At 33.8% G+C, this 117,174-nt stretch overlaps 1 protein-coding gene across 1 annotated transcript; it reads right to left on the reverse strand.

Moving 5' to 3' along the window:
* Positions 1-297: 297 nt before the first annotated feature.
* Positions 298-57,458, reverse strand: LOC143192804 (terminal nucleotidyltransferase 5C). Its single transcript, XM_076398495.1, has 4 exons — positions 56,882-57,458; positions 5,927-6,088; positions 4,496-5,244; positions 298-1,398 (listed from the first exon to the last, which is right to left on the reverse strand). The coding sequence occupies exons 1-4, from the start codon at positions 57,065-57,067 to the stop codon at positions 984-986; spliced, it is 1,512 nt and encodes a 503-aa protein (XP_076254610.1). The 5' UTR covers positions 57,068-57,458; the 3' UTR covers positions 298-983.
* Between the last annotated feature and the right edge of the window lie 59,716 nt (positions 57,459-117,174).

Consider the following 117,174-nt stretch of genomic DNA (forward strand, 5'->3'; position numbering starts at 1 on the left):
GAACCCTTATATTTTGGTCATTCACGAACGTAAATTTACGCCTCTGTAGGATTCGAACCCGTAACTATTGCAAAAGCATGAGGACCGTCCAGTCGTCTTGACCACTGCGTCAACCAAGCCGACTTTTTAATATATCATATTTTTATTACTTACATTATATTTTTGAAAAAATATGGATATATTTTTATTTCTCTTTTAGCATCTCTAGGGCACGGTCGAAAACCGACGAGTTGGCACATTTAGAGTTGCTTAGTAGGAGGACGGGTTGGGAGAGTGAAATAAAATAAATATCCTTAGTAGTTTTTCCCACATATTTTATTGATTTTTATGGAGAGTTTTACATCTTTTATCATAACTAGGATACTCTGGGGCGCGGCACTATCGCAACGATAAAAATATACAGGCCCGAAGTGCACGCGCCATATAAATGTTATTTATTTATATCTCAATCAAAATATAGAATTCGTATGATACAATGATAATAATAGCAATAAGAATGATAATAATAATAATTAATTAATCGATTAATTAATTAATAATAATAATAATAATAAGAATAAGAGATAGTCCTTTAACCTTAAATTCTAGCAGAGAACGGTGAACTTCTAAGGACCCGAAAGCAGGACGTCGATAGTTCGACGTTTCGTCACACATCGTCACCATCATCATTATCATCATCATCGGCATCATTAACAATAACGACAACAATCATCTCGCAAATTGAGCGAAAACTAAACGGGAACCTCCATTAATCTCAGCTTGGCGGGTGTGTTCAGTGGGTGGGGGACAAGAGGGGGGCGGGCACAACCAAAACGAACAGAATGATTCGTAATTTCACAGCCGCACCGTACGAACCTGGTGCTTCTTCCGCGGGGAATGCTTACGGGCGCTACCTGGGGGTAGGCGGGGGGTGAGATCGGCGCCTGGTACGCAACCCCCCGCCTCCCTCAGCCGGACGTCGGCCGGTCCTCCACTGAGATCGGTCACGTGCTGCAGCAGGTCATCCAGGTGGAGCTGCAGGCGCAGAACTGGCAGGCGGCGCCTGGAGTTGTCGCCACCACCGGGGCGTAGAGGACGCCGTTCGCGATGACCAGTGGCGGAGCTGAGGGGGCGGGGGCTGCCGCCGCCGTCGCCACCAGGCGTTGTTGCTGGTGCTGCTGGTCCTGGTAGAGAACCTGCCAGGCAAGGCTCTTTATCAGCTGGAGGGTCTGGCGCCTCTCGTGACCCATCAAGCAGACGGTACTCTGGGCCACCACGCTGTGGAGCAGCAGCAGGAATTGGTGTCTGAGGGTGGCCTCCTCGTGTCCGCTTCCGAAGTGGTTCCACAGGTACGTCTCCAGTTTGGCGCGTTGTTGGCCAACGTCCGGAAAATCAATGAAGAATCGCGAGCACATGTACCTTGAACAAGAAAACAATTGTTAGTTCGCTATATAACAGTTCAATTGAAAAGTCCTCGGCCTGACACATAGATGGCGCTACTAGAATTAAATCCATGTTTTTTAATTAGCCCTAATCCTCAAAAGATGCCTGTATAAATTTGACAGCCGTCGGATCATTACTTTGTGAATTATAGCAGTTTGAGTGATGCAACTTCTGTTATTGTGAAAGAAATGGATAACAAGGAATTTCGCGCGTTGATAACATATTGCTTTTTAAGAAAATCAACCATCAAGGATTGATATGCTAAGTTTAGACTCCCAAAATAGGTCGTTACCGATGAAAACATAAAAAAATCTACAAAATGATTTTGAATGACCGTAAATTGAAATTGAATGAAATAGCACACACTCTAAAAATATCAACTAAACGTGTACATCATATCATTCAGGAATATTTGGGTATGAGAAAGTTCTGTGCAAAGTGGGTGCCGCGCGAGCTCACTTTCGACCAAAAACAACGACGAGTTGATGATTCGGAGTAGTGTTTGAAGATGATCAAGCGTTATAAACCCGAGTTTTTGCGTCGATATGTGACAATGGATGAAACATCTCCACGATTTTACTCCGAAGTCCAATCGACAGTCATCCGAGTGGAGTGCACACGATGAACCCGCTACAAAGCGTGGGAAAACGCAACAGCAGTCGGTTGGCAGGGTTATGGCGTCTGTATTTTGGGATGCGCATGGAATAATTTTCACTGACTACTGAAAAAGGAAAGACCATCAACAGCAACAGGTGGTAACTGACTTGAACAGTGATTCTGATAGTGAAAATGACACTAACTGAATAACATTTTTTTGTTGTAGGCTTATGATCCAAAGCTAAAGATGAGTACATAATTAATATACGACAATTGTAGAAAATTATATTGTAGAGTGTGAAATATTTACGTGAATGGAGATATCTGTATAATTGTTTACAATATACATGAGCATTAGATTAGAATTTATGAGGAGATAATAACTACTGATATACAATTGTTAATTAATTATGTAGATTAGGCCACTAGGGGATACCACTACAAAAAAAAACGCACCCAGGGGTCATTACTATGATGTTAAAATAATTTATATTTTATGGCGTTAGTTTTGTTTCATTATTTCATTTACATTAATATTTTGTTGTCAGAAACAAAACAAACCTAAACTTTAGTTTGAGTCGGCAACATTGCAACTTTGTGACGTCATACATTTTGATGAAGTGCATTGGCTGTTTTATTGGAAGGACTATACTTTTGATTTGAAATTAATACGTTTTTAGTCTGACCGCGACCTAGACGCCAAACAAGACCTCAACAATTAAATATAAGTAGTTGATCTTGTCACATACTTTCCGACGAAGACCTCCAAGTGCACTTAAGCGGAATTACAAGCCATGACGCGCGAAAATATTTTTATACTCGTTTCTCACAAAAGGTACGAACACAACCATTTATTTAATATTTCCGGGTTTTTAACTTTTAACAAACAAAAGCGGAATAAATTAGAAATATTATTTTAATTAAACAATGCAACGATAATCCACAGTTAGAGTCACATTTCTAATTATTCTCTTAATAAATCAGGGATTAAGTTAAGGTGACACTATATGAATTTTATTTTTTGAAAATAGCATATATATATAAAAGTTATTTATAAACCTAAAACCTGCCAAAAATGCGACATATACAATTAATTTTTCACACGAAAAACAATATGGTTTACAAAGAATATAAAAATATTTTTTTATATAAATTAATATCCAATCAATAATAACATATCATTAAAAACAATATGGTATTTTTTTATAATAAACATTATTTACGACCCATTTAATGTTATTAGAATGTCGCTAGCGAAATATTCTCAACTCTAACATTTGATTGTATGTCCTTGCATTCGGAAAAAAATAGTCATATACGTTGAATATCTTTCGAGAAAATACGATTGAATGGTTACTGAAGTTAAAATTTATTTGTGAATGTGAAAGTGTGTGCGTTTTTTGTCTTGTGAAAAAATGTGTTTCATAATTGGTATTAAAATATATTAAAGTTAACGAGTTCGGATAGTTAGACTAAATTAAATTTATTAGAACGAACCACTTTATTTATCTGTTGACCAAAATTAATATTATACACATATAAAATAAAATAAATTTAAATCAGTTCAAATGTCTTTACCTCGAAATTCAACGAATTCATTTAGTTACAGTTTAGAACAGTTTAGTTACATTAATTTCTACATTAAAATTAAATAAAAATATTTAAATTGATAAAAAATAACGACCTCTATTTAAACAAAATTTAATTCAAATTACCAGATCAAAATCAAATCCATCTTGTTAGAAATTATTTTATTGGGCAATATATTTAATCTAAAACTTCTTCTAAAATTTCGACTTTGATAAGGACGTGCTTAGATATTAAGACTGGATTTAACTGATAATAAAGGATTCATGTTCCTACTTGTTGTCATGTATATCACAATACAGATTAATTGCATATTAATTAATATTTGCAAATACAGGATGTATTATTCAAGGTGAAAATATTTTGAAAATCATATGATGGAGATTTAGCCAATGAGATTTTGTTAACTCATGTTATTAGAAATAATTTTATTTGGAAATAAATTAAAAAGTTATTTAATTTAAATTTTCTCTAAATCAAATTGTTAAAAAAAACAGGACTATGTAATAGATAAAAAACCCAACGAGGTTTGTTATTTAGAGTATAAATAATGTCGACTTTGATAACGTCGTGCTCAAACATTAAAACTGTTTTTAACTGATAACGAGAATTCTTGTTTCTGCCTGTCTGTGTATTATTGCGCAATAAAATAAAGGTATATCGCGTTTTTTAATCCTATTAGTATGTCTAATGTAGTCCATTCGAATTTTTATCTCATTAACGATATTTATCATTGATACTCATAAATACGACATGTATTCTTTAAGGAGAAAAATAATGACGTGCATGTAATCTTTTGAAAGAGATTTTTGAAAATTTTATGGTGGAGGAGCGATCAACGAGTTCGGAAATTATACATTTTTCTAATGAATAATTAATTTGTACTTACTTCTCCAAGGATCTAATATAGTCTGGATGAGCTGGCCGGTAGTTCTTCACCAGCAGGTTGCAGTATTTGAGCAAGCCACCGCCGCGAATCTCTTCGGGCCTTCGCGTTGATATGAGACGCCTCTGCAAGTGGTGTAATGCTTCCTGGAAGTCGCCGAACACCGATTCCCCTACCACCGTGGGATAAAAGTTCTCGGTGATGGGTGGTGGGCCTTCGCCGTCCTCTGAGCATCTGTAGAATTGCAGCAGCGAATCTAAGACGATCTGGAAGGAGTCGACGCTGAATTCAAATTGCCTCCTCATTCTGTCGACGAATTTGAGCTCGACGCCTCGTCCCCTAGCACATCCCAGCGAGATCAGCGACCATCTGTCACCCATGTCAGATGCGCTGTTTACCTTCACCATTTTACTAACGTAGGCCTCTTTCAAGCTGCAGGTGGAGATGCGCTTACGGCTCACACCGTCCGGCAACATGTCGTATAGCGAGCTCAAGACGGCCGCTTTTACTTTATCGAAGTTTCTCGGGGAGCTCAGCTCCACTCCGAAGATGAGGTCCAGGTCATTGTATTGCTGGTCATGACCTGAGGCAAGCACGTGGGAGGCAGCGCCTCCGTTGAGCCTTATGTCTCTAACACGCATCCCGGCACCTCCGGCCGTCGGGTCTCCTTCGAGCTTATCTTTGACGATCTCCACTAGGTCACGCAGTCGCACTTCGAGCGTGGGAAAGTTTCCTCTGCCGTGGATGCTAACCTGCAAAAGAAATGCAAACATTTCATTAGTAATTTGTTTCTTAATTGTCCATACAAAAAATAAACAACGAGCTTATAATTTAGAGTGCGTCATTTTATATCGCACCTTATATTCATTAATGAGTCGAAACATGTTATTAAGGAGACTATATCGAATATTTATGAAAAACAATGTGAGCTTACTGTGTTCAGTTGTTATGTTCCATTATGATGGGAGCTTTAAATAAAAAGTTGATCTTCTTGCAATAAAGCGCTAATTTTGAAAGCAGGGAGGTTTTGATCTGTTAGCATGATAAACAATAGAACAGATAACATAAGCTGTAGACATTTTACTTCACTATAATAACAATAAATTTAATACAAAAGGTTCAGTGTATATATTAATTAAAAATCCAACGAGCGCTATTGTAGAAGTTACATTTAATGAATTTTCAAATCCAGTTAATTAATATTGTGCACATATACGATTCTAAAAATCTGAATAATAATTGTTTATTAAATGGGAAACCAACGAGTTTTTAAATTTGGAGGGTGCTTTAGGAAAAATATATTGAACTGAGTACCGGCGGTTAATCGGGATTGTTGCATAATATTGTTGGTTATTGTATGGAATCATGTTGTTCTGACGTATGACACAGTTACTATAATAACAGAGGAGAAAAAAAAAGTATGATTTTACTCACCGTCTCATCCATGACGTCATTGAGTCGGCAGATCTGTTCGTAGGAAAGTACAGCCAGTCGGGCTTGCGCGTCGTCTTCAGATATCCGGTCCCTAAGCTGTGCAGCCTCCCCGAAGCCGTCCAACTCCACGTCCTGGTCGTCGGAATCCTCTCCGATGTCACACTGTAACAGAACGTCCTTGTTTAGCGTCTTGGTGGCGCTCGGGTCGCCCGACAGGGCGTCGTTGGGTTCGCGGATGGGGTTCCCCATGTCGTCGTCGTCGTCGCCGGGGGGACACAGAGAGGGAGCGCCGCGGCAGCTAGTGCGGCGTTCAACAAGCGAACAGTGTCTGAGCGAATGCCGCCGATGACGCCAGACGACTATTCGGAGGCGGTTGCCTGGCGACGCCGATACTCTCGTGACGTCATCACGATAGCGGGGGTGGTATGAATGAAAATCCGCGTGGGAGTGCGCTGTTGTCTGTTTTACGGAGTCGTCGTAGTAATTTTTTTTTCGTAAATTAAATTGACAAAAGGCCATGCCCAGAATATCCCTCGCCTTCTATAAATATAACATGCGGAAGCCCGAAATAGATGGGAGAAATGAAACTGGAAAAAATCACGCATCGGCCGTTCTTTCGATTTTGAGGTTAGAACAAATCCAACGAGTTTGGCCGAATATGCCGTTTAGCCATCACCTACTGTTATTGGTTGCCAATAAATTTAACAGTCCTATGAAGCGTCAAAAACGAAAACTATAAATAATGCAATATAATGAATAATAAAATGTTTTAGATTTTGAGGTTTAGATTCTACAATTTCAATTATTATGAATATACAATTTAGTGAAAATTTGTTACTACTGATATATTAATATTTTAAAAAATTTTATAAAGCGGCATGAGTAACAAAAAGAGAGACTTTTAAGTTCCTTTAATTAGGGCGTGCCATTGCGCGAACAAATTCTGTTATTGGCTGTTAAAACAAACATCAAGTCTTCTATGAGTCGGAAAAGAAGATTACATATTTTTGGATTTTTAGAATAGAATAAATTCAACGAGTTCGATTATTTAGAATATGTATGTAAGGCTGCGATTTAGTGCGATTATATTAATGTTGTTGATCGCCAATAAATTTAAGTATCACGAATGTTTAATTTTTTTAGTTTAATCAATTTTCCAGAAGAAAAATGTTTTTCAATCTAGAAAAAATCCAACGAATTTGAATACCTAGAGTACAACATTTTGTAAACTATTCTTCTTTTGTTGTCTTATATACTATTCGAGTAGCTAGTTATCGTTAGAGTTAATAATTTATAAGAGGTCTCAATTGTCAATAAACTATTGCCGATGATTTGATTAGACTTTGTAAAAACCCTGGAAATAAAAGTATGTCCCAATTAAGGAAAATTGTTAACCAGACACTTTTATCGGAAGAATCGCGTGATCTAAAGGTCAAACGTTTTTTTGATGATTTCCCAATGACAATTCTCCAATGGCAAAAAACTTATCATCGAATTTTGGTCAAATATTGTTATAGGTAGACATACGTGGAGAAAAACACATTTAGTGTCGGGTTCAAAATAAATTTAATGAATTCATTTATATATATTATATATTTAGGTTATAACATATTGTTACAGATATTTTTCTGGAAAAAAATTCATATTTAACTGTTAATATTAAAACCAATTCAAACAAGTTCAAGGAGTGTGTAATATTATTGAGTATATAATTATTATTATTGTATCTATTGGCTTGTACGTACTTTTATCGAATATTCAAGGATAATAGATAACCATTGGAATTATTTTTAACATAAAGGAAAAGGTATTATTGAATTTAGGGCAACGTTCTTTTTAAACAAATTCAACGAGTTCAATTATATAGAGTGTATATTTTTCTTGAGTATAGATTTATGTTATAAGATATTGTTATACATATTTTTCTGAAAAACAAATCAAACTTAATTGTTGAGACTAAAACAAATTTTAAAAAGTTCAACGAGTTTAATATTAGATAACCATTGGAATAATATTTAACATAAAGGAAATGGTATTACTGAATTTACGGACAACGTTGTTTTTAAACAAATTCAACGAGTTCAAATATATAGAGTGTGTGTTTTTGTTGAGTATAGATTTAGGTTACAAAGTATTGTTATAGATATTTTTTCAAGAAATGTATAATTTTATTGACTATAGCGTTATTATTGCTGTATATATTGGTTTGCACGTAGTTTCTCTGGTATTATTGAATATAGGATCTTCTTTTTAAACAAATTCAACGAGTTCAATTATATAGAGTGCGTATTATAGTTGAGTGTAGATTTCGGTTATAAGATAATGTTATAGATTTTTTTCTGGGAAAAAATTCAAATTCAATTGTTTAAATCAAAACAAGTTCAAGGAATGTGTAATTTTATTGACTTGTACGTAGTTTTATCGAATATTCAAGGACAATAGATAACCGTTAGAATTATTTTTAACATAAGGAAAAAGGTATTATTAAATTTAGGGCAATGTTCTTTTTAAATAAATTCAACGTGTTCAATTATATAGAGTGGGTATTCTAGTTGAATATAGTTAAGTATAGATTTAGGTTATAAAACATTGTTATAGAGCTTTTTTTCTGAAAAAAAAATTAAATTTAATTATGTAAGAGCGGGCAAGAATTATTTTATTATTTTAATTTAGGGAAAGGTTCTTTTTAAATAAATTCAACGAGTTCAATTAATTAGAACCTATTAGATCTACGGAATTAATTATTGTTTCCAAGTCGTTTTCGATTGTCAATAAATGCGAAGCCTTACGAAGAGTAACGAAAGAGACGGAGCATGTGGCAATCAATGGGAATTGTCATCCGTGGCGAAAATCTGGCAACGCGGTATGCGGTTCCGCCCACGCCGGTCCTTATTCCAGAACTACCGAAATATACCCGGAATTATCGATCTCCATTCTCTTCCATCGGTACCGTGTTTACGTTGCAAGAAAACGCAGAACAAAAACGCGTCCGCGTCTGGCATGGAGCTCGGCGGCGGGCAACAAGTATGGCGGCATCAATGGAGAACGAGGAAGCTGGGATAAGAGGGGGTGGAGCGTCGGCGGCGGCGAGAGGCGGAGGGACGACGGCGTGACGTCAAACCGTCCCGGACCTAAAACGTCCCTGCCGATGGCTTGGAAGTTAACACGTAAAGGCTTTCGAATGTAAAACAGGGCCATTAGATCAGTCTCGCTACTTGTGCGCTCCCATTTTTTTCTCAACTCCAACCATGCGAACTTGTTGGAAATGTGAGATATGCTGAAATAGGCCGCTGTACCCTACAGGCGGCTAGCGCATAGTATTAGGTCAACGAACGTATAGGAGTCAGGATAAAAATACATTTTTGTTACCAGACAATTAACGAACCATTAAGAAACACTAGTCATGATTTTTTTTAAATTCAATTTCCAGTATATAGGATTTTTCGCTATAAAATTTGCAACTCTAAATACGAACTCGATGGATTAAATCGTTTATTATTCTTCTATATATTTAAAGTGAAATTATACATAAGCGAATCTTTCTTTAAACGACATAATGTGATATAAATAATTATTATTTTTTCATTATAAAAATACAACGATCTCTTATCATTTAGAGCATTAATTAAGTAATTTTCAATTAAACTGATTGCTTTAACATTACCATTAAATGATTTCTAAATCAATCGTTTTCTTCAGAGTTTAATAAACCAACGAGCTCTTTTAGATAGAGTGTGGTAATAATTTTGTAATATTTTCTCGTAATGAAAACTTGAAAGAGATAGTTTAACTAATAACGAGTTACTTTAATTTTCTTAATTAACTTTCAATTAAACTGTGACGTATAAACCATAGAAAACGTCGAAACATCATTAAATCTCATATCTATTAATACAAAAGAAAAAAGAACAATGTATCTTAATTTTGGGAGGTCTAACAAAAGTTTTGACAAGAAAGAGGTCTAAATTTAGATTGATCTCCTCTTGGCTGCTTTCTGTTTCATTACTTTTAGAGCATTAGAAAAAAGTTGTTATTTTCAATTGTGTTTACTTTGTCGAATAAAAGTTATTTTGATGGAGCTCATGCTAATTTACGTTTAAAGGTTAATTAATACGTATTTAAACGTTTAATATGTGGGTTATTTTTAGCAACTCTAAATATGAATTCGTTGGAATAAAACATTTTAAAAGTTTTGTGCTATAATACTGGTACCACCCGTATAATTACATTATATGTCCAATCACAATTCAGGATACTGGTTTAAAATTGAATTGGTTTTTTTTATAAATCAACCAGACATATAAACAACTTATTACAGTAATTACAATCCCATTTCGAATAATAAATATGGTAACGCTTCGGATCGACCGGCCAATAACGAACAATAATGATTTGGTTAAATTTAGATGTTTTTTTTGTTCGTTCGCCGTTCAGTATGTGATAGTGAAATATTAAAAATACCATAACCAAGGCCGTTAATTTTTTTCTATGTAATTTGAAAACTAATAAGTAGAGCAATACCGAATAACACGCTGTAATTAAGGTCTAGGTTTTCGTAATGTTGAAAAAAATATCATTTCCTTCAATCGGTTTGAATTCGTGTTGTATTTTTTTTTCGATTGGATTCTATACGGAACTATCCTATTCATAGAAAATTATGTTGGTTTCTATTTAGTTGCCTAAAAAAATCAAACGAGCTCGCACGATTAGAATTCATACTTACACTGCGTTGGAGGAAAGACAATGGGAACAATTGATATTTAAATTCACATTAGTTCAGTTCTACATTAACATGTCATTTCCTTTGCGTTTTTTTTTTGCTTAATTTTGTATGTACATTCAGGATATTTATGAAATTGTAACAATTTTTAATTGAGCATAATAATTCAACGAGTTCATGGAGTTAGACAGTTTTTATTCCTATTTGCTTACAATAACAGCGGAGGCAATTAATATTTCTAAATTCTTAATGAAATGACTTTACATAAACATATCATTTCGTTTCCATATTTTTAACTTAATTTTGCACGCAATTTTATACTGCACACGAAAATTCGACGAGTTTATATAGTTGGATTTTATTCCAGAATATTTTCGAACGTACACCTCTAGAGTCAGCACATAATAACTGCGTTAAAGTGGAAATAATCAATAATATTGATATTTAAATTTATATTAGATTAGGTGTACGTAAATATGTAATTAAGTAAACTTTTTGCACCCGAAAGTTAAACGAGTTCAAATAATTAGATTTTATAAATTTCTCTTAGAATTGGTGTTAATTTAACGTTACAAAAATTCAACAAGGTCACACGTCTAGAGTTCGAGCATAAAATAATTTTGCTGAAACATAGACAACGGAAACAATTGATATTTAAATCCACATTGGATTGGTTTTACATAAATATATTATTTCCTTTGTGTATTCACGCAACGCAACTATATTACACACATTGTAGTACCTCATGAAAGTGCGAGTCATCATGTCTGAGTTCTCATGAAAACTCAATAAATGATAATTTGTACATAATTTTTGTAATAAACTTGATATAAATTTGTGATTAATTTTAAAATTGAAATTTGTAATTTTAAAAAATCAACAAGTTCACTCAGCTAGTCGTTAGAATTGTAATAAAATTGTAGGGATGCAGGCAACGGAAACAAGTGATGTTATGTCATTTATATAATTTTTATTTATTTCTTATTATTTTATCCGTACAATAATTTAACAAGTTTATAGAATTTTAATTTTAATTACTTTTACTATATGACTGTTCTATAGATTAACGAATCCACTAAGCCTACACGCTTAGAGTTCCTATTTAAATAACTTTTTAGGAATGAAGACAATGATATCAATTAAATTAACAATAACATAGTTTATATAGACATGCAATTTCTTTGTGTATCTTTTTATTTGCCATTGTGTGAAACTCTCTAATTGATTCCGAATCGTGACAACTTATATGCATATAAAGAATCAGTGAGCTTACACAGTGGGATTTCTGATATATTTATATTCTATTTCCTGTTTTTTTTTTATAAACTTTGGTACCGAAATATTTCAGAATGCTAATTCAATGTTAAATAAGATTTAATTTGTTTTCAGTAGTAATAATGTAACCAATCTAATCTGATAGTGGTTTGTTCAGAAGATAGTTAAAACATGAAAAAGCCAACGAGCTCATACATTTAGAGTTTTCTAATATTTACTGTATTAAAAGTTATGATTGTAAGAAAATGACGTATTAATATAAAGTTGCAATCAAAATGGTAACTAGGCAGTGAAATTTTGGATGTATAATCAGACTAGAGTGTTATTTATAAATAAAACAATTTCTTTTCGATTATTACAGATAATTGAATCCCAATTGAAATCAATAAAATAATAAAGATGATAAGAAATCAGGTGATACTGGCGATTCTAAATTTAGACCCATTGTTATTGAACAAAATAGAGAAAAAAATCCAAAAAATCATTAGATAACACTTATCTGGACGAAATAAAAACGATGCATTAAATTTCTTGTACCCGATAGCTTCGAGTAGAATAAACTGACACCGAATACGTGTCAACAACAGTTGATAACCGCGATAAAAATGTATTTGTTGTAACATAGAAAACAACTGAACGCTATATTTACGCTCACGGCCGTCTTCGATGCGTCCGTATTTTTCCGTGGTAAATAAAACGATCGAAATCGGAAATAAACCATTTTTTCTCGTCGACGAATGATCGTGATTGACAACGGCTGAAGTCGGACGGACGAAATTGAGATGCGAACACCGAACGTCAAACCCTAAAGAATGACGGGCTCATTTTTATTAATTTAAACTTTCCACTGGACGAACAATCACCATCGGACTGTTTTAAATATGTAGATTATTGCGAACTCTAAATGTACGAGTTCGTTGATCTCGAGTTGATGTGATGTCAAACTAATTATGTGAGTTTTTATGATGACTTTTTGTAATGTTTACCGTCCCATTTTAATATAGGTTAACGATGCTTATGACATCAGTTGAATTTTAAATGTAGTCGATTTAGTTTCTTATATTTATTGTTAAATAAGTTGATTGATGTTGTCTATTTTAATTTAAATGTTTAATGGAAAAATTGCCCTTGATCGTATTATGTATAAGGTACTACCTCAATGCCTTCTGAATTGTAAAATATAACTGGTTCAGAGAATATTTTTATCATTAATTCATTTATTGCTAATTTTATCGTGGCAATTTAATTATTATAAAATTATAAAAATATTTTTTTCTTGTGTTTAGATAACAATGCTTGAAATATCGACAAAAATAGATATTTATGTAATGTAATTAATGTTTTGAAGCATAACATATTATTGTGTTCATATTAGATAGTGTTAATTTTAAGCAAATAGTTTGAAATTTATATTCTATAATTTCTCCAAAGTGTAAACAGTTTTTTATTAGTGATAAACATGTCGAATCTCTAACAGAACTTAACAAAAATTAAATTTGCTGGTTAAAAAACTTTAGCAATCATTCAAAAGAACATGTGTTGGGTATCATATGTGAGCAGCTGTTTCAATGATAGAAAAACGAAACATGTTTTGAACAATATCGTGAAAATTTGATGATTATATTAAATTGAAAAAATTAAAGAAATAGCATTTGCGCACAACAGTTTTCAGTATGTCAGTTTTTTTTTGGAATGAAAAGGAACTTTATTCATCAGAACTGATAAAACAATAAACTCAGATTGTTATATTATTGTTATTGCAACATTTTGAAGACATAAAAACATATAGCACCCCTTACAAATTAATGTCATATGGTTCAACCATCTTAATAACAAATAAATAAATAATAAAGAAAACAGTAAACTATCATCAGCTGATGTTTTAGCTGATGAGGACGAATCAAAACTAATGAAATATTTAGATATATTTTTAAGTCCCAAATTATTATATTTTAAACAGTAATTCAACGAATAACTTAATTTATATTAAAGAATATTACGATATGGTTAATTCATTTTGCTGGGTGTATTTCTTGGCTTTTGAAAATGGATTCCTATGTAGTGCTGGGATTTTTCATAGACTGTATTATCATTTAATGATGATGCCATTTAATGGATGATGAATGCCATCCTTATCATCTCACAATTTATTCCTTATTCTTTCCGGTAATTATTCTGGAACTTGGAACATATTTCGTGATTTTTTCCGAATGATTTCCGAATTTAAGGAGCTGATTGAAGCTCTTTCTGGGGTAGTTTTGACGGACAAAGACGGAAAGATATTTTCGTAAATGTCGTAAAATTGTCATTTTAGAAATCAATAAAAAAGTTTGATTTTAATATGAATTTATATGAGTTTTATTTCAATGTAAATGCAATCTTCATTTATTTAAAACAATAAAACACAATAGTGTGTACTTGGTTGGATTTATTATGAAATGCTGAATATAGACTACCATTGATGCACTTCAACTGTGTATTGGAAAAATAATAGTTTAGTTAATATCTAGGTAAAATGTACAAAAAAAATGCCAAAGTCTTCAAATTTCTTCTCTCCTTTGTATTTCCTTCATGGCAAAATCCTCTAAAATCATAAAGTCTTGGTAGCTGATGAACTGATATATTTGATAGAGGTTATTCATTCATTCAATCATGAAAGAAAAACTTTAAGAATAATTTTAGAGATGATAGAAACACCATCACGTCTAATCTAATGATTTCAAGTATTCTATAAAACCTGTTCTATAAAACAAGTCAAGTATTCTATAAAACCATTTCTTTCAATGTGTCAAGTTTCTAAAATAAATTATTACCTCTTTTAGATGATTTTAAAGAAAGGCCTTAACAAAATCGCGATTAGCGACCCAAAATATTTTAATACCTGGGTAAAAGTTGTAGGAATCATAAGTTGGTGTAATAAGAACCTGAAGAAGTTGAATTTTTGCATTAGATGAGAGCTATAGAATATTATTATGGTAATAGTAAATAATAAATATGAGGGATTATTATTTCTTGTAAAAATCCAGGGATTAACAATTACCAAAACAACCAAAACAGGGTGATGTTCTGTGACAGGTAATACCAACATAATACAAATATTACAGAACAAAGTTTTGAGAATTATTGTGTACTGTGCACCTAGATACCACAGGAACAACTTACACCAAGACCCTTGAATTCCAACTGTTATAAAGAGAATTAAAAGATTCGCAACAAGACATGAAGGAATTCTCGTACAATATTCAAATAGAATACAGACGCAGTCTCTGGTGAAATAATGATTATATATACTGCAGTATTTTTTATTATATGCACCTCACTACACTACACGACACAAGATCAGCTGGCTTGATTCTTTTGAGCCTGTGTCCTGTTCTGGTGGTATCCAGAAGTTGCAATACTTTAATATTCTCATGAGAATGGAGTCTTTCCTCGTGCCCCCTTGCAATTCTCTTGATTTCTTGACTGACTGTGGGTATCTGAAGGTCTCGATGTAGGTAGTCAGTCCTGTAGTATTTGGGTGTGCCAACAATATCTCTCAGGACCTTGTTCTGAAAACTTTGTATTTTATTGATGCTACTCTTTGCAGAACATCCCCATAATTGAACTGCGTGTGTCCATATAGGTTTCAGTATTTGCTTATATAATAGCAATTTATTATGTACTGATAATTGTGATTTTCTTCCAATTAGCTAATACTTTTTCCTATATTTCAATTCCAGTTAATTTCTTTTCTTCTTTATATGTTCCTTCCAGCGAAGTTTTGCATAAAGATTTATTCCGAGATATTTAGCGTTGTTGCTATATGAATGATAGTATTACTTAATGTTATTGGTGATTGTACGGTCTGATTGTAGGTGAACTGCACATGCACAAATTTACTTTCGTTAATTTTTATTTTCCAAGCTTATGTCCAATTATTTATATTGTCACTTGCCTGTTGTAATTTGCTTCTTCACTATTGTCTCCGACAGCTATAATCGCAGTATCATCAGCAAATGTAGCTATCGTAATATTCTCCTTTTGTGGTAAATCATAAGTGTAGAGTAGATAAAGCATTGGCCCCAGTATACTTCCTTGTGATACACCTGCTTTAACTTCTTTTATTGTAGAGTAAGCTTCTTCTTGTTTAACTCTAAACATTCTGGCTGTAATGTACGATTTTAGTACTTCAGTGTGTTGTTTTAGTAGCATTTTCTGTAGTTTATGAACAAGGCCTTCATGCCAAACCGTATCGAAGGCTTGTGCTACATCTAGGAATATAGCTGAGCTTCGTAGGCTTTTTCAATAACACCTGTTATTCTGTGGACCCGGTCAATTGTTGAATGCTTGTTAATCAACCCAAACTAGTGTAATGTTATTAGGTATTTTCTCTCTACGAAATGCTTAATATAAAAATTATACAGTTAATAACATACGAATCAATCCAATTGCTTACATCACGAGACGATAGAATAACAAACAATCGAAATCTTATTCGAGTCGGTCGTAAGTCGACGGTGAGAACGTTCCGACGATAGTGTAGGTTGTGTAGCCGAAAATGTGGGCCCTTGGGGCAAGTGCCGCCACTCGACGGCCTTGGTCGGCCGCGCGACCACCGCTTTCGCAAGCCTTTCTTGTTTTTCGGCCTCGTTCCAGTTCGATCGCCGGTCTATGAGGCCGATTTGTCTTCAGCCCGGGCCGCCCTTTCACGACAAACGCTCTCGTTACTCGTTTTTTACTTCGTTCGCCGTTCACGCCAATCCATATGGAGTGCCCCAATCGACCTGTTACATTCTCGCCACCGACGAATTCTTCTGGTAAGGAACTATAATATAATATCTTGCATAATGATGCATAAAATAGCCGAGACATTTTTATTTTGGGACTTCTTAAATCTTAAGTAATAAGTTAGTTATACTTCAAATATATATATTATTAGCGATTCATGATTGGTCCTGTTAGTTTTTTTTCTTATTCCAGATTGACCAGCTAGAACCAAAAGGTCTTTTGCTGATGTCGCTTCAGATTCGGCATAGAGTATACCCTGGTGACGACTGGGATTGTCGTAGTTGGTTATTTACCGGTGTTTGTGGATGAGTAGGGATTTTATCAAGTTGTTATCGTGATCTAAGGAGTCTAGGGAGAATCTTTCATTGAGCATGTTCGTGAAACTCTTCACGAACGGGATGCCTGATTTGGTGGGTGTTGTCATTCCTTATAAACCATGAAGCATTGAGTAACGTCTCTCAGAGACGTACCTGTACCACACCTGTGCTCCGAAGAGGCAGAATGGACGGACTAGAATTTTATTCAGAGTCGCTTTCTGGAGGATTGGGAGTTTACTTTTTCCGCAAGGGAATGGAAAGAGTAAACTATACACGCCATTGCCTTTGCAGATAGCGTGCTGAATTTGGGCTCACCATTGGAACCTGCGGTCGAACTGGAGACCGTGATATGATACCTTCTGAAGCCAGAGGATAGGGACTTTATCGATATGGAGGCGATGGGCGTGGAACTCCTTCTTGCGGTGAAACAGAATAGCCTGAGTTCGGGTTTATCTGCAGCCGCCAGAATTTGTACCATACAATCGCATGGTTCAGTTGGGCTTGAAGTCTGTCGCGGATGGCGTCGGGACTGTAACCGATGGTGAAAAAGGCTGTATCATCTGTATAAAATGCTTATAAAAGAGTAGTTAAGGCCTTCCGTAACAACAGTTTTCCGGTAAAAAAGCATGCACTGAATCTGTATTGCATGTTTGTGTAACGGAGCTTTTATAATATTTAAAATTCTGGACCTGAGTTTAGTATTTTAAAATAATACCCATACCTACGAAACTAGTTTGATCTGCGATAGTAAGAGAAAGAATGAAGTTATTTTCATGCAAATGTCAAGAGCTTGCCGACTGGTTTTGCCACATTTGTGGTTAATTAACTATAAAATCAATCTTCTAACAGCTTATCGGTTTTATTTTGGTTCTTCCATCGATTCCAAACTTAAACATTGGCTGCCAAAAAAAAATGTAGTTGTTAAAATGTTCTGTTAAAACATATTTAAAATGTTCAGAAGCAAGAGGAAAACATAGCATAGGTTAACCCAAAGATGATACAACTTATTTGAGAAACAAAAAGTTTTTTCTTCCAAATACTTGATACAATTTCAATTTGTTTTGTAGTTTTGCGTATTTTACTATAGGGGGTAATATTATTCATATTTATATATGAACAGCTTGGTTATCTGTGAATTCAGTATGCCTGGGTCCACTTATTTTAGATTATTACTTCCATATTGCTGTTTTTGGTTGTTTCTCTGGTATTTTTAACTGAAGATGAACTCAGTATTATATATCCATTCCGTAGAAGCCTATGAAAAACTATACGGTTGTAGCCAAAAACGCTGGAAAACACATTATGTTGTTCTTGATAGGAAAAGTACTTACTTGAGGCCACGCTGGAATTACAGACGGTATATAAAATGTCAAGCTTTTATTTTTTCAGACGAAACATGTTCTGCAATAAGTTTAAAGCTCTTTTAAATCGCTCAGTGTTCATAGAATCGACTTTTAATTTGAAATGTAAATGTAAAAAGGTTTGAAATGATATGCAAATATAATTATCTTTTGCAAAAACAATTTTAAGCCGATATTATTTTCCGAAAATCATAAAAAGCAAACTAAGGTGACTTTGCTGCGCATTTAAGCAAATTTAAAGAATTCCTTTTTTAAGTGCTTCAGATAAAAGTCCTGAGACGTATTGTGGGTGCATCCAAATACTCTAGGACTGATTACCTACATCGAGACCTTCAGATACCCACAGTCAGTGAAGAAATCAAGAGAATTGCAAGGGGGCATGAGGAAAGACTCCATTCTCATGAGAATATTGAAGTATCGCAGCTTGTGGATACCACTAGAACAGGACACAGACTCAAAAGAATCAAACCATCTGATCTTGTGTAGTGTTGTGTAGTGAGGTGCATATAATAAAAAATACAGCATAAATGATATGTATAAACATTATTTCACCAGAAACTGAGATAGGACCGATGGGTCCTCTTAGTTATATACCTAGATTTAAGTTATCATAAAGACAAATTGTATGTTAGACGGAAATAATGCGTGTTCTAATTACTTAGAGCTTGTATATCTGAAAACATGTACACTGGTTTCGAGAAAACATTTTTAATTCTTCAATTCGCGTAAATTACACGCGCGCCAAAAATCCGAGGATAAATCAACGACACCATCGAGTGTGTGTGTGAGAGACTAGACGGACTCTTCTGTTACATATCGGCCATTATCTTCTTAATGTCAAGGATGTTAACTTTCAGCTTATTTTTAGCGCGCCTCGTCGTATTTGTGCTCGTTGTCTCGCTCTTTTCTAGTTTCGAATTTTATTTACAACCGGACCGGAATAAATCGAACCTCTTCAAATATGGGTAAGTGGTACTGATGATCTAACGCTTTCGTCACACTGGTCTCTTCGACCACAATAAACACTTTCTTTCTTATCGCACAGAAGAAGTACTATGGTACAGGAAAAATACATCACTAATAACTTCTTCATTCCTACAAGTTCGACTATTCCCTAGTTTCCAGCTAGACTTCTGCAGACTGATCTTCCAGCTAAATCCTCTTTTTCCTTTGTGTTTTTTGAAAGCATGATCATGCAATATCGAGCAGTATTACTCCCCATATAATTGGTATTTGACTCTGAATAAATAGGATACCAATTTAGCTGTAATATACAATATTTTTGAACAATGATCTGGATATTTATTGACAATCAACAAAGTGAACAAAGTATAGTGAAGCTGTGACGACAAATTGCGTTTATAAATATATATATCAATCCCAGTAAATATCTACTAGTATATGTATGCATATACGTAACTAAAATTAAAATATGAATAAAAATTATATTTTTTATATGTGACAATATCAAGAAAATTACCAAGACAGGGTAATTTTCAAAACTCACATATTGCCAAAGAATGTAAAATGTCATTAGTCATCCAAAATTATTTAGTAGGGTATGTTAAATTTATATATATCAATGTTAGTGTCATTGTTCCTAGTGGGTATTAAAAATATGACATGTAAGAGTCAGGACTAATACTGATACTCCTGTCGTCATAGGTGCTTCTACATGAAAGATATGAGTTATAAGAAACGAATACATACATACAAGATAAATTTACAGCACATGGGTAATATGTAATATATGAATATATATAATATGTCGATGCTGTTACTTCGATATTGAAATATACCATATGACATCAGTTTTGTTTCTTTTATTTTCATTAATATTTTCAATATCTTAATTATAAACAATTATTTATGTTACTTCAAGTTATTAAGTGAAGAAGAAAGGTATATTAGTAAATTTGAGCAACATAATAAGTATTCAATGATATAAGTTAGGCTTTATTTTGAGTTTTCGAATGATTTTACTTAACATTTGTTGAAGTACAATAATAGTTTTTGTTTTGTTTGAGGTGGTAATAAGTACTATGGGAAGTAGAAATGCATCACTAATAAGTAAGAAACTGGGTGATGTAAAATAAGTGACATCACAAAAATTTAGTTATATCCTTAAGCAGATGATATGTGGGGGCAGGGCAAATCAGATTCAAAATTAAAGAACTGTACTGTTTTTTCGTCAATTATAAAGCATATTTGGACTTATAGTCTTCAAATAAGATAGTAATTCAGCGCTGCCAAAACAAAGTTTTCAATTAATTACCAAGGCTTATAGCTAAGTAATCAAAGAAAAACTGCACTTGATGTTGACTGCACTGATGACTTCAAAATTAAATACATTTACGGAATTATACAGAATTTTACCCTAAAACATGAAATAAGGATACTAAATCACAGCAACATGGAAGCAATATAGATATAATAATTATAGGAATGATTTTAATACACTATAACATATAATACGTAAAACTGTGAACTAAACTTCATAGAACTGAATCTAATCTAATCTAATCTAATCTAGAGTTGCATATGTTAACAGAACATTAACTTTAACAAAACCTAACCAACAGGTGGTCTACCATATACTTCTTGTTGTCTTCAGTGTTGATTTTTGGTTGCTCTAGTTAAGCCAGCAGTTAATTTTCAATAGAAACAGAACAAGCACTGGTGTCGCGAATACTTTTTGATATTGCAGACACAATCTCTATGCTTTAATGTTCTCTGTTCTCTAAGACTGAAGAATGTTCTGTTTACATTGAAATAACGGGCTGGATGCATGATCAAAGGGGACTGCTGAATATTATTTGTGCTTTGAAGTTGTTGTTTTCTTCTGTATAATATTTATAATTTTACGATGTTTACCACTCAATTTTATCATTAATTTCACCTTTCTCATTCTTTGGACTTTTAAGCATTATTAATATCCATAAATTATTAATTTTTACTTACCTCTAATTTAGCACATTAAAAACAAGAATTCAAAATGAAATATGGCAGATTGTTGGAAGAAAATCTCAATTATCCGTATATAATAAGTTGTTGATACCGAAGTAATACAACTCTTGGATAACACTCGATACAGACTTAAAAAAATCAAACCATTTTATTTCGTAGTGCAGTGAAGTGCATTTAACAGAAAAAAACAACAGTGTTAATACGTGAACAATAGAGACTAAGGACCGATGGGGTCTGCTACATATATGTTATATAATGCGGTCCTGCCTATCCGGCCATCTGTGTAAAAACTACCTGAATGGTGAACCAGTAAGACGGAGAGGTCTGTTTTCTAGTAGATAAAAACCCTCGGTGTTAAACAAAATAATAATTTTAAGTAAATTAATAGTTTTTTTTGTTTAAATATCTCTCAACCTAATTTTTAAATTATCATAAAAAACAAATTGTAGATTAGTTGGCAACCACTAGTAATAATGCATTGATAAAAAAATATTTAATAAACATTAGGTAGTATTAGTAATTCTGTGTAATCTTCTCATTCTCAAATGAAGAATTGATAAAGTCTTCAAAGTGATTTTTATTGATGAACATCATCGATATTACTTTCAACATGTTTTTAATTAAACTAATAATCTATTAATATAATATCAAAAATAATAACAACGTTTCTAATGCATCAGCAGTTTATTGCTCTTAAAGATGGTCTCTACTAGACTTCTGCTGTCTCTTTCTTGTATTATCAATAATCATCTCTAAAATCTTGATTATCCTTTAATGAAGTCATAGTAAAATAGACAATTCTGAACGATTCCAAGAATTTCTTCCATTCTTGATTAAGCCACTAACTCTTCAAGCCGCATAGCGAGAACAAACAAAAGGTCAGAGCCGGAGAATCAGAGAGAAAAAACTTCGTCGTGCAAGCATTTAAACAGTGGATCTAATAAAGTTATTGGGTCAATTTATCAAACAATCGCCGATTTGGCGAATGATACTAATTATACACGTTCGATTCGATCACAATTGGAAACGAATAATCCGAAGAATGCGACCTTCGTTCGACGAACAGACTCCATCAGGGTCATTAGGATGGTTGGCTATGTTCAAAATGGTAAAAACTAAAATAACACACACCATTGACTTGGGATATGCATCCAATATAACGATTCTATTAGTTTATAAATAAGACATTATTGAGAAAAGATTTAATTGCATATTTTACACCATATACCATAAAATACCTTATATCACAATAAATTATTTAATTGTTTATAAAAAAAAAAACGACGGGGACTTTCTATTGTTATGTTACAGTCTACCACATATCAAACTATAAAGCACTATTAGTTTTTGAGTTCAAACTTAGCCTAACTCATGAAACATAGAAATATATAGTCCATTCAAAGTTTTTTGTATATACGTCATCAAGATTTTTAATATATTGCCTGTCGCAATTTTCAAATTCGTTTTTGGAATAGGACAATATTTTCCTTCTCATTTTATTCTAGTTAATAAGGTCAATTGAAAAGTCCCCTGTCTGACACATAGATGACGCTACTAGAATTAAACCCATATGTTTTTTAGTTAGCCCTAACCTTCAAAAGATGCGTGTATAAATTTAATAACTGTCAGATCATTAGTTTGTGAATTATAGCATTTTGAGTGAAGCAATTTTTGTTATTATGAAAAAAAAAATGGGTAAAAAGGAATATCGTGTGTTGATAAAATATTGCTTTTTGAAGGAAAAAAATATAGTTGAAGCAAAAACTTGGCTTGATGCCGAGTTTCCGGACACCAAGAAAATCAACCATCAAGGATTGGTATGCTAAGTTTAGATGTGGTGAAATGAGCACCGAAGACGGTGAACGCAATGGAGGCCTAAAATAGGTTGTTACCGAAGAAAAAATTGAAAAAATCCACAAAATGATTTTGAATGACCGTAAATTGAAATTGAATGAAATAGCAGACACTCTAAAGATATCAATTGAACGTGTACATCATATCATTCACGAATATTTGGATATGAGAAAGCTTTGTGCAATGTGGGTGCCGCGCGAGCTCACTTTTGACCAAAAACGACGAGTTGATGATTCTGAGCAGTGTTCGAAGATGATAAAGCGTAATAAATCCGAGTTTTTGCATCGACATGTGACAATGGATGAACGATGGCTCCATCATTTCACTTCCTTCTAATTTTCATTGACATATTTCAAGGACCATCAACAGCGACTATTATATAGCGTTATTCGACCGTTTGAAGGACGAAATCGCCGAAAAACGGCCGCATTTGAAGAAAAAGGAAGTGCTGCTTCACCAAAACAATGCACCGTGTCACAAATCAGGGAAAACGATGGCAAAATCCATGAATTGGGTTTCGAATAGCTTGGTACCCTTGAAAGGAATTATGTTGAATAAAAAAAACTAATTTTGCCAAAAAACTGTATTTTCAATTGACCTGTTCTTGCCCTTATTCATTTACTCTCGAAAAGATACCAAGGGAATAAGTGTGGTTCAAATGATTTCGTTTCGAACGTTCCAATGCAATATTAACATTGTTAATACATAGAGTGTCAACATTAACAAATCTGATTAGGACCCATAGCTATTTCTGTTTCCTTCCATTCCTAAAAATGGCAATATTTCTTTAAAACAGAAAGAAATCAGCTGTGAAAATAGTGAACGTTAATATAATTTTAAAGTAGGCGTCGTTAAGACTGCCGCTTGTTTTTGTTATATTTAATAGTGCATATTTGATATTTGATAATAACCTTTCACTTTTAGTTTATAACATTTGTTCTAAATATAAACAAGTATTTATAATACTGTGTTGAAAATAGACACGTTTGTGTCAACAAAAGATCAATTGGGCGGATATACTGCCCCGAAAAAACATGGAGAGTTTATCGTAAACACACTGAGATAAAGATATTATATTAAATAGTATATGTCTCAGCAGTTATAGAGAATGGAAATGGTTCGTTGATTACTACATATACTGAATGAAAGAACGGCGGAGGAAAACTGTTTCTGAAACTATTTCTTGTAAATAATTAGGTGATATCAATATTATAAGTTGTATAGGAAACTGAGACCGGTGGATGAGATCGAAGACAATTGGTAATGCGAATTCTAGAGCAAGATAAACTAAAATGTGTAATTGTTAAACACAATATTTACTAGACATGGAATAATTTTATATTTTAATACGTAAACAAAACATTAGATTTAACTAAAAAGGGCACTAATATAGTAATGATAAAGCATTTTATTAATTAACGTTTGAAGGCATTTTTATCACTAAGAAGGAATTCGGTTACGAAATTAATTAATTCAATTGATGAATTAATGTTCCAATAGGCGTTTTAACATAATATCATCAAAATATATTAAAAACTCAAGTTATACCACTGGGTTTTTAATACATCTCTTCATTCTTCCAAGTCGAACTCTTCCATAGTTTCTAGCTACACTTCTGCAGACTGATCTTCCAGCTAAATCGTCTTTTTCCTTTGTGCTTTTGAAAGCACGATCATGCAATATTGAGCAGTATTACTCCCCATATAATTGGTCTTTTTCTACTCGTTCTTGTGGCATATATTTGCCCGTGATAAAATTTGGATGTCTACACATCACAATGGTTAAAGCGAAACTAAGCTAAACGTACATAACCAAAACGGTACGCAATCAAAATGGTAGCGGGACATTTGCCCCACCGGTTAGTATCGTATTGTACCAAGATTTGTTCTCCTATAATTGAACAGTGAAGAGTAAAATGATCCTGAAAATACATTTTAATTGTGTTTTGTGGATTAACATCATAAATAAAGAATTCGAAATCTATTTAATCTAAGTAACGACAAGATATCAATCACCAACACTGTATACTAAATGACTTGTATTTAAACCAAAGTTCCTGTATGTTTTTTAACCGACTAATATGTTTATGGCCGAAGAAATAGAACGTATAAAAAGCCGCAAATGAGACTAAATCTGCACCGTACGTAGCGGCAGGTAAAAAAAACCGTCGAAAGCGAAACCGCAAGACGAGGCGAACACTCGCGGACAAAGAACAAGCCGAGCTAGAAAGAGAAAGTAGACAATCGAGTTATATAAAATAAACGTCCTTGAGAGCCATGCGGATTAAATAACTGATATTTATTTACTTGTTGGGTGTAGTGGACGAGAGTTTTTTTCTAAGAACAAAATTAAAAGAAAAAAAAACACCACAAACGTTCGTTCACTTTTTCTTTCACCGATCGGCCGGTAATCGATGGAGGAGACGGTCTTGGAGGAGCTGTTTTTGGTTTGTTTCTTGTGTACTTGTACTGTTTAACAGGTCAATTGAAAAGTCCCAGGCCTACCGCAGTAAAACACATTTTTTTGCCAAAATTAGTTTTTTTATTCAACATAATTCCCTTCAAGGGTGATACAGTAATTATAGCGACCCTCCAACTTTTCGATACCATTTTTGTAGTACGATTTGTCCTTTGCTTCAAAATAGGCCTCAGTTTCTGCGATCACCTCTTCATTCGACGAAATTTTTTTCCCAGCGAGCGTTCTTTTGAGATCTGAGAACAGGAAATAGTCGCTGGCGGCCAGATCTGGAGAATACGGTGGATGAGGAAGCAATTCGAAGCCTAATTCATGGATTTTTGCCATCGTTTTCACTGACTTGTGACACGGTGCGTCGCATTGGAGAAGCTGCATTTTCCTTTTCTTCAAATGCGGTCGTTTTGTCGTCGGTTTTGTCCTTCAGACGGTCCAATAACGCTACGTAATAGTTGCTGTTGATGGTCCTTCCTTTTATAAGGTAGTCAATGAGATATAGAGTCAAAATATAGACGCCATAATCTTTCCAGCCGACTCTTGCGTTTCCCACGCTTTGGAGCGGGTTCATCGTGTGCAGTCCACTCGGATGATTCTCGATTGGACGTCGGAGTGAAATGATGGAACCATATTTCACCCATTGTCACATATCGACGCAAAAACTGGGGTTTTTTACGCTTTATCATCTTCAAACACTGCTCAGAATCATCAACTCGTCGTTGTTTTTAGTCTAAAGTGATCTCGCGCGGCACCCACTTTAGTACAGCTCCTCATACCCAAATATTCGTGAATTATATGATGTACACGTTCAGTTGATATCTTTAGAGTGTCTGCTATTTCATTCAATTTCAATTTAGGGTCATTCAAAATCATTTTATGGATTTTTTTAATGTTTTCGTCACTGCGTTCATTGCCTTCGATGCTCATTTCACCATGTCTAAACTCAGCATACCAATCCTTGATGGTTGATTTTCCTGGGGCAGTGTCCGGAAACTCGGCATTAATAGCAAAAGCAATATTTTATCAACACGCGAAATTCCTTTTTATGCATTTTTTTACAATAACAACAGTTGCCTCATTCAAAATGTTCAAAATGTGTGTGTAATGTTTCAGGCCGGGGACTTTTCGATTGACCGGTTATAAGAATATATTGTAGGTTAGTGGGCAACGACCGGTAACAATATATTATTTCAAAAACAAGATTGAAAAGTGCACTTCGAGACATCAAAGTTCGATTTTCGCTCTCCAGTCTCCAGCGGGACCGACTAGTAGCGACACGTGATGCGTTCTCTAATCAAATTGTAGAAATGAAACCAATTAAGAATCGAAAACAATGGCCCGATCCTTATTTAGTATTCCGTGGGCGTACCGTATGGCCTCCAAATCGGTTTGAAAATATTTGGTTTTTTCGGAAAGATTCCGATTGTGCAAATGGAGTTACGCTAATTTTTTTCCGACATTACATAGTTCGGGTTTTCCAAGGATTTATGTAAGACACAAAAGGATTTTATCATCAATGTGTCGACGGGCGATTGTTGACGCTCTTACGCTAACGCTACTGACAACGGTACCGTTGAGTGTGTACCTATTAATTTTTACTAAAACAATATCGTTATTGGTATTAGAAAAATTCCTTGCATGAGTGACTTTTTATCAGTTAGTTGTTGGTGATCTCCGTTAAATTTCAAGTGTCCTTATCAGATTCTCTAAATAGCGTTTTCGACAGGCAATGGCGAAAATTGCAGATGTTTTCAAGTATAGCAAATAAGAAAACAAAATTGTCAAAACAGCCAATGTACGTCGTAGGTGACGACAAATACACCGCCAAATGCAGTTTGTAAAAATGTAAAAAATGTTTTAAACTCGGAGTAGATTTTCTGAAAGAAAAAAAGAACCGAAATCTTATTTTACCCTTGTTAAAACGAGACAGAAAAAAGACAGTTGATGCATTGGAATACGTAACCGAATGAGTCAAAAAAAATTGTGTTGGTACTGATCGACAGTGTTGCCAATTGTCTACAAAATTCTTCGAAACGTTAACGATAATCTGTTACAAACCGGCAACTGTTGTAAACCAAAATCGGTAACGTTGGGACGTGCTGATCTAGATTTTTATGACGTGTATTGGCTGTTTTATTGGATAGACTATATGTTGAAATATGATAATTCGTTAAATAATACATCGATAATAATGAATGATTTTGGAAGTAAACTTGATTTCGCCTAATATATCACTTCGCACAGTCGCTCTATTCTTTATCCAATTGTATTGTTGTATTTGATATATTGAGCTAATTTTATTTATACTCCATTCAAATTTACATTCTTATATTTCAGATAGTATATTAGTATAAAATACTTGTTTTTATTTATTTCTTGGATGACCAAGTTTCTCCTTGTTCTACTACAATAACTACACAGTTGCGTAAAAAATTCTGAAAGCTGTTTAGGTTTCGTGAATTATTACTTATGTTTTTGGGTGTGCTGATCCTTCTGGTTCTGGTATTATACACTCCCCCTCTTCTTTATTTAGTTGTATATTTCTTGTTATACTCGATATATTTATCTGATTATATTTTCTATCTGTTTGATGTTCTTAATTCAGTCAAATGCCTAATTGTAATAAGTACTTCAAATGGTCAAGTTATATTACCGTTAAAATTAGATTAATATTTATAATTAATTGTTTTGTATAACATCCAAAAGTATTGTTAGAATGATTTATTTATTTATTTTTTTATATATTTTAAAGTGTCCTTTTTACCAACTATGGGTTTATCTGGACTGGACCTACAGTTTAACGTGGCCACGGTTAGAAAATCATTCCAGAAGACAAGCGGTGTTACCGAACCTGGTTACTGGCGTGACTGGGATCATTTTTCTTGTCGGATTTTGCACTCTTGTCTAAGGACAATCACAAACATACATTTACGACCATGTCCCAGCAGGATTCGAACCAGCGACTATCACAACAGTCCTATCGTCTTTACTACTACGCCAATCAAACCGGCTATTAATTTATATGATTTATATGAATACCAATATGATGAATAGTTTGATAGTAATACTAGGCAATATCCATTTTAAAGGGTCAGTTCTATATAGACTGTCATCAAATGTTGCATGAATTATTGGTATTGGTATTCCTAATTCTTGATTGAAGTTCTGATTTCGCGTCAGTTGACAGAATCATGAGAAATCATCACTATCCGCAACAGATGTTTTAATATCATATCATCCTTTTTCTCTTGTTCTCATACGACATAATTTTTCCATGATATCTTGATTAAATTAATTTTATTTATTATTTTATTCAATTCTCTAGCAGTTTATATTATTTCTGTTTAATGAAAAGCCATAATAGGACTCGTATCGGTTTCCTATTGTTTCTGATATCATAGAATCTGTTTTATCTAAATTATCCAACTTTAATTGTGTTTTGATATTGTTTTTTATATTGCACATTCAGCTTGTTTTTATGTGATTATTGTTATCTGCTCTCTAATGTGGGATCAATTATATAGTTAATTTTTATTTGATGTAATCCCATTCCCAACACATTTGATGTCCCCTAATCCAAATTTAAGTTTGTTCTTTTACTATATATTTCATTTAATATAGTCAATATTGTATTTGCTTTGTGATCGCTGTGTGAATCGTGATCATTGTCTTAATTATTATATCAGTTCATTTAAGTTTAATTTGTCCATTGTTGTTTGTTCACTATGACGTCAAAACTACTTTCTTGTCCACGCAAAATCTTACTACTCTTACTGCAGATTGATACAGTGTAATCATGAAATGATCTATTTCCTCTTAAGTTAATTAATTCTAGTTATTTATGTTTTACTTTATATTTTAGAGATAGTTTCTGAAGTATCAATAAGAGCTGTTTCAAAGATTTTAAGATGTCAGAATTAATTCTTTTCAATGTCTAGCTATGCTAATGTTAGCTGTCTTAAAATTGTTAGCATTTTTACAAGATAGATTACGTTGTTAATCCATGGAGTCTCACAATTATTCTAGAAATTAAGCTAACAGGTCAACTGAATAGTCGCCGGCCTGACACATAGATGACGCTAATAGAATTAAATCCATATGTTTTTTAGTTAGCCCTAACCCTCAAAAGATGCGTGTATAAATTTGACAGCTGTCGGATTATTAATATGTGAATTATAGCATTTTGAGTGAAGCAACTTTTGTTATTGTGAAAAAATGGATAAAAAGGAATTTAGCGTGTTGATAAAATATTGCTTTTTGAAGGGAACAAATACAGTTGAAGTAAAAACTTGGCTTGATGTCGAGTAAACACTGCCAAAGGAAAATCAACTATTAAGAATTGATATGCTAAGTTTAGTCGTGGTGAAATGATCACCGAAGACGGTGAACGCAGTGGACGCCCAAAAAAGGTTGTTACCGACAAAAACACACAAAAAAATCCACAAAAGGATTTTGAATGACCGTAAATTTAAACTGAATGAAATTGCAGACACTCTAAAGATATCAACTGAACGTGTACATCATATTATTCAGGAATATTTGGATATGAGAAAGCTCTGTGCGAAGTGGGTGCCACGCGAGCTCACTTTTGACCAAAAACAACGAGTTGATGATTCAGAGCAGTGTTTGAAGATGATCATACAATCAAAGGACAAATCATACTACAAAAATGGTGTCGAAAAGTTGGGGGGTCGCTATAATCAGTGTATCACCCTTGAAGGAAATTATGTTAAATAAAAAAACTAATTTTGCCAAAAAAATGTGTTTTACTATGGTAGGCCGGGGAATTTTCAGTTGACCTGTTAATGATGAAGTTTGGTTAACAATATATGGAGTTTAACGTTAGCTATGAGTTGATGATGATGACAACAAAATTATTTTAAGTTTTACTTCTATAGAAATCAAAAAGAGTACACCAAGTAAATAATAATCTGAAGGAGATCAACGTTGTGGAGGTAAGAAGATCATAAGATGATCGTAACTTGAAGAATTGGTTTGGAGAACTTTTAAGGAGGTTAGGCGCGTTGCCGTTATTGCATAGGATAACAGAGGGAGAAAGGAGGTATACTTTAAAGAAAAAAAGGTGATATTATTTCTAAAAAGCTTTTCATTTTACTATTACTTCGACTACTTTTGCTCTGGTCATATAATACCTCTTAAATCTCACACCATATCCAGTATATCAGCAAATTACAAGGCTTTTTCCCCCCTTATTCTCTGCCTCGTACGTAAATAGTTGTTATAAATTATTCGCGTAAATAGATTTGCGGTTTAACTGTCCGTCGCTTAAGTCGTGTCCCGGTCCCCGGGAGGGAACCACCCCGCCATATAACAAAAAGTACAGCGTCCGTCGAGCTGAATGTTTAATATTCGTTCTAGTTTAACGCTCGACTGGGAATAACCGGTTGTTGTTGGACCCACCCTCCAATTACAACTCTCCGATATATAATTTCTTGCGATAGTCGGGAGAGGGGGGGGGGGTCGATGGGAGGTTGGCAAGGGTCGGTTGGAACCCTGGGAAACCGCCACCACCGACCGAGACCGTCCCGTTCTTGGAAGTTTCGGTCTTTGTTCGGGTTTTACGTTTTTTGTTCTTTGAACTATTTTAAAAATTACTCCATATTTTTTTATATTGAGTTTTTAAGAATTATAATAATATTATAAGTATATATACTAATAGAATTATAATTATAAACCTCTTAAAATATATCCTTAGGAGGTTTTCTCAAAATATCAATTTTTGTTTTGTTTTGTGCAAAACTTTGTTTTCGTCTTTATGTGTTGAATAATGGTGCAATTGAATTATTCGTTATCATAAGTTCTTTTGCTATGATATTAACTGTCATAGTTATTATAGTCTCCTATCGACTGAAAACGTCAGTTTTGTAATGGTAATTTGAGTTTTAGAAAGAGAAAAAGTCGACAGAAATACTCTGGTATTTACTGAGTTTTCGGATATACTTTTATGAGATGGTAAGTTGTCGTGTAATATCCAAGCAAGGTTTTTTTTTAAATATCAAATCCACAAGTTCAGATATAATATTTCAAACAAATCAGATTATATTCCTAAAGTTAAAAATGTAAATAAAATTCTTTGTTCGATATTTTTTATCTATTGTCGAAATCATAAAGCACACTTGAGCTGAAGTGATAAAATCGAGTATTTTTAAAATTATCAATTCACGATACTTTTTTGTCGAAAAATATATGAAAATTTGGTTCTATGTCGACCTCTCCAAGGTTATTTCCATAAAGAATTATAAAGAAGAGACAAAAATGACAGGATAATTGGATAAAAAGATGACCGGCGTGATAGAGAAAGTAAAGGCCAGCGATGAGTGATGATTTTGAATCATAACAATATGAACCGTGTTTATACAATAAATTTTCAACTTCGAATGTTCCACCAAATATGTTAAAAGATCATTGTACAAGACGTCATACAAGTAACTAAGCCCTTATTTGCTGAACTTTGTTTTGTTGTCAATCGAATGTACAAAACTATGTGACTAATCATATCTACATTGTTTATTTCCTCCTATAACTTAAGTGGTATTATCAAGAACTCACTTTAATACTTTGGACAACAAAAAATAAACCAAAATCAGATGACTTACTCAAGTATTTTCGCGTTATCCATATTGTTTCTGATTGAATTAATCTATTAGTTTGCAGAGCTCAAGTGATCTCAACTGATATTACTTAAAAACTATTAAATTGTTTTTCAAATTGTTGTTATTTTACAATTACACCAGTTCGTAGTTAGCAGAAGCATAATCTTGTTAAACTATCCTGTTAATTGAGACACGATCTTTGTGTGTTTTACGTGTAATATTTGTGGAAAAAGAGTCTCCAATAACCGTCATGTAATTTGATTTGTTATCCTGAAGCCTTTGTAGTTCATTTTTCTAGCCATTAATATTCAAACCATTAATTAACTAAGATTAAACTGCATATATGAGACTTATTGCTTAAATTATTTGTTGACATCAATATGCAATATGCAAACTATTGAAATTTTTAAAAATATGTAAATACTATCGTTTCTATTACCAAGAATTTTATTTATTGTTATTAAAAATATAATGTTCACAAAGTCCAAGGTTTAATAATGGGTGGATGCACACCAAATTCATATCACGAGCTAGAATGAACAAACTATAAAATATGTCCTTATTACACAATTATAAAAAATAGTAATCATTATGAATTCCTTCCGCTTGTCCAAACTGTCAACAAAAATATAGTATTTGAGCGTTTTGCGTTGTTTACGTGGGGCTATTCATCTTAAGAGGAATATAATTTTTGACCCATAATTGTTATTATTTCTTGCACAGTATTGGTTCAAGAATCCAGCTATTGGAAAAAGGCAAGACGACGTTATATGAACGTCTGACGACACAGACGTTCACAGAATTAGAGTGCGTAACTGTAATATGACAGAATGTGAGAGGCGTATCTCTTTGATGAGAGTGGCATCACTAGTTTTTTGTTGTCATGACAAATAATAGCAGAAATTTTTTGTTATCAGAATATATTATTATTAGTTTTGTGGATCCCACTTAGGTACTTGATCATTAACCTCTTTATCTTTTTTTTGTATATTATAAAAAATCTATCTATCAGTAATTGGTGCCAAAGTATACTGAAAAGTAAATGCATAATAGCAAGAATATTACTTATTTATTTGAAATTTTGGATTTGCCCTGGCGAGGCCTACTAACCCTTAGTAGCAGGATCTTGTGCATATGCTTTCCCTGATCTCATTGTATCCGTTGTATGTTATTTGTTGTCTGTTATGATTGTCCGTGATTGTTATTTACTTCCGTCATTGCTATTGACTACCCTTGTCTTTTATTGATATTATCAATATTATCCATTATTAGTACCATCATATGTACTATCAGCTGCTAGTAATATTAACTGTCAGTATCATTATATTGCTTTATTACCTTACAATAGAATTATCTGTCGTGATAATCAGCGATCCTTGATGATATTTTGCCATTTGTTGTATAAGGTGCTGTTACATCGTTTATCATGATCTTTGTGCTTATTTTGTTAGAGATGTTAAGTTGTTCTATAGTTTATCTAATAAAATATCCAAACCGCAAATCAAGCTCTATGTCGACAGCATGTCATAATGTTGCCGCATCAACTTTGACGAATTTAAGATTTTTACAAACTACATTTGGCAATATGTTCGACGTCATCTATGACGTGCATTGGTTGTTTTATTGGAAGGAGTATATAGTGTAAGAAATTGTAGAACTGTATATAGTGTAAAATTGCTGAGGAATTACGTAAAGGGCACCTCGCTAATAGAGGCGGGCGTGATATGGGGACCGGGCGATGGGAATGCTGAGATGTACACTTTGGTATATAAGTGCCGGTGGTTTGATCGGAAATGGTATAGTTTCTTAGAGTCTCTCGAAGGTTACTTGTTAACGTAATTCATAGCCGAATGTTATTGTAATCACCGTTGTTATATCATGTATATTATCAAGACAGTGTCCAATATAATATTTTGTTGAACATTAGTATTTTATTTACCAAAAATAAAGTACTTCTCAGAAATCAGAGATGCGATTATACTCAAAATACGCTCAGGATGGTTGTACGATTATACATTGAGCCCTAAAAGAATAAGCTGTTCGAGAAAGATGATTATGATAGTATTAATTGACAATAGACGATTATGGAAGTGCCTTTACCGCAAAGACTTTATGAAGATATGGCGAAGATAGTGAATTTGGTGTTATAAAATTACGTTTGTGTTCAACGATATTATAGACAAAATCGACAATATAACAAGAAAATAGCAAATATATTGTACAAGTATCGTGTGACGATTTGACAGAAAGGACATTGTTAAAGTGATTTGGTATTATGTTGCATCGAATTTATAAATCAAATTATGAAACTGTATCGGTGAAACAGAAATGACATTAATATAAGAACAGGAAAGTGAAATTTATTGTGTCTACAGATGATGACTATCGAAGCTACATAGTCAAATGAAAATAGATGCAGAGGTCTGAAGGATAATTAAGAGTGGCCTTATAGTTTCTAAGAGTCTCTCGAGAGTGTCTTGTTGACGTAATTGATAGACGAATGTTAAAGTAATAAATCAAGATAGTATTATAACGCTTTGTTGAATATTTCTATTTTATTTACCAAGAAATAACATTATTTCTTACAATAGTCGTATCGTGTTCTTTAAATACAATTTTTATTGGGTTTAAAATTAACCCTATACTAGTCATTGTAAATAACTTAATAATACGAAATTATCGACACTCCTGGTATGTGCCATGTGGTTTTCAATAAAAAATAGTTTACAATTAAATCATAACCATCTATGGCGTGCGTGGTGGGGGAATTTGTCACTGTTTCGAGTTCGCAATTGTGCGTGTGAGTCTTATAAAGACAATCGATGACGTGGGCGCCGAAACCAGAAGGTCGTCCCGTTGACTGATTCATTCATTCATTCATCCATCCGACTAGGCGACGCCACTGGTCCATACACGCGACCTATCAACCGAGACCATCGGCGCTGCCGTTCGTTTCGTACACACAATTTCGGATCAATTTAAACAAAATTAACGAATTTTCGATCCGGTTCGTGTCCAATAGAGCACTTATCGGGGCCAGACATATCGAAAACAATAGAAAAATCGTCGGAAACGCTGTTCTACGGACAAATCCGACGGTTTAAACAAGATAACGTTTGTTGACACCGAAGAAATTGTTTGTACGTTAAAATTCTTCGACGACGAATCTTTATGTATCTGTATTTTTATTTAACAGTATTGGAGGTAAGAATAAATCTTCAGAGTTCACCAAAAGAAAAGACTGTGGATGTGTTGACGACACAGTTACAATGGCAAAAGATGTATCTCTGTGTAAGGCTATAGAACAAGTACAAGTAGTGGTCAACAAGATCTACAAATGGACTAGAGACTGGATAATACAACTTAGTAGCTCCAAATCTGTCCAGATCAATTTTGCGTCACGGTGAATTGACAAAATCTTAATTATATAACTTGACGGATGCCCTATTGCTCAAGCAGAATCAGCTAAATACCTCGGAATATATCTCAATGGTGGTTTAAACTGTAAACATCATGTGAGACAAAAACAGAGCAAATTAGACTCAAACTCAAGCAACTGCTACTGGTTAGTCGGAAGATACTCTCAACTTGATCTAAAATCAAAGAGATTGGTTTATTAGTCAATCATAGAGCCAATTTTGACCTATGGGGTGCAAATATAGGGTTACACTAAGACATCAAACTAACTAGTAGTAGGAATGCGACCAAAACAATGTTCTTCGATTAATTACCAATATTTATTGTTAAGTAACCAACGAAGAACTGCACGAAATCACATGGATCTACGAAGTAATACAAGATTTCGCCTTAAGCTGTCATAAAAGTACTAAATCACAGCGACATGGAAGCAAATAAGCCACTGGACAACATGCAGGAAATTATAGACTGAAGTCTCTTAACTTTATCTTAAGTAGTTTAATTTTATTTTAATTTGTCAAATATATATTGATGTATTAATCCCGTACTCGCCTTGTATATTAATGCAAGTACAACAGAACAGTAGTAATAAATGAATTTGTGAATTAAGATTAACTACTTAATGGAGAAAAAAAGCATTGTTTTCCTTATTTTCAAGAAATTGGCACCTAAAGCTGAGATAATGGTAAAGATAATCTTAAAAAAAATCGTTGAAAAGCGAAATGTTCACAAATACCAATACGAAGATGCGCGCTATACGCAAGAAGAACATGATTTACATTAAAACAGGACCTAAAAATAAATTTACATCATTGGGATTCATCTAAAATCAAGTAAATCGACATTACATATAAGTCCAAGTTAAAAAATATCGAATGTGAACTTTTTAAATGTGAAATTCCGCTCTTTGGAAATAAACTGAGGAGTTTTAGCCTAATTAATAATGGAGTAGAGGAAGTAATTGACTCTGGAGAATTGCAACTCTGCCTTATATACCAAATAGAATAGGACTAGGGAAAGGATTAGTAAAAAGAAATAAGAAAGTGATTGATTTTAAATAGAATTTCTTCAAATCTATCTTGTTGTGCTCACTCTGGTTCCCCTATGGTCAAAATTAGTTATTTTTATGAACCTCATCAGTAGATTTTTAAAATAATATCTCATATTTATTTGATTTCGGTGAGAATGTTAAAGTCTGACACGTCATTGAAAAAGCCGACAAAGATAAAATAAAAAAATATATATTCTTAGAGAAAGCCCGAGTCTTTGACGAGGTTTGACATGAGGGCCTCATCTACAAGCTTCATAAAATGTTACAGAAGGAATACACTAAACTCTTTCATCTCAGCTAGAATATTTGGAGTCAAACAAGAAGAAGCAGACTTAAGAATAAAGTAAACTAAAATAGGCCAAGCATATTATTTAGCTACTTTACCATAAATGCATAATATTAGCATGATTGTATTTTCTATATCAATATATTCAAACTAAACAAACAAATAAAAGTGAATAATTCTCCCATATCTTCTCCCACTCTCTCCATATATCAGAAATGTTAAGTATTTTTAGATGAATAGTAATAACATTTCAATTATCTGCCAATAATAAGCATTGTATAAGCAAATAAAATCTAAGGAAACCAAAATAAAGTTATAAAAAGTAGTTTCAGTTTCAGTGGCAAAATAATCAATATTATGCTGTATTTTGGTGGCTATAATGCTCAACATAAAAGTAGAAAATAATAGTAGTACAATATTAATAGGTGGTCGATTATGGATATTCATTGGGTTGTTATCAGAAAAAATATGGATTGAAACAAAACAAACGGTTAGTCGATGTTAACTGCTTGTTATAAATGCATAAATTAAAAAAAATAGTTACGTCACCCGAAATAATATACATACAGTACAATGGTAGCGTATAATAGCTTCGTATCATTCAGTTACGAAGTTTTCACGTATTTCGATTGTGTGCAATCGAACTGCTGACGTGCTGATACTCTTAGATTACATTAATGTAGCAATTAAAAGAATGTTAATTCTGATACCTTCGTCTACCTATCAATTATGTTATTATCAAAAATCCGTGTGTATATATTGAATATATAAAAATTTAAACATGATTAAATTCCAAAACCAAGGTTCGGCACTCTCCGCCGAAAACGATAGGTTTTTAATATCGATATTTTATTTTGCAACTTAAAGTTCTATAGTCACGTTTACAAATATCGATATTTCTTTGAAAATATATCGATCCAAAAAAATATCAGTTAATAATATCGACTATATCGACATTTTTTCGGTATCTCTAGTATATGTAATAAAGCGCTATCGGTGTGTATAAAGGTCGTCGTACCAACTCCAAACGGAAACGTACTCAATAAATAATACATTTATGGAAATCGATGGAAATTTACTTAATCACTGCGTTTTTAGCGGCAACATCATTAAACGCGATAATGATTGACTTGTCCAATGACGGGACATCATCAGGAAATGATTCGGACTATAAATATGCAACGCTCCGAGCAGGAACAGAGTTCTGTGGGTACGATAGAGGAAAAACCGATGGTTTTTAGCCGAAAATTTGCATAGTTTTATTGCATTCGAATCGGATTTATCTAGCCAAGTACGTCCTAGTTTAATTGATGACCTTTTATCGTTATTTGACGACTAAAATAGATAATGAAGACTTGTCTGAGTTATTTTGTCGTATTTTGATGCAAAACTTCGCTAAAAAAAAAGAAAGAAATTTATTGTTTAAATGGAAGAAAATCGCAATCAGTACATATGGACATAGGGAACAATTATGGGGATATTTCGTAAAAAATAATATAAATACAATACAACTTTTCCAGAAGAAAGTCCTGAGACTGATTACATCGAGAAAATAAAGAGAATAACACTAGAACGGAACACAGGCTCAAAAGAATAAAACCTTGTTTTACCTTGTGTACTACAGTGTAGAAAAACAGTGATGTTAATACATAAATATTATTAGATCAGACACTAAAATAGGGCTGATGGATCCTCCTATATATCTGATAAAATATATTTAACATAATGCGCAAGGAAAATTAAAAGAGTATTGAAGATGCCTTGGTTTGGGATGATTATTGACCTGGTGAATTCATGGCCTTATGTAAAAAACCCAAGAAGAGATTGTCGACCATATGTAAGAAACTGTTGAAGATATATCTTGTTTTAGGATACTTCTTCGCCGACAAAATCAATATTTTTATTTGTGATAACTCTTGACCAATACAGAAGTTGAAATTCATGTTGCTACAAAATAGTAGAAACCCATTACAGTGCTAAAACAGGTTAATTAAAAATTTAAATATAATTAAATGAATTAATTATGTATTAAAATATGTTTAAAGTCTGCGTAAGTATAATTGAATTTAATTATGACATATTTATTGTCATGGTAAGAGTATGTATGAGAAATGCTCATACATTTCTCAAAATGACGATTATACTGCTACAACTATATCAAGAATTCGGCAAAAAATTAGAAGTAAAAATTTAAAACATTTCACCAGGCTTTAGAATCGAAAAATAAATAAGACAAAAGTAAAATGTTCTAAATATTTTTACAGAAGATGGATAAGATAAAATGAACACCTGGTACCGCAAGAAAAAATATGTTATATAATGTAATGTTACGGCCCTGACTTTTGTAGTCATATGCAAGGCCCATCTGTAATCCCATCTGAATGGTGAACGAGTGAGATGTGTTTGGTCTGTTTTCTAATAGATAAAAGACCTCAGTGTCCTTTTTTGTATTGCCCTTCAATAAATCGCCTCTTCTTTCTTTGAATAAATCAGTTTCTTAAAATAAATTAATAGTTTTTGTGTTCTAAACCACCCATATCGTGGTGCATGATCGAATAAACATGTCCAGGGCGTGTTTTAACTGGAGCGCGTTGTCTCAGGATAATGCGCTGACCCCGGTAAGAGACCGACCAGGAATCGCGGGGAAATCAAGACGGGAGCGTAATTATCCCGGCCGGCGGAGAGATAGTCGTCACGACGGCGGCAACGACGCCACTGGCAAAAATAGAACGAAAGTCGCGAGAGTGGCGCGTAGCAACAGCTCGGAAAACATTTTTCGGCGTCTGACAGCCTGCCTCGATCGCGGAAGGGTGTAGACGACAGTCCGACCGCCGACATTAACATAATAATTACTGCAGATGACGAAAAATATCGTTCCTGACGTACGCCATCGATTAAAACCCGTCCGAAACGTATTAGCAACGCAGCAGCAACAGCGTCTCGTTAATAGGCGAAGTTATCTCACCGCATATCGACTTGAATGAACAAAAATGCCTAATTTACTATCGCTAGCTGAATATTTCACATATAGTCAATATTGCTAGTCAAAAAATCGGTTTTTTCCATTTCAAATTTTCTAAGTTATAAAAATATGTCCTGGAGAGGATTTTTCAAAATTTAAATCGTTTTCGGAAATATATCTGTTTAAATGTTTAATTTCACTTGAAAAAATACCTAAATGTGACGCCTCTAGACCAGAATACCCCCCTAAAGATACGAAATAATGCATTTTTAACTTATTTTCTCACTATATTCCATATTATTTTTAGAATTATGAGACTGCTTTTGTTTTGAATGATCTTTTTGTGAACTCAAGGATTTAGTATGACAAAAATATGTATTAACACTAAGTATATTCCATTGACAGCTACCATATCTCTAATAATATAGTAAATTGTTCAATAAATTCGTAGAGCATCATTACTTATCACAAATATTTTAGTTCGATTGAATATTCGAATATTTCAGAACGATGGGTTCCGCATTGGCCAAGAACAAAGCTAAAATATGTTAAAATATAATTTAAAACATTATTTCATGTATTCTTGCGCCGTTGAGACTTGTATTTATCACCATGCTGTTGAATCAAAACAAGAGTCCAAACACGGTCGGTCTCTTGTAATCAAAAGGAATTTTATTTGTGGATTACCTGTAAATTAGTAAAATATTAGGTGAATGTGAATGTGAAGACACATAAATGATTTGAACAAAAAGAATATTCAAAGACAGTGAAGACTTATTGGACAGAATGAAACTATTATGGCAGATACTTTTGTAGTTCAATTTAACAACTTATTGTTGCTGTAGGCTGAAGACCGTTTGAAGGATGAAATCGCCGAAAATCGGCCGCATTTGAATAAAAAGAAAGTGCTGCTTTACCAAGACCATGCACCGTGTTTCAAGTCAGTGAAAATGATTGCAAAAATCCATGAATTGGGCTTCGAATTGGTTCCTCGTCCACCGTACTCTCCAGACCTGGTCCCCGGCGACAACTTCCTATTCTCAAATCTCAAAAGAATGCTCGATGATAAGAAATTTTCGTCGAATGAAGAAGTGATCGCCGAAACTGAGGCCTATTTTGAAGGAAAGTACAAATCGTATTAGGAAAATGGTATCGAATAGTTGGAGGGTCGCTACAATCAGTGTATCACCCTTGAAGGGAATTATGTTGAATAAAAAAACTAATTTTGCTAAAAAAATGTGTTTTACTATGGTAGGCCGGGGACTTTGCAATTGACCTTTTATAATGAAGATATTTCAGTTGACTAGTGTGTTAAAATTAACATTTTGAGATCAGCCTAAGTGCTTCTACTTGAAAATATATTCAGTGATTGTGACAAATGTTAAAATAGTTTATATTTGCTATAAAACCGGTTGCATATGAGTTGGTGGCTTTTATAATTAATCTTCTGTTCTCTAAATAATTTTAGTAGCTAAACAACTTTTGCTCTTGAGTACTTGAACATTTAAAAAAAAAATTTTACGACTTTTTCGGTGAAAAAAAAAAATTAATTCCACTAAATTTGTTATAGTCTATATATTATTGAAAATTAGTTATTTGAAAAAAATAAATACTACTAATTTGGAAGTAGAGGTACTATTAGAACTTCAGAAAAGCCTAAAAATATTAAAAGATTAAATAATTAATGGGTTGTTGGAAATGTAGTCGCGAAATATTAACACAAGAATGATTAGTTTAAATGATTAAAATGATTAACACGATGAGCTTTCCAGGATTTTTTTAATGTTTGTAACTTGTAAGTCCACAATTTCAATATCATGTATATCTTAATGTTCTCTGGAATGCATCTTATCAAAATATATTTAATGCAACAAAATAAAATTGACATTATCACTAATACGCGATAATCGAAAATTTTACCTCGGAATTGTAATTATTCTAATCGCTGACATTTTTGTTAAGTAGCGTTTGACGTAACGAGATTTGACATTATCATACATGATATATTTCTTTATATCTGCATAAATAGCGCACTAGAAATAAATTGTTTCACCCTAGGAAACGTGTTTTCAGAAAATTAACTATCATCTGAAGCTGTAGTAGTCAATTAATCACAAAATGTTTTGTGCGAAATATATGAAAGGGTGACCTACATACGTATATATTAAAAAGTTGAATAATTATTGTATAAATTCTTTTACAATGTAGTACACCAAATAAAGAATCTCATAAATAAAGTGTTAAACCATTTAAAGGAAAATAGTATCAAGTTCAACGTGTTGGGAAAAAATACAAAACATTCCTTTAGCTGTGTCACAACGCTAATTGACCGGCTAGCATTAAACGTTACGGATTATTAATGAGCTAGAGTTGGCAGTGCCATCTTGATATTTCATAATCATTTCGGCCGCCGGTCATGTCTGAATAATGATTATCCGACCGTTTAGCAGTTTATATTATATTAAGGCAAAATGGAAAACTTTGTAGGAAAAGCTAACATAGTCTTTCAACATACGTTATTTTACACCACTCAGTGACCAGACTACTGGCAAATAAACAAGACAGAGTGCATAATTGGTTTGTTCTGCGCATGTGCATTCCGATAATCTATATCTGATTATGTTTATTATATACTAATTCTACAGTTCTTACTTATTAATTTATGCTGCTACAGTCGTAAGGATGATTTTCCAAGCTCACATAATGGTAGAGGATTTCCATCAGGGACCACATCAGGTTCTGTAGAACCATTTATCTTTTGTCTCAAAATAGGCTTCAGTTTCAGCGATGATCTCTTCGTTCGAGCGAAATTTCTAACATTTTTTAAGGTCTGTGAATAGTCAGTAATCGCTGGGAGCCACATCTGGCGAATACCGGATGTGGCAGGAATTCGAAGTTCATTTTCAATAGTTTTGCCATTGATTTGATTGATTTGTGACACGGTGCGTTCGTTGTCTTGATGAACAAACACGACATCCACTTTGAACAGAGTTTTCTCAGAGTCAAATGCTCATTCGATATAAATCCAACAGGTTCTTCACTTTTCGATCATTCAAAACGATTTTGGGGATTTTTTTAATGTTTTCTGGTGTTACCACCTCATTTGGACGTCCGCTGTGTTGTTCTGCATCATCGGTTACATCACACATCATCTCTACGATCACGTTTGAAGTCAGCAAACTAACGTTTTATTGCTGTTCCTGAAGGAGCGGAATCCTTATAACACTTTTGAAGCCCATTTTCCCATCAATAAGAAGTGTAAAATGAAAACACGAAATTGTTTTTGATCCATTGTTTTGGAAATAACAGATATAGTGTCACTCTTAGCACTATAACTCACAAACTTATGAGTAGATTATCATAACATTTTTACAGCTTTCTTTTGAAGGTTGGTACTAACTGAAATCTCGGTGAATGTAATAAAGCTAACGCCATCTATGTGTTAGTCTCGAGACTTTTTAGCCCATGTGTTAGTTACATTGTTAGTGTGATACATTGTCTGGTAAAGCATGCTGGTTACTAAAAAATATTATGTGTAAACATGCAAGTTTGATAACAATATGTAAGGAATAGGTACTGACAATAAAATATGGGCTCTTGTATAACAAAAGGGATATTAAATCAGATTAAGAAATTTGTTGGGGTATGATTTGAAACAAAAACATACTAATAAATTCATCAGTATATGTCAGAGTTGATATGGTGATCTTAGATTATTATACGCACGATTAAGTACTTTAGTATGGAGAATCCATTAATTTGTACTTCACTATGAATAGTAAATTCATTAATAAAAAGGAAATATTAAGGAAAAATCGGTGAATGCAATAAAGCTAACGCCATCTATGTGTTAGTCCCGGGACTTTTTAGCCCATGTGTTAGTTAGATTGTTAGTGTGATACATTGTTCTAGGTTACTAAAGAATATTATGTGTACACATGCAAGTTTGATAATAATATGCAAGGAATAGGTACTGACACTGCTGCAGACAATGTTTAGAGCATGCAAAGTACATAAACGCTAGATGCTACTAAATAAAATATATAAAGTTGCGAGAGAATCCAGACATATAAAGTACATTTACAGCTCATAGGTGGTAAAAAGCCAAATGCAAAATGACGATATAATATGAACTGTAAAAACAAACTAATTAATGGCCCACCATTTAGATCTTCAGAAAGACATCAGTTTTTAAGGCTTTTTAGATTCTAACGATTTATATTCAGATACAATATCGTTTTGTGTAAATTTCGAATCTAATGCTAAGGTTAATAAGACAGAGACATGTGTAAACAATATAGATAAAAGTTGTTTGTATAAAACTATAAATACTAATAAAATATGGGCTCTTGTATAACAAAAGGGATATTAAATCAGATTAGGAAATTGGTGGGGGGTGTGGTTTGAAACAAAACATAGTAATATATGATATGTGGTGATATTTGATCATTATACGCACGATTCGGTACTTGAATTGCCAGAATTAGAGAATCCATTAATTTGTACTTCACTATGAATAGTAAAATTATTAATAAAAAGGAAATTAAGGAAAACTCCAAAAGTATCTGTCATGATACCTATACCTCGTTAAATTTTATATGTATTTTTAAAGTTTTTTAACATTTACTAAGTCTGTCGGTAATTATCTTCAGGTTTTTGCAACAAATTTCACTAGCCATAAGTATACAATGTTATGATTTGATGTATGTCATTTATTTGCTACTATATAATTAGCATTCCTCCAAAATAACGATGTTATAAATGGGCAAAATTTATACAATCAAATCGCCAATAGTGTGATCAAATAAATGTTAACTATCCAATGTAAATAATGTGATTTCTTTAGCGTAAATAAAAGGAAATAAATTACCAACAGACCTGGTAAGTAAGTGTTGCATCATTTACTTTTGATCACTGTTTTTATATGTTTAAAATGTTTATTATTGGTTAACATAAATATGTTTTTTTATGTCCCAGCAGGGTTGGGTTGTATTTGAATTACTTGCAAGGAAAATATCTAGTTGAAATACAAATACTAATGTACAACTACTAAGGAGTTAGAGTTAGTGAGCTTAAAAAGCAAAAAGCTTGTTAATAAAAAATGTGATCATGCAATGTATGTACAGGACAAGTTTGTGTTCATTAGGGCCTGTAGAAATATTGTTTTCTTTAGCAGATTTTATTCATTCACAAACAAAAGGTTATTTGATACATTAAAAAATCTAGTGTGCAAGAAAGGAAATTCCTATTTTACTAATTAGTAACGCGTCAATTGAAAAGTTCCCTGCCTACCATAGTAAAACATATTTTGTTGGCAAAATTAGTTCTTTTTTATTCAATATAATTCCCTTCAAGGGTGATACACTGATTATAGCGAACCTCCAACTTTTCGATACCATTTTTGTAGTACGATATGTCCTTTGCTTCAAAATAGGCCTCAGTTTCGGCGATCACCTCTTCATTCGACGAAAATATCTTCCCAGCGAGCATACTTTTGAGATCTGAGAACACGAAATAGTCGCTGGGGGCCAGATCTGGAAAATACGGTGGATGATGAAGCAATTCCAAGCCCAATTCATGGATTTTTGCCATCGTTCTTACTGACTTGTGACACGGTGCATTGTCTTGGTGAAGCAGCTCTTTTTATTCAAATGAGGCCGTTTTTCGGCGATTTCCTACTTCAACCGGTCCAATAACGCTATGTAATAGTTGCTGTTGATGGTCCTTCCTTTTTCAAGGTACTCAATGAAAATTATTCCATGCACATCCCAAAATACATGCTTTGGAGCGGGTTCATCGTGTGCAGTCCACTCGGATGACTGTCGATTGGACTTCGGAGGGAAATAATGGAGCCATGTTTCATCTATTGTCACATATCGACGCAAAAACTCGGGTTTAATACGCTTGATCATCTTTAAACACTGCTTCGAGTCATGAACTCGTCGTTGTTTTTGGTCAAAAGTGAGCTCGCACGGCACCGACTTTGCACAGAGCTTTCTCATACCCAAATATTCGTTCAGTTGATATTTTTAGAGTGTCTGCTATTTCATTTAATTTCAATTTACGGTCATTCAAAATCATTTTGTGGATTTTTTAAAGGTTTTCGTGGGAAACAACCGCCCAAAAGACGTCCACTGCGTTCACCGTCTTCGGTGCTTATTTCACCACATCTAAACTTAGCAATCCAATCCTTGATGGTTGATTTTCCTGGGGCAGTGTCCAGAAGCTCAACATTAAGTTTTTGCTTCAACTGTATTTTTCCCTTCAAAAAGCAATATTTTATCAACACGCGAAATTCCTTTTTATCCATTTTTTTCACAATAACAAAAGTTGCTTCACTCAAAATGTTATAATTCACAAATTAATGATCCGACAGCTGTCAAATTTATACTCGCATCTTTTGAGGGTTAGGCCCAACTGAAAAACATATGGATTTAATTCTAGTAGTGCCATCTATGTGTCAGGCCGGCGACTTTTTAATTGATCTGTTATCCTTGCCTAGATTAATCCTATTTTATTTAAATAACCTAACATCTGCCTGTATTTTGTAATTTGAAATTTTATAATAAAAATATTTTTGTCAAAAATTATTTGATTAATAATCTAATCAGGATTGTATTTGATTGATACTTGTTGAGTGCATGCATTTTACTACTATTTTTTGTTCGTTTGTTGCTTGTAGTCTTCAGTAGTGTTAGTAACTTAGTAATTTAATTTTCCATAAATTTTGCCTTATATATAAAAACAATAGTTTTATTAAAATTATTCGATCTCGGTTTGCACTCTAAATAATTTAACTTCATAGCGTTTATATTAATATCCATCTGTATGATATCTGGGGAGAAATATGTCGATGGTGCCATTAAATATTGAATCAACAAACAATTCTAAAAGTGCAAGAGCCCGTGTATCAGTTCGGCCGGTTTCGCGACGAGAAAAGTGGTTTTCCTTCGGAGGCCTTAATTGCAGCGGCCGCTTACAGAACCAGTTGGTGCGCCCCAGCGCACTCACGGAGAAGGGGACAGCGTCCGTTCGACACCGACACCAGTGGAGACAGACACAAAACAGAAATATTGAATGGAAACTTAAATGGACAACCCGTAGCAATGTTTTGCGCGTCCGAATCACTAGAGATTTCGATTTAAAACTCTGTAAGAGATCTTAAGTTATCTTCGCTTTTTCTTAATTTTTGTAAATCACTTTTCGACCGTACGTGTGCAGTGTTATTTTTCTAAAAAGCTACAAATTTCTAGAGTTTTTGCGTCGATATGTAACAACGGATGAAATATGGCTCCATCATTTCTCTCCGAAGTCCAACCAACAGTCATCCTAGTGGACTGCACACGATGAACCCGCTCCAAAGCATGGGAAAACGCAACAGTCGGCTGGCAAGGTTATGACGTCTGTATTTTGGGATGCGCATGGAATAATTTCCATTGACTACCTTGAAAAAGTAAGGACCATCAACAACGACTATTACATAGCGTTATTGGATCGTTTGAAGGCCGAAATCGCCGAAAAACGGCCGCATTTGACGAAAAAGAAAGTGCTGCTTCACCATTCGATTCTGCATCGTGTCACAAGTCAGTGAAAACGATGGCAAAAATCCATGAACTGGGCTTCAAATTGCTTCATCCACGGTATTCTCCTCCAGATCTGGCCCCCAGCGGCTATTTCTTATTCTCAGATCTCAAAAGAAGGCTCGCTGGGAAGAAATTTTTTTGAAGCAAAGCAAAGGACAAAAATCGTACTACAAAAATGTTATCGAAAAGTTAGAGGGTCGCAATAATCAGAAATTTTATCCTTTGAATTATAATCCCTTGAAGTGAATTATGTTGAATAAAAAATGTAATATTTCCAAAAAAATGTGTTTTACTATAGTAGGCCGGGGACTTTTTAGTTGATCTGTTATCAAACAATAACTAAATTTATATTTGTATGACTTTTTATCGCAAGGTTTGTTGTGATGGTATGTGGAACTTGAAACTAGTCACTTAACCCTAAAATCGAATGTCAAGAATCGATTAATTTAAGAAAAAACTCGATTCCGATTCTACTCGAGTGCTTACCATCCCTAGTCTGTACCCACCATATGATGTAAAATTCGACACTCCTCAAAGTCGATACAAAATCATACAACAGCAAAAGACCATTTGGACAACCTGGTCCATCAGAAAAAAACTAAGTCTGTCTATTCTAAGGAACTGGTTCACGTGCTTGCAGAGGAACGCACGTGGACCCGCGGGTCGTCGATTAGCGAGCGTGCTGTTCGGACGAGGAGGAAGGCGGCGCAGCGTTGTCGTCAGCGGCGAGCCGATAAGGTCCCGCTAATTATCGATCCGAGTTAAACAGATGCAAACTTCGGTTTCGGGCCATGCCAATTTAGCGATAACCCGAATTTTTCGCGATGGCAAATTTGCTGGGCTCTGCGCTACGTGTTTTCCACGATAGCGGGCGGCGATAACGCCAGAGCCATGAATGAAATTAACGCACGCGGCGGCTCCGTCGTCGTCCGTTACGCAAGAGGCGAATATCGATACCGGAGCCCAGAGTCGTAGTCGGAACGTTTTTATTTCGTCGAACACGGGGGACGGAAATTTATCTTCATCGCAGTTTATCCGTTTTCTTTTCTTCCTTCTATTCTTCTACATATAATGGATTTTATCCTTTCCTATTCGAATACGCTGTTTAGCTATTTTAAAAATAATTAAGAATATAACAGAGGATTCTATACTTATAACTTCTATATTATATATAGATTTATAATATAGGGATGGCGAAAAAATATCGACAGATCATTTTAAGCCACTTTTTAATTTCTACATTCTCAAAAAATATCGATATTTCGCATTTATGATTTATAAGCCATAATTTTGAAGGTTTATTACAATTTTCGTATTTAATTTTTAAGGTTTATTAAATTTCTTAAACTTTTTTTTATCTATTTTTAATACCTATTTTAATTTTTTAAAGAACTTTTTCTTAAATACCGATATCTTTTAAAGAATATGGTTTGAAACTTTTCTTGAAGGCCGACATCCTTAGATAGGTAGCGAAGGCGGTCGGAATATAAAAGATACATTTCTTGTTACATTATTCCATAAATTACAAACATCTAAAAGGTTTTAAAAATCCATGCTGCAGAATACGAAGAGCTTAAATTATGATCGAAAGAAAAGACTACGGTTTTTAGGCTAATAAAGAGAAACGTCTTCTACCTACGATAGGAATTTCTTTTTATATAATCTTTTCTGTTTATTACTTAGTGTCGATACTATCTCTAACAAGTTAACAACCAGCAATCCTGGTGGTACACAACTTCAGACAATTTGATCTAAGATCAAGGAGGTTAGTTGAGTAATCAATAATAAAGGACTATTTGGACTTATGGGATGTTAATATGGACTTGCACTAAGACGTCAAGTCTTCTAGTATACCAACGCTGCCAACACAAAGTTTTTGGATTAATTGCTAATGAAAGAAAAGGTTACTAAACCACAGCAACATTAAGACAATACAGCAAGCTACTGGACGACAACAGTAAATCAGAAGATAGAAGTAAAACTAATCGCGCGAACTTGTATAGTGTACGTGTTTCTCTTAACTTTTGCTTAATTACTTTAATATTATTTTAATTTGGGAAGACATACTAATGTATCGCAAGTATAATAAAACAATACCGACGCATACACAAAGTACGAACCTAAATGTCTTCACTGAAGTAAAGTAAATAAATAGCACAAAACCGTTTTTTTAGTGTGAAATATAATTAAAAATATAACCCAAATAAAACACAATTGCTCCAAAAATTCAAATGTTGGAATGCGGGTTAGAAAACATTAAGGGACGTCAATGTTTCGTAAGGCTTTTGATTTGTGTTTGACTTAATATGGCGTACTATAAAATGTTTCCTTTTTATTTCTACTAAAATCTTAGTAATCACACTCGTAATTTAAAAATACATCTCTATTTTAGAATCTATCTATCCTATATTATTATAGATCGATATTTTGCAGTTATTGTTTATCACAGTCATCACGCCTATTCTCACTCTGACGCTCACTTACGTACTCATTACTATAAATATCAAAAAATTTTTAATGAGTCTATCCCTCAGTACTCTTTTCGGAGGTAAAGGACAAAATATAATGAAAATTAATTTCTATCTTCAAAAGACAATAATTTTTGAATAAGTCAATGAAAAAACATCACTATATCTTGATATTTAGACGTGATGACGTGTATATGATGTTTTATTGGATATACATATGTTCGTTTCCATACTATTGAACAGGGCTGACTATAGCTCGTGCAATAAAACAGACAATGCATGTAATCAACACAATGTTACAATGTTGACGCATTAAATTTGACTTTTAAATTATAACGTTTACCGATTTATAATGTCTAAATATTATTGCTAGTGTTTTGAAGAATTTTTCAGACACTTGGCAACATGATGCGCCAGTACTAACCCAAAGGTTACATGTTTAGGCGCATCAGATAGAGCATTCTATCTCCTTTTAACTTGGATAAAAATGAGAAGGAAAAATCTTCTCCGAGTTTAAAACGAATTTTACATTTTTACAACAATTGCCATCTATGACGTGCATTGGCTGTTTTATTGGACGGGCTGTACACCCAGAAAAATCCCGTAGAGTACCCGAGTAAGGTCGTTGAATCTCCCTGTTGTAGAAGGTACGATCGCTAACCTTGAAAACAATTTCGAAGTTCGAATAAGACAAAAAAAAAAGGCGAAACCATCGAACTGGAGACCGAGGGGTGGACAAAAAACCGACCGAACGTTATTGATAATTAATAAGAATTGCATTCTGTTTGCGTTTTTTTCCCATAGGTCTCCGGGCATGGCCGCGACGCCTTCCATGACCGGCACTTTAAGCTTCAGCCGATTTCTATCGAAAATCGCGTAAAACGACATTTTACGGCCTTTACCCGCGCCGTCGGCGATGACGCAAAATTCGCGAGAATCGTTACAAGCTCCGACGGAACGTCCGCCTCACCGGCCCGATTTAACGCCGCGTGATTTCGTACAGTTTAATCCAAATTAATTACCGACTTTTTGTTTTCGAATCTATACCGTTCGATTTCGCAGGCGGCGGTGTCTAGCTGTCGTTAACGACGAGACGATATTGAAAAAATAAATAAAGAACAAAACTAGCATCGCATGTGCGCGGCTCGTCGAATTTGGCGAATGTTCCATGTTGTTGCTATCTCGAGTGAAATTCTTTCTTTTTGCTTTGCATTACTTGTACACATACACTGGGTATCGATTAACAACATAACCTTCAATTTTCAACATAGCATATTTTTTCATTTTTCTGTTTTACATTGCTGATTTTAACTACCTTTAGACTCATTTGACGGTGCTTCTTACGAAGAGGATTTAGCGAAGTCTGATGACGATGAAAGATGGGTAAAAGCTAAGTTATACCTATCAATTTCATCGAATCAAATTTTTATATCCGAGTATTTCCTGTTTATTATTTGAACAATGGCGAACAATGATAAAAATCTTAATAGAGGAAGGAACTATTAACCTAATATAGGTAATGCTCGATGAAATTTAGTTATGTCAAGTTACCTAATACTAATCAATTATGCGAAGAAAGAAAATAATTAGTTTTAAAGTTCCTCAGCACACAACGATATGTGATAAAAAGCAAGAAAAATTATTCAAGAAAAAATTACTATCAAAATTATAAATTAAGTTGCATAGTAAAGTAATTCGGACAGAGAGAAAGGTCATATCAAGGATGATTTTTAGTTTGTAGCGATCTTGAGGCATGTCGAATACATCGTGGAATAACGGTCAACAAAGTACCCAGAAATATAATCCCAGATGTTGAACACGGGCGGGGTGCCAGCAGCGACAAGTAGAACACGTTAACGAATAGCTGGCAACCCCGAGAGGTTTATCTGGGATGTTATTGAAGAGTATTTCCATCATTCAGTACCCGACCGTATTATGTATTTTCTACATTTTTTATATTGCCAATAAATAACGGTCACATAATGTAAACACCACTGTTTCATTTCGTTTTACCTCCACTCACTGAGCCATATCATTTACCCTAAAAGTTTATATAAATATGGAAGTAATGTTATCTGTTAAAAAATAAAATCTAGTGTACCAACAAATATAATTTAATAATTATAATTTTAAAATGCTGACTATGAAGAATTAAAGAAGCTGACTAATTCTTACAACTGTTGCGAAGAATATTGTTTTTGAAAAAAGTCTTTGTCTTTGATGCTAATTAAATACCAATTATGGTTAAAAGTATAATAATGGAGTGCAGATGACAAGCGTTTATCCTTTTTTAGTAAGTATCTATTATATTCTTATAAAACATTATATAAAACAGTCTTACTACCACTGTATGTACTATAATATACCATTGGCATAGTGTTGCTTCCAAAATCACATTTTGACTACCGACATAACTGTTGATAATTCGGTGTACATTTAGTTTTATTTGACAATTTTATTTGTATTAAATTGATTAATTCATTAAGTATTGTGTTTTAATTACTGGGTCTATTATAGTTGTATTTATGGCTTAAATTGTATAAGGTAACAAGTCATGTCGTCAGAGTGGACATTTGTCAACAATATAGCCTTGAAATATTAACGATTTTGTGTTGGAATAATAAATATTTTAATATCAGGCCTATACATCATGTAAATATTGGTTTGGACATTTTAAAACTGATGATTTTGATATCGAAGACGAAGAGCATTTTGTACAGCCACTACTCGATGATACTCTTTGTAAAACGCAAAAAGAATATGCAGAATTGTTGGGAGTAACAGAAGAAATCATTTCAATTGTTTAAAGAACATAAGAATAATCCAAAAACTTAGCTAAATTGTGCGGTATAAATTGAAGCCAAGATATATTGAAAGGTGTTTGATTATGTATGAAATGATCAATAACACAGCCGAATATCCATGGCTCCTGCTTTAAAATTTAATGAAACCATCAATGGGGATTGTTATTGACCACAATTGGTACGCTTGAGCTGAGTACTGATGTTGTACACATGTTGCAAATCCGTTGAAAACATATTTGTAAACATTAAAACGGGAAAGCCTATCCAACCCGTCGCATTCGACAGACCTAGCTCCTTCTGATTACTACTTGTTCCGACATATGAGTCGTGACATGTCTGAGCAGCACTTCGCTTCTTATGATTCTCTGAAGATACGAGAAATGGGTCGATTCTTTTGAGAGCCTCAGATGATACATCGTTCTTTCGAGATGGAATCAGTAAATTGTCTGAAAGAAGGGGAAAAGTAGCGGCTATCGATGGACAATACTGTGAATAAAATATCTTGTACCGATCGTTCAAAACTTCATATTAAAAAAAAACATTTAAAATTAATTTATAGGCCCATGGAAATGAGATAAAATTGTTCTGCAACTTGGAATAGTTGATGGACGGTCCAAATAGCACTTGATATCACGTGAAGACGCCAAAAATTGAGTCGATAGCGATGGAGTCAATAAATGATCAAATTCTGTTAAAAGACGAAGATTTATTTGTAGTTCCAATGTTCGTACTAAAACTTGTTTTTCCTTCTAGTATTCAACAATTTCCTCAATAACAGCCCGTTTAGGAAGAGGAACCGCCAAAATCAGGAATTAAAAAGGAAAGAAACACTCTTGCTCTTTGTTTTTTTTTACCGTAGACATTCCTTCGAATAATATCGGGCAAATATTTACTTGTCCGCTAAAAACCTCCTACCTGACGACGCTGTTAAAACAACAAAAATAGATTTCGAATTCAAATAGTGTTACTCGTAAAAACGAAAGTGTAAACACCTTAAAAATAGATTCCCGCAGAACCGTTCGAAAACAGCAATTTATCATACGCGGTTTTATCTTTAATTACTTGCGATTTAAGGCATCGGACTCGATGGTTCTCGGTATCACCGTATAGAAGGCACCCCCAATAAAAAGATTTAGACGACACACGACGTAACTTATCTCTATCAGATATTCCTGCTTAATTCACAGCGTACCGTTGTCGGAAATCCACGACGAACACCCTGTATCGACCAAATAAAACATCATGCTTGCTCTATTTACCAGATATTCTCCCTCCAATAATTACTCGAACCGATCATAGCTACCATATGGTCTGATAAAATCAGAAAAGCAAGAAATCCTATATTTCGAAAATATATTCTCCTATATATCCTATATTCTCGCATTATATATTGAATTATAGTGGTTTTTGTATGTCGATAAGATTTTGTTTTCTCAAGAAAAAGTGTTATTCAATCAAATAACTGATTGTAAGTATATCTGATGACTGTGACCTAGAAAAATTACCCATCAACTAGTGACCTTGCGAAAACAGATGATGTCTGTTGAAGTGGTTATTCAGAAAACACTCAAAAAATCCAAGAGAAGGCATTGAACTAACCTGAATTAAATTTATTTGTTGAATTATTGCTATTAAGAGAACGTTTTGGGTAAATTATAGATGAAAATTTGGGTATACAAAGTTCTCCAATTAGATTAAAGATACCCAAAAGAATATTCTAAGTTAAAGCAAATTGAAGTTATAGAAGATCTTTTCCTGTCTAAGATTAATAAAATGTGTTGGCCAATTTTTAGAAGAAAATAATATTATTTATTTAGTATATTATCAATAGAATATTTTGGTCAAATGTTTGATGGTAATTTAATTATGCAATTAATCTTCTTGAGTTAAATGATTACAAAATTATCCATTAAATTATTTTGGGTTGCGAAAATTAGATCTCTGAAGGTAATATAACCACCTATTAAATCCACGAAAAGGCTCAACAGGTCTGAATAGAACGTTTTGGTTAAAAATAGGACGAAAATTTAGTAAAGTTTGAATTGAATTAGAAAACAACCATTAAATCCACGAAAGGCCTGTTAAATAAATCAAACTGAAGTCACAGAAAATCAGATTTTAGGCGAAAATTTGCTCATGAAAAAGTTTTTTTCGAGTTAAGTGTTACAACTGTTGCAGTTGTAAAGTATGAGTCGTTATAGTTAAAACAACGATGGAGTTTATACATCCTCCAAACTATTAGTCTTGGTTAGTAACAAAGAATTCAAGACCAAGAAGTAAAATGATTTAGATCAAATTGAAACAATGGGTTAATAAAGCAAAACATCAAAAAATAAATAAAAAAATAAAGCACATAAAATAAGTTTGAGATCAGTTACTGGTTGATGAATGTAAAAAAATCATAAGCTTCACAAAGTGTTCTAGCAATTTGAAAATGGAAACTCGATATTCCGATCATTTATAAACGTTGTAGTGACGTCAATTTTTCCTCGAAAATTTACCAATGATTGTTGAACAAAAGAATCAAAATAGAATGCTTATACTGTATGTCAATTTTAATGAAAGCCTAGGTTGATATTAATTAGCTAGGTTGGTATTAAATCGACTTCAGGAAACGTATAGGTGATCTAGATCCGGCATGTAACAACGAAGTACTGTGATCTATGTTCTCGTATTACTGTGAATCGATCAAACGAGAGAGAAAAAAACAACAAAACAACAGCAACACTCGTAAAAACGAAAGTGTAAACACCTCAACAATAACTTCCTGCAATGCCACTTGAACGATCACACGATTTAACTTTAATTGCTCGTGATCTATGTTGTCGTCGCGGTTAGAATTCCAACCAAAAATCAAGTCAGTTCCTACGCTCGCCACACGAATATCTAAACGTATCCGTATCGTTTACATCGACGTTACCTAAGCCAAATGATAAATTGTTTCTACTTGGTAGTCATCTGTTTCCATGGGTGGTACGAAGGCAATATTAATATCTCTCGTAAAAAACGCGTAAACACCGTAAAAATAGATTCCTGCAAAACGACTTCGAAATAGAACTATCCGTACGCGTCCTATTTAATTACAAACAATTCTCGTGATTTATTCCGTTGTTTGTTGCGGTCGGACCACTCATACTCATTACCACTCGCCGTCATATTAGAACGTTTCGATCTAAAAATCGTGTTTTTTTCTTCGCGGAAAATCGACAAAAAAAAGGTTTCTATGACGAAAAACGCGGTTCCACATGGGTTGGCTGATGCCGAAACGGACGAAGCCTTGTACACATTGCGTCATTTTCGACAGTTTCACGAAAACTATGCTTTAATTACGAATTAATTGACTTGCTCGCGTGACCTTGAGTATCTGGATATCGGTATCCAGGTACGAGGTTCGAATTTACTTTCTACTTAGCGAAGATTAAATATCGAAGATTGGATTAAATTAAAGAAAAAAAAAACAATCTGGGTCAATAGTCTGGATTGGAGAGTGAATCCTGTTCGTAAAAGGAACTCGAAATATTCGAGAAAAAATCCCGCGAGAAGTGTTGTAAGTTGGATTGTTTCTTTAAATCTTACGCAACGTAGCGAGCATAAAAACTAATGTTTTTGCCTATTATTTGCGTAATATGCCTGCCTGCTGGTGAAAGGTAGGTGCATAGAACGACACATGGTTTGCAACCAAAGAGGGAAGATTTGAATGCTGGCTGGCACGTAAGCCGACACGGTCTGTCACTGCGTTTTGTGACGATTAAAATACTCGACGAATGCCAGTCTAAAAGCAGGTGGGATGTGTTATACTAGTACGGAATCGCCTTTTGTTTCATGCCTGACGGTGGCACGCCACGTTCAACCATATTGCAGCGATAATCTTGGAGGTTTTCGTGTAATATCGAAAACCCGACGCGTAAATTGACATTTTCGCGCATTTCTGTCGCCTCCGTGACCAGCGACGACGTACCGTATGGAAACAATCGCCGTATCATTTGCACAAGGCCAATGTTCGACTCCACTCGAAACTAAACACTAGGAATACCAACCTGGAGCACTTCGGATCGGCCATCGTTGCTCTCCGTATCCAGATCGGAGACTTGGAGGGCGCATTCGTCCTCCGAGGTGCCGGTGAAGTCGGACACCACGCTCGAGCCGCAGCTGTTGCCCGAATCGTCGTGCAGGAAGGGCTGCAGGACCTGCAGTTCGGCGGAGGCGCTCTGGCGGGTCTTCATTCTGGTCCTATCCGTCGCTAATCACCGGGTCGTAGTGGTCTGGGGCCGTGCGCTCTGCTACGGTGTCTTCGTCGAGAGGGTGGGGGGTCGTTTGTTCGACGCGAAGCACGATCTTCTCGGAGCGCGATCAACTGGAGCACCTGGTGGACCGTACCGCTCGGCGACGCTCGCAGGACTGGCGCGACGCTGCGAGCGTTGCGTCGACGTTCTAGAGGGTTCGTTGCGCGACGGCAGGCGATCGTAGCCGAAGCGCGGCGGCACCGGGAGGCGGCCGACGATGGCGGCAAGGACGACGACGGTATCCTGCGCTGCCGCCAAAACACCGTTACCGCTCGAGGCGGATCTTTTCCTCTGCCGTTCGTCCTACCGCACGTCTATCTTCCACTCATCGCATTGTTTATTTCCTATGCTTTCGATCTTCTTCCATCTGCGATCATCGTTAAGGTTGTGGCACCTTTCTACAGGGTGTTACGAACACAAATCCGACATTTTTAATTCATTCGAGCGATTTTACGGTCTCATATATATGGGCCGTCTGTCGGTTTTCTTTTAATAACAATATGTTGAAATGAATGTCGCATTATTTGCGATGTATAGATCGATAGACACTTTTATTAAGGTACATTATTTCTTTTTGTTGCATCTTATATTAGATATAGTCTATCTAAAGAAGCAGTCTACTTACGTCATCAAGATGTTTGATGTATTATCTGCCGTAATTTGTAAATTTGTTTTGGAATCAGACAATATTTTCCTTCTCATTTTATTTCGCTTAAAAAGAGGTACAATGCTGGCTGATTCGTTCGAATATGTAAACGAATCAGCCTGCAAAGGTCATTCGGTTGTCAAAGGTCTGAAAAATTCTTCAAATATTAGTTATAGCAACTATAGGTTATAAACCGGCAAACGTTGTTTTAAAGCTTTTCTTGTTTTACTTACTTCGGACGGGAACCAGATAATGGAGGTCTTCTCTTGTCAGTAAAATTCGTTAGAAAGATACATTTTTACCGTAAAATATTAAGTTACAACGGTTTTTATTGAAAGTATTTTTAGCGTGTTGCAGCTGTACTGAATATTGGTAGGGGCACGGTCATTCAAATATTTTAAAAAATGAAAAATATAATTTTGGATTCACCGAAAACAAACGGTTCTCATACAAAGCGCTTGACGGATCAGCTTGATATTATCTCTATCAGATATCAAATATATGAAATGCATAAAAACAGTGGTTTTTTTCAATATTATCATAATTTGATACAATTATTTTAGAGGAAACTGTCTGGGAAGTTTCCATAAGTAGTTTAGAGCTATGAGATAGTCTTTGAGGCATGTAGAATATCTCTTCATACACTATTGATAATATAGGATTTAGCACTTGAAGGCAACTCTCTGTATTTAGATGGGACATGGATATTTCATAATGGGACATTAGGTCACTCATGGCAAGATAATAGTAAAAAGTGTTAAGATAATTAAAGTTGATGGAAAAAGGTAAACGTTGTAATTGATTAGGTATTATTAATCATAACATTTAAAAATAATTCGTTGCAGTTATATTGTTCTTCTTAGAATTGTTGAGTTGGAATGCTTAATAATACCTTTGGTTTGGATGAATTCGATCAGACACATTGAAGAAGAAATTGACAAAAGATGAAATCGTGAATAAATGTTATATAGACTGGAAATTAACAGCTTAGTTATTCACTTGAATTAAGCTTTCTGAATATGGGATTATGATTCTACATAACTGTAGGAAGTTGTATTATAGAGTATGAACAATTTATGTGCATAGATATATGTGTAATTGTTTAGAATTATACATGAGTATTAGATTAGAATATATGAGGAGAGATGAGAGGGAGATGAATACTAACTGTTTTGTAGATATGGTAAATACATTAGGGAGAATTTAGTGATTAATTTTATCAAGAATGGTGTACACAGGTAGTAGCAGAAGAAATAAAAAATACAGTGATATCAAAATGACTTGACAAAGGAACACACCATCGAAAGAAACAAGAACTAAGCGTAAAAAGGTAAAAATGCTCCCTAATGAAAGGAAAATACATTACTTGGATATACAGTTGTTAATTAGGTGCCACTAATGAAACTGAAGACGACAGACGACTAAGCAAAAATCCAGCATATCTATATCACTTGGATCTTACTCCCTCCCGTTACAGTTTGCTTCGGTTCCTGTAAAATCCTCTTCAAATGATGCTTGTGAAAATTCCTTGGTTAATTTTTTCATTCAGAAAGGTCAGAAATTTTGTAAAACTAACGAAATTACAGTTTGACCCACGAAAAAGGCAAAAAGTCACCGAACAAAACGGCACATATATCAAGGACTGATGTTTGATATTAATATGATTAAATTCGTTTTGAAAAACGTGGAAAAATTATTTTTTCCAAGTCATTGTATTCCCATAAAAAATATCCAATTGCGTCAATTCGCCGACCAAAAACGTCTCCAAAATGACTGGTAAAATGGTTAGTTAGAAGTTGTTTCCTGTTTATCAAAACGTGCGGCGAACAATGTCGGATTTCGTAAATCAATGTGCAGTTACACAGATGAATGAAGGTGAATTATCACTATTTTAACGTGTAGATTCTTGGATTAACTTTAAATGGTACTATATCACACATCAGTCGCGAATCAATTAATTTCTCAGTCTTCGTCGGTTCAAAAGTTTGCAAACACCTTCTTTTTAGCTGACATAAAAAAGAGTGCACTAAATTTTTAAATAAACACGATTTCCATTGGAGTTCATTATTTTTAGTACGGAGCTTATAGCAATAATCAACAAAAATTACTGATTTCTTATCAGTTGTCCTTTATTTGGATAAAATATCGGCACGCGTGTTTTACGACCACAAAGGTTTCAACACCATCAATTGTAGATTTCTTAGAACTGATGGTTTTAGTCATTGTTTTTACATTGAACATAGTCTAATCTTTCAAACATGGTTAAACAATGTTCAAAACTATTAGTTTTGAGTTCAGTGTACTTTGGTGACGTTCATGTAATAGTTACAATAGTTCATGAGCGTATAAAATAGCAAAAAAGAAACAGATTTCTATTGTACAGCATGTAAAAATATAGAACGTTATATTGTGAGGACGTGTGTATTGTTGAGGAATTACGTAAAGGGCACCTGATACCCGATATAAGGGCGTGATATCGGGACCGGGCGATGTGAATGCTGAGATGTACACTTTTGGATACAAAGGCCGGCGCCTTGACCGAGTATCATATACTTTCTTAGAGTCTCTCGAAGAGTATGTTGTTGACGTAATTGATAGCCGAACGTTACTGTAATCACCGTTGCAATACCTTGTATATTATCAAGATATTGACCAGTATAATGTTTTATTGAACATTTGTATTTTATTTTCCAAGAAATAAAAGTATTTCTTACAAGCAGTCATGAATGATAATCTATGTGCCAAATAGTGGAAAAGTTCATGTAAAAATCTACATTAACAAGACCAGAAGAGATCTGAACATCCCAAATCTATAATAAAGCAAGAAGATAAGTTTTAAGTGCAATTTCAACTACAACTGTAAAGAGATGTTTAATGCCTGGTGGCCTGAGAGGAGAATAAAAAAACAACGGAGAAATTCTGATAATGCAAGTCCTTAACAAAGGTGGAAAAACATCCTATGGACGGCTGAGTCTAAATTTGGCATTATTGGAACTAAAACACGTTTTTGTGTACCGATCAAAAAGCGAGTGAGCTTCAGGATTGTCTACTATGCAGACTCTTAAGCATAGTGATGTTAGCTTGATGGTTTGAGGATGCTTTGGCAATAAAAGCTAAGCCATATGATTAAAATTGATTCTTCGTCTTCAGACTATTGGCCAATCAGCCTGCTTAGCTGAATGTCCAAGATTGCTGAAAGAGCGATCCTGCTTGGACTCAACCGGTTCACTGAGCAGAACCATATCATACCAGGCGAACAACACGGGTTCAGAGCCAAACATTCATGTGCACATCAGACCACTAGATTGGCCGTAGAAATTAACTTCACCATGAAGAAAAAGCACAAGCTCTCTGCGGTCTTTTTAGACCTAACAAAAGCGTTTGACAAAGTTTTGGCACGATGGCCTAATACAAAGCCATTGAAGCAGGTTTACCCGAAGACCTGATGATTTTACTGCATTCCTTTTTGTTGGATAGGTCCTTTCAAGTAAAGATCGGTAATACACTCTCCAGTCCTAAGTCAGTCAAAGTAGGAGTCCTCCAAGGTTCCCGATTAGCACCAGCATTATGCAACCTCTTCATGTCAGACCTCCACAGGCTACGGTATCGCCACAGTGCTTAACCTTCTCATCTACAGAAAAAGTAAATTGTCTCCGATGATTAAATTTTGCTTTACAAGCTACTTATCAGACCCATAATGTTATATGGATCTGTAGGAATGTTCGTCTTGGGTCGGTCAGTCGGTCGAAATGTGTGGCTACCGCTGCGATTATTTGTCAGAACACTCACTACTATTTTTGGAAGGAATTTGCACGAGAACTAAAAACACTGGTTGAATCAAAGTTGTTTATTTTAACTTATGATTGATACATGTAGTCGACGGGAGAATTGACAGGATATTAGGTTAGGTAGAGGAAGTACGGTAGCGCTGTGGAAGTGGTACTGTTACAAGGGGACGGAGAAAAGAAAAGAGAGCGAGACGTCGTCGTGATGGTCTTTTATCGCCTGGAACTGCATGGTACCAATCCACCGGCGTTGCCAACCTTTGTTCTTGTTGGTGGTGAATTCGTGGTGGCCTAAGGGTCGTGGAGGTCGCCACAGATCTAGCACTTGGTATTGGAGGCCGGAACTAGTGGAAAAGCTTCAGATAATGCAAAATAAACTTCTCAAGCAAACTCTGAACGCGCCATGGCTTGTTAGAAATACCCAAATTCATCGGGAAACTGACACACCAGAAATAAGACGGTTCGTTTTCTCATTATACAAGAAAATGCGATTCCCTCTAGAGTGAATTTAATTCAAAGTTCAGTTTTCAATAAGTAAATATTGGTCAACATTTTTTTTGAGCAAAAACGAAATAAAGTATTTTTGGAAATTATGAAATGTCCATCACAATCACCAGACCTCTCTCATATCGAATTAGTATAGGATACAATTGATAGGAAAGTGAAGAATCGATGCCCAGTAGCTCAGAAGTTGTGGGGATAGTTTCAAAGTGACTTAAATAATAAGATAATAAAAAGAATGAGTAAAATGTGTGATGAAGTAATTAAAAATAAGAACGAAAAATATATTCAATGTTTGTTTATTTGTACTAAATATATTTAATCGACTTCAACTACTGTTAGCTTAAGAATTGATTAAGATTTGAGTGTAATAAAACATAACCGTTCAGGTGTAGCTTCAATCAGAAAGAAATAAACAGTTGACACACCCTAATATTTGTTTATCTCGATTCCTAAGATTATCTAAACTGGTTATAAACATGTACCTCTCTTCGACATCAACCTTCAACCGAAAAAACAAGAAGGCCGACGATAAAAACAACAACAGAACATCGTATCGTAGTTTGGGCTACTATATCTGGGTTAAAGATGATATTATGATGAGTTACGAGGTCACTGGGGACCATACCACGTCGATATCGAACTTGTTTTCGCCTCCCAACCGCGTTACTAGTCAGATTTGGGCTGCACTGACGCGGATTTAACTCCGACCAGAGAGGAAAAAAAGTGAACGACGAGAATTTTCGCTAACTAATGGTGACTGTGGCTCGGACCATACCACACCCTGCTCGCCAAGGTCAGGTCATGTACTCGAGTTGTACCATAGTTTTCAGTTTCGTTGGATTTAAAGAAATGTGATTCACCTGCGGCCGATGGCTGTGGCGCAAGAACCGATCGTTGGGCAACGATTCCAATAACATTACCATAAAATACATTTTGGTTGGATATCGGTACAAAAACTGGTCGCTGCAAAATATTAACTGAAACTAGAATGACATGCAACGATAGGATATCGTTGCTTTTTTTCTCGTCTTTCGTTAGTTTCTTTCGAGAAACGCTGTCGGAGATTGGAAATATTGGAATTAATATTAAGAATGTCGGTATTTTTTTCTTTTATTTAAATGTTGAATATTTTAAAGTAAGCCGTAAAGTAGATACAAATATGATGAATATCTGAATGTTATTCAGCTGTTCTTTCAGATATCTTTTCAGATTCCATAATAGGTCCTTCGCATAATATAAAGGTAGTTGATTTTTGGACAATAAGTTAGATAAGAAGCAAAATAAAATAGATAAGGAATAGAGAATAGATACAAGAAGTAAAATCAAATAAATTAGTTTGTCAGTGCCTATTTGGCATTAAGGTGTTCAAATATGGAGCTACAATAATAATAACAATAATCATGTTGACATAAATATTCAATGTTTGTTAGAGACTGGACTACGTTCCGGAATGTCTTAAAGTTGCTTGAAGAATTATGCTTCAAAAACCTGACAAACCGACAGAAACAAGTTTTTGACCCGCTTTTGACCGAGTATGGCATTTGGGATTAATATACAAAATGAGCAAATTGCTATCGCCGAATTACTGTCTACTGCTGGAGTCATATCTTTTCGAAAAGAAATTTAGAAGGAATTTAAGACTATTTCGGCTGGAGTTTTATAAGGTAGTGTCTTGTAGTATTGATGCAAATACAACAGGATAATAGTAATAAAGATGAATTTAATTGGATTTCACGTTACTGTAATTATTAATTTATAAATTGTTATAGTTTCAGTGAAATAAATAACAAAAGGATGTTTTTAATAATAATCCGTCCAAAATTTTCTTCGTGTTGATTACACGTTATGTTTTGTTAAAAAAACGTACTATTGATGTTCCCTAAGCATTTGAGACACCCTATATTAAAGAAATAAACTATTTTATTGGTTGGTACTACTTTGGTACATTTTAGTTCTCCAAAACTATAAAAATCCAAACAATAAACCACTCCGGTCGAGTGGCTTATGTTGAGCTGGTTTACCTATTAGGCACTTCAATTTCAGGATTACCAATTGTAGGAGTGTTCGTCTTTTGTTCGATTGTTTGTCCGAACACTCACTCACTTACTATTTTGTGGAAGGAATTCGCACGAGAACTGAAAACTCTGGTTAAGTAAATACTTGCTTATTTCGGTATTGAATTGATATATGTGGTCGACAGGAGAATTGACAGGTTATTAGGTTAGGTAAAGGAAGTATGGAAACGCATTAGAGAGAATTCTGAGTGATTAATTTTATCAAGAATGAAATACACAGGTCGCAACAGAAGAAATGAAAAATACAGTGATATAAAAATTATTTGACAAGAAAACACACGTGGATACTTGGATATACAATTGTTAATTAGGCAGACTGGGCCTCCACTGTACAAAAAACGAGCCCTACCATATGAGTGGCGTGAAAACGAGTTCAACGTAAATGTAATAAAACCTATAAAGTATCGTGGCTGTATGATTAACTGTAGTTTAAATGATTCAATACCATATACATTAGACGTACTATAATGTTAAAATAAATTATATTTGATAACATTTTTGCTCCATTTCAAGGCAAAATAAACTAAAACATCAGAGTTGATGCGGTAATATTACGATGTTTTGACGTCCTAAATTGCGCCATGACGTATGTTCACTGTTATAGTATCATATATTTTATTTAAAAATATTTATAAGTTAATCATTATCTGTGGCACATTTATCAAATTTTTATTTCGGCACTACTGACTCAAATTGCTGACTATCGAGAACAATTGAAATACTATATTATTATTATTTAAATTAACTTTAACCATAATTAATTTAATGATCTTATTGGCAACCTGTTCTTTTTTATTAAAATGCTTGGTTCTTAATTAAATTTCAGAATAATTTTATTAATTTATTTTACTATATTTTATTGAATATGTCTGTTCATCTACTGAGCTTCGATTTATCAAATTACTTATTTAACTAAACACATTTTAATTTTTTAAATATTTTTGCTGACCTAGCATTCTTAATTAAAGCAGCTATTGCCGTCGAGGAAATCACTATATTTAAAAGAATCTATATATTGCTGTATCTGAACATTTTAAAATTGCTGAATTTGTATAAATATCTCTAATAAAGCTATCGGCTAGATATTATTATTATTAGCTAATTCTTTTTTATATAATTGGCTTTTATGGATAAAAAATATTTGCTGCCAATATATTATAACTTAGGAGTTGCTGAGTGATAACTTATTGATAGTATTATTTTAATGACCATCCTTATAATACCTTGGTTTGTATTATATTTCTGAATACAAGTTTACATCCGTTTATTGTATTTCAATTATTGCTGACTTAATATACATTCTTAAATTTGATGTACCTTAATTTATGTAAATAAATGTAATAAATCTTTTATGTACTTGCCAAATTTTGCCTTCTTATTGTTGATTCAAATTACTGACTAGTAAATATAATCCAAATTTAACTTAACATAATACTTAACTTAGTGATATTCGTTATCGGTTAATGTCTATTTCTTGATATTTATACTTATATGATATTTTTTATTTTGATGCTGTAACATTTCGAGGTTTTGACGTCTTAAAATGCGATGACGTATGTTCACTGCTACTTTGGATAGACTATAGTTATCAAGAGGTGAGATGATGCAATATACGTCAGAAAAGCGAGTTACATCATCTATCCTTAAATCTCAAAACCAATTCGCGAATATCAATTAAACTAAGGCATTCTCCGAAACTGTATGCACCGATCACATTTGGTTCGGATGCACGTTTCCAGTTACGCGGAATGGAGGCCTAGGGCACCTGCAGTCTCGGTAACCTTCAAATCGACTGTTCGGCCCGCGGACACGATCGCTGAAAAGCAATTAGATTTTGACATCTTCGCATCGAAAGGTCAATGCGACGTTGCGCAACCTTCGCCGTCCTCAATTACACCTTCGAAAAAATGCCGCGGGCATACCGATGAACCGAGGGGGACGGCACGAGACGCCCCCCTCGACGGGGGGCCCTTTCAAATACACACACACACATTTGCACATTGCAAAATTCGGCCTTTGTCGTCGTCGTCGAAAGGAAAAAAAACGGACTGACTTTCTCTTGCGCGGCGCTATTGCAGCGGTTCCAGGCAAACAAAGAACGATTTCGAGCTAACGCCGAGCATTTTTTTCACTCGGCTCTCCGTTCCTAATGCTTTTCTCGGTATACGCGGGTTGCTCAAAAACACTTTCAAACGATCCGTTTCGTAATTGGTTTTATTAAAATTGATTTGTGCATCGCTTTTTGCCGCCCGTTTAGAAACATCTTGAGGAATTCGATTGTTGATGCAAACGAGCGAAAACTGACGCGAGATTCGATCAAAAACGAAACGCCAAACCGCTGATTAGCGTTAAATTTAAATGATAGTTAATCAGGCTCGCTGTTTTATTAAATTGAATACGTTTAGAACAATAATAGATAAAAATATAATCACAATTTAAATTAAAAAGTGTTGTGGATGAAGTAAATAACGTTTAAATAATGGTAAGTGAGAGTTCGAGTATTTTTATTAAGTCAGCAATGGTCGAACTGTAAAAGTCCAAGTTTTTAGAAAATTATTAAAATAATGATGTAAAAAAACAAAAATCTCTTAATTATATAAACAACATTTAAATGATTGTTGAGTTAATTGAAAGTAATTTTATTACATCAGCAATTTTTTACATGTGAAGTAAAATCTTTGTAGGTGACATATACGTTGAAACATATTCAGTGAATGTAATAACAGTAATTAAATAATTTATATTAAAAAGTGATATGGATGAATTAAATAACATTTAAATAATGGTAAGTGAGAGTTCGAGTATTTTTATTAAGTCAGCAATGGTCGAACTGTAAAAAGTCCAAGTTTTCCGAAAATTATTAAAATAATGATGTAAAAAATCAAAAATCTGTTAATTATATAAACAACATTCAAATGACAGTTTAGTTAATTGAAAGTAATTTTACTAGATCAACAATTTTTTACAGGTGAAGTTAAATCTTTGTAGGTGACACATACGTTGAAACATATTCACTGAATGTAATAATAGTAATTAAATAATTTATATTAAATAGTGGTATGGATGAATTAAATAACTTTTAAATAATGGTAAGTAAGAGTTCGTGTATTCGAGTTTAATTAAGTCAGCACTAGTTAAATTGTAAAAAGTCCAAGTTTTTCAGAAGATTATTGGAATCCTGAAATAATTGAGCAAATTCAAGGTAATGTTATTAAGTCAGCAATTTTTTACATGTGAAGTTGAAGCTTTTTAGGTCACATATGCATTGAAACATTAAAGTTTGTCATGTTAATAAGTTATGTACTGTTAAGTTAAAACTGGACTAAATTTACTACTAGTAATAGTCTTCTTCTTTTTGCTGATTCAGTAATTTGAATCAGCAATAAGAAGACAAAATTTGGTAAGTACATAATAGATAACTAAAAATAACATAACATTTATTTACATAAATTAAAGTACATCAAATTTAAGAATGTATATTAAGTCAGCAATAATTGAAATACAAAAATCGGATATAAACTTGTATGCAGAAATATAATACAAACCAAGGTATTATACAAATTGTCTTTTTAGAATAATACTCTCAATAAGTTACTAGTGAGCAACTAAATTATGATATATTGGCAGCAAATATTTGTTATTCAGAAAAGCAAATTATATAAAAGATAATTAGCTAATGATAATAATATCTGGCCCATAGCTTTACTAGAGATATTTATACTAATTCAGCAATTTTAAAATGTATAATGTAAGATAAACGTTAGTAACAAAATATTTATTCTAAATTGACACAATGTCAAAATAAACTTAAGAGAAATGTAATTCAGATACAGCAGTATATGGATTCAATTAGATATAGTGATTTCAATTAGGTCAGCAAAAATATTTAAAAACTTAAAATTTATTTAGTTAAATAAGTAATTTGATTAAATCAGCAATATTTTATATATAAAGTCCAAGCTCAGTAGATGAACAGACATATTCAATGAAATATAGTAAAATAAATTAATAAAATTGTTCTAAAATTTTTAAAAATCAAGCCTTTTAATAAAAAGCACCGGTTGCCTATAAGATCATTAAATTAATTATGGTTAATGGTAATTTAAATAATCATAATATAGTATTTCAACTATTCTCAATAGTCAGCAATTTGAGTCGCTAATGCGAAAATAAAAATTTGATAAATATGCCACATAAATAAGATAAAAATATATTTAAATAAAATATATGATTTTAAATTAATTATTTTGTTAAGTCAGCAATGATCGATATATAAATGAGAGCTTTAATGAGGTGTAGACGATTAGTATGGAGAAACATTATGAGGTAATATACATTACTTACAAACCAAGGTATAACTAACTAAAGTTTTTTTAAAAATACGCTTTAAATCAGCAATTTGTAAAATATTATAAATTGGCAGCAAATATTAATTATTGACTTTAAAAAAGCGAAGTGAGGTAAAAAATATATATTGCAAACATATAGGTTGCAGTTAAATTTAATATATTTTTCTTAAATCAGCAATATTAAAATGTATAAAGAAGATATATATATATATATATATATATATATTGTATAGAGATGCTATAATCAGCAAGCAGAGCATCATAACGTTGATAGATATATGGTTCAGACCGAAACATAATTACATTAAAAACCGTAAGTTGTAATTTAAATACAATTGTGAAGTCAGCAATAATCGAGATGTTTAAAATCTTAAATTTGATTTATATGAGATCGCTCTGAGTGTTGGTGTTGGTAGGTTTCATTACAGATTTTCAGCAATACAGTTCGATTAAACTGAATGGAGACATTAGAGTTCAGATTAGATTAGATTTATTACATTGTTAGAATTCGGACCACGAAATAAAATAAATCATATTCCGTTAGTTTTATCTAGGCCCTCGTACCGAGCAAGAAAAATCGAATCTTTACGTTATGTAATCGCCGATCGTGTATTGGATATCGTAATCCGAGACAATCTTTTGCTTTCGATCGTAATTGTAACATTCGTAACCTAATCGGCCCACTTTATTTGAATATTGAAGTGAAAGATGACGAGGAAGAGATTGCTACAATTCTAGATGTCGAGACGGTATCGCGTCTTTGTGTGCCTCCGCGATATTACCGACCGCTACGGGAGAATGACGAATAGTTTTATTAAAGAACCGCATCATTAAGTAACGAGATGTCCTGCGCCACTTACCGTTACTTCATGCTTGCATTGCTCTCGAATTAATACGATAAATCCACATCAATAGTATCATGTTTTATTGAAGGAAATGATCACGTAATGATGTATTATTTGTGAAGCTCCGATATCTATGACTGGAATAGTTTGTTTTGGTTTAATTATTCTTAATTAACACATAGGCTGAAAAGTCACGGGCATGACATAATTTTTTGTTCGAAATTGGTTTTATTCATCAACATAATTTCCATCAAGAGCCACACAATCATTCCGGCGCCGCATCTAACATGTGAGCCGGTGAGCATTTTGTTGAGGTCTGCGTCTGAACAGCCGGAAGACGTTGGAAGACAAATCTGGCGAATAGGGTGGATGTAGGAATATTTCGAAGTTCGATTCAAGTAGTTTTGCCATTTTTTTGATTGACTTGTGACACGGCCCCAATAACACTATATATTTACTGTTGATGGTATTTCCCTTCTCAGGAAGTTCCCAACTACCGAGGCCATAATCTTTCCAGCCAATTGTTGTACTTTCGGGTGCTTTGGACTAGGTTCACCAGTTGCTGTCCACCCAAATGACGATCATTTTGATTCCGGAGTGAAGTGATGGATCTACGTTTCATCATTATCACATATCGACGCAAAAATGGACGCTCAGAATCATCAACACGTTCTTGTTTTTGGCCAATAGCGACCAAACGCGGCACCAACTTTGAACAGAGCTTTCTCATAATCAAATGCTCAACCAACACCTTCTATTGATATCTTTACAATGTTAGCTAACTCGCGCACCTTCACTTTTCAATCATTCAAAACAATTTTGTGGATTTTGTTGATGTTTTCTGGTGTTACTATCTCATTTGGACGTCCACTCGTTCTGCATCATCGGTGTCTCTACGACCACGTTTGAACTAAGCAAACCAACGTCTTATTGTTATTTCTGATGGAGCGGAGTCCTTATATTACTTTTGAAGCCATTGCTTCGCTTGAACGGTATTTTGTCCCATCAAGAAGCAGTGTAAAATTAAAACACAAAATTGTTCTTGATCCACCGTTTTAGAAATAACAAATAGTGTCACTCTTAGCACTATAACTCACAAACTTATGAGTAGAATATCATGAAATTTTAACAGCTTTCTTTTGAAGGTTGGTACTAACTGCAAAATTGGTCAATGTAATAAAGCTAGCGCCATCTATATGTTTGGCCTGGTACTTTTCAGTACATGTGTTATATGCAAAAACGAAGAGGGTTGGAAAATATACCCATAAGCTCCAAAAAATTATATGGACCTCCACCTTCTTAATGCTGGGGCTGATACTCTCATTGCATTGGCCTCGCCTTAGTCTCACGAAGCCTTTTCCCTTCCATGGCATGGTCCCCTATACCTGACCTTTATACTAGCGACCACTTTCCTATCCTCCTATCATCTGTTTCGTCAATTTTATATCCACCCCCTAGGTAATCGTACAATATCACTAAAGCTGATTAGTCCTTATACTAATAGTCGTTCACCCTACCTATCATAGTCCAAGGTGATTCTTCCTTAAATTCAACCAGATTCATATCTACGATAAAGCACGCAGCTTCATTCTCCATTCCACTACATCGTTCTCATTCTTCACATGATCCTGTTCCTTGGTGGATTAAACATTGTTCCTAAGTTATCAGAGAGAAGAAACGGGCGCTATCGCGCTTTAGGTTCTCTCCAACATTAGAAATATTCATTGCCTTCAAGCCAAATGTGGCTTATCTAGAACAAACATTATCAATGCCAAATCCTCGTTCTGGTTAACCTTCGCCAACAGCCCCAACTATTGTTTCTCTTCAACATAATTTTGGAACAGTATTGGAAAATGCAAAGGTCGCTCCTCCATCTATCGCTGGCCTGAATTCTGAAAGCACTTGGCATTTTAACGCATCCGTTATCCCAAATATTTTAGCTGATCATTTTGTATCAGTCTCAAGAAACGACAACCATAGTACCTCCCGACTCCTCTCTGGTTTTACCGGATCCATAACCGACCCTACAAGGAACTATAATATGGAACCCATTATATCAATCACAAAATGTGTTTGATAGAGTTAATAGGTCTTTAATCATCAACAATTTACACTGCTTCGGACTCATGGGTAATATCGTGGACTTTGTCAATAATTTTATCAGCAACAGATGTTTCCGAGTCTGTTCAGGAGGTTTTCTCTTCTCCACCTAGCCGCTCTCGACAGAGTCCCTCAGGTTTCAGTCCCAAGTCCCACTTTATTTATAATTCTCACTCAAGGCTCACCTACCAATTTTTGGGAACCTATTTATTGCTCAGTCAAGTCTCCAAACTTTGGACAAAAACTCCTTCAAGAAGCACTAAATCGACTATCTTCCTGGTCCTCCTCCATAGGATTTTTCAAGTTTGAAGCAATATTGATAACATCATTATAAAAGCACCAGATAAAATAAATCATGAGCCACCAGAAAATAAACGCAACTGCACAGGCAATAGTAAATTTAATCACTGATTTTATGCTTTATAGTTGTGTCATGTTATAAAAAATTGTGCAAAAGATAGATTTCATTTTAAAGAGCATCCGGTAGTTGCATCACTTTACTTTTCGGAATACTTTGGAAGGAATTGAAAACTTCCTGAGGATAAAATCACTTCCGTGTGTTCCTTTTATCCTACACTTGATAAAGAACGACTATGAACTGAACTGTCACTTATTTATTCAAGAAATGATCGCAGAACCTTAAATGGTGCACTACCTCTTCTAAAATGTTTAATAACAAACAATATAAGACGATGAAGGAGACTAGACAATTATTAGAAAAGTCCTATGACATTAGAGGCCAAAAGGTGTTTCTCAAGCGCATCAAAACGTTTTCAGAAATTCAATGCTGAAGATTGTTTAATAGCTCTTAACAGTTTATCACCGAAATAGACAATTTTAATGACAAGGTGATTACCAAATTTGCGAACAGAAAAAAAAAACACTTAATTTATAAGTTTTGCAAAAATTGCAGAACACCTTAAAATTTTTACCAGCATGAAATGAAAAGCATTTTTATACTCTTGAAAACGAACAAAAAGTTGTTAACATTACTTGACTGATAAGCGGACGTATATGGATACTGATAGTTTTATCAGTATAGAAGATATAAATAACATTCGGTAAAAACTTAAAGTGCTTTTTATATATAGAAAATAATTAAGTGTTTATTACTTGTTCGTATATATATATATATATGTATATCTAAAACTTATCATCTAACGACTTAAATAAATACTTAACATTTTAAAAATACATTTATCAGTAACAGATAACGACAAAGGCGGACGTATAGTAACAAAATCGAAAACCACCGTCCGCAGTGTTCACTTCATTAAAAAGATATATCTCCTAGTTTACGTCTTTAAGTCTTATGTTATATCGGTTTCGTATTTATTGTTTGACATTTACGTATGGCGAAATACTAATTAAAACCAATAAAAAATGTATTTGTGTGCATATATTGTTTTTAAATGAAAAAGTCCTGAAAACTTGTCCGGTGCAAATGGCTACTAAACCTGCTTCCTGCATAATAGCCATTCGATTCGAAAAAACTCCAATATCAAGCGACCGTCTTAAAAAAGAAAACAGCGTTTGTTTAATTTATTGGTAGTTAGGTTAATTTACGACATTTTTATTCTAATGATCGTTTCCATGAAAAACAAACACCGTGATTCTATATCTTTGCGGTTAAATAATTTGTTTTTAATTAAAATTTGTTTTGTGCTAGTGGATTGATAGTTTTGTGTAGACTTTGATGCGTGCGGTGGTGACATGATGATACTGTTATTAGGTTGTTCAAAAGGTTGTAAATAAGACGGGATGACTCACACTTATTGTACTCAAATAATACAACTAATTTAAATTTTTAATGGTGTTCGAAGGGAATGTATTCACAGGTCAATTGAAAAGAGCCGGCCTGACATATAGATGGTGCTACTATAATTAAATCCATATGATTTTTAGTTAGAAATAACCCTCAAAAGATGCGTGTATAAATTTGACAGCTGTCGGATCACTAGTTTGTGAACTATAGCATTTTGAGTGAAGCAACTTTTGTTATTGTGAAAAAAATGGATAAAAAGAAATTTGGGGGAATTTGAAAAGAAAAAATACAGTTGATGCAAAAACTTGGCTTGATGCCGAGTTTCCCAACACTGCCCCAGGAAAACCAACCATCAAGGATTGGTATTCTAAGTTTAGACGTGGTGAAGAAAAAGGTTCTTACCGACGAAAACATTTAAAAAATCCACAAAATGATTTCGAATAGCCGTAAACTGAAAGTGAATGAAATAGCAGACACTCTAAAGATATCAACTGAACGTGTATGAGAAAGGTCTGTGCAAAGTAGATGCCGCGCGAGCTCACTTTTGGCCAAAAACAATGACGACTTGATGATTCGGAGCAGTATTTGAAGATGATCAAGCCGAGTTTTGTAACAATGAATGAAACATGGCTTCATCATTTCATTCCGAAACCCAATCGACGGTCATCCGAGTGGACTGTAAACGATGAACACGCTCCAAAGCGTGGGAAAACGCAACAATCGACTTCCAAGTTTATGGCATCTGTATTTTGGGATGCGCATGGAATAATTTTCATTGACTACCTTGAAAAAGGAAGGACCATCAACAGTGACTATTACATAGCATTATTTGACAGTTTGAAGGGCGAAATCGCCGAAAAACGGCCGCATTTGAAGAAAAAGAAAGTGCTGCTTCACCAAGATAATGCACTGTGTTACAAGGCAGTGAAAACGATGGCAAAAATCCATGAATTGGGCTTTGAATCGCTTCCTCATATACCGTATTTTCCAGATCTGGCCCTCAGCGACTATTTCATGTTTTCAGATCTCAAAGGGATGCTGGCTGGGAAGAAATTTTCGTCGAATGAAGAGGTGTTCGACGAAACCGAGGCCTATTTCGAAGCAAAGAACAAATCAAAGCAAAAGTTGGAATTGTGCTGAATAAAAAAAAAACTAATTTTGCCAAAAAATGTGTTTTACTATGGTAGGCCGGGGACTTTTCAATTGGCCTCTTAGAATAAGGTAATATATTGAGGCCATTCCTGTATCAGCTCTACATTGTCGATATCTCAAGAACAAAACAAAGAGTCCTTGAAACAGTTCTCCTCATCACAGCCATGATGTTAAAAGATTCTGGTGATTCTGGAAAGGTCTCCGACTAAAGCTGTAGAAATAGTACAGTTAAAAAGACAGAACACGAATAAACTAAAGACTGGAACATACAGTCTAACAGCTTCAAATGTGTCCATGTCAATTTTGTGTTGCGGCGAAATAACAAAAACCTAAAGTATTATATCATTTGATGTTTGACTCCTCAAGCAGAATCTGCGAAATACCTCGGAAACCATCTCGATGGTTGATTAAATTGGAAACATTACGTTAGACAGGTAGCAGAGCAGATTAGACTAAAAATCAAAGAACTATACTGGTTAGTCGTTCACGTTCGTCGACATTGAAATAATAATGTTGTCCATAATAATATTCAGTGCAGCTGCAGCACGCTAAAAAATTTTCAATAAAAATCGCAGCGTCTTAACAATTAACAGTAAAAATGTTTACCTGTCTATCGAATTCTACAGGCAAGAAAGAATCCCCATTATCTACTCTCACTCTCACAATCAGAGTGATAATAAGCAGCAATTTGAAATTTGCTAAAATAACCAAAGCGTTAAGACAACGTTTGTCGGTTTATAACCTTTTATCACTATTATTTTGAAGAATTTTACATACGTTTGACGACCGGACGACTTGCTGGTTCGTTTACGTGTTAGAACGTATCAGACAACATTGTACCTCTTTTAACTAGAATAAAATGAGACGGGAAATATTATCTGATTCTAAACCGAAGTTTACAAACCGCGACAGGCAATACATTAAACATCTTGATGACGTATGTTCACAACAACTTTGGATAGACTATAGTAAACAACCGTCTTATATTTGTTTAACTATGGATGGAATCATGCTTGTACACCTAAATCATTTCTGTTTTCAAGTTGTTAAAAATATCGTGCTCGTCGATACGATAAGGTTCTAATGTCAAGAGGTGACTAAATAAATAAAATCCGTCCATCAAACAAAATATCGACGAACGACAACAAAATATTTTGTTGATATTTGCACGTTTCCGCAAAAAAATATATTTTTCTGAATCGCGCGAAGCTATTTCCACAATAACAAACGCAGGATATTAGCTGATCGGTTCGTTATATTTATTTGTTCGGTCTATGATCAACATGGCATCGTAATTAAAAATAAATTATTTAACCGCCAAGATATGGGGACTTGGTGTTTATTTCGTACAAACGTTCGTTGACATAAACACTTTGTAACCTGATGATCTATAAACTGTGCTGTATGTTGTATGACCCTGATAACTTGTTTATTGACAGTAGCCGAAAAAGGTTCATTTTCAATAGTAGTGGCTATTTCCGTAGAATCCTATACGGTATTCGGTAAACTTCGGTAGCTTCCGTCTGATTTTACGAAGTTGCCATTTACAAACAACCCAGATCAAGGTACTTTAGGGTAAATGATGTGGCTCGGTGAATGGAGGTAAAATGAAATGAAACAGTGGTGTTTACATTATGTGACCGTTATTTATTGGCTATATAAAAAAACGTGGAAAATACAATTAGATAAAACGGATGGCAGCGGTGTTACCTGGAGAAGAGGCTTGGGCAGTCGATGGTGGCACGTCTAAATCAAACGATGGTTGAGCACTGAATGAATCGAACTACCCTTCAAGAACATCCCAGATAAACGTCTCGGGGTTGCCGCCAGCTATTCGTTATCGGGTTCTAGTTGGCGCTGCTTGTGTTCAACATCTGGGATTATATTTCCGGGTATTTTGTAGACCGTTATTCCACGATGTAAAATTCGACATGCCTCAAGGTCGCTACAGTACCAATTGATTAAGATTGGAACCCAATTGAAGGTACTATAACAACCAATTTGGATTTGACCCTGATATTGGTAGGAATTCTATTTTGTAAGGTTAAGGATGTTGGTTGTAGTTAGGCAGTAATGGATAAATCATCGATTTGCGAATATACTCAAAAAAGCTATTGTGACTTTTATTCTGAACAGACATATGAGTACAATCCATTGCAAACTGGACTCAATGATATACCAAACACATTGTATTTTAAGCATGGTTGACACTGCGAAAGTAAAAATTGAGATAAATATGACTCGATATCCTTTATGTGAATATATCTTGCTTGAAGATTTTTAAGGTTGGTGGTTCCTATTTTGGTAAAAATATTACCACTTCCAAATTTGAGCGTAATCGATCAGAAATTCATAAGATGTTTTTTGTACTGGTCTAAAACCAGAGATGGAATGCATGACGCATACCTAGTCGCGGAGACTTGCCCTGGAGTGACAAGTTGGACCGGGTTATGTGGGACTGCCTCTGGGCTTACCAAAACACTAAACTAAAACCGACTCACAGTTGACCCCTGTGGAGTGCTACTGCTACTGCATTAAATTCGGGGATATGGCAGTCGTTATTGGGCAAGAGGACTCGGCGATTCTATTGATTCGCGAGTTAACATACGACTGGATACCATCGTATGGGGGCAAAAATTATGACTGTGGCTACGAATGAGGTCGTTTCAGCCTGGAAAAGAGGGGGATGTTAGCGGTGACGCGGTGCTAAGCTCCCAGCATGTCGACCAGCTCGCGAACCAGCGCGTTTCCAGAAGAACTAGAGCTGAGTTGTTGTTGTTGATAACACATAGGTTGAAGAGTTACGGGCGTAACAATGAAAACGCGTTTTTTTGTTAAGAATTGACTTCCTTTATCAACGTAATTTCCAATAAGAGCCACACAATCATTCCAGCGCCGCCCTAAGATTGCAATACCTCTTTTGTAGAACGATTTATCTTTTGCCTTAAAATAGGCCTGTTACCAGTTGCTCTCCATTCAGATGACGATGGTTGTGATTCCGCAGTGAAGTGATGAATCTATGTTTTGTTCATTGTCACATATCGAGGCAAAAATTTCAGTTTTACATTTAAACATAGTCAAACACTGCTCAGAATCATCAACACGTTCTGGTTTTTGGTCAACATTATTTTGATATCTTTACTATGTTAGCTAATTCACGCAACTTCACTTTTCGACCATTTAAAACGATTTTGTGGATTTTTTTTGTTTTCTAGTTTTACCACCTCATTTGGACGTCATCATCGGTGTCTCTACGACCATCATTGAAGTCAACAAAACAACGTTTTATTGTTGCTTCTGATGGACCAGAGTCTTTATAACACTTGTCATTGCTTCAGTTGAACGGTATTTTTCCCCATCAAGAATCAGTATAAGATTAAAACACGAAATTGTTTCTGATCCATTGTTTTGAAAGTAATAAAAATAGTTTCACTCTTATTACAATAACTCTCAAGCTTATGAGTGGAATATCACGAAATTTGAACATATTTCCTTTGAAGCTTAGCAGTAACTGAAAAGCGGTGAATGCAATAAAACTAGAGCCATCTATGTATAAGGCCAGAAACTTTTCAGTCAGTGTATTATGTTTTACTATGTTTTAGTTGATATATCATCGATAATACAAAGTAATGCAATAAAATCTAAACATAAAAATATTTATTAACAATAAAATGTAATAAAACACGCCAAAGAAAATAAGATTCATAGACTTTTTTTATGATAAGCAAAGGTTTTCAATTTTGACGAGAGATAATTTATTTTTTATATATTTTTATAGCGTATAGATCATATATCAAATATAATAAGCCCATAAAGCAATAAAGCTCTTTAAATCGTCCTATTTTTGGTTTAGTTTTAATTATATTGCGTTAAATTAAACGGCATTCCGCTGATTTTATTAATTATAAATAAAAGCAATATGATATGAATAATGCTTGGAATAATATATAACGGTTATGGTACAAAATCGCACATATGTTTATCACTAACAAAAATCAATAACAAGTAACGTTGGGGAATGTATGGGTTTTCCTTGACGATAAACAAATTGTCAACAGTAATATTAGATGTACAAACATGATTTTGCTCTTTTTTAGGTAAATAAACGGTGTCTGTTCATACAATGAGACATTCTTATCAGACACGCTTATTATAAGTTTAACTATAAATTAATTTTATTAATATTTCTACTAAGATCAGTTCACTAGGAAAACAAGTGTGGGATGAATACTTACATAGTTAAGAGTAGCGTTGTGAACTATCGACCGAAAACAGTCGATAGTCAAACAACTGAAATATACTAATATAAGCGATTCAAAATAGTAATTATTATTTTCAGTTAAATGCACGGTTCGACTGTTTTTTTTTAATTCGTGATGTCAGATGAAGATGTACGAACACTTTCCTGTATAAATTGTGAGAGAGGAAAGGACGGAGACAAGTTATTGGAGCAGTTAATTTTATATGTGTTAATATTTTCCAACGGTAGTACAAGCGACTCGGAGATATACATATTCCTTCACGTACTAACTTTATATTAATTATTATTATATTATTATATTTGAATGTTATATAAAGTTCTTCAACTTTATTTTGACAGCATACTATAGGATTACTAGTTGGTTTGATGGCTTAGTGCAACTCCATATTTGCATATAAACAGCTTATAGTTCTAATACAATTATGTTTGAGCATCACTTATATTATCGGCCACCAGGTTACCTGAGAAGATTTTTGAAATAACACTGCATCTACTCATATTTCCATAGTGTCCCTCTACGGAATTGTTTTCCAGTTTTCGGTGACTCCAAATTTCAATAGTCTACAGCTAAGAAACTGAGCTACTACAATTTACCGCTTTTGGTGACTGTTCACCCTGAACTGCAAGCTTCCGTCCAGGTTTCAGTAGAATATATTAATTCATAGGAACTTCAGATCGCCCTTGGTGGATTACACTTTGAACTGTTAACGTGTGCCGGCAATCCACGGACTAGGGGTGTGTTTTAACGCTTGAATATTTCTCACTCGAAATATAGAGTGGGGAAAAAGTCCCGCTACCACTGACATATAACTTCATAATAAAATTTGGACGTCCATACAACACATCGGCTGAATCGAAGCTGAGCTAAACGTCACATAACCAAGATGGCACGCAATCAATATGGTAGCGGCACTTTTGCCCTATAGTTTATGGATATGGGTTTTGAGCACCTTCAATCCAGTTGTTGTGGTCTTTCAGCTTCAGCTGAAATATTTTTGCCCGAACTACACTTAACTACTTACTAATTGGATGAATTCAAAAGAGAACAGCCTTATCTCCCCAGAATCCTACCGACTGCGCCAATTATAAAATGTGAAAGAACTCAGAGAACAATTTACAAATTTACAAAACTATTTTATTTAACGGAAAGAAGAGACGACTGGTTGAATGGCGATACAAAGGGACACTGAAGGTAAGTCTATTTTTGGATATCTCACTTGTAACATCATTTAAAATAGATGGAAACCTATCAGAACACAGTGCTCAATCCGTAGCTAGTGCAGTACTAGTCGTATAATGTAACCTGTGAAAATTCCACAGCTAATCCTTGAATAACTAAATTGCATTTTGCTCTCCATCCAGATAGTCAAACATATACCCTATTTGCATCATAATTGAGATATCTCATTGATCATATCCTCCCTTTCCTATATTTTCGCTGTTCTTCCCGTATATTCCCTAAGTCCTGTTGTATCTTCGTCTTCAAATATTTGTTAGTATTAATAATAATCGCAAGCAGAAAACGTTAAATATCTCGGAATGCATTTTGATCGAAGTTTGACATGGGAAAAACATATAGTGACAAAAAGCAAACAGCTTGGACTAAACCAAACGTATTCGCTAATAGGGCGTAAATCTAAATTATCAATGGATAACATCCCATTTGGACCTGAGGTATTGAACTATGGTGTACAACTAACAAATCTAACATAACTATCCTCCATAAATTCCAGAATAAAGTGTGATATGTGATAGTTCTCCAACAAACTAATTCAGCGCCGCTATATCCCTTTAGAACCCATAATGAGTGCGATGTGAAGTGTTAGTGCGAAGTACTCTGAAAGACTATTAATGCATCCCAATGCACTCGCCAAACAGTTAAATGTGCGCGATGACAGTGCGGTGTGTAGGCTCAAACGCAAACTACCATACGAACTGGTTAATAGACACGTAAAGTGAAATTTAATAATCTCTAGAATAAGCTAGAATAGTCTTTAGAATAAGTTAGGATAGACTAAAATATGTTAGAATAGTATCTAATATAAGATTTAGATTATAAGATATACAGCAGATCACTTATTGAAGAGATCTTCTACTACTGCTAACATATATAACATACATATAATATAACATTATATAACGGAAATCATATAATAATACTTATTGCCCACGGGTAGATAGTTCTAAGAGATTAATTTAAAAAATTAATAACAATATCCAACTTTTTTTTAAATCCTTTTTCCACATTTGGACTTGTGTTAGTGTTCTATACGCGAGTCCTTTAATTGAAAATTGAAATACAACAGCTTCTAACTTCTAACCAATTGAGCTTCTAACCATTCATGTAGAGTTAGATGTTTTCGATAGTTATTAGTATAGCTAACAATAAAAGAAAAATAGTACAGCATAGAATGATATTCAAGCTGTGTAAAGCTTTGCTATTAGTTTTTCATCTGGATACTTAGTATACATGAGTCTAATATGGAGATTTTTCTCTAAACTGGAAAGGTATCTTGCGTTTTGGGAGATTTTATAGAGAATACAGCATACTTTCAGTCTTTGAACAAACTTTAGCAACATATGTTATGGCAGTCCCGAAAAATAAATAATTTAAACATTTGCGGTATAGTCGCTCCTATTCTGCTATCAGTTGTTATTCTTGTGGGCTGTGGTAAAAGTGTGTATAGAAAATCATATGCGATAATATAACAGAATTACATTTGAACTACTATGGTATGATACATACCCTGGCCTTGAAGGAAAACCTTTTTATATGTAAAAATATGATGTATTTTATTCTTTAATATAATCACCTTTCACATATACAGTTACACCAGCATTCTGCTGTCTAGTACTAGAGCTATCTAGAGATCCTTTATAAAGGTCAACATAAAATCTCACAAATACTAAATATACCACATGAAAGATATCTGATATTACTGTAATTAAACAACATATATTTTTAAGTGATTAAAAGCTAAATTATTATTAAGTACCTCAATATATTGAAACAATCCAGCTATCAAAACATTTGTAAATGCTTTTCTTCGGAAAGAACTTTAGTTTTTAGCGGGATTTCTCTTGTGTCGTTTTTTGACTGAAAACAGAAATGCCACATTGAAAGAGAAAAAGTCTGTTGGGCCCATATCAGGTGAATATGGTGGATGTTCGATGATTTTTGACCAGAAACTCCGTCACAACGATAGCCGATTGATTGAAAGATGGTGTATTTCCATAATACAAAATCCAAAGGACTCATTTGAAGTTTTTAATGGATGACCAGAGAAAGACAAATATTTTATACAGATTTTGAGCTCTAAATTCTTATTTTTTATAATATTACTGTTGTGTTTACTAAATTTACTTTTTTACTAAATCCCATAAAAAGGTTATGGCAAACATGATCCAGCGATTTCAACATGTGAATACTGGTTTCTATCTTTCAAAAGTTGTGAGTTAACAGCGATTTCTCAACGGACAAAGAGCGTTCTGGACAGACAATAACATTTGAAGAATGAAACCATTAGTGGGGATCGCCATCGACTACAATTGATTCGTTTTATCCGAGTAGTACGTATGTACGAGTGTACGATGGGAGGTGTTACACCGCCAGCGGTATAGTCCAAGCCTTGCTCCTTCTGACTACTACTAGTTCCAATATATGAGTGGTGACCTGTTTGTGCAGCGCTTCACTTTTTAAAAAGATAATAAAAAATGGGTTGAGAACAGCCTCAAAGATACATCGTTGTCTCAATATCGATCGACGACATTTTCAACAAAAATTTTTAACAAAAAAAATGAACCGACTTCAAAAAATAAATAAGGAAAAAATAAGGTTAAAAATAATCAAACTTAGATTTTTAACACAAAAAAAAGTTTCAAAACAAAATATGTACATAATAATCATTGTAATAGTTAAATAAAAATAAACAAAAAATTTATTTAACCTATCTACTACACGTATTTTATATTCTACTATATACACACAATTTAGCTTAACAGCCAGATACACCAAATTATATATTTACAATATTATTTGAACGAGCAACAAATTAGAGTTGTTTTGTTCGTAATTTAATTTTGTGTATGTGTCACAAAATTTGATCATTTCACTTTATAGTGAGTTCCTTATCTGTTTTTTGAAACAGTTTCAATTTTTCTCTTAAATTTTCTTTATTTTGCTCTTTTTAATGTTAGATATTTACTCTATAAATTACGCAGTTATTTTATTAAGTATTACAACGAATAATCCAAGTAAAAGTGTAGGAATAATAAGAATAAACAATGATTGAAAATAAGTAACGCTTCATGCCCCCGGGGTTCGCTATCTAGTCTAGGTGATTTAATAAATGTTCCAAACTGTCCACCAAACTAGAACAGAAAAAGTTGCTGCCCTCGTTGGGAATCGAACCCGCTATATGATACACGAACATATCATATATATAATATCTGATAAGTGGAATTTGAAGGTTTCCCTCGATATTCCCCCTTGCACCCATCAGATCCTGACTTGGTCATATCGGCGAAAATATTTAAAACCAATTTATGGGTCTAACATATAATAGTAAATAAATATCTGAAGTGTTAGAGAGGCTGAAGAAAAAAAAAACCAAACGGCTACAGAGGTATTCCGTCGCGACCTTCCGCATTTGGGTCAATTAAGCCTTTCGAATGCTTCGAATATGCATCATCTCCGCGACTGTATTGCCATATAATGCGACGGTGAAAGTCATAGTTTGATATTTTCGTTGGTTTTGCGCATATTTATCGCGAATGCGTCTTCGTAACGACGTATTATTACGTAACGCAGCTTCGTTTGGAGCGGTTGATTGATGGGAGAGCATGCTTGAGAGAACGATGTCATGTTTCGTCTTCGTAGATGCCACGATAACGACGCGATGATACGTGAACAGTGATAATGACACCTTGTTCGCTACCATTAAGTAGAGTTGCGTAGTGGAAGGCTCATTTTAAATGGAAGATAGAATAGCTTGATGTCGCATTCAGAACAATTTATTGGTTTCAGATATGATAACGTAATAAAAGGTCGGATTAATAGAAGTGCAACTTTAAGGGGTCATAATACGAGGGCAGTTTGACAAGTGAGTGATATTATTTTCAATACAATCTACTTTTAACTCAATGGATTTAGCGTTTTTTTTTTTTCGTTTTTCCCTTATTCTTTCCAAGCCATAGGTTCTTGTGAAGTCACTCAAAATAGAGGTATGATTTAGTGATGACATCTTCACTTGACACAAATCTCTTATCTCCCTATATATATAGTTGAAAAGTCCCGGTCTGACACATAGATAGCGCTATTAGATTTAAATTCTTTGTTATTGTGAAAAAAATGGATAAAAAGGAATTTCGCGTGTTGATAAAATATTGCTTTTTGAAAGGAAAAAATACAGTTGAAGCAAAAACTTGGCTTGATGCCAAGATTTGGGACACTGCCACAGGAAAATCAATCATCAAGGATTGGTACGCTAAGTTTAGACATGGTGAAATGAGCACCGAAGACGGTGAACGCAGTGGATGCCCAAAAGAGGTTGTTACCGACGAAAAAATTTAAAATATTCACAAAATGATTTTGAATGACTGTAAATTGAAATTCAATGAAATAGCAGACACTCTAAAGATATCAACTGAACGTGTACATCATATCGTTCACGTATATTTGGGTATGAGAAAGCTCGGTGTACAATGGGCGCCGAGCGAGATCACTTTTGACCAAAAACAATGACGAGTTGATGATTCGGAGTAGTGTTTGAAGATGATCAAGCGTAATAAACACGAGTTCTTGCGTCGATATGTGACAATGGATGAAACATGTCTCCACTCCAAAGTCCAATCGTCAGTCCTACGAATGAATTTTGCCAAAAAAATGTGTTTTACTATGGTAGGCCGGGGACTTTTCATAGTAACTACACACGTTTGTATTCGCGCATTGTTTTCTTTGAATCTTTCTTTGGATTTGAATAATACTTGCCGGTGATCGTTTTACCCATAAACTTGGCTTTCTTTAGTACACATTCATTCAGAGAAATCTACTGCTTCGATCGATCCTTGATATCTGGTATTCCGTGACGTATCCATGTTTCGAAACGGAGCAAAAACTCGTTCAAATTGCGGTTGAACATCGCCAAGCATTTCCTTGAAGAGTTCACGCTCAATCATGGCATCAATAGTACGGATAGCTTTTTAATATCCAAATATTCATGTAAAATGAGATGAACCCACTTAGTTGAGATGCATAGAGCATCGGCCATCTTACGTACCTTCATTCTCCGATCGTCAAATATCACTCCAGACATTATATCGACGATTTCTCACTTTTCTTGATTCAAAAAGAAATATATGACGAATATTAAAGTACAATAAATTATAACTGAGCAATCAAACGAGAATCAAATATATATATATATATATATATATATATATATATATATATATATATATATATATATATATATGTATATTTTGTACAACTGAGAATAACCCCGCATAGACAAAATAAACTAAAACTCAGAGTTGGCAACATTGCGACGTTTCTGACATCATAAATTGAGATGACGTATGTTCATAGATAGAATAGGATATAGGATAGGCTATATATACTTGTTATACTTATGTCTATATATACTTATGTTTTGTTACCTGACAGTAGAAAAAATATAACATTTCTATATATAACATTTCTAGCAGGGTTGTCTTCAGCTTATGATGCTTTTCGCGATGTCATTCAACGTCAATTTAAGATTTGATACATATCGAGTGCTACCTAGTGTCAAAACAACACCGGAGAATACAAATATATTAAACAAACAACACAAAAATTGAATAGAAATTCATAAATAACCACCTGCGAGATCTAACAGATGACATGGAAAAAGTTGTTGGAGAGCCACCAAAATTCCAAAACAATTATGTTTGCAGAAAGATTCGGCATGCAACAGTCATCAAAATGTGGAAACATTAAGTGAACTTATATAACCAAACGAAATGATACGAAGATTCGACGATTCATCTAGTCACGTCAAAGGCAGTCACCAATGTTAACAAAAGCATCAGGTTATGTTTTTATAAGTAGATAACTGTTGTAAAATCGACCAAAAAATGGACTCACGTGATAAGATGTAGTATTTTGGCGATAATTTCAATTCTAAACTAATTACTCAATACAAAGTAGTCATATTGTCAACAAATACTCCCACCGTCTCAAATACTCTATCTATAATTACAAGATATCATGAAAGAATTGCAGACAAACAAACAACAATCAGTTAAGTCTCGTGCGACAGGTATCAGGAACACGTTGCTAGAAGTGTGAAAGCTATGTTACTACTATTCGAATGAAAATGAGAAGTTCCCGCGCGCCCAGCTTACTCACCAGATATCGCACCTTCTGATTATCATTTGTTCATAAATATGCAATATAATCTGGTTGATACAGGTTTTTGAAATATGGATGAAGATTTTTTTAATTTATACCCATGTAAGTTAAAAAAATGATATGTTGATCTTTTTGACTAAATTTGACTAATTTCTATGTCATTTGGTATTGAAAAAAAAAGTCCTATTACATACTGAGTTTTTTAATTTGTATATTTCAATATCAAAAACAAGTTTAAAATATATGTTATTACATAATGGAAGTATTTATGTTGGATTTCCTGTTGATCATCCCTTAGATATGAACGAAACTTAAGCCGTAAAAAAATATACTTCTACCACTATTACTTGTAAGGTTTGGCTTAATCTGATTAATTAATGTCTATTTTTGATTGCCTGATATCCTTTAAGGTCAACTTCTTACACTGACAACAATCTTGTCATAATAACAATCATAATATGTTATTACTGTTGGTCACTGCAGAGAAAACAAAATGAAATGCATCAAGTCAGAAAAATTTTGATAACCATGTCATGAATTGCATAATGAAGCTACTAAGCTAGGTATAATTAATTGGCAACGGGAAAACCAAATAAAACACAAGACTTTTAAGATATTTTATATCAAAAAACTATAGCAACAAACTATAATATGAAAGTTGAAAAACTAATGTACTCATCACTAGTTCTAACCCTGAGAGAAGATATAATTAAAAAAGAACAAAATCGAATGTTTAATCTACCTCATTAAGGAAGAAAATAAATGCACTGTATTTTATGTTAATTGGAAGAAAGTTTCAATTATCCTCAATTTCGTAGAAAATAATGTAAATAAAATAAGCAGGCTCGGTGGAGCGGTGGTAAAGGTGACAGGACGGTCCACCTACTGTTGCGGTAGTCGTGGGTTCGAATTCTGCTGGGGCATGGTCGTAAATTTATGTTTGTGATTGTTTAATATTTGTGATTGTCCTAGGCAAGAGTGCAATCGGACAAGGAAAATGATCCCAGTCACGTCAGTAACCAGGCTGGGTAAGATCGGATGTCTTCTGGGATGATTTCTAAGTCACTCGCCAGTCGATAGGCTTAATGCCGAGGACCGTGGTTCGGGGCCCACGTCAAACTGTAGGTCCAGTTCAGATAAACCCCTAGTTAGTAAAGTTGTACACATTTTTGACAGATCGCAGAACAGTTTCAAAAAATCTTCAGACCCCGACTATTACTCAGGAAATCAATAGAATGGCAAAGAGATAAAAGGAGAGACTTCACTCTCATATTAACTTTTTGGTGACAATCAAGCAGGACATAAACCCGAGAAAATCAAACTGTTGCATGTTGTAGCTCAGTGAAGTGAAGAAGTTTATTTAACAGAAAAAAGCACAAGTGTTAATTAGTAGAAAAACATTACTACTATAGACACTAAGAAGGATCCGATGAGTTAGCAGATATAATACCGAAGCAAATGTCATAGCAAAACGACTAGTAAAATATATTAATTTTAAAAAATCTGAGAAAAATCTATGAAACAAAATTCTCTACAGAGAAAAAGGAAAAAGAAAAGAAATAATATTATTGTAAATAAAAATTGTAACTACTTTTGTCAGGTACGTAATTTTTTTTTATTACTCTTCGTGAGTCCACAATCTGCCCTATTGGCAATAAGTATTTCTTCTGTTTATATTATATATACATGGCAGGTAGAAAATCACTTCATTAAGCAATCTTCTGTATAAAATATTATCTTAATTAATTAGTCTTATTCTAAAGTCTACATATGTCCAGTAGTCAGATCAGGTGGTATTAAACGTTTCAGTCTACGCACTTCCCTATCATGTCGCATATTTAGCTGATTAGCGAGTACATTGGCATGCACTGACACTCTTTCGAAGTACTTCACACAAATACGTTGAATTACACTCGTTATAGGTTCTGGAGGAATATCGCGTTGTATCACTTTATTTGAAATATAGTACGGAGCTTCAACAATGGCAACACCTTATTTTGGAACCGTTGAATGATGGATATATTAGATTTGCTAGCGGTACCCCATAGTTGAATTCCATATGTCCAAATAGGCTTGAGTATAGACTCATACAGCAATACCTTGTTATCTAATGATAACTTGGATTTGCGCCCAATGAGCCAATACATTTGATATAGTTTTAGTCCTAGTTGTTTCCGTTTAGAGAGTATATGCTTCTTCCAGGTTAGGCGTCGATCTAAATGCATACCAAGATATTTAACATGCTCTGCTTGGTGGAGTTGACGATGATTGATATTTACTGGTGGATATGTTCTTCTACGCAGGGTAAACGTTATATGCGTGTATTTTGATTCATTGGCTTTAATGCGCCATGTCTTCAACCATAATTGTATTTGCTCCAGGTGGGTTTGTAGGTACGTAATTGGATACTATTCCAAATACAAACACTAATAATACCAAAGATATAGAACTGGTTAAAAATAAAACGTAATCAATGAAAGCGACTTATTAAAATATCGTATTCCATTAAAAGCGCCGTGTGTGGACGAAACAGACGTCTGTTTTTTTGTATTGTTTGTGCATGTTGCAGGAAAAAGTACACGGCTGGGGAGAAGAAAAAAAATCCGGGCGGAAAAACTGGCTGTCATGTGAGACTGCGGTTCAGACCGCTCGATTTTATGCTAAATTTACTATAAAATTCTGTATGTTGAACAGTTTGAAAGGTGCAATTAACCCAGATGTGGAGGTCGTACTACTATACTGATTACGGGCGATTATGTTCGTATCGATTATACAGAGTGTCCGATTTGTACGATCCATCGTGCATTCCGATTAAGCTGACGCATTGGGGTTACTCGAAAAGTTATTTCGGGTTTCGTCAAGTGGTTCGTTTGTTGGCCAACCGCTGATTACGTTGCTTGCAATTGTGTGTGTGATAACAGAATTGATGATTGATTGATTGATTAATGTGATCCATCACGCGTCGGAATTTATTTTGAGGCTATCTACATAAATTAAGAGAAGCGAACAAATACTAAGAGTTCAAAACTATAACTATATTAAATTCAAAATATTTTAACATAAAAATTGAACCAATTTCAAAAAATAAATAAGGAACTCACTAAAAAGTCAAAAAAAAATAGTCAAATTTAGATTTTTAGCACAAAAAAAAACGTTTTAAAATAAAATATGTACATAATAATCATTAATAAACTAAACAAAAATAAATAAAAATCTTATTTAACATATCTACTACACTATATACACACAATTTAGCTTAATACTTACCTAAACCTATTTATCTATGTACAATATTATTTTAATTGATAGGTAGAAATTTTTTTGTTAATAATATTTTATTTTTTCTTTTGGTTTTTTCTGTTGTTCGTTTTGTTTGTTTGTTTTTCTTATGTTAGATAATTACTCAATAAAACACCCAGTTATTTTATTAAGTATTACAATGGCTAGGCCAGGTAAAGGTGCAGCCCGTATGAGGAAAAATAAGAATAGAGAAATAATGATTGAAAATAAGGGACGCTTCAGACCCCGGGGTCCGCTACCTAGTCTAGATGATTTAACAAATGTTCTAACCAAACTAGAACAACAAAAGGTTGTTTTCCCCGTCGGGAATCGAACCTGCGACCTTCGCATATGAGCTGAACGCTCTAACTATTATGGCATAGAAGCAGTTAGCTGCAATATTTCTACGTCCTCTCATATAATATGATTAGTGCTTAAAAATCAGACTGAATGGTTTTTACACTGAACGACTTCCGATTTTTCGTCGCATCAATTCAGTAATAACATATGCACAAATATCTGATTATTTTAGATAAAAAATATGTGAAAACTTTGTCAATGCCTTTTAAATTTGAGGGTTTCCCTCGATTTCCCCGGAGTCCGCCATCAGATTCTGACTTGGTTCTAATGGGACTGCCTCGGATGTGTACTCTATCGAATTAGAAAAGAATTTTGAAAATCTGAACATATATAAACCATCTTCCACTGCCACCTTTTTTGAAATCAGTTAAAAATAATAAGATATTAGATGATTAATATTTTAAAATGTAACAACACGTAATCACAAAAATATATATTTGTAATTAGTAGATTGTTACTAGTGCTTGCCGACTGACAGTTTCTCTATAGTAACTTAAACCTATAGAATTATCTAAAACCAATCTACTTATCTATGACTGATTTCGATTTTTTTTATTTAATATACTTTACTACACAACTAAATAATAGCATAGGTTTGGTTCTCTTGAATTGGCATCCTAGTCCAGTGTTATGTTGAGTTGCAGCACTTTGATGTTAACATGGGAGTGGTGTATATTAACATGTCTTGCTGCGAATCTCTTAATTTCCTCTATAATAGTTAAAATCCGAAGGTCTCAGTGTAAGTAATTGTTTCTATAGTATCTGGGTGCATCTATAATACATTTCAGGACTTCATTCTGAAATACTTGTATTATGTTGATATTACTTTTAACAGAACATACTCATAACTGAATTCGATAGGTTTTAGTACCTGCTTGTATAACAGTAACTTATCTTTTATGAATTATTCAGATTTTCTTCCAAATAACCAATACACTTTTTTAATGTTATCTTCCAATGAAGTTTTGTATCAAGATTGATTCCAAGTAGGTAAAGACTGCATTGTGGTACACCAGCTTTTGTGTTTTCCATTATTGAGTAAACCACTTCTTGTTGTAACTTTAAACATCCTGATTGACATATAGGAGTTACACAAATAAATGTATAAATAAATAAATAAATAAAATTTTGTATAGATAAAAATCAATATAAAATAAAGTTATCTAGAATATTTTTATTACCCTTCGTAATAATTTTTTTGATAATTCTCATTTCTTATCACCAATATCTTTAACGTATATGTTTATCTTCATTTTGTTTAGCAGTTTATATACACACACACATATATATATATATATATATATATATGTATATATATATAACTGCTAAAATTCCATGGTTATTACAAATATCAAATGGACTGTCAGGAAACATATTTCCTCTAGATGTATAGTTTTTCAAGAACTCTTGAGATTACAGGTAAAAAACTCATAGGCCGGTAAGAGGTGAATTATTCCGATTTTTTTTCTTGGGTTATGAAAATTATAATGATTTCCAAATGCTATCGGAGTAATTTATTCCAAACATTCTAAATGTTATTACTGAAGACAAGTTAAGTAAAAGAAACTGAACAAGATATCTATTTTAAGAAGTCATAAAAGAACTTAATTTGTTAAAGCATACCCAAAAACAGATTTTGTTCAAATACAGATAATTACAATTTGTGCATTTTGTTTACCCAAATATTACAAGGAAAATTGGTACAAAGCTAAATACACCTTTTCGTAAAAAAATCAAATATCCATTATGATATATAAATGATTTATAGGTTTTTGTGTTATAGTTACTATAAACCATATAGAATTAACATTTTGGTAACCATGTCAAATACATTTGGATCTCTATCTTAAAATCATCATACAATTTTCAGTAGGTTTGGCATTGATACAATTTTGATTTTAACAAATATGAAGATTTCAACAATACTATTCTCACAGTTCCTAACTGACAATAATGCTATTATTGGGTACTCTTTAGTAGGGGTGTTAGCCACCGAAAAAAATATCGATATTTCGTTATATCGATACTTTGAAAAATATCTATATATCGTTTTCGATATTTTTTAAAAAATATCGATATATCGAAGAAAAAATATATCGATATTTTTAAGCAAAAATAAAAATATTGAAATATTAGCCTACATTTTTTTCCCTAAAACTCCTAAAGAGAAACGTTATAAACCTTTAAAATTAATCTTCAAACTTACCAATATTTGCTAAACCTTTAAAATTAATTTATCTGTTCTGAAAAAATATCGGCTAAAAAATATCGATATATCGGCCAAAAATAATGATATTTTTTCAGAAAATATCGATATATCGATATTTTTCTGCATCCCTACTCTTTAGATTTATTACTTGCACTTGTTCATTTTCTTGCCAAGTGTTATACTGATAGAATTTTTACTTGATTTTCTTCAATATTCTACCACATTTCGTGGCTAGTGTGTCTGGAATATTCACTCACTTCAATTCTGTAAAAGTTCTAATGTTCCATCGACGACGACGAATCGATTCTGGTAAATTTAGGTTATATACCTTGATATTTCGTTTATTTTCCTATTGGTAGCACAAAACCGATTTTTTAATTGTTGTGTTATAAGACAAATGATGTAATGTGAAAATTATGGTTAGGAAACTTTAAGTGACGTCAATGTTTCGTAACGTCTTGGTGTTTGAGTCAATATGACGAATTTTTAAATTTACTGCTCTTATTTCTACTATATCTTAATAATCATAATAATCATAGCGGTGGTGATGATAATCGGTCCCATTTCTTTAAAAAACTATATGGTTACTAAATTTATGGTCATATATACTTGTAACGGACTATGTAAAATTATATTAGTCAACGTGATTGTTTATAACTGATATCGTTATCAGTGTTTATGATCATTTTAATTCGTACCACTTTTGGTTTAGTGTCTTTCATAGTTTTGTGTTGATTCATGCGTTTAATTGTTTATATATTATCAATTGACCAAAATCCATTTCAATTCGACTTGTGGTTGCTTGGTTTATCTTTATTTGTAATTCTGGCTAATTATTCTTTAGAATTGTTCCATCTTTACATATACATGGAATTCTTAGAAATTGTTATTGTAAATATACGGGCCAATATGATACATATGTTAATATACTTTTTTAAATTAATATCAAAAGAAATGTGGTTATATTATCATTGTTTTTTTTAATATACAGTATTCTGACTCAGAGCATTAACTGGCATATATACCTCTCTGCAATCTGCTAATTGCCTCGATAAGATTAATAAATAAAACGGCTCTAACAAAGTATATACAGGAGATAAACGAAATAATATGAACCCCATGCTATACAGTACATTTTGATCCATGTTGGCAATATTGCTTCCAAGCCAAATCTTATGGTCTTACTTACAGTCCAATACTGTTTCGTTAAACAACTTTTTCAAATAACTCGTTTCAACTACAGCAGTACAGTCTAACATTCACCGTTGTGGAGAATCTGTGGGATTATTCAGAAACTCTACAAATCTATTCTATGAAAAATAGCTATTTTAAAAGCAAATGGCGCCTTTGTACTTTATCAATAAATAAATATTATGTATATGGTAGGTGGCAAGACAAGAGTATAACGCATATGTAATAATACCTAAAGCCTGAAAGTAAGGGAGTAGTAGAACTATTAAGTTTGAAGTTGTATAAAAACGTATAAGTCAAAATCTAAATGATATTCAAAGTAAACTTTAAAATATACCTGATATTCATTGTTCTAGTTACCTAGAGGATAGAAAATATTAGTGCCAAAAAATATTCCTAGCAAACTGAAACAATTATAATACACAAAGCTGTTTTCTAGTAAAACCACTGATGTTTATATTTTTATATTTACAGTCCTCATGATTTTGGTGATGAGTGAAGATCGAAGGAAAAAACTGTACATCTAAATATATTTATTATTAAATCTTATAAGCTATACCTTTAAATGCGTGTAGTTTTATTGTTGTTTAATGTTAAGTAATAAACTACTAAAAGCTCTGTCCTTATTATATTTAAAACTGATTAAAACTGCACAAATTAGAATGTCCTTTCTAATAAAAAAAAAATAGTTTCATCTGATCGTAATTATTATAATTTTTATATTGTGGACAGCGCATTATTTATCATATCTGATGATCACTGAAAAACTGTTCTAATATCTGTGATTAAATTAATTTTCCAATATTCTTCAAATGTCTAGGAATGGCTAAGTGGTTAATATTTAATGATTCCGCCAGTTTTTGTTCTTTTATTTGTACTAGATCTTTATCTTGTAATAGCTCTAATTCTTCATCTTTTATGTTTATTGGATGCAAGAACACTATGTTGGGAATACATTTTGAAATTATGAATGTAACAATAAAAATATTGTTGTGAAAATCGAAAGAGACTATATTCGATGACATATTAGAAATGATTGTCATTGAAAAAAAACAATATAATTTTGAATGTGCTGAAAATAATATGTCTATATACCTTGATGTTAGTTCTATTCCAGATAAAATTTATGAAATGTATAAAAACAGTAAATATGTTATTTTAGAGATACCTGTTAGTATGGAAAGTATCCATAGAAAACTTCGCACCTCCTTGAAGGATAGAAAAAGAGGGATTTTAAAAAAATAGGATTTAAATAGTGTAAAGATATCTTATGAAGGGGTTTAATGTCTTTGATAGGAATGACTTTTAAAATAATACAATATTTGAAAGTGTATAATAAAATTAAGGAAGATTTATTATTTCAATTTGTGTATAGACAAAAATATTTTAAAATGGTTCATTACTGTACCAAATGGGAAGACACTTGGTACAGTTACAGTTTACTAGTTTACAGTTACTTGGTAAATAAATGAAATGTTTAATTGTATTTTATGCAATTTATATTTTTAGAAACAGGCCTGAAAAAAAGATACACAATAGTTCAGATGGCTGAACAATATGGTCACAAAGTATAACGTCTTCCTCCCTATAACTGCATATTTACTCAAATCGAATTATTATGGGATTTGGTAAAGAATTACTACAATAAACATGTAGGTCGAGAAAGATATAGAAGCAGGAACTGTATGGGGAAAGGATAGCCTACAATAATACCCTTTGGTTTGGATGAAAGAAATTGACAAATGATAGAATTGTGATCTAGTGTTAGATTGGAAATTAACAGCTTAGTTGTTGACTTGAATAGTGGTTCAGAATACGACAGTGAGTGAACGAAGCTTTCTGGATGTGGGACGTGATATGATTCAATGCTGACAGTACCAAAAAAGGATATTGACAGTGGAAACAATTAAGGGTGAAAATCTAATTGATATAGGACAACTGTAGAGAGTCGTATTATAGAGTGTGAAAGATTTATGTGCATAGATATGCGTGTAATTGTTCAGAATGTATATGAGCATGTTTCGTTTTGCTGATATGGTTAATGAATTAGAGAGAATGCAGGGATTAAATCCCATTTCTTTAAGAAAAATATACACAGGTGGTAACAGAATAAACTAAGAAGAAATACAGTGATATCAGAATTATTTGGTAAGGAAACACAGCAACGAAGGAGACAAGAGCTATACGTAAAATCTCTAATAAAGAAAAAAGACGAGAGTAAGCCTTCAGGAGACCATAGGTGGTTAAGAAAAGAGTTTAATGTAAATGTAATACAATAACCCTAACTTAGAAACTATTGTAGCTGTTTAATTGACTGTACATTAAATCCTTCGACAATATATAGTCTATTCAAAGTTTATTTGTATATGCGTCATCGAAATTTGTGACGTCAAAACGTCGCAATGTTGCCGTATCAACTCTGAGTTTTAGTTCAGTTTGGCTTTGGCAAAAAACAAAATTCTAATCTAAATAAAATAATTGAACAAAAATGTTATCAAACATAATGTACTTTAACATTATTATACATCTAAAAGCTGCAGTTAATTATACAACCACAATAGTTTATAGATTAGAGTTATAACCTTTATCACTGTTGCTTTCAAGAATTTTGCATACGTCTGATAACTGGACGACTTTGACCGACTCATTCGTACGTGTTCGAACTAAACAGACAGCATTGCGTCCCTTTTTAACCAGAATAAAATGAGAAGAAAAATATTGTGTGATTCTAAAACGAATTTGCAAATTGCGGCAGGCAATACATTAAACATCTTGATGACGCATATATAAATAAACTTTGAATAGACTATATACATTAAATGTACTATATTGTTAGAATAAATCGTAAGCCGGCTTGGTGGCGTAGTGGTGAAGGCGACAGGACCTCGTACTGTTGCGATAGCCGCGGGTTCGAATCCTAATGGGGCATAGTCGTAAATTTATGTTTGTGATTGTTTAAAATTTGTGATGTTCTAGGCAAGAGTGTAAAATTCAACAAGGAAAATGATTCCACTCACGTCTTCAGGGATGATTTCTAAAGTTGGTCACTCGCCAGTCGGTAGGCTTAATGCTGATGACCGTGGTTCGGAGCCCACGTTAAACTTTAGACCCAGTCCAAATAAACCCATAGTTGGTAAAAGGAAACTTTAAAATATATAAAAACAAAGTATTTTATAACATTTGTATTTTCATTTAACATTCACTGCTGCTTTGGTTAGACTATATTTTCTATATCATTATTAAGCAGGAACGAGACCACTACTATGAAGAAACAGATGACCAACCCTATACCAGACTATTCGTAACAAGAAAAATATTTTTTAAAAAAACTCTAAAATATTTATATCCAATAAACGCGATACGGTTAAATAACTATTAAATCTACGGTCGCCCGCTTCGGCGACAAGTTTTTTTTCGATTTGGGTGCGGCCAAAACAACTGCAGGATCTGGGGATTTCGGTCCGAGGTCCGTCTCTTTCCCCTCCAGCCCCGCGCGCCCGTGCGGTCCAGGTCTTGGTTCCGGGCCATCGCCTTGACATTCGCCCGAAAAAAAAATACCCGCCAAGTTCATTGCCGGCCCGCGACGCGTCCTCATCTCCACCGGGAACGAGTGACGAGCCGACGCCGGGCCACGTCGACGTCCACCAGGTATATCGGGAGACGCCGGGCGTCGGAATCTGACCGATTGCCGTTCGCCGTATACTTTCGATTTCTTGTCGCGACCTTGAGACAAAAATTGGAAGGTCGCTGAAGGCCGACGCACGAAATGAGTTTCTGTTCTGCTGGCCGCCTCCTAGAGCTGCGGGACGACTCGAAACCGACGTCGATCCGGTGGCCGGACAACGGGCCACGCTAAAGAATGCCGTGATTTTTTAGCGTTCGTGCGCATTTCGTTCCGTTTTTATATAATTTTTGGCGGATTTTCATTGAAAAACAACTATAGTGTAGCGTTCTTAACGCTTTAATATAAAATATCACGATTTTGTTCAACGTAACTTTGATTTAACAAAGTAACTTTCCTTATAAGCGCGCTGTACTAAAAGACCGACAGAGACGACTAAGAAAGGCCTTTTTAACCGACTTCGAAAAAGGAGCTAAATAGGTTTCTATGCTCGGCTGTATATATATATTTTTTTAATGTATGTTCGCCGATTCCTCCGTCAGTTATGAACCGATTTTCAAAATTATTTTTTATTCGAGAATGTATTTTCGAGGTGGTCCCATTCAAGCTAAATCTGGATCTGTTGGTGGGACGGGCGGAAATCGAGGAAACGCTTAAATTTCAAAGACACGTACAAAGTTTTCACATATTTTTTATCTAAAATAATCAGATATTTGGGTATAATCTTATTGCTGAGCTGATGTGTTAATAATACGTTAATTGTATTATATAAGACCTCGTAGAAATATTGTAGACAACTGCTTGTATGGTGTAATGGTTAAAGCGTTTGACTCCTAAACGGAGGTCGCGGGTTCGATTCCCACCGGGGACAATATCTTTTTGTTGTTCTAGTTTAGTTAGAACATTTGTCAAATTACCTAGGCTAGGTAGTGAACCCCGAGGCCTGAATTTTCTTTATTTTCAATCACTGCTTATATATAAATATCTAATATGAAAAAAAGAAAAATAAACTATTTTTAACAAAAAAATAAATAAGAAACTGACTAAAAATTAAAAAATAATCAAACTTAGATTCTTAACACAAAAAAGAATTTTGAAAAAAATATATAAATAATATTCGTTGTAATAACTAAGTAAAAACAAACAAAAACGTTATTTAACCTATCTACTACACGTATTTTATGTTCTACTATATACACACAATTTAGCTTAATACCAATCTAAGCCTAGTTAGTAGTAGTTAAAACAAAATTGTAAATAGATAAATAGGATTAGGTATGTATTAAGCTAAATTGTATGTATATAGTAGAATATAAAATACATGTAGGTTAAATAAGGTTTTTGTTTATTTTTATATAGTTATTATAACGATTACTATATACATATTTTACTTTAAAATTCTTTTTTGTGTTAAAAATCTAACTTTGATATTAAGTTTATTATTTATTTTTTGTCGGTTAAATTTTTTTGTTAAAAATATTTTTTATCGTAATTTCTTTTTAAAGTAATTCTCCAGTGCCAAGCGTGCACACATAATTTAGAAAATATGGAAGGCGACCTTAAATGGGCACATGTAAAACAAAACTTGCCCTTTTCGTTCTGCTGCTAGATGCATAGAAGTATAAAATGAACACGAATAACAAGTTTTGATGTAGGTTTATCCAAAGACTTTACCACTGATCAGATATTTTCTCCCACAAAGATATAGGTAAAGATAATTTCCTATCTTGCAAGGTTAAACGTTGGTTCTAGCGTTATTTAATGTATTCATTGTAGATTCATGGAGGTTAAAAATGAACAGGAAGAAAATGCAGGATTTCAACTTTTGACCGATAGCTCAGTTGTTCACATTATCTCCAAGACATTCAAAAAGGCATTGAGCAGGCTTCCTTTTAGAGATGCAGAAAAAAAGCAATATTTTTTTCACAATAAATTAAATACGATTTTGAATAAACCTGTTAGATTGGTATTTAATTTTAAAGGTTTTATTTTATTTTTCCTCAGAAATATATATTTAATACTTCTTTTACTTACTTTCCTTGCTCATCAAGTGGTTACAGTGCATCAGTATCTTGTTGAGTTGTTAAGAAGAGAAAATAATGCTGTAAATAAAGTACGAAAATAAAAAATAATTAATTTATTAGCACAAGCAAGGCGAGTAAGGGATTAATAAGTCACTATGTATTTTCCAAATTAGAATAAAACTAAACTACTTAAGCTAAAGTTAAGAATACACTTTTACACTAAACAAGTTCATGTGGTTTGGTTCGGTTCAATCTTCTGATTTACTACGTGGTGTCCAATAGCTCTATAGCTTTAGCAACCTTATTTCATGTTTTAAGGCAAAATCTTGGATCACTTCGTGTATCCATTTCAGTTCGAGGTCATCGTACAGCTCTTCGGTGATTAATCGTAGAAATTTGTTTTGGGTACGTTAGATTATTGCTTAATTTGATCTCTTAGTGCAACTCCATATTGGCACCCCATAAATCCAGATTGGCTATATGATTGTCTGATAAACCAATGTCTTGGATTTTAGGTCAGGTTGAGAGTATCTTCCGACTAACTAGTACAGTTGCTTGACTTTGAGTCTAATCTTATAATGAGGCTTTTGTCATTTCGCCGCAACGCAAAATTAACATGGACAAGTTTGAAGCTATTAAGCTGTATTTTCCAGTCTTCAGTCTATTTGTAGATCTTGTTAACTGCTAATTGTACTTGTTCTATAGTCTTAGACAGAGATACATCTTTTGTTATGATAACTGTGTCGTTGGCAAATGTTCCAAGTACTTTTTTGTTGTTGTTGTGGTTTATTTAAATGAATAATATAAAAAATATAAAATGAAAGAATATAAATTCGATACGTACTGGTGAAAATAATTCTGAACTGAATGGAATTACTAAATCATAACATATATCTGGTTTAGCTACGTCATCGGACCCGGATATAAGAATTCTACTGTTCTTTACAATTAACTTTTTTTGTTCTTCGAGTATCGCTGCATTTTTCTTTCTTCTTAGTTCTTGCTTCTGTTCTCACTGCTAGGTGTATTGGTTCCTTGTTTAAGGAGTGATAACTGAACCGTTTATATATCTCTAGAAGTGATATTATTGGAATATGGGAACATCGAAGCTTTAAAAAGCTCTCCTAATATGGACAATTAAAGTTACTGAAAGTACCCTTAATAGTAGAGTATTGAAATCGGAACACATCGCATTTCAAAAAGTTACCAAAGGCGAAATGGTAGACGTTACAATGGATTATCAGAGATAATCTTATTGCATGTGAAAGTTACCCAGACCTATGCTGATATATGAACGCAAATAACCTTTTGGGTTTTTTCTTCTTTAAACGCTTATACTACTGCGCTTTGTTATTTATATTATTAAATAATTTTAGCTAAAGAAAAAGTTTTTTTTTATTACTCTTCGTGAGTCCACAATCTGCCCTATTGGCAATAAGTACTTCTTCTGTCTATATTATATATACATGGTATGTAGAAAATCACTTCATTAAGCAATCTTCTGTATAAAATATTATCTTAATTAATTAGTCTTATTCTAATGCTTATTCTAAAGTCTACATATGTCCAGTAATCAGATCAGGTGGTGTTAAACGTTTTAGTCTACGCACTTCACTATCACGTCGCATATTTAGCTGATTAGCGAGTACATTGGGATGCACTGACACTCTTTCGAAGTACTTCACACAAACACGTTGGATTACACTCGTTATAGGTTCTAGAGGAATATCGCGTTGTATCACTTTATTTGAAATATAGTACGGAGCATCAACAAGTTCAGTTCCAACCTTCGTAGGGTGAAGACGTATTTTTAATACGGTCCAAGCTATAAAAAGATACCTTTCTTTAAAAAAACCCAGTATTTTATTACGGTTATCTAACTGAGTGTTAAAAACGCATAACAGATGCGGCTATCCATCTCTCAGTGGACCTAAAGTGTAGTGAATACGTGTTTACGTGACCAGACAAAAGGACTGCATCTCAATTTTATTAGTGTTTAAAGAAAAAGTATTTCCGTAAATATACTTATAAAACATTTGATTGAAGATAAAAAGATGTATAACTAGGAAACATCTGGCAAATTAAATATGGTTTTTAGTTTTTAGTAGTGTTGGGAACTATCGACTGTTTAGTAATTGACTACTTTTTACTATCGACTGTTTCAGTTGCTATTTTTGGTTCGACTGATTTCACTATTTTTTACCAGTGATTGTTTCAGTTGACAGTTTTCAGTCGCTATTTTCGGTCCGACTGATTTTGTTACTATTTACTATCGACTGTCTCAGTCGTGTACATTTAGTTAGTTTTTGTGGTTCTACTAGTTTCATTCGATTAATTTGTAACGTTTTTAGCGTTCTGACAAGGATTTGTCTTCGTCCTTTCTCTCTCACACAATTTACACAGGAAAGGTTTCGTACATCTTCGTCTGACATCACGAATTGAACAAAACAGTCGAACCGTGCATTTGACAGTATTTATTATTTTCAGTCGCTAGTTTTTTGACTATCGACTGTTTCGACTATTTTCAGTCGATAGTTCCCAACGCTATTTTTAGTATAGTCTTATATGTTTTATTATATCGAACACCACGTAGAACCAGTTGAATGGAAACAGGATATAATCCCACATACAAAAAGATAAACGATCACCAATCAGGTTAGTATAGATATTTGTGCGAAAACAATAAAAGATTAACGAGAATATGATAAAATGATATCATAAAGATGATTAATTGTAGGGGACATAATTTTTGAGTTTTAGGCTTCAAAATTTTCTCAAGGCATCGTGAATTCTTTCTAAATATAACGTCTCGATATTATCTACAGTTGGTCGTTCATTGTTCGTTGTTTTATCTGTTTTATCGCAATAACAACATCGCAGATATTACAAATCACGTTATGGCTGATTTCTTATAATATGACGAAAAGAAAACACGAAGATATACCTTCGAATAAAGCGATCTAACGCTCGTACTCGATAATTAGGATTATTGTAATCCCTTTCACTTTTCTGGTGACCTAGACCAACACCGATATTTGGTATCTAGTTGTAGTAAAATTAGTTGTTTTTTTTCTGTGTTCGGAACATAACTGTTTTAAAATAATAAATCATTTTCTGTAAATTTTAAATTAATATTTGCTTATTAATATTACCGGGACCTTGAATAATATTTCGCTGTTTTCCAATGGATATCGTCAACATCTATGTAAAGAGCGTTTCTTTTAGATGATGTTGTTGGACAACTGAATTATTTTTCCATTTTTATCAATTCAATATTGTATTATATTGAAGATTAGTGTTAAATCACAGACATATCTTAGCTACTGAACACCCAGAAGGACGAGTGATACCATTGTTGTAGCATAAAGTTGGTGTGGTATATTACGATATACTATTTTAAATTAAAAATTACTTAGAAGGATTGTATAGAATTCATTTTTTTAATACATTCTCAATAGAATAACTTAAGAGCAACTATTAAATACGAAAATCCTTGTCCTTGTGATATTGACAGCAAAAAAAAAGAAAACATGATGAGAAACATTTTTTTTAAATTAATTACATCTTACATTAGATATGCTCAGTAGAATTAATTTAAAAATTAATTTATTGCTGCTGTTCTGTTGTACTTGCATTAATATACAAGGAAGGCGAGTAAGGGATACTAAAAATTCAAATCAACTAGTCATACAATGCTGTCAAAACAAGGTTCTTCGATTGATTGCCAATGCCTATCGCTATGTAACCAATGAAAAACGATGCACGATGACCTGGAAATCAAATATATTTGCGAAGTTATCCAAGATTTCGCCTTGAAACACGAAAGAAGATTACTAAATCATACTAACGTGGAAGCAATACAACTGCTGGACAGCGCGCAGGATGTCAGGAGATTGAATCGAACAAAACCATACGAACTTATATAAAGTGTATACATTTAGTGTAAACTATAGCTATAAGTTAATAATTAATAAATAATTATAATTTTATAATTGAGGAATACATACTGATGTATTTTCTCGCACTCATCTTGCTTGTTAATTAATCCAAGTATATAGGAAAAGTAGTAATAAATTAGTTGTAAATTAAGATTGTACTAAGGGTATCTAATAAAGATATAAAAAAAATATGTACTTTAGTTAGCCCAAACCATCAAAAGATGCGTGTATAAATATTACAGCTGTCGGATCATTAGTTTGTGAATTATAGCATTTTGAGTGAAGCAACTTTTGTTATTGTGAAAAAAATGGATAAAAAAAAATTCGAGTATTGATATAATATTGCTTTTTGAGGGAAAAAGAACAGTTGAAGGAAAAACGTGGCTTGATGCCGAATTTCCGGGCACTGCTCCAGGAAAACCAACCATCAAGTATTGGTATGCTAAGTTTAGACGTGGTGAAATGAGCACCGAAGACGGTGAACGCAGTGAACGCCCAAAAGAGGTTGTTACCGACGAAAACCTTTAAAAAATCCACAAAATGACTTTGAATGACCGTAAATTGAAATTCAATGAAATAGCAGACACTCTAAAGATATAAATTGAAGGTATACATTATATCATTCCTGAATATTTGGGTATGAGAAAGCTCTGTGCAAAGTGGGTTCCCCGCGATCTCAGTTTTGACCAAAAACAATGACGACCTGATGATTCGGAACAGTGTTTAGTGAAAAGACGATAAAGCGTAATAAAACCGAGTTTTTGTGTCGATATGTGACAATGGATGAAACATGGCTCTATCATTTCACTCCGAATGTAAAATATTTTTATAACCCCATATAATTTTATATTATTTTAAATTAATGATTTAACATCCACTGAAATTTATTTGTTTGTCCTTCTATGTTCAAAATCTCAATAAATCACTAATATTATACCTCATCTAATCTGAAGCTTCTTTTGGTATTTCATAATTCGTCTTTATTCGGTACCCACTTTCTTCTTAGTTTTTCTTAAGGCTAATTTCGTTTTCCATCATTCGGTTTAGGTGCTAATATGGCTTATGATACATACCTTATAGTTTCTTAATGTTATTATAGATTTCTACTTCACCGATTTTGTGAAATTTATTTACATATATTATATAAAATTACCTTTTGTTTATTCAAAATTTACATAATATTTTTTAAACGCTCTAAATATCATCAAGGTTATTTTAAAAACTATTAAGATATATTTAACCGCTATTATCGAGTTAACTAATTAGTTAATTTAGATAAAATTAATATAGATTTGATTGCATGAAAATTCTTCTTGTTTAACACAAAGTGGTGAGTCAAAAAATTTATTTTTATCATTTTTTTCTCTTCAACAGAATTTATTGACAAACATTTATATAATTTAGGTTCTATTAAGATATTTTTCATCAATATTTCTCAATTTTATGATAATATAGATACAGTGGACCCCGCCGAAACATAAGCTAATGTAAGGGTCTTAATGTTATGTATCAAAAGTGATTAATTAGCGATGAAGTGTTAATCAGAGAGATCCAAGTCTGGTAAGTATATTGGATGCAATAAAAGTTTGTTTGTTGCTCGCTTTTGATTTCATTTCTTGTTCATGGCAGATGACCTACGCTGTTTTGAGGAAGATGGTTATGATAGTGGTACTACTTCTTCTTAATTTTCAATACATAAATGTTTCCAGATTCCAATAGTTCATAGCTAGGAAATGTACTAGCTATATTCTTCAAACGTCTTCATTACACCTTTGGTGACCTTGCATCTTAAAGTGGTGGGTCAAAAAATTGATTTTTATCATTTTTTTCTCTTCAACAGAATTTATTGACAAACATTTATATAATTTAGGTTCTATTAAGATATTTTTCATTAATATTTCTCAGTTTTATGATAATATAGATACAGTGGACCCCGCCGAAACATAAGCTAATGTAAGGGTCTTTATCTTATGTAACAAAAGTGATTAATTAATGATGAATTGTTAATCAAAGAGAACCAAGTCTGGTAAGTATATTGGATGCAATCACATATTTGTTACTCACTTTTGATTTCATTCGTTGTTCGTAGCAGATTACCTACGCTGTCTTGAAGAATATGGTTATGATAGTGGTACTACTTCTTCTTTATTTACAAAGTATAAATGTTTCCATATTCCAATAGTGCATAGCTAGGAAATGTACTAGCTATATTCTTCAAACGTCTTCATTACACCTTCGGTAACCTTTCAGACATTCATATCATATTATCATATATTCATTTCATATATGAGCATATATATGACCGAAGAAGCATGAGCACCAACTTCTATAACTATGCTACAACCTTTAGCAATCGATTTATACAAATGAGGAAAATGCAATTTTTAGAAACCTATTTCTACTATCTTCAAATAATAACTAAAACATTAATAATGAATAAAGTTTAATTTGATTAAGCATAAACCATATTTAAACCCTTTAGCGTAATAATTTCGACCAATAAATGGAACTGATACATATTTTTTCTTGTTCCTAATAACTATTTTAAATAGAATCAAACGAAATAAGCTATAGAAATGTTAAAGATATTTTCATAAAACAAAGGGATATCAACTACCATCAAATCAAAGAAACTTCCTCCAAATTTTGCAATTCTTAAGTAAAAATTAATCTTGACAAAAACGATACACCCTTAAACTGTTTCGAAAGATCTAAAATTACTCACATTAATGTTGGAGTATTAAAATTAATGAAATAATCAGTCGAAGAACAGACACAACGGTGTGGGTGAGTGTCTATGCGTGTGTGTATCTGTGTTTATATCGGCAACAGCCGTTATTCCCTTCCCGTGGGAACCATAACTTGAAACAGGTAAATCCACACGATTTTATTTATACACAAGAGGGTAGTTTTACCGTTCATTAACAATAATTCATTCTATTATAGTTCCGCCACTAGATTTTCTACTATTGCTTTGATTTTTTTTAAATTTTGGTTACTACTTGGGTGAAATAATCTACAGTCTATTCAAAGATTTTTTGTACACACGTCATCAAGATGTTTAATGTATTGCCTGCCGTAATTTGTAAATTCGTTTTAGAACCAGACAATATTTTCCTTCTCATTTTGCTCCGGTTAAAAAGAGACACAATGCTGTCTGATTAGTTCGAACACGTAAACGAATGAGCCTGTCAAAGACGTCCAGTTATCGGATGTATGCAAAATTCTTGAAAGTAACTGGTCAATTGAAAAGTCCCCGGTCTACCATAGTAAAACATATTTTTTTGGCAAAATTAGATATTTTTTTATTCAACATAATTCCTTTCAAGGGTGATACACTGATTATAGTGACCCTCCAACTTCTCGATACCATTTTTGTAGTATGATTTGTATTTTGCTTCAAAATAGGCCTCAGTTTCGGCGATCACCTCTTCATTCGATGAAAATTTCTTACCAGCGAGCATTCTTTTAAGATCTGGAAATAGAAGAAAAGGAAATAGTCGCTGGGGACCAGATCTGGAGAATACGGTGGATGAGGAAGCAATTTCAAGACCAATTCATGGATTTTTGCCATCGTTTTCACTGACTTGTGACACGGTGCAGTGTTTTGGTGATGCAGCACTTTCTTTTTCTTCAAATGCGGTCGTTTTTCGGCGATTTCGTCATTCAAACGGTCCAATAACACTATTTAATAGTCTCTGTTGATGGTCCTTTCTTTTTCAAGGTAGTCAATGAAAATTATTCCATATGCCTCTCAAAATACAGACACCATAACCTTGCCAGCTCTTGCGTTTTCCCACGCTTTGGAGCGGGTTCATCGTGTGCAGTCCACTCAGATGACTGTCGATTGGATTTCGGAGTGAAATAATGGAGCCATGTTTCATCCATTGTCACATATCGACGCAAAAACCCGGCTTTATTATCCTTGATCATCTTCAAACACTACTCCGAATCATCAAATCGTCGTTGTTTTTGGTCAAAAGTGAGCTCGCGCAGCACCCACTTTGCACAAAGTTTTCTCATACCCAAATATTCGTGAATGATATGATGTGTACGTTCAGTTGATATCTTTAGTGACTGCTATTTCATTTGGTTTCAATTTACGGTCATTGAAAGTCATTTTGTGGATTTTCGTCGGTAACAACCTTTTTGGGCGTCCATTGCGTTCACCGTCTTCCTTGATGGTTAATTTTCCAGGGGCAGTAGTTTTTGCTTCAACTTAATTTTTTCCTTTCAAAAATAAATAAATATTTTATCAACACGCGAAATTCCTTTTAATCCATTTTTTTTCACAATAACAAAAGTTGCTTCACTCAAAATGCTATATTTCACAAACTAATGATCCGACAGCTGTCAAATGTATACACGCATCTTTTGAGGGTTAGTGCTAATTAGAAAATATATTAATTTAATTCTAGTAGCGCCATCTATGTGTCAGACCGGGGACTTTTCCATTAACCTGTTAATAGTGATAAGAGATTATGACTCTAACCTATAAACTATTGTGGCTGTATAATTAACTGTAGTTTTTAGATGTACTATAATGTGAAAATAAATTATATTTGATAACTTTTTGTTCAATTATTTTATTTAGATTAGAATGTTGTTGCATGTCAAAGCCAAACTGAACTAATACTCAAAGTTGATACGGCAACATTGCGACGTTTTGGCGTCACAAATTTTCTTAGTTTTTTAAAATTTAATTCTATATCAAAACAAATCTTGCAGATTACAAGGGTTTGGATTGTTTATCGAATAAACGGTGAACGGATTTCTCACTCTCTGTCAAAATGGAGCTTGCGTGGAAGATGCTGCAAATAGCTCCGAAAAAGAGGTGGATCAAAATCATAAACTATCTTGTAGACAACTGTAAGGCGTAGGACATTCTGGAATATTTTAGATTTTTACCAGAAATAATGCGCCAAGGAGAGAGTATTAATGAATATGTTGGTGGCGTTCCATGAAATGTTCAAATCTGAAGTGTACAAATGCTTCAAATATGCATAGGTCATTATTACATCATATTTTACACCAATACTTAAAGCTGCATTTCTACAAAATCCAATTAGCATAAGAACTAAAGTTCCAGTATACCGTCAAGGGCTTGACTAGTTTTCGAATGAAGTTTATTCTTACCTTAATAGACTTGTCAATAAGCAGAACTTTCACTGCTGCAGTGTTACGAAGTCGAAATGCAAGTACCGGAAATTCTTTCATTCGTCAAAAGTGGTATCTGGCTTCAAACATTTATAAATGAGGTTTAGATTTGGACAATAATATTTTTACGAAATAAATTCCCAAATTGTAGCTTTTTAATGTATTAATATATTATTACTAGTCGTTGTCGACTAACGATTTCTCTCTAGTATTAAATTAAAACAAGGTATCTAGGAAAACCCACTCGTCTTTAATAAGTCTTTAATAAAATAAAAGAAAGGATAGTAGCGCTTTTTATTTTTATAACCATTTGGGGCATTTCACTATACAGCTACTAGTGTTCTATTAGTGTTGTCACTGTCGTTCAGTTTATTTATTCATTAAGAGTGGCTGTACTGGGACCAGTGGTGGTTACATGGAAATGGAGTATTTTGTCATACCTCGTTGGCATCTCTTAATTACCTGAACTACAGTTGGAATCCCAAAGCCTTGGTGTAAGAATTATATCGATAATAATCCACAGAAATTGACAAAGGTTGCTTGAATAATTATGCTTAAAAACCTGACAAATCGGCGGAACGATCTTATTAGATCTTACAAATCTATTTCACTGCTACCTGCGATATCAAAATTATTTGAGAAAATGCTGTTAAAACGTATTAAACCATTTATAGAAACACTAGATTTCAAATTTGGATTACGAAATCAGCACTCAACAATCGACCAAGTGCATAGAGTAACAGCGGTTATTGAAAAAGTATTATTAGAAAAGGAATACTGCCCTGCAATCTTCCTTGACGTTTCGCAATCTTCAGCTTCACAGGTATTGGGCAAATGAGAAAATTGCCATCGCCGTATTACTCTCCACCACTATTTCGGCTTCGACTTCCACGGGGTAGTGTCTTGGGCCATCTATCTACTCTATATTGCTGATATCCCAACAACAAAAGAAACAGTACTTGGAACATTTTCTGATGATACAGTTATCATGGCAAAAGATATATGTCTAATGCTGTAGAAAATGTACAAGTACCAGTCAACAACATCAACAAATGGACTAGAGACTGCAAAATACAGCTTAATAGCTCCAAATCTGCCAATGTTAATTTTGTATTGCAGCGAAATTACAAAATCCTAATTATATCACTTGACGGATGCCCGATTCTTCAAGTAGAATTAGCGACTCGGAATCTAATACCTCGTCATACATCTCGATGATAGGTGAAATTGGAAACATTATGTTAGACAAAAAGCAGAGCAGATTAGACTCAAAGTCAAGCAATTGTACTGGTGAGTTGGAAAATACTATCAGCCTGACATAAAATTATCAGTCAGTCATAAAACTAATTTGGATAGCACTAAAACATCAAACAAACTAGTGATTCAACCCATCCAAAACAACCAATTCGCATCCCGTAACCAACGAAGAGCTGCACGATGACCTCGAAATCAAATGAATACACGAAGTCATCTAAGATTTCGTCTTAAAACGTAGACAATAAGGATACTAAATCACAGTACGTGAAATCAATACAGCTACTGGACAATACTATAGGTACAACAAAACATAAATTAATTTGTAAATTAAGATTGTACTTAATGCAAGCTGTAATTAATTTAAAGAAATATTATAAAAGTTAAAACGTTTCGAAATGAAGATGTAAGGAGAAGGTTTCAGTGTCGGGAATTATAAAATAAATACAGGAAGTTATCGGAAGGATATCTCGACATCTCGGCCGAACCATCGAAGAAGACCTCGACGTGTAAGTGCCTCGATTAAGCCTCAATCTCGTCGCGTTCAATCTCCGCTGTCGAAACCGTCCGCGCCGATTTGAAAAGAAAGAAATAAAACGATCTGGCGTCGATTAATTCTTCGCATCCGTTTTAATTGCCGCTGCCGACATGACGCGAGCGAGGCGCTGAAACGCGCGCGAGATATAGAAACAATCGCGAATCGATTCGATCGAGTTTCGACTCTCCCGTACCTCCGTCCGTGTTCTATCTGGTCGGCGGCGGCGTTGCTTTCGATTCTGTTTATCTGACGCAACCTATCGCGGTCGATTCTTTTGTTTGGCGTTTGTTTTTCAATCGCCACGGCCTACTGTTACATTTACGAATGTTTCTTTTGCATAATAATTAATCGTTGGCGATTGTTGTTTGGCGAACGGTCGGGTCTGACGGCGCTGCTGTTGGCAAAAACGAAGAAATGCCAGCCGGCACCGCACAACCCGAACCGGAGCTGGTGCCTAACAGCCTTGACATTTTCTTAAAGAACTACAATCACCGTCGTAAGATTTATATATATATATATATATATATATATATATATATATATATATATATATATATATATATATATATATATATATATTAGTATTAGGGAGCCTATCAACAACTTATAGTCAATAATCATGAACTTGAGCAACAAACCCGAAATCTAATTGTATAAATTCAGTCAGCGGCAAAAGAAGCTACTTCAATATCAAGAGGAATTCAGTTTCAACCTTCATAGATTCATCTTTCCAGATGCATCCAACGCTTTCGGCCAGGTATGACACAACGGTCTAATCTTTCAAGCTAAACAACTACCGGATGACCTAATTTCCCCGATGCACTCATTCTTGGACAAATATATAAATTCTTCAAATATATCCTCTAGGAAACACAAACCAATCTCCGCAGGAGTCTCCCAAGGTGCTCCACTAGCTCCAGCCGGATTCACAGGTTGAATATGACTGACTTCCCACTTCCCAAGCAATCACACAAATCATTTTATGAAGACGACATAGGTTTCTTCATCAGCGGTTACAGTTCCGACGCCATCCGCGACATACTTCAGGTCCAACTGAACCAGGCGATAGTGCGATAAAAATTCTGGCGACCGCAGACTAACCCGAGCAAAACTCAGGCTATTCTGTTCCATCGCAAGAAGGAGTTCCGCGCATACCGCCTCCAAATTGAAACAGTCCCTATCCCCTAGCTCCAGAAGGTATCATACCTCGGTCTCCAATTCGACCGCAGGTTCCAATGGTCAGCCCAAATTCAGCACGCTATTTGTAAAGGCTATGGCTTAAAGCAAAAACTTAACTTCCAATCCCCGGTAAACGAACTCTGTACAAAATGCGGGTCCGTCCAATCTGCCTCTACGGAGCACAAGTATGGTATAGGAACGTCTCCGAGAGACAACTTGCACTACTCCAAGTGTTCCAATCCAAAATGTCCGCGCGTTACTGTTTAGGGTAAATTATATGAACTCGGTGAATGGAGGAAAACGAAATGAAACAGTGGTGTTTGCATTATGTGACCATTATTTATTGACGATATAAAATATTAAGAAAACACAAATAAACGAAAGCTATCGGCGCTAGTTTTATCTGTAGACGAGGATTGGGCACTCGATGGTGATACCTCTAAACCAAACGATGGTCGGTTACTGAATGATGAAAGTACCCTTCAATAACATCTCAAATAAACGTCTCGGGTTGGCCAGTTATTGGTTATCGGGTTCTAGTTGGCGCTGCTGGCACTCCGCCCGTGTTCAACATCTGGGATTATATTTCTGGGTATTTTGTAGACCGTTATTCCACCATGTAAAATTCGACATGCCTCAAGGTTTATGAGGAACGCGATTACCCATCTAGAATCAGGCATTCCGTTCGTGATAAGCTTCACTAACCTGCTCAGTATGAGGTTCTCCCTAGGCGCCTTAGAACATGATAACAATTTGATCAAATCCCTACCCATCCATAAATCCCTATAGTTAAACCAAATACAACAATCTCAGTCGTATCTCAGGGTCTCTGTCGCCCGCAAAACCTATCTATACTGAAACAGAAGCGACATCAGCAAAAGTCCATTTGGTTCCAGCCGGTCATCCTGTAAAAAGAAAAAAACCTTCGTAGAGTCAAAACGTGTTTTTCTGTTCTCGAAAACAACTCTCTACAAATATTACAAAAAATATATCTGTATTTTATTACGGTCAACGTTTAGTTAACAGTCTCAAAGAATCCCCAGGTACGTATTACGTCTGCAGGGCCATCCTAAAGTGAACTGAATACGTGCTGTGAAACGAAGAACATTCCATATTTCGCCCTTAAAATAATAGGTAAGTGAAAACAAGAACTCTTATAAAAATACACTACAAATATCAATCAAAATGGACCCAGTTACACTTATTAATGAAAAAAAAAGTTAAAACCAACTAATAAGCAGTTAAGTCCAAAATTGTCAAAACTAAGTAATGAGCTTGCAACTGTGCGATTGCATTTGCAAGCTCTCCATTACAAAACATCGAGGAAATACCAATCTATATAGAAGAGTATTTTACCGACGAGGACGAAATGGAACGAAAGGTAGGCGAAAAACGCGAACAGATAGAAGTGAAGAATAAGAAGGAAAAAAAGGGGAAGAAGTCCGACATGACACCTTCTCCGTTGGTAAGAAAACATTAAGGACATATTGTACAAAACATAAAAAAAGAAACAAGAAGATAAAATTCACTAGGGGCGGTTCTAATTATAAATCTGAAAGAAGAAATACAAACTACGAAAGTTATCATTAAAAAGAACGGCTCTGAAATAAACATAGGCCCTATATACTGTCCAACAAGAAACAAAATAATACAACAATACACAGATTACAGAGATATATTTTTAAAATTAGACATAAGATTTATTACTGGAGAGGACTTTAATGTTAAACATACACCCTGGGGTTCACGATTAATAACACCTGGAAAAGGAAACGAATCACTCGCAGCAATTAATATTACTTACTAGCCCACCGACAGTAATAAAGTGCCAGACCTACTGGACTTTTACACTTCTATAGCGACCGCTACGGCCCTTTAGGCCATCACGCATTCACCTACAGCAAGTCCATTCTCCCGTCGACCACATATATCATTTAATATCACAATTAACAAGTTTTTATACAACCAGTGTTTTCAGTTCCCGTGCGAATTCCTTCCACAAAGTAATAGTGAGTATTGGGACAAACAATCGCATCGACAGCCACACATTCCAACCTACCGACCAAACATTCCTACATTTTGAAAGGCTCTGATCACACTTCAATTCTGAAAAAATAAAGAAGCCTAATCCTACCAACTGCGGCACGTCTGGACTTATAATGCAAGAACAAATCAGTTTAAACATAAGACTCAAATGCATAGACGATCTTGGGCAGCTAACCCGAAATATAATTGAACAAATTCAGTCCGCTGTAAAACAAGATACACCGACATCAAGAGAAAAATCAGAATATGAGTTGCTTTCTCTATAAAAAAAGAAAGAGGAAAAGCCACACGTATGGTACTGAACCAGAAAAATCAACAGATTAAAAAATATAAACATAATTGTTTCGAAAAATATGTAAGTGATTATGATGTAAGAGATTTAAATGACCAATTATTAAAAAGTACCGCCTATTAAAAATGATCAAAATGGATGGGTTCGACGCAAAGATGAAAAAGCTCAATTATTCGCAGAATATTTAGATAACGTATTCCAACAGAATGATATAGAATCTACAATATACATAATATAAATAAGCTGCCACGAAAAACAATAATCATGTTGAAATATAAATTTAATGCATGTTTGAGACTGAATCATATTCCAGAATGTCTTAAGGTTCCTCGATTTATTATGCTTAAAACCCTTAAATATATATATATATATATATATATATATATATATATATATATATATATATATATATATATATATATATATATATATATATATATATATATATAGTCAAGGTCGCGGTTAGGACGACAGAGCCAGAACGTTAAAAAACAGTCGAATGAAACTAGTAGAATCAAAAATAGTAACTAAAATTACGACTGAAACAGTCAATGGTAAAAAGTAGTAAAATCAGTCGAACCAAAAATAGCGACTGAAACAGTCGCTAGTTCCCAACAATAATCATAACCAAACAGCCTGATTCCTGAAGCAGAATCAGCCGAATAACTAGGAATATATTTCGATGGTAGGTTAAATTGAAAACATCATGTTGGACAAAAAGCATAGCAAATCAGACTGAAAACTGAAGAAGCTATTGAAGCCTTCAAAAATCATGTTTTGAAGATACCTCATTCGGAATGGAATAAAGGCTTTGAAAATTGGTTTAAGCGTATGCATAAGTGTATCGATCATCGTGGCGAGTACTTTGAAAAACTATAAAAATATATTCGCAGCTTAACTATTTGGTTTTTTTTTCCTATTCCCGAAATATAAATAGTGAACCTCGTATCACTTATGAAGAAAAGTGTTGATGAATAAAATTGAGTTTTGCCTAAAAGGTATTGTTTTATCAATTAGGCGAGCGAACATAAATTTTCAAGGAAACAGAACTGATAATACACATTTTCTTCAACATAAACATTTTAAAAACCTACTTTATTTTTTTTCACGTAAACATATTTGATAATAGTTAAGAAAACTGTTACAATAAACTAAATATCTCGGACTATCAACGTCGTTTAACATAATTTATTAACGAGGATTATAAGAGGCAAAAGAACAGCAAATCCGTACGAGTTTTCTTAGATAAATACATTGGGGACACCTTCTCGATGTCGACACGCCACCAATGAGTTCCGTCCGCTAGAGTGCGTTTTCCGAAATTCGATTTTACCGAATAACCATCGGTGTCATCGCAGACTTATCGTCGTCACTGTAAATTCTATCGATTTTTTTCGAGCTGCAACCTGACACTGTACTCATATTTAATCTGTTTGTGGGTGGTACCTTGAAAAAGCATTAGAAACGACGTAGTGGATCAGTGAGTAAGGATTAACGAGCGAGTGTGGTTTTGAGCACGATTGACCAAGACCGTGCAAGCCTAGTTGGGATGATGCAATGTTTATCTTTGAGATTCGGGTGCAACAGCTGAATGAACTGAATCGATTTTCGAACAACAGCTGTTTGTTGGTGTGATCAGGCTTTTGATTTGATTGTATCAGGTTTCGTGGCAACCTTGACAGTTAAGGTCAATCTGATTCTATGTAGGAAATCAACTATAGCCTATACAAAGTTATTTTGTGCTTATGCCATCACGATGTTTATGCTAATGCCTACCGCAAATCATTTTAGAATCATAAAATATTTTCCTTCTCATTTTATTTTAGCTAAAAAGAGACACAATGCTGATAAGTTTGAACGTGTAACCCAGCTAGGTTGACAAAGTTGTCCGGTTATCAAACTTGGAGGCCCCTTCTTGCCGGTATAATGCGTTAGAGAGATAAGCAATTTTATTGTTAAATATTAAGTTGCTGTAACTTTTATTGAAAATAGTTTAAGTGTGTTGCAGTTGCACTGAATATTAGTATGGACACAGGCACTGAAATATCTCAAAAAATAAAAAATATAATTAAGATCAGCTTGATGTTAGCTCTATGAGAGATTAAATATATGAAAGGTATAAAAACATTGAGTCCTTTTTTCAATATAAATATAATTTAATACAATTATTTAAAAGGAAATTGTTAGTCTGAAAAGTATTGAAGAGGTCTAATGGAACTTTCCGATATTGCTTTTAAAAGAATAAAATGAAGGAAGGATATTATTTCAATTTCTGTATTAAGATGAGACATGGATATTTCAGAATGGGACCAATATACCCAATGGTCACTGTAAGAGAATAAAAATACTGTTATGACGACAAAAGTTGCATTGTCTTGGTGAAGCAGCAGTTTCTTTTTCTTCAAAAGTGGCCGTTTTCCGGCGATTTCGTCCTTCAAAGGGTCCAATAACGCTACGTAATTGTCGCTGTTGATGGTCTTTCCTTTTTCAAGATAGTCAATGAAAATTATTCCATGCGCATCCCAAATACAGACGCCATAACCTTGCCAGCCGACTGTTGCGTTTTCCCACGCTTTGGAGCGCGTTCATCGTGTGCAGTCCACTCGGATGACTGTCGATTGGATTTCGGAGTAAATTGATGGAGCCATGTTTCATCCATGGTCACATATCGATGCAAAAAACTTGGGTTTATTATGCTTGATCATCTTCAAACACTGCTCCGAAGCATCAACTCGTCGTTGTTTTTGGTCACAAGTGAGCTCGAGCGGCACACACTTTGCACAGAGCTTTCTCATACCCAAATATTCGTGAATAATATGATGTACACGTTCAATTAATATCTTTAGAGTGTATGCTATTTCATTCAATTTCATTTTACGGTCATTCAAAGTCATTTTGTGGATTTTTTAAAGGTTTTCATCGGTAACAACCTCTTTTGGGCGTTCACTGCGTTCACCGTCTTCGGTGCTCATTTCACCACGTCTAAACTTAGCATATCAATACTTGATGGTTGGTTTTCCTGGAGCAGTGCCCGGAAATTCGGCATCAAGCCAAGTTTTTTCTTCAACTGTTCTTTTTCCCTCAAAAAGTAATATTTTATCAATACGCGAAATTCCTTTTTATCCATTTTTTTCACAATAACAAAAGTTGCTTCACTCAAAATACTATAATTCACAAACTAATAATCCGACAGCTGTGAAATGTATACACGCATCTTTTGAGGGTTGGGGCTAACTAAAAAACATATGAATTTAATTCTGATTGTGTCAGACCGGGGAATTTTCAATTGACCTGTTATATTATACTCTCCAAGTAGACGAATAATTTACAAGAAATATAAATTTACTTTGTTATTGTAGTATTTATATATTGAAAGATGTTTATATAAGATTTTCCAAATTACATTTTTTTATATTATAGAGGACGAGAAATATACCAAAACATTTTAACTTGGGTCTCAACAGAAACACAAAATATGTTTATTCTGTGCAACAGAAATATTAAATTAACTCTTGAATTTAAGATAACCTATTCTATAATAATATATAATATAAAAATATAATATTCTTCAAATATACGTATAATTTTCAACAACTGGCAACGTTGAAAATTCAAATCATTGCGCGCGCGCGCATGCCGTGATTCTCCAGCATTAGACTTTTGTTGCCACATTGGTCTAAAGTCCTCTACCGTGCACTTGTTCTACAGATTTGTTTAAAAGTAAATGTCAGTTATAAGTTGTTAGTATTTGCGATAAGTGGTAAAAAAGGAAGCAAGTTCTTTCGTCATGAAAATGACGAATATTAAGTTCATTTCAAAAAAATCAATAAGATAAAGTATTAATGAAACACATTTATGACAATTTATATGAAAATGCTTAAAAATTAAAATTAAAAAATTAAAATTAGATGTTTTCCTTACACCCTGAGTCAAGTCTTCACTTTAGTAAATAAAAATTAATTAAAAAAACCTTACAACTTATTCGTATGTCCCATAGAAGTATATTTTTTTACTTAATTCTGAAGATTATTGATAAGACTGGCAACACTGATATTTAATCTATCTAACAACGATAATTGTCGG

The sequence above is a fragment of the Rhynchophorus ferrugineus genome, unplaced genomic scaffold (assembly GCF_030347505.1).
Source record: "Rhynchophorus ferrugineus isolate W39M unplaced genomic scaffold, kcgeb_rfMv2 rfM1, whole genome shotgun sequence".
In the NCBI taxonomy this organism is placed as follows: Eukaryota; Metazoa; Arthropoda; class Insecta; order Coleoptera; family Curculionidae; genus Rhynchophorus; species Rhynchophorus ferrugineus.

Bases quoted from the DNA above. Each gene is read 5' to 3' on its own strand.
- LOC143192804 (XM_076398495.1), bottom strand. From the start codon at position 57,067: ATGAAGACCCGCCAGAGCGCCTCCGCCGAACTGCAGGTCCTGCAGCCC. The intron at 6,089-56,881 runs GTTGGTATTCCT...GTTCTGTTACAG, and splicing joins GCCGATCCGAAGTGCTCCAG to TGTGACATCGGAGAGGATTC. The intron at 5,245-5,926 runs GTGAGTAAAATC...TTTCTTTTGCAG, and splicing joins ATGACGTCATGGATGAGACG to GTTAGCATCCACGGCAGAGG.